The sequence below is a fragment of the Apteryx rowi genome, unplaced genomic scaffold (genome assembly GCF_003343035.1).
Source record: "Apteryx rowi isolate R43461 unplaced genomic scaffold, aptRow1 scaffold_311, whole genome shotgun sequence".
NCBI lineage: Eukaryota > Metazoa > Chordata > Aves > Apterygiformes > Apterygidae > Apteryx > Apteryx rowi.
The window spans coordinates 1-128,592 of NW_020449542.1; the positions used below are offsets into that span (position 1 = coordinate 1).

General features: G+C 41.5%; 2 protein-coding genes across 6 annotated transcripts; one reads left to right on the plus strand and one right to left on the minus strand.

Moving 5' to 3' along the window:
* Positions 1 to 2,028: 2,028 nt before the first annotated feature.
* Positions 2,029 to 20,214, minus strand: IFT88 (intraflagellar transport 88). Of its 3 annotated transcripts, XM_026070490.1 has the most exons (13): positions 20,154 to 20,214; positions 19,016 to 19,111; positions 15,767 to 15,829; positions 14,991 to 15,047; positions 12,741 to 12,794; positions 11,599 to 11,662; positions 11,453 to 11,522; positions 10,329 to 10,419; positions 4,683 to 4,787; positions 3,357 to 3,459; positions 2,571 to 2,685; positions 2,239 to 2,470; positions 2,029 to 2,117 (listed from the first exon to the last, which is right to left on the minus strand). In XM_026070490.1, the coding sequence occupies exons 2-13, from the start codon at positions 19,103 to 19,105 to the stop codon at positions 2,094 to 2,096; spliced, it is 1,068 nt and encodes a 355-aa protein (XP_025926275.1). In that variant the 5' UTR covers positions 19,106 to 19,111; positions 20,154 to 20,214; the 3' UTR covers positions 2,029 to 2,093. The 3 variants fall into 3 exon arrangements, with proteins under 3 accessions (XP_025926275.1, XP_025926273.1, XP_025926274.1); XM_026070488.1 differs by having other exon boundaries at positions 2,058 to 2,470; XM_026070489.1 differs by lacking the exon at positions 12,741 to 12,794 and having other exon boundaries at positions 2,058 to 2,470.
* Positions 20,215 to 28,049: 7,835 nt separating this feature from the next.
* On the plus strand, positions 28,050 to 93,449 carry CRYL1 (crystallin lambda 1). Of its 3 annotated transcripts, none has more exons than XM_026070497.1 (8): positions 28,051 to 28,157; positions 30,580 to 30,687; positions 44,620 to 44,746; positions 63,660 to 63,821; positions 68,082 to 68,276; positions 77,715 to 77,820; positions 89,676 to 89,782; positions 91,243 to 93,449. In XM_026070497.1, the coding sequence occupies exons 1-8, from the start codon at positions 28,126 to 28,128 to the stop codon at positions 91,354 to 91,356; spliced, it is 951 nt and encodes a 316-aa protein (XP_025926282.1). In that variant the 5' UTR covers positions 28,051 to 28,125; the 3' UTR covers positions 91,357 to 93,449. The 3 variants fall into 3 exon arrangements, with proteins under 3 accessions (XP_025926284.1, XP_025926282.1, XP_025926283.1); XM_026070498.1 differs by lacking the exon at positions 28,051 to 28,157 and adding an exon at positions 41,831 to 41,865 and having other exon boundaries at positions 30,643 to 30,687; XM_026070499.1 differs by lacking the exon at positions 63,660 to 63,821 and having other exon boundaries at positions 28,050 to 28,157.
* The last annotated feature ends 35,143 nt before the right edge of the window (positions 93,450 to 128,592 follow it).

A 128,592-nucleotide genomic window follows, 5' to 3' on the forward strand; every position in this document is an offset into this window, starting at 1 on the left:
GAGTCTGGTGGAGGGCTACAAAGATGATTAGGGGACTGGAGCATCTCTCTTATGAGGAAAGGCTGAGAGAGCTGGGCCTGTTTAGCCTGGAGAAGAGAAGGCTGAGAGGAGATCTTATCAATGTGTATAGGTATCTCAAGGGAGGGTGTCAAGAAGATGGGGCCAGACTCTTCTCAGTGGTGCCCAGCGAAAGGACAAGAGGCAACAGGCACAAACTGAAACACAGGCAGTTCCATCTGAACGYGAGGAAAAACTTCTTCACTGTGAGGGTGACAGAGCACTGGCACAGGTTGCCCAGGGAGGTTGTGGAGTCTCCTTCTCCGGAGATATTCAAAACCCGCCTGGACGTGATCCTGTGCAATGTGCTCTAGGTGACCCTGCTTGAGCAGGGGGGTTGGACTAGATGATCTCCAGAGGTCCCTTCCAACCTCAACCATTCTGTGATTCTGTGAAACTTAAAATATCAAAAGAGATAGGCCTAATAATATATTCATTACTTATTTGCACTACAACCTATCATTCAGTAATCTTCAAGTCAAATATTTTTGAAGAATACTTATCTTTTACCTGTCTGTTTTCAATAATCCTAATATTTTGGAATTGTGACTTTGGAATTGTGGCTTTGGGTGCTGTTTTTTATGGGGGTACGGGGTTGTTGGTTTTATTTCTTCTTCTTTTTTTTTCAGAATTTAGAAAATGATGCAGCTTTTCAACAGGCAGTGAGAACAAGTCATGGCAGAAGACCCCCTGTAAGTACATTTTAAAATAAATTCAAATAGTGTAGAAGTTCTCTGGAGCTCTAGCTCTATTTTTGGTTCTGATACAAACTTCCCTTGAGCATTGCTCATCATCTTTTTTTTTTTGTCTACTGCTAACATGAAGATGCAAGCTTTATTTGTATGAAAAATAAGTAAAGTATTAGCAGAGCATCACTTCCATTAAGCTCTGGAGTTAGACTAGCAAGGAATTTTGTTACGAAAGTTATATTCTTGTTTGAGGGAATGAGTTAAAGGACGATTAAAGAGCAAAACGAGGTTCTGGAAGGACTTTCTGTTTAGTATTCTTTTCATAGCGGTGCTAGTCTTGACAGATAATCTTAATGATAAGGAGCTAGAAAGTCTGATTTACAAAAACATTTGTTGTTGTTCTGATTGTTTTTCCTCCATTTTCACATAAATTAATTTGCTTACATTCATTTTGCTGCAACTTAAATCTTACATAATTTTTCATAAGAAATATAAAGTTGGCGTGTGCACTTTACTTTGAATATATATKTTGTGTCCAAAGAACAGATGAAACTGTTCTGGTTAACGTTACTTATTCACAGAACAATGTGGTTACTCAATGATATTCCTTTCTATAACAATTTTTAAGCACTATTATTTCTATGAATTCACTTTATAATTATTAGTCTCTCTATGTAGTTTAATAACACATGTGAGTGCTCATTGTTTTTTATTTCACCCAGATGACAGCCAAAATTCCTGGTACATCAGCTTCAAGACATGTAGCTACTGCATTTGGGGTAAGCTTTTGTTCACTGTTATATTCTTAATGACAGTGAGGTGTTTGCCTTAAAAATGAGAACCGTTAAGCCTTTGCACAAAATGATCTCCTTTTATCTTAGCATTTTCCTCCAATAAATTACATTTATTGTTCACTTTTGTAAGTGTGCGACTCTGCTCTTGGTCAAGGCATGGTTACTGATGCTTYTTCTCCCAAATCATACTGTGAATCAACTTCTGTACTGCATAAGGCAATAGATTTCAAAATATTAAAACCTGATTTTCTTGCATGGGGAATTGGATGGATTCTTCATTAGTTCTTGAGAAAGTCTTCCGAATGTTAAGGTGAAATTAAGTCTTAAAAAAAAACATGAGGAAATACTTTTTCACTGTGAAGGTGACAGAGCACTGGAACAGGTGGCCCAGAGAGGTTGTGGAGTCTCCTTCTCTAGAGATATTCAAAACGCGCCTGGATGCAATCCTGTGCAATGTGCTCTAGGTGACCCTGCTTGAGCAGGGGGGTTGGACTAGATGATCTCCAGAGGTCCCTTCCAACCTCAGTGATTCTGTGATTCTGTAATTCACTCCTCACTTTGTCACATTAAGTTTGTGCTGACAAAAAAATTATATTAGGTACATCGACTTACATATACTGTATAGTCCAGGCATTCAAAGTCTCTCTACCTTTCTCCCCATTTACCATATAAATACAATTTGTTTTGATCAAACTTACATTTGGTGAAATGTATTTGTCATCATAATCCACTTCCAAGGGAACTGCAATCAGTTTCTGGAAGGCTTTTTTCATTTGTTCACTGTCTCCAACAGCAAAACAACACAGGACCAAGTTGAAGCCTGCCTTCAGGTTTGGGGACATGCTCATTGTATGTTCAAATGAAGAAATGGCATCAATGTATTGACCAGTTTTAATAAATGCAACTCCAATATTTTGCATTATTTTAATCCTAAGTAAAGAAATCAGCATTAGGTTATATTTTTAACTATCAAAAACATACTGTATCCAAAACTTGTATTTCAGAACCACACCTACAAGTATAAGCTCACCTCATCTCTTTGTGGACACTAGGAATCTGGTCTAGAGCCATACGGTAGAATTTGATAGCTTTGGAATAGTTCCTTTGCTTTAAATATATATTTCCCATGTTCACCTTCAGTCTACCTATCACAAAAAGTCAATGAGTTATGGTCTTTCAAAGTATAGTTAGAGAATTTTTTTAAATTTTGTTTTGAAGTGACAGAGTAGAGCAACTTTTTAATATGCTTGTCTCTATTACAGGGTAATACTAGTCTTTTAAAGAAGTGCTGCACAGACCAGACTCTTGCCAACTTTCATCCAGAGGGAGAAAGCAGTAAAGAACCTTAGAAAAGAACTATCAATATAAGGCATATAATGGGTTTTGGTTAGGAATTTAGGGATGAGGTAGAGATTTTTTATGGTGCTCTGCAGGAAGGCAGCTGCAAAGAAGCAGCTGTGAGAAGAGGGCTCTGTATGAGTCTCAAAGATGTGGAAAATATTAAAAGAAACTTTCAGAAGGGGAAAGATGAGTCAGAAAAGAAAAATTAATATTAGAGCAGATAACATAGTGCAGGCTGCATGAGAAAATGATGTATTTGGCTTTATGCTTAGCTTAGGGAAAGAAAAGACTTCTTAAGTTACTTGGTGAGCCAAACCACGTTAAATCATACAAAGTCAGACATTGTAAGTATCTGCCACCCACTCTGACTAACAGACATGGAAGCCGAGATCTCTGTGAGTCAGTCCCACGCAGATGAAATCCTGATTATGAATGCCTGACTATCAATTTTAATCCATTTTGGAGTGTAACCTACCTCCATTGCTGAACATCTTATTTTTCACTATAACTTGATACGTATTCAGTGCTTCAGCATACATTTCATTAGCAGCATACTGACTGGCCAGATTGAAAAGAACCTGCAGAAAAAATAAGTTACAGGTACAAGAAAATAATGTTATCTTAAGAGCAATAAAACTGAATTTCTAGTTGATAATTTCAAATTAATTTTATTTAAAGATGGGAAGCTTAAAACTGATAAAAGCAATACTTTTAATGGTCCTTTGTTTTTGTATATTGAAAGAGAAAACAAGTTCCAAATCTACTTATTCTAGCTAATTCTTTTACTTTTGTACTTAAATAAATACCATTAAAAGTCAGGCTTAGTGAACCTAGAGATTGACAAAGAAAATTCAGGACGGTTATTGCATCTTAGACCTACATAAAGACAACGTTACAATGCAGAGTTATTAAAAGCATTCATATAGTACTCAGAAAACATGTGTAATTTATGATTCCTAACATGTGGAAGACAGTCCTATTATCTGTGGTTGATCAGTTTACAAAGAGAGAATTTTTCCAAACTGCTGTTTCAAAACAGAAGTTCTGTTGGGATCAGGTAAGGTATCTCTAAAGTTTTCCCCACCTTTACTCTGAACTTCACCTTCAAATAAGTTACTAGGTCAGCCTAACTTGATGTATTCATTGTTACATATTTTCTCTACAGCACTACCTGGAGTACAACTTTAAAATTTCCCTAAATATTTTGGTTTATGCTGCATCTTTTTTTCAGAGCCTAATATTAATTTGAAGACCAGAATGTAAATCTATATACATGCTTTAAAATTCAGGATTTAGGAATAGTAATATATCCCTTTTCCACATAATGTATTCTCTGTCACTTTATGGTTCAAGATAAAGGCAATGTCTGATCTTTCCTGTTTTCTTCTCTTGGCACATTCTATTTTCTAAACTCTTATCTTTGAAGTATGGGCTTTACATTTGTTATACTTGTTATATTTAGATACTCCCAGTAGTATATTTTGATACTACTTTGACATGACGAGGTAGCTGTACTGGATATTCATGGGCATCCTTCATCACTTATTGTTGACTAAGTGGTTCCTGTGATTGCAAAGGAAGAGACATGATATAAATGGATCTTTCCAATCCTAAATTTTTAACTTCAAGAAGTCATTCCCATTATTATTATTATTATTTTTTACTTTTTCTTTTTTTTAGTAGGGTATATGTGACTTGGAACACTTAAGAGTATTACATGCACACTCAGCAAACACGCTGAAATGTCTTTAGGAGGCTTGCTACCAGCACACTTCACTCACTGATATTTCTAAGCACTTACTGTGTAAGTGAGATCTAAGTTGATGCTTTCTGGAGTAGCAATTTGTTCACGTTGTCTCACCAGTACTCTTTCCTTTCTTCCAGCCTCTTTTGCTTTTTCCAGAGCCTTAAATAAAACACTATAATTTAGCAATGCCTTGGACCTCATTAACCCAAGACCAAAATAACACATTCAAAACAAGTATGAAAATAATATATTCATGTCCATTTTCTTTAGATGCACAGACTGTATACAAGGCTTAGAAAGTAGTACTATAACCCACAGAAAGATATTAATTAGCAATAAGCAGTCATACAGCTGTCTAGTGTACTTAGCTGTACAATGTTATTTGTACACTCACACTGTACAAATATATATAAATAAATATAATGTCATAATCAATTAAGACCCTAGGAGGATTATCCTATTAATCTTACAATGCACATAAGTTAAAAATAAATAAATAAATAAATAAGGGGAGGTGGCACGCACAGTATGAGCGACTCCAAGATTATGATTCACCATAATCTTCTGCTGGTTGGTATCAAGACCCTTCCTGCAAGTAATGCTACAGGTCTGTAAGTGCCACATCAGCCCTGGATGACCTGCAAGGGCAAAATAGTCGAAGAAGAAATGGCTAGCACTCAAGGTGGCCATTCAGAAGCTAACAGGAATGGAAGTATTTCTCAAGATAAGATAGTCCTTATGACAGAAGGCAACTCCAACCTGGCTTTTTTTTTTTTTTTTTTTTTTTTTTTTTTTTTTTAAAACCACAATGCGTTAACAACTTCAATATCCTCTGCAGGAAAACAGATATTCTCTTGGATTTGTCAGATTAACACCAACAGCCTAGAGAACACTCAGAAGGGTCTGGCCCAATCTACATTAAAAACAAACAAACAAACAAACAAACCTTTGACAGTGAGAAACAAAATATGTCCTCAGCTACGCATATATGAGGCTCAGAAAAATGAATAAAACAAGTTGGCTCATCAGTTGGTGAAGGTGAAACTCAGACATTACATGAGAAATAGGTTAGAACAGGTCAGTAGGGATACCTTATCCTAAAATAACATAATAAATGGCTAAAAATCTATCAGCACCAGAAAAAAAAAAAACACCCAACATTTTATTATAAAAAGTGCAACATGAGAGGATCATTAGGAGCTTGAAGGGTGGACCCATTCAATTTAAGCACCAGATGTAAAGTTCAACTTTGGGACTGAGATTTTCATTGCTAGGCACCTTCTCGTTAACTTCCCAAGAAGCAAACTCCCTATGCTGTGGACTGCTAGGCTAAGACATATCAAGTGAAATCCATCTCTCTAAAGGAGATATCCAGCTATTAGCTCAGCAGATAATCCAACAATCATTGGAATGGAGTATGATTGGGATAGACCAGAAGTCCAGATTGCTGTCCTAGTAGGCCCAAGAATAAAGATAGAGTCCACAGACAGGAGAAAATCATCCTGATTCCAGGACTGTCTGGGCTAGACTACTGAAATCAAGATGATCAATGTTCCATCGTGTCTTAACTTGCCCAAGATCACTGAGATTACACAAACTGAAGAAAGGCATATACCAGGCTTTTTGACCAGAGAAACGAGAATGCATACCAAAATCCGGGACACCTTCCATCTCAAAAGTAGTAGATACAGCAGTTCTTCTGGGGAGGACTATAGGAACATTGTCAGAGTATGTGGGGATGTGATGAGGAAGGCTAAGGCCCATTTRGAATTAAATCTGGCAAGGGATGTCAAGGACAACAAGAAGGGCTTCTGCAAATACAACAGTAGCAAAAGGAAGACTAGGGAAAATGTGGGGCCTTTGCTGAATGGGGTGGGTGCCCTGGTGAAGAAGGATGCAGAGAAGGCAGAGTTACTGAATGCCGCCTTTGCTTCAGTCTTTACTGCTCAGGCCAGCCCTCAGGAATCCCAGRCCCTGGAGACAAGAGAGAAAGTCTGGAGAAAGGGAGACTTTCCCTTGGTCAAGGAGGGTCAGGTTAGAGATCATTTAGGCAAACTTGACACCCACAAATCCATGGGCCCCCATGGGATGCACCCACGAGTGCCGAGCGAGCTGGCGGACGTTATTGCTAGGCCACTCTCCATCATCTTGGAAAGGTCATGGAGAACAGGAGAGGTGCCTGAGGACTGGAAGAAAACCAATGTCACCCCAGTCTTCAAAAAGGGCAAGAAGGAAGACCAAGGAAACTACAGGCCAGTCAGCCACACCTCCATCTCTGGAAAGGTGATGGAGCAGCTCATCCTGGAGGCCATCTCCAAGCATGTGGAGGACAAGAAAGTGATCAGGAGTAGTCAGCACAGCTTCACCAAGGGGAAATCATGCTTAACCAATCTGATAGCCTTCTCTGATGGAATGACTGGCTGGGTAGATGAGGGGAGAGCAGTGGATGTTGTCTACCTTGACTTCAGCAAGGCTTTCGACACTGTCTCCCATAACACCCTCATAGGCGAGCTCAGGAAGCGTGGGCTAGATGAGTGGACAGTGAGGCGGATTGAGAACTGCCTGAATGGCAGAGCTCCGAGGGTTGTGATCAGCAGTGCAGAGGCCTGTAGCTAGCGGTGTCCCCCAGAGGTCTGTACTGGCTCCAGCCCTGTTCAACTTCTTCATCAATGACCTGCATGAAGGGGCAGAGTGCACCCTCAGCAAGTTTGCTGACGATACCAAACTGGGAGGAGTGGCTGATACACGAGAGGGCTGTGCTGCCATTCAGAGAGACCTGGACAGGCTGGAGAGCTGGGTGGAGAGGAACCTCAAGAAGTTCAACAAAGACAAGTGCAGGGTCCTGCACCYRGGGAGGAATAACCCCAGGCACCAGTACAGGCTGGGGGCTGACCTGCTGGAAAGCAGCTCTGCAGAGAAGGACCTGGGAGTGCTGGTGGACACCAAGTTAAGCATGAGGCAGCAATGTGCCCTTGTGGCCAAGAAGGCCAATGGTATCCTGGGGTGCATCAGGAAGAGTGTTGCCAGCAGGTCGAGGGAGGTGATCCTCCCCCTCTACTCAGCCCTGGTGAGGCCACATCTGGAGTACTGTGTCCAGTGCTGGGCTCCCCAGTACAGGAGAGACATGGCACTACTGCAGAGAGTCTGGTGGAGGGCTACAAAGATGATTAGGGGACTGGAGCATCTCTCTTATGAGGAAAGGCTGAGAGAGCTGGGCCTGTTTAGCCTGGAGAAGAGAAGGCTGAGAGGAGATCTTATCAATGTGTATAGGTATCTCAAGGGAGGGTGTCAAGAAGATGGGGCCAGACTCTTCTCAGTGGTGCCCAGCGAAAGGACAAGAGGCAACAGGCACAAACTGAAACACAGGCAGTTCCATCTGAACGTGAGGAAAAACTTCTTCACTGTGAGGGTGACAGAGCACTGGCACAGGTTGCCCAGRGAGGTTGTGGAGTCTCCTTCTCCGGAGATATTCAAAACCCGCCTGGACGTGATCCTGTGCAATGTGCTCTAGGTGACCCTGCTTGAGCAGGGGGGTTGGACTAGATGATCTCCAGAGGTCCCTTCCAACCTCAACCATTCTGTGATTCTTTTAAGTAGTAAGCAAAAGGATACGGGATGTTACCAGTCCTGAAAGAGAGTCCCCTCAAGACATCCGGGATCGTTCAGGCATAGGCTAACAGGGTAAATGTCTTATTCCATATGTGAGAATGTTGACACTACCCAAGGGATTAATCATTGACATGAAAACTTGATTCTTGATGCACTAATTTCAAATCTTAGAGAGAGGAGAAAACTGCACCAGCATGTTTCTTAACAAAATTCTGGATATTTCCCTGCAAAGGAAGAATAGATCCTGCCACCATAACATAGAATATCTCACCTCCAGTAGGCCTCAAACATGTAAATAGAAGGTTACTTCTTAAGGAGTGCACCAAATATAGATAAGACTGTAAGCATTATACATGTAGTCTGATAAGAGACATCACATAGGTGCATGAAAACAGCTAGCATAAAAGAACTAAGTAGGCCTTCACTGTGTGTGGAGGGCACTAGCTAATTCCATGAAACCTGCCTCAAGGTAAGAGAGGCCAGAGAAACCTGCCTCACTGTCCCTGAGTGCAGGGCTGCTCCAATGAATTCAAAATTGAATGAGTTCTAAATCACCATGCTTGAACTCACTAATTATATCTATACTAGACATAAGCAAAACAGATTACAGCCTATTATTTAGCCACTACCCACCAGCACAACATGGCTCTCTCACCCTTCACAACAGGGCATCTACATCAAAACTGCCTACTGGGAATAGTTCCTTACCCATACCAACCCTCAACCATACCTAGGAACTACTTTGCAAAGTGCTACTTCACATGGGCCAGAACTGTGTCAGTAACCACGTTAACAATTTGCAAACCTGGGCTCAGGTTTGATTCACAAATATAGACACTATGTACAATGGACAAACATTTGCCTGATTTGTAGGAGGGCTCTTTCCAGACCATTTGCAATCCTTGTCATGAAATAGCTCTTGAAGTTTGGCCTCCTCAGATAACATGAGAACCTAATCAGACCAAAAGAACATCGCGCAGTGTCCTGACAGTAACAAGCAGCAGATGCTCAGGAGTGATGCTTTCCCCATTCTCGCACTGTAATGATACCTCCTCGGAATGCTCTCCTATCTCAAAAATTTTGCAGCTTAAGCATCTGAGCCAGAAATGACATCTCTAACAGCTTTAGTTTACTTTTTTTCCCCTCCCTATTGAATGAGATGGCACACCTTGAAAGGGCAAGAGATGGGCACAAAGGAAGTCTGCATTCCCAGGATCCCAATATATCTCATTAGTCCTAACAATTGCCCCTTCTCTGCTTCCAGCAGTTTAGGAGCTGAGGCTGGCCAGCCCAGAACACATGGAGTAAAACATAAGCCTGGTCCTAAGAAGGAGGAAGAATTAGAGGCTATTTTGATGCACAGCAATCCAAAGCTGATGTGCTTTATTGCCACTGTCCTATGAAGGATACCAGTGTTTCCCCTTTAACGCTTGCTTAGCTCAGAAGGTGCCCTTCTCTGAAGAACTAAAGGAAGATGAAATAGTCCATCTTGACGCCAAACCCTTATGGTGCATGAGAAACAATATAAGTGACTTCCACCTGCTACAACACCAAACAGCCCATGACAAGGAAGGCTACTGTGGAGGAGGCTTGAGGGAGATTGAATCTGGTGCCGAGTACCAGCGCTGGCTGAAAATGACATTATTGAAAAGCCATGAACAATACCAAGAGAAAAGGATGGAACTCAGGCAAGATCCTTACATGCTTGATGATCAAATGCAGCAAAGATGTGAGTTATAAGCCTGATATTGAAGAAGAGTACYCCACTCCATAGGTTAGACTAGCTTCATTTCAATCTGTGCCAGTACGACTAATGGATTAGACCCATCCGAAGAGACAAAGGGAAATAAGGGGGAGGATTCTTTATAACACTGAAATCCTGACAAATATATACACAAGAAATAACAATTCCTATCTTTTGTTGGCAATACAAGCCATGACTGGATTAGAAGATGAGTCATAACAAAGTTAAAATTAAGGTGACTTTAATCATTTGAAATATTTCAATGAAAAGTCAGTTTAAGTATCTATCTATGCAAATTGTACTTACCATAACAATACCAAAAGAAAAATGAAATCCAGAAAAATTACCAATTTCAAGTCTCCAGAGCTGTTGGCAATGCAGCTTTCTTCAACAAGTTCGTTCACTTTTTTTTCTAGCTGCCTAATCTTTTCTTCTGGACTAAAATAAAAGTAACAATAGAAAGATTGATTTACACTAGTAACTGCAAACAACACATTTTTATGCAGGCTGGTATTAATAAAATAACACAGTAGTGTAATATATCACAACATATGGCAACTAATCAGCTTTCCTGTCAAAGAAAATACAATGCAGAACTACACACAGAGAAGATCCTGCAAAGATATATTCACACTTTCAGTTTAAGCACAGAGACTTAAGAGAACATAAATCCTCTTATAAGAAAAAGACAGACATGCACATTTCACAGACTCAGTTTGCTGAAGAGAAGCAATGACAGAATGAATAGATGGGATGGTGAAACTTTCAAGTCAAGCACCCAGTGAAATGAAATATTTTTTTAAAAGTAATTAACAGAAACTTAACTTGCATGTATAGCTTCAAAATATAGCTTGCATATGTAGATTTTAATCAAAAGTTGTTATTCACCTAGGTTTTTTTCCTCAGTTAAATAACCATTCATTTCAGTAGTATTCCCTATTCCTCTTGAATTTGAGGAATATAACTTTTTTGAGAAGTCTGAGGATCTCTTCTCAGCCAACTCCCCAACGTTTATACCAGCCTGTAAAACTTTCACAATCTCAGTTCTACTTTTTATGAAGGTGTTAAGGTCAGACAGTGAACAAGGAGAAACAGCAGGCAAATTACCTAAAGTCCCTTCCATAGGACTGCATGAATCATGGTGTTTCTCGCCTGTCAAGCACTCTTCCATAATCCTGTTCTATAACACCACATTTGTGCGGCAACAACTGCATTCAGATTGCTGGGCTACAGTCAGAACTAGAAGTCAGGGAAATCAGATTCTCCTCAAAATCAATGCAACTACTCTGGGGAGTCAGCTAACTATGTGCATAAATATCTGTAGCCTTATCCCACAAAAATACAGTTTGGCCCCGCAAGGCTTCACAACTGCCTGTATGTTATTAAACTCTATTGTAAATTGCTTTTTCTTGCTGTTAAAACTTTAAAATCATGTAACACAACTGAACAAAACAAAAATATATCTATATACCTGTCTTGATTTTTCATTTCCAGAGGAGGAGCAGGACCCTTGGCTTGTCCAAGAGGATCAAATAAAGAACCTGCAAAATTAACAGAGTCCTGAAAATTGTAAAACAGCATCTTCCTGTGGCAGCTGGCGATTTCTACAAACCGTACCTCTCATAGATGCTTTAGTGTAACCTGCAGCATGAACTGCAGTCATTGGTCGCGCAACCCCATCCTTAAAGAAAAAAGAAAGAAATATTAAAAGAAAGTTCCTAAAAGGATGTATTGTGAACAGTAAGGGCATCAGTTGCATATTACAAAACCTTTAAATACAAAGAAAAGGTTGTTACCACCTCGATAAATTGACCAGTATATTTCTCAAATATTGTACATATCATAACTGTCTACAAAATAGCAGAGCTCACATTATACAGAAGCTATAACTGATATAAAGGAACAGTTATTATTTTGTGTAAATCTTATATACATTCAGAATACTTAATTCCAAACTTTTTTTTCCCCCACAGGCAAACGTAATTGTTACTGTGCTTTGTTTCTAATAATGGTAACATGTATTTTGTATTTCTCTCTCATTTTTACACATTCTTCTTAGGAATGGTTGGTCTTGAAATCTGCAGTGCGCTCCAGCTTACTGTCTGTCACATTGTTTCGGAAATCAGATTTTGTTGTTGTTTTTTTCTTTTTACTGACAGTAAAGTTTGAGAATCCCATGAAATTATGGATCAGAATGTTTTACCTGATCTAAGCCAAAAGTGGCACAAATAAGCTGGAAATTTGTTCTTATTACCAGATGATTCCTCCTAACACATGAGGATCTGACACCACAACATGACAACTTATTAAAAAATCCTGACTCCCATCTGGGCTGATACAGAGGAATAAATAGTGGGTATAGACATACTTGGCATTAAGCCAACATGTTTAAGAGGAAAAAAAAAAAAATCTTTGCTACATTGCTGCAGTTTCTTACTAAAGTATAAGTATATTAGAAAACCAGGGAAAACAGAATCAATCTCTCTTCCTAAAAGTTATTCATTGCATGTCAATAGATGTTAAGGAGCACTTCAGTGGTGCTACCTCCAATCATGTGCTCAAATAAAATATTCACAGAAAAAAACCCTCCCATTTTCTGACAGTAGTATTTTTGAAAAAAAAAGTACAAATTAAAATAGAGAAATCATTTGTATTTTCATTTCAATTATTTTTAAATATTTGTATTAAAAACCTCAATAAGTGTCAGAAAACTTCATCATTCTGAGTCCAGATAAAATGTAAATATTAAAAACCTTCACCTGTATAGCTCCTGTCATTGGTCTTCCCATAGATGAAGTTAATGTTGCCTTTGACTACCAAAACAAAAAGTAACTCAATTAAAACTAGCATTCACAAAGCATTAGAAGTTTATAAGCCTTTTCACCATTGAGTTTTAAGGCCCAATCTTATGATTGCAGAAGTTCATAGTAAAATTCCCATCATTATAGATGCTCAGTATAGGTGTTTTCTGTATTTTTTTTAGATTTCTCAGGCACTTCAGTTAACACAAATTCACAAATACTATTTTTATGCAGATATACTTATGCAATTTTTGTTTGCAAGCTTTTTATAACATCTGAGGCAGCAGTACTCTTCACTATTAAATTATAGAAAGTATTAAATTTTAATAGTTTAAATGATTGAATTATTATTTTAAAAAAATCCATAACAAGTAAATTACACACAAAAAATACTGCAGTAAGAGTCTGAGTACAGCTGACACAAGATTAAAAACTAAGATTCATCTATTTTTAATTAGACTTTGGATAGTCTCTATTATTCTCATTATAAATGAAATGAAGGAGTTTGCACCTAACTATGAATTACAGGGGCAGATTCAGTGCTGTAAGTCATGCCTTCCTGCAGATTTTATTTTACAATAAATAAGGAAATGCTCTGTAGCTGCCTACAGGTATCTCCTCCATGAGCAGACACACTAAACACACTGTTCTTCAATATCAGTGTTAAAAACACAAAGGAATAAATGTGCCAGATCTTCAGTTGTAAATGCTAATGGTTACTACAAACATGCAACGCAGACTGGCAAAGCACTTCTGGGCCATGAAAAATGTACCCTCTAATTCCCACCCCGAGGTCTATGTTTTATGTACTATCCACCACATATCATGAATGGTTTTAGCTTTATCCTGCTAAAGCTGTATCTACATTAGCAAGTATCATAGAGCAGAAGAAGCAAATCTGCAGAGCGAACAGGCACTGTTGAGGTCTGGACACACACATTACCGGTTAGTTAAATCAGGAGTGTGCTCTTCCAGCAAATCTGCCAATTGCCTATGTTGTGAACTGAAGTATATATCAAGTGGAGACAATTGGCAGATTGCCTTCCAGTGCACTGCTCCTTCAATAAATTTTCTTCTCCCCCAAAGGCTTGGTACTGCACTAAGTATCTGCAGATACAACTGCTAAGAAAAAAAACAGTCTCAGAAGGAATATATTCAGAGCAGGCAAGTGAAGGTTCAGGATAAAGGATGCACTTTAATGACTTATGACAGAATTTACCTCTTTTTGAAACTGTTACACAACTAACTTGCATAAGAGATACTTAAAGCAATAAATCCTGGAAAGAAGTAATACAACAAAACCAGCAACTAAATAGATTAGAAGTAACCAGTAGGAAAAAATTCCTTACAGAACATTTTATTGTACTGTGAAATAATTTCATACGGGTAATATCATTACTTGACTTATTTCAAAGGTGTGGGATGCAAGATTTAAGAATAAACTGCAGTGACACTAATATCATCTAGACAGAGTAAGAAGAATACATAAAGACGTGGTGCTGCAAGCAGTAGAACCAAGAAGTCCAGTGTGCCTTCTTGCATGTCTAAGATACGTTAAGCTCACACCATGTGAGCATCTAGCATGCCGATAAAAATCTCTCTCCTCTCTCTATCAAAATCTGTAGGAGATACACATCTTTGAGAGCACTGTCTTTCTATCAGATTTGATTGATGCAGGCTAACAGGTTCAAAAATTATTGGGATAAGGGATAACAAAGTGAATACAGCAGTAGTACATAACCTTTGTTATGTAACCAGGCCAAGATATTAGCTATTTAAGACTTACAGTATTGGCTAAGTATACCACAGAATATAACAAACTTTTTCTGATTAAATTAGAGGTGATTTGAAAACTCATATATTTTTTTAAGACTTAATTTCACCTTAACATTCGGAAGACTTTCTCAAGAACTAATGAAGAATCCATCCAATTCCCCATGCAAGAAAATCAGGTTTTAATATTTTGAAATCTATTGCCTTATGCAGTACAGAAGTTGATTCACAGTATGATTTGGGAGAAAAAGCATCAGTAACCATGCCTTGACCAAGAGCAGAGTCRCACACTTACAAAAGTGAACAATAAATGTAATTTATTGGAGGAAAATGCTAAGATAAAAGGAGATCATTTTGTGCAAAGGCTTAACGGTTCTCATTTTTAAGGCAAACACCTCACTGTCATTAAGAATATAACAGTGAACAAAAGCTTACCCCAAATGCAGTAGCTACATGTCTTGAAGCTGATGTACCAGGAATTTTGGCTGTCATCTGGGTGAAATAAAAAACAATGAGCACTCACATGTGTTATTAAACTACATAGAGAGACTAATAATTATAAAGTGAATTCATAGAAATAATAGTGCTTAAAAATTGTTATAGAAAGGAATATCATTGAGTAACCACATTGTTCTGTGAATAAGTAACGTTAACCAGAACAGTTTCATCTGTTCTTTGGACACAAMATATATATTCAAAGTAAAGTGCACACGCCAACTTTATATTTCTTATGAAAAATTATGTAAGATTTAAGTTGCAGCAAAATGAATGTAAGCAAATTAATTTATGTGAAAATGGAGGAAAAACAATCAGAACAACAACAAATGTTTTTGTAAATCAGACTTTCTAGCTCCTTATCATTAAGATTATCTGTCAAGACTAGCACCGCTATGAAAAGAATACTAAACAGAAAGTCCTTCCAGAACCTCGTTTTGCTCTTTAATCGTCCTTTAACTCATTCCCTCAAACAAGAATATAACTTTCGTAACAAAATTCCTTGCTAGTCTAACTCCAGAGCTTAATGGAAGTGATGCTCTGCTAATACTTTACTTATTTTTCATACAAATAAAGCTTGCATCTTCATGTTAGCAGTAGACAAAAAAAAAAAGATGATGAGCAATGCTCAAGGGAAGTTTGTATCAGAACCAAAAATAGAGCTAGAGCTCCAGAGAACTTCTACACTATTTGAATTTATTTTAAAATGTACTTACAGGGGGTCTTCTGCCATGACTTGTTCTCACTGCCTGTTGAAAAGCTGCATCATTTTCTAAATTCTGAAAAAAAAAGAAGAAGAAATAAAACCAACAACCCCGTACCCCCATAAAAAACAGCACCCAAAGCCACAATTCCAAAGTCACAATTCCAAAATATTAGGATTATTGAAAACAGACAGGTAAAAGATAAGTATTCTTCAAAAATATTTGACTTGAAGATTACTGAATGATAGGTTGTAGTGCAAATAAGTAATGAATATATTATTAGGCCTATCTCTTTTGATATTTTAAGTTTCACAGAATCACAGAATGGTTGAGGTTGGAAGGGACCTCTGGAGATCATCTAGTCCAACCCCCCTGCTCAAGCAGGGTCACCTAGAGCACATTGCACAGGATCACGTCCAGGCGGGTTTTGAATATCTCCGGAGAAGGAGACTCCACAACCTCCCTGGGCAACCTGTGCCAGTGCTCTGTCACCCTCACAGTGAAGAAGTTTTTCCTCACGTTCAGATGGAACTGCCTGTGTTTCAGTTTGTGCCTGTTGCCTCTTGTCCTTTCGCTGGGCACCACTGAGAAGAGTCTGGCCCCATCTTCTTGACACCCTCCCTTGAGATACCTATACACATTGATAAGATCTCCTCTCAGCCTTCTCTTCTCCAGGCTAAACAGGCCCAGCTCTCTCAGCCTTTCCTCATAAGAGAGATGCTCCAGTCCCCTAATCATCTTTGTAGCCCTCCACCAGACTCTCTGCAGTAGTGCCATGTCTCTCCTGTACTGGGGAGCCCAGCACTGGACACAGTACTCCAGATGTGGCCTCACCAGGGCTGAGTAGAGGGGGAGGATCACCTCCCTCGACCTGCTGGCAACACTCTTCCTCATGCACCCCAGCACACCATTGGCCTTCTTGGCCACAAGGGCACATTGCTGCCTCATGCTTAACTTGGTGTCCACCAGCACTCCCAGGTCCTTCTCTGCAGAGCTGCTTTCCAGCAGGTCAGCCCCCARCCTGTACTGGTGCMTGGGGTTATTCCTCCCTGGGTGCAGGACCCTGCACTTGTCTTTGTTGAACTTCTTGAGGTTCCTCTCCACCCAGCTCTCCAGCCTGTCCAGGTCTCTCTGAATGGCAGCACAGCCCTCTCGTGTATCAGCCACTCCTCCCAGTTTGGTATCGTCAGCAAACTTGCTGAGGGTGCACTCTGCCCCTTCATGCAGGTCATTGATGAAGAAGTTGAACAGGGCTGGAGCCAGTACAGACCTCTGGGGGACACCGCTAGCTACAGGCCTCTGCACTGCTGATCACAACCCTCGGAGCTCTGCCATTCAGGCAGTTCTCAATCCGCCTCACTGTCCACTCATCTAGCCCACGCTTCCTGAGCTCGCCTATGAGGGTGTTATGGGAGACAGTGTCGAAAGCCTTGCTGAAGTCAAGGTAGACAACATCCACTGCTCTCCCCTCATCTACCCAGCCAGTCATTCCATCAGAGAAGGCTATCAGATTGGTTAAGCATGATTTCCCCTTGGTGAAGCTGTGCTGACTACTCCTGATCACTTTCTTGTCCTCCACATGCTTGGAGATGGCCTCCAGGATGAGCTGCTCCATCACCTTTCCAGAGATGGAGGTGTGGCTGACTGGCCTGTAGTTTCCTTGGTCTTCCTTCTTGCCCTTTTTGAAGACTGGGGTGACATTGGTTTTCTTCCAGTCCTCAGGCACCTCTCCTGTTCTCCATGACCTTTCCAAGATGATGGAGAGTGGCCTAGCAATAACGTCCGCCAGCTCGCTCGGCACTCGTGGGTGCATCCCATGGGGGCCCATGGATTTGTGGGTGTCAAGTTTGCCTAAATGATCTCTAACCTGACCCTCCTTGACCAAGGGAAAGTCTCCCTTTCTCCAGACTTTCTCTCTTGTCTCCAGGGTCTGGGATTCCTGAGGGCTGGCCTGAGCAGTAAAGACTGAAGCAAAGAAGGCATTCAGTAACTCTGCCTTCTCTGCATCCTTCTTCACCAGGGCACCCACCCCATTCAGCAAAGGCCTCACGTTTTCCCTAGTCTTCCTCTTGCTACTGTTGTATTTGCAGAAGCCCTTCTTGTTGTCCTTGACATCCCTTGCCAGATTTAATTCCAAATGGGCCTTGGCCTTCCTCATTGCATCCCCACATACTCTGACAACGTTCCTATATTCCTCCCAAGTGGCCTGTCCCTTCTTCCACTTTCTGTAGACTTCCTTCTTCTGGTTGAGTTTTGCTAGGAGCTCCTTGCTCATCCATGAAGGTCTCCTGCCTATTTCTCATATGAATGCACCTATCTTGAGCTTGGAGGAAGTGATCCTTGAATATTAACCAGCTCTGCTGGACCCTCCTTCCTTCCAGGGCCCTAACCCATGGGATTCCTCCAAGTAGGAGGAAATGTAAAAACTTATTATCCCCTGAAAAATAATAAAATACTATGACGAAGAAGAGCTTAAGAGATAAAATTTAGCATGTGCAAAATTTTTATTTCTGTCCAAAAGCTTATTACTAGCACTACTTCTAAATTTTAACTGACATTAATATCTATGTCATGCCAATACAATACGATATTTTATGTTACTGAGGTCACACTGAAACTCCTATGGACTTTGCTGGCATTGGGATTTCACACAAGGTGCCAAGAAAAATAAAGTCTTGAAACACTGGCCTTGTGTATAGCAGAGTAAGGGGTTGTGGGTTTGGACCAAATGACCTCCGTCTTATTCTATAATTCTACAACGCCAGCAGTTAACAGAAAGTGGTCTGCTGCGCTACTGCAAGTCATCCTAGATGCTTTATTGATTGTACAGACACCTGAGGGGAAAGGGACTCCACTCTACTCTCTGGTCTCCTTCAGCTGCAGCACAATAAGAGGTAAATGTTCTATTGACCAATAAATAGGTTCTCGCACCAGAAGACTTGCACATGATCTGGGAAACACCATAGCAAACTTTTGCCTTCAAATACCTAGGATGTAATATTTCATAAATTCTAATCCTTACAGCATATCAGACCTGGCATGAGATGCACAAACATACTTTGTTGGGATAGAAAAGTATCAGAGAAGTAATAAATATTCAAAAAAATCCTTGTGAAACTTTATATATTTCTTGCTAAATGAAGAAAAACTGACTTCAAAGCAGCAGTATACTTGTATATAAGTGTACCTACATATTCTTATCTTGTACTTAAAAACTAATCCTATTCACAACGAAGGGGGGAAACAGCAAATATTTTTTACCTCTGTGTCAAAAGTGGGATTATAATCATTGTATCCAGAATAAAGATCATCCTCATCAGCCTCTGTAGCCAGATGTACATTCTGCATCATTTTTATCTGTGAAAACATTAAAACATCCCCAATATTATCTCAGTGTTATTATGTATGCCTTAAAAATGTAAAATATAGATAATAATAAGGTTTACAAATTCAAAAGAGCTCAAATTTAATTTTAGTTTATATCTGCTGTCCTTGATATTAAGAAAACATGAATACCCCAAAAAATTAGGGTTCTATTGAAAGCACAATGATATTAAATGGCACCATTCCATAGAACCAGGCTGTCCGGACTTACACCTTTGTCACGACAAAATTTTAACAGTAGTTTTAAACAGACATAGTCATCTTATCATTAAAACCAAATGATCATTACAAGTAATTATAGTATTCAGAATAGTACTTTTACATTCTCAGATAATTCAGATTTGGGAAAATTCTTGCATATTCTGAAGTTTGCTATTATTTTTTAATTAGACCAAACCATAGTAGTCTAATGAAAGATATCACTTCTAGCACCAAATCTTCCTTCACCTGTGTCCCTACACCAACAAGGATGCAAGTATTCTCTTTATGCAGAATTCTTCACATAATTCTGTCATTTCAGTTTAAGCAGTTAAAAAAAAAAAGGAATTAAAGAAGCCTGGGTTTCGACATCTTTCTTCAGAGGTACTTGGGGTGTCTAATAAGGGTTGCATTCACCTTGCGGCCTTTTCCTCACTGAAGACACTAGTAAGGTCTGTTTTCCTGGCTACCTACCTTCCTGAAAAATTAAGAACATAACAATCCGATTCCATCTACAGTACGAAATACGCACACTTTGGCGGTGATGCTGAGCTAGGCCACACACAGCCCGCTAAGGGCTARCCGCTCTCGAGCAGGAGGAGGCACCCCTCGGGCCTCCCTCCGGGCCATCCGCGGTGCCCCGCGGCGCAGGGCAGCCTCGCTCCTTTTTGCGGGTTTCCTTGGTCAGGGTCCGAGGCAGCGGACGGCGGAGCTGCCCCCAGGGCCGCCGCGCCGCGCCCCGGCAAGAGACTCCGGGGGCCGACACTAGGACCCGAGCCCTCCCCCCCGCGCCGCAGCCTGCCCGCCGGTCGCCCACCTCCTCTTCCGCGCCGCGGCCCCGGCCCCGGGCCCGGCCTGCGTTGCCAAGGGGGACACCAGACGACGCGATCCCCTAATGCACCGCGCCTGGTTGCTAAGATACGGGAGCTTGGCTTCTGCCGAGCATGCACGCCGCCCTGGCGCATGCGCAGAGCTTCCCCCGAAGCCTTTGCCCTCGCGTGGGCGTCGCCGCCGTCAGGGAGAGCTCGGCGGCAAATGGGGGGCGCGGGGGTTGCGTCCGCGCCGCAGGCTGGCTCAGCGCCCCATGCTGCGTGCCAGGCGCTCCTCGCGCCCGAGCCCCTCCGGCCGGGCGTGCTGCTCCTGGGGCCGAAAAAAGCCAGCCCTCACCCAGTTTCTAAAATTAAGCAGCCACAACATTCTGCCCTCCCAAAAGCCCGACGAAAGGGAGCAACTGGCACAAATCCAACAATCTCCACGACCCCTTGCAGACAGGAAACACTACTCTCAACTTTTTCGGACAGATTTTCGAATGAAGCAGTGCAGATCACTGAGTCAGAGCTGAACGTGAACTAAATTTGACTTCTTTTTGATCATTCTAGGACTTACTCTGACCTGATCCCACAAACATTTATGCATACACTTCATTTTGTGACTAGATCTATTTCCTGTGTTAGGTTACGCGTGTTCCCAAGGTGGGAGCCTGAGTGCTAAGCATTAAAACATATGTCATATGATGGAAGTATGACCAAAAGTTGCTTCTCCCTGTGCTTCCCTCATCTTTCAGAAGAGTAATGCAAAACTACTGCAAAAGATGGCAGTCTTGTCGGACTGCCTACCTTTAGTCCATGGGACAAAGAAAACATAAATGGAAACAAATTTACTTGTCTGCTAGACATTGCTATTCTGTGTCTGTAAAAAAATGTCTGTAAGATGTGGATAATACTTATCTACTTTAAAAGGAAGTTTATTAGGGTTAATGACAATGTTTTTGAAATATTAAGCAGAAAGCATTTGAAAATCAGCAGAACAGGCCAAGAAACTCAACAACCCTAGAGTCCTCCATAATTTAGGATTATAGGATCCTAGAATAATTCATGTTTCAATGGACCTCAGGAAGTCTCAGCAAGTGCTTCTCTCTAGCCCCAGACTACTGCTAGCACGTGTCCTTTGGAGTACAACGGGGCCCCAAGGGAACATATGTTTTTTTCAGGCAGCAGCCTACACCTGTGGCTGCAGACTTCCACCACAGTCACCATATGACTCACTGGGTGCTCAACAACATCATCTGGAATCTCAGAGACTAGTGTTCAGATAAACTGAGAAATCTGCTCTCAAAACTTAAAGTCCCAATAAAAAAGTGAATAAAGATTTCCATCTGCCATAATCTCTGAAACTGAATAAAAAAATTAAAGCTCCTAAAGTCTTCAAAGAAAAAAAGGTGATTCAGTCATTCTACCATTTTTACTGCTTTCTCTTGGCTGGGTGTTATGGAGAACCTGATAACTTCTCCAGCTGATTAGCAAACCATTACACTCTGGGGAAAGTAGTCATCCATAGCTAAATGGAAAACAGAGAGAACAGAGCAGAGATCTCTGAACTCTGTATTATTTTTGAGAGATAGAAAGCTTTCTGAGCCAAACTGCAACCTGCTCCCACTGCCTTATGCTAATGGCATAAGAAAGCTATAAAGCCACTACACAACATATAGTCAGTCAGAATACCCTTTGTATGATTGGGTTTTGTGAGCATTATGCAATGTCAGGGCTTTCTGCTGCTCACCTTCTTGCAGCTTCAAAGTCCTTTCATAAGAGATAAGGCACAGCGGATATGAGTGAAATGTCTTTCTACTCCRGCTCCCAACAAGAGAAACAAAGATAACAAAATTGTATTAACACATTATCACTTCTTGCATTAACTTGTTCAGGTTCAATGCATGAACCACTTTCACACTGAAACTTTAGACCTGACACTTTTGGACATAAAAATTTTATACCTGGAGTTTCTGGAATACAAATATTTTGCAGAGTAACAGACTCTAGCTGGGAAAATTTTCAAGGTGAATTATCTGTCATAAATGATGAATTTCAGCATAAAAAATATATATACATAGTCCTCCTTTTCTGCCTGTGACTCCTCGTATAAATTTCAGCCTATGGCTTTTAGATTATCTGGTTGTCCTCAGACACATTCAAACTGAGCAGCAGATGCATAATGGGGAAAAAGCCCTAGCTCTGGTACCCAGCTTGCCCTTACCAGGGACTTGGGTATACTGGTGCCCAGCACGCTGTGATGTTTCAGTCCATTTATTTGGGGCACTGGAGGGAAGGGGACCATGTTAAGGAGTCAGTGCATCTGTATCTATCCTTGTAAATGAAACAGTGGCAGGACACAAATGGAATCTGACCATGTTCATATTATCAAACTCTCTAACCCTCCAAAATAGGGTGAACACATTGAAAGCAACTATAGGGAATGGTCCCTAGCTGCTGTTAACTCCCAAACCATACTGGAAATTGTTTGGGAGAATGATAATTATTTAATGCTGTGATGGGATTTTTTTAATAGCATAGACGGTTGATTCCAGTGCCTGGGTCCAGGCCCTGGCACAGCCACATGTAGCCCACATTGCTCCAGTGTGCACCTGGGGCCAGGAGCTTGGAAACACTCCCTGGCCCACCTCGTTAGGCCCCTCAGTCCATGTACTGCTTCTGAGGTCCTCACAACAACTTAGAGTCTCAACAGGCCTTTTTGATGCTTCTAAAAGCTGTATCAATCTACAATGGTTTTATGTGCTATGAAGTATAGAATAAATAGACATTAATGCATAAAGATTTAACACAAAACCCAGAAATACTAGGATCTTCTGTGACAACACTGGACCTTTCTCACTAGACCTGATTTAAGAGATGCTCTAACCAGATCACGCTACAGGGAAAAACCCAAATGATGTAATTGTCTTTACTGGCTTTGGCTAAATCCTGAGTACAACCTGGAATGCAAAACTGCCACAAAGTAGTAAATAGCCTAAGCAAAGTTATATGCTGTAAATTCCTAATCACTTCAAGTTACAGTAAGTCAGCACTCACTAAATGAAGTTGTCCCATTCTTTTCTCACCTTTCTGATTTTCATTCCTGCCCTGGATCTGTCCTCTGCTTTGCATCAAGTTAGCTGTTTGTGCAACTGAAACAAACTGAAGATTTGATCAGACTTTTGTCCAGTTATCTTTCAAGCTGTCAAGTCCATGATCCAGTTTATATAGTGAAAACTTACGGCAGTTTAAGGAGACCCTGAAACTATACTCTTTAAACAGTAGAACTTTCCTTGCCTTCAAAGCATGGTGACTGGTATCTTTTTGTAGCAGTAACAATACAAGTAAGGACTCAAACTTTTCCAGCAGCTACTAATTTGGGTTCAGGGGTTACTGGCCACAGTCTGCTTGTCCTAATCACTGTTAGTGTGTACCTTACCCTTGCTCTTTCCATTTAACTGTTTGTTTTATCAGCCCCTAATATGTTTTTAGAAAATGGTCTGGATTAAAAAAGTAATGCTCCCATTGAAAACTTTAAAGAGTAAGTAATTTTCTAGTATTGAATTCTGGACTGATGAAACGTTCAGAAGTTTTGCAGTGTCATGCAAAGACACTTCAGCTAGCTTACCTACCAGGAGCAGTAAAGTTGCATTTACCAGTATTCCTCTTGAAATGAATAGATCATGTCAATATACCTTTAAAAGATTGCTCAAGGGAAGAAAAATAAAGAATATTATTAAAATTAAAGCCTTTCTAATACTTAGCCTTTCAAATAGTTTCTTTCTTTTTTAGCTGAAAATTTAAGAGAGTTTAATGGTAATTCAAGTTAATGCTAATTAAATTTATTTTGATGGCAATTAAATTAAAAAAAAGTTTCAAATTAAGCTCTTCCTATACTTGTAAATCCAGACTTCAACTGGTTAGTTTTTTGGTGACTGATTTATGTGACAGTCTTGATACTGTGGGCTCATTTATTTCATCAACACTAACAGGTAACTATTGCATGTTACTTTCCTCTGTTATCAAAAGTATGACCAGTATGGGTATTAGAATCTTAGAAGTTAGAAAATAAGGTTTATAGAGCTCCTCCTGATACAAAGGTAAGTACAAGGATCAGAATATTTTCAGGGTCAGGCTCTTAATGAGGAATTAAATTAGATAAAAGTATTTTACAGGGTTATATTGAAAGTTTTTAAAAACAGCTATTTCAAAACAACTCTAAAAGGGGAAAATACTCAGTATAATTCTGCTCTAAACATCAATTCACAATATAGTCTCTATTAAAGCAGATAAATAAATCAATTATGTATGATTTGTAAACAAACAAAATAAATGGAAGAACTGCATTATGAATGACACATATGTTGTAGTGTGGGTTTAAAAGGCATTTATAACAGGTATTTTAACTATTAAAATATATAATTCCATCTATTTTTGCTAAATCATATTTTTGCATAGTTCTTGTAATATCTATTTTATTAGCATGTACTTGTTAATTCCTGCAGAGAGCTTCTTTGAGAATCACCATTTTTAGCAATATTGGTAGTATTTTCATCAGATCATTTGCACTGTGAATGACTAGCTAAATAAACTGCACAAACTTCTAGTTATAATTAAAATTATAGTTGTAATTGCAGCATAATTGTAATATAATTGCTAGCTATAATTATAATATGCAAACCACTAGCTATAACTCTACAAAATAGAAACAAAAGTTATTAAACTAAATTAAATGCTAGCACATTTGAATCCACTGTGTTTTCTGAACCATTAATATAATAGCAGCAACATACCATAGTCTGTCACAACTGAAATGTACTTTTGGATTGCTCTGGTGAGCAAGTAATGTATTAAAACAATGTAATACTTAACAAAGATGAACTATGCCTCTGTTTTCATCCCATGCCAAAAGCTTGGGTAAGAACACTTTGTATTTTAGAAACATGCAATTCCTATATTTTCTGCAAGGGGCCTCACATTCGCAGCTCCTTCAAATTCCACCTTCCTGCTGCTCCCAGTAAATGCTGGCAATTTCCCTTTGTTTATTCCAAGACTCTTTTATACGGCTCTGCTCCACCCCTCCAGTAAACCCACCTCCTCTCCCCAGCCAGTAGCAGTTGTCACCTCCTCACGTGGTGTGGTAGTGGAGCATGCTCAATAGAAATTGAGACCAAAACCATGGAGGAGTCAACTTTGCAGCTCCCAACAAAACGAGTCAAGTCTACTCCGACTGCTGTTGGACTTAGAAGAAAGACTATATAGGCTGGTGAGTGCATATTTGCTTCACTTGGGCCTCTTCTGTTGACAATACAAACCCTACTTTTCTTTCCCTAATGAAGCCCAGAATCTTACAAAGTTTTTGAGTTCTCCTGACTTAAGGTTTCTGCCCTTCCCACAGGACTTGCACTAGAGGGAAGAGTGAGTCTCTGTCCCTCATTCTCCTTTTTTCAAGCATGTTTCCTTCCCTTGACCTACACTTTTGAGAAGTTAATTCTCTGTAATCCTTCTTCCTGCAAACCTCTCTTTTTTTCCACTTCTTTTGATCTATTCGTTCATTAGCAGTTTGGACTCTAGTGTGTCTGGTCATCTGAAACAGTAGGGAATATGTCTACCATCATACTCTTTAATAAAATAACTAATGCAGTTATGTAGCATTGTTACTACTGCTACATTGATGATAATAAAATAGTTCAAATTTCACTACCATAGACCCCTTGTTTTGTTCAGCAATAGAACTTAAAGGCCTTGTAATTGCTGTTATCACAACTGTGATTAGTTCTCAAACCCTTGTAGCAACGCCTCTTGAACTGCTTAGCTGAGTTCTTATTTCTGCTGAATCAATTTGTCTGGATAAAATTGGTTTTGTCTCTGAAAGTCTAGTAGTTCTTAAGACAACTTCAGTTATAAACAAACATCTCAGAAGGTCAGAGAATATTGAAATTACTGATAAGAACTTAAAAATGTCGGTGATGGTGACCTTGTTCTTAAAACCATGTTTCCCAAGCTCAGAAGACATTAGTTTTATATTCTGGAGACTTAATTTTTTTCTTTAAAGTAAAAATTTATACATAAAATAGGTATACATTGCTTCAGTTATGCTTTGGCTAAATTGTCTGTGTGTTCATAATACATGCCAAGTCATGCTGTTTTGAATTATTCTTTAGAGGAACAAAAATGGTATTTGATACATCATAAAACAATGCTTTCTATACTAGCCTAAGCAAGCTAGCAGCAGCAGAGCTAGCAAATCCTGGTTTCCTACACATTTCTGTCCCACTTTCTTGTATATTCTTGTGGCCCAGTTATCTCCACTCTGCTCCACCTACATTTCTTAATTGCTGGTAGGTTTCAGGTCACGTGTGTGGCAACTGTGTGGTGTTAAGGTTGTGAAGTTAAGGTGGTATCAGTTTGGTTTTCCATCTGCTATGCAATGACTGGTATTCATGAAACTATTAGGAATTCAGTATTTTTGAGATCTCTATCTCTTTGTTAAATGTTGTTGAAATTAGCAAAGTATTAGTGAGGGACTAGACACACAAAATGATTATGTAGGCCTTTTATTTTTTTCTCAGAAACCAGAAAAAAATAGCCAAACAAAGGTTCATTATACTTCTTCATCAGCCTCTATGAAACATTCATTCTGGGAATATATTAATTTTCAACTGATTTTTTTCTGAAAGCCAGAAACACAAGAAAACTTAGAATAAAAGTGTTTCTCAGCTATAGTAATAGTTCAGTAATAGAATCTTTGATAACAACTGTTCATTTTAAAATATTAACTTCTGTATCTTTTCAGGAGTATCCAGCATAAGATTACAGAACAACACATAGATGAGTAGGAACTACATAGAATTAGAAAAAATAAGTAATGCAGTACTCCAGGAGGAACAACAGATACTACAGAGCAGCTTAAAGAATTATGTTGACTTTATAATGTCGCATTTTTGCACGATTTCTTAAAAGCTTTGGACAAAAGGTCAGCAAAAAAAAATATTATTTATTCTTAATTCAAGAAGAAAGTATTTTTAAGAATAATAAGGCTTTCTCTAATGCAAAAAAACCCCCATGGACTGAGTTTTGAGTTGGAACTTTATTCTGGAATTTCTTTGTGTCCTCATTGAGAAATAGAGAGCAATGGGATTTGCCATATTCTGGTACTTTTCTGGCCAAAGCGTGACGGGATGGGATCTTTGCTTCTTCAAAGAGGGCTTTGCATGCCAAGTCCCATGCCCTCATAGGTGTCTTGGTTTCACTGGGATCTCACCTGAGGGCACCTCGACACCTTTGAGGACATGGCCCTAAGGGTCAGCCCTTCCCAAGGCCCTTCTTCGTGGCAGGGCAGAAGGGTGCAGGCCTGGCCGTGGCCTGCTCCCTTGGGGGTGCAGCAGGCCGGCCCAGGTGCCGGCCCTCGCCCTGGCGGCGTCCTCGTGGCGCAGCCTGGGGGCTCGCTTGTGTTGCCTGTCTTTCCAGGGGGGTCAAGCAGCGCGTGGCCTCCGAGGGGCCAAGAGGAGAAACCGCCAGCGGGGACCGTTGGGACCCCCTGAGGGAAGGAGGCGTCGTGGCTCTGCCCCCCCCCCGGCCCGCCGACGGCGGGGGCCGGGCCCAGGTGAGGGGCGGGTGTGTGAAGGGGGTTGCCGAGACCTCTCTCCGCACACACACGCGTGGGGGGTGGCAGGGAGCTTTCGGGAGAGGAGCGTCTCCGCCTCTGGGCGGGTCTGCGCCCGCCGGGGGCCCGAGGGCCGCCGCCTCGGCTCGGCTCGGCTCGGCTCGGCTCGGGGAGCGGCTGCTGAGGGGCGTGCCACGCAGCCAATGGGAGCGCTCGTCGCAGGAGCCAATGGGGGCGGCGGTGACATCGCGGGGGCCGCGGGCGGGCGGGCGCGGGAGCGCGCTTTAAGGAGGAGGTCGCCGCGGCGGCGAGGCGCGGTGTGGCGCCCGGTCCCGCATCCGTGCTGCTGCCGCTCCGGCCCGGCCCGCGCCGCCATGGAGCCCGCGCGCGTCGCGATCGTCGGCAGGTAAAAGGCTCCCGTCTCTCGCGCGGGGGTGCGGGGCCCGGCCGGCCCGCGGGGGCCCCGGGGGCGCCGTGCCCGGGAGCCCCGGCCTGCGGCGGCGTCGTTGCTCCCGCAGCCGCTCCTGGGCCGGAGCCGCTGGGGGCCGCGAGGCGTCGCGTTAGCTGCTGCCGCGGGCGGCAGGTGTCCCAGTGAGGTGTTACCTGGGGGCGCTCGGTGGCTCTCAAGTGCATGAACTCTTAGCTTCTGTGCTACGAAACGCCTGAAAGAGGGTTGAATCCGGGACAGGAGTGTCCTGTAAGGGAAATCTGGCTAGTTACAGTCGGTGCTACTGCTAAAATTCAGGATCCTCTGTGCGTGGGTGAAAATGTTCCTGTTACATTTGATTTGTTAGAAGGTGTTTCTTTACATAAGACCTTGAAAGCTCTGTGTTGTTGTGCAATAAAAGTGTTTCCTTTTACAGCAATTCCTGAAAGCCCTTCACTTTTTGCCTATATTCTTTATGTAAGTGAAAAACCAGTGGAGAAGTTGAAGTACAGCTCTGACATACTCTGATATCTGAGATGTTTTGACTTCTGTGTGAATGGATTGTGCTTCATCCTCTTGTTAAGCTAAAACTGAAGCTCTTCAACAATAATCTTGTTAAGGAGAAAAAAAACATCAGCCGATAACCAACCTGTGCTCACCGTTACTTAGTCTTAGAAGTGCAGGCAGCAACAAACTTTATCTGTGGGACTGCTTGAGGACTTGAGACACGTGTCTCAGTGCTGTCATGTGATAGTGACAAAACTTGCTGCTGTCTGTGGCACTCTGAATGCTTGTTTGCCGTAGATGCGTGAAGGGTTGGGAGGGAGAACTGGGCTCTGGTATCAGCAGCCTGCGCGAGAGTTGCACTGAACAAGGAAAAACTGGAAGCAGACATAGGAGCTCAGTGAGCAGGTCTGGAACCTTGGTGGTCAACATTTCACCACTGAATCCAAAATAATGGTGTTTAAAGTGTCAGAAAGACCCCTCTTGGGATCAAATGTACTAACATCATATTGTGATATTGCTATCATGCAAACTAGAATTATCTGTTATCTACCATTGACTTATTTTATACATTCTATACTTTTAAAGAAAATCCAACAACCTTAAAACCTATATCACAATAAAAGAAAAAAAATTTTTTTCATTTGTCAAACACTGTATTAAGGAAATTTGCTGTCTACTTAACAACGCTAAATGCAAAGGTTCGCTCAATTTTTTTTTTTTGTGTCTCATATTTCCACTGCTTCCTGCTGCTGCCTGTGCTTCCTGTTTCATTCTATTTTTGTTCTTTATTCATTTCTTATAAACTAAGAGCTGAACATGTTCCTGTTTTCATTTCTTCCTTTTCTGATCTGGCCTATTGCCTCTATCTTTTTTTTTTAACTCCCCATGTCATCCTTTACTAAGACCCTAGCGGCCTCACATTTTCCAGATGCCAGAGGCTGCCAAACCCAAGTTTAATGCTAACAGTAATCTCAGAAATGACAGGAAATGCATGTAATGATCAAAAACTCACTGTAACAATCATGGATGTGGAGCTGTGTTCTTGTCACTGTTAAAAATTTTTTGTGATCTCAGGTTTATTTAAGCTTACTTAGTGTGCCTCAGTACTTCCATTTGAAAAGGCTAATGCCTGCTATAAAGCCACTTAAGTAAAAATGTGCATTGTTTTGAGAGACATGATAAAATTATTAGCTCCTGTAAGTTTCTTCTTTATATTTCTCAATAATGCGCTATAGGTGGCATGACTTCACCAAAAGATGTTGACAGACTGCTCCTGCATGCCTCCAGCATGGTAGGCTGCTTCATCTAAAAATAAGGGTGATGCTAGAGTTGGGTGGGTGCAAAAGTAGCCTCAAAGCCATGTTTTTCCTTTTCACATGCTTAGAGTACTGCCAGAATTGTAGTGGACCTGTAACTTAATTAGCTGGGCCTTGGTTTCTCTGATCGTCTCTGAAGCAGGTTCCCAAACTCTTGGATCAGTGGACTGCTGTCAGTCTTCAGACCTTGAACTGGACAAATGAGTTTGCAAAAAATACTTGTTAATATGATTCCATAAACTGACTATGGGTCAGAATCACAGGTGGGGAAGCTGTTGATACTTGAGTCCAAGGTCCCAAAGTAGCAGTTCTTATTCTCTCAAATTCTGCTGTCCCTTTTTTCTTTTTTTCTCATTATCTTTCCCCCAATTCTGAGAAGCTGCTGCACAGCTAGCAAAGGATATATAACTATTAAAGAGAGAGATTTTTTTTTTCTTTTCCTCAATATGTAACTGATCTGTTCATCAGAATAGTGAACAGAGTCCAGACTCTATTTTGCTTCTTGCAACACTTGTCAGACCCCCCCCCCCCCTAAAATAAATGCTTCCTTATTAATTGGCTAATATTTTTTTTTTCAGTGGGCTGATTGGTCGCAGCTGGGCTATGGTGTTTGCTGCTGCAGGCTTCGAAGTGAAACTTTATGATATTGTGCAACAACAGATAACAGGCGCACTGGAAAGCATTCGGTAGGTCACCTGACTTGTGATGACTGGCATTGAAATAAATGTGGGATTTCTGTAATTATGAATGAATAGCCACACCTTGTTATTTGAAGGAAATTCTGTTAAGATCAGAAAAATTGTGTTCTCAGATCTCTGAATGTTTCAAGAACACTTTAATTCTTAGGTAATGATTTAAGAGCTTGGGTTCAAGTTCTTGAAATAATGTTTAGCATAATTAGATTATCTATAGCCTATGATTAAAATACATGAACATAAAGGCTTTTGTGTAGAAAGACAGCATAGTCCCATTCAAAATGGGAGGAGGCTAATATTGATTGCTAAGGAGCCCCACTACAATTATCAGTATTCTCTATAGCTTAAAAAGTAATGTTTTGGGAATTGTAGAAGAAGAGGTTATTAGTTCTACTAAAGATGTGACTACTGATCAGTTAAAGGAGATTCCAGGACACTACTCTATGAGGAGCAAATCTGAGGGCTTGAACATGTGAGCAATTACACTGGCTTGGACCAGTAATCCTCTAGTTCTTCGCCCTGTGAGCCTGTGGCTCTAGGGCTAAAGCCTCATGCTTTAGGTACGCGACAGAGCTCCAAGTTAAGTCCTGCCTGCCTGCTTCCCCTCCCCCAAGCTACAGTGCCCACAAGTGGCTTGTCTATTCAGTAACTCTGACTAGATCTCCCAGGTATTTCTCTAACCTTCCTTTGAACCCATGTAAACCCTTTTGCGTCTTCCTTGCCAAAGGACTTTGTGTTCTACAGGTTTACTACTCACTCCATGAAGAGCTATTTCCTTTTGCTTGTTTGAACCTGGCTCCTCACTTGCTTTGTTTGGCTCCTAGTCCTTATGTTAGCAGGGGCAGTGAATGGTGGGTCCTATTCACCCTGTTCTTACCAATCTAACCATGGGTATATGCCCCATGAGAGAGAGCATTGCTAGAATGGTTCTATACACAGGCCTATATTGCTAAATCAGCATTTAATGCTAAAGTTCACGCTGTTCTGTGATCAGCCCCAAGTCAAATGCATCGGCCTTCCCCTCTTGCTATCTTGAAGGGAAGAATGCCAGCTGCCTTGTGTCAGCCAGCACAGGGAGTAAAGTTGCACCTGAAAGAGGGCTGTGGCATGCTGCACCCTGACTGCTTTCTGCAACAAGTTTTACAACAAAGCCTTGGAGGAGTGACTTTGGAAGCCCCTTGTGGGACAGTTCAGTTGTTACTACTTCTAAGTCCTGCTCTAGGAGGACACTTTTTTTAAGTTTGATGGAGGGGAACATGTCTCCCACAAATTTTCCCTCTCCCCCTTGTCCTACCCCCAACTTCTGTTTCCAGGAAGGTGTTAGTCAAACTTAATATCTCTGTTGCTAAGCCTAAATAGCAGACACTTTTGGTTTTGCAGAATTGCTGTCATAGCTGGGAGGTGACTCTGGATTATTTGTAGGAAAATAAGAAAAAAAATAGGGCTGTATGCTGTATCTACTAATGTAGACTGCAAAACTTTTTTTTTTTAAGCAGAATTAGGACTTTAGCCTTCTAAGGCTTTTGGCTTGGAAAATAGAAGCATAAAATGACATGTGATGACATGCAGAGAAGTATGTGGGTGTGTCACTGAACTTTCCTGTGCCTGCATATGCTGTCCCATAGGAGTTCAAGGCAGGCTTTGCCTTTTGCATAAGCAGTTCTTAACTCAACTTATAATTAACCTATACATCTTGGCTGTTGTAGCATCTTGGTTAACAAGTCTAGTTTCAGAAGAACATAGTTTTTTGTGACAGGAACAAGCTGTGCAGTTTCTTTGAACAGTATTTTAATGATTATATCTGTCAAAATACCCTTGAACTTGAACTCTTTTTTTTTTCCTTTTTTTTCTTTTTTTCCTCTGACTTTGTAGTGCACAATCTGCAGTAAGTCCCTTTGATTTACGGATATGATAGCTGTATAAGAGCTGGAGCTTGAGTAAAAATGATCACTGTGCAAAGTTATTCTTTTGGTGTAGTAGAGGTAGGCACTCACAAAAGAGCAGCAGAGGAATGCCTGTTGAAGCTGTTGGACAAAGCCAGTCAATAGCTACTTCTCTTTGAACTTACTGGGATTTGTTTTCTTTTGTCTCTCCAAATCCCTAATACTTTTAGGGAAGTTCTTGAATTTAACATCTCAATAGTTTTCGTATTGAAAGGAGCTTTGTTTCACTCTCATTTGCAGTTCATGATCTTAGTGTATGGAGCTACTTTACATGTTAAAAAGTAAGTAGAGTGCACAGAGGATTGTTTTTAGTTTCCTTTTTTAAAAAAAGGAAAAATAGATTTGGGTAGTAAACAGCAGTCACTTCAAAAGGAACAGGAATGAAACATAAGCATTAAGTATTATGTGATTGACTTTTAGTATACTGACTCTTATAAATCCAGAACAATGAGTTACAAAACCATGTTTCAAAAGGGCATTTCAGGGTTCTTTAAGCTAATGAATTTAACTCTTGCAAAACAATGTGTTGGTAGCAGGCATGTGTAGTCCTGCTGGAAGACTGAGATAGAGACTAGGATGGAACTATGTTGATAATGACAGCTTGCATGAATCGGTGTGGAAAATCTAAAATGTACTAAAATGTACTCTGTCTGGTTGGGGTCAAAACTGAAACAAGTGAAAATACTTTTCAGGTTGCCACAATACCAGTAGACCAGATAAGGAAAGGAAATGAGTGGGTTTGCTAATGCTTGACTTGGTGTGATAGRTTTACTACCTACTTAATTGTTGATCAGCGCATGGCAATTAGTGCCCTGACACAACAAACAGCATATTAGATTGAACTGGGTGTACCAGCAGCATTATTAACCAGTGTCTGCTCTAATGGAACAAACAACTTCTTCCTCCCCAACCCCCTTCTGCTGAAGATGCAAATTAATGAACAGCTTTATGCCACACTTGGTCTCCTGAAAGCCTTACTAACCTGCCTTGGAAAATGTAACTTTTCATATCCATTATGCTTTGTTCTAAGTCAATGTCATTGATTGATTCTACTTTGAATATAAGATTGCTAAACTTTAAAATTATGAGAATTAGAAGAACAAGTAGTACTCTATTCCTGAAAGTAACCCTAACACATACTATATGTATTATATATGTGCATATGCTTTAGTGTATGCCCAGCCTACCAAAACCCCCCCCAAACATTTATGACTTAAACTTTTTGTAATATGTAAACTCTTTCAAATACTTCCTGTGCTACTGTTTGAGACATAATTATGCTGCTGGTAAAGGTTGATAAATACAGTGGAAACACTGCATTTTTCCTTTATGTAATTGGCTCATGTTCTATGTAGAACAGTTTTTGTTCCATATTCATGCTTATAATGAAAGACTACTGCAAGGAAAAAAGTTTATTTGACTTGGAAGAGAAGGACACTAAATCTTGGAAATGTGTGCTTGTATATTCTGTGGTTTCTTTCTAGAAGTGGATGCTGGCTAAGTATCATGGTATTTACTTAGACACAAAACTGTATCTCCTCTAGGACATAGGAACTGGTAACTGTTTTTAATTTAAAAAAAACCCCAAACAGTTGCCTGCCTAAAGGCTACAGGTTAAGTTTGGAAAAAAATCATAAACATAGTAGATCCCAGGGAGTAGCCTGTGCTAAAATATAAAGACAAGATTATTTTTTCAAACCAATTACATCATCATATTCCACTGTAATAAACAGTATATATGTCAATTAGAAGTTCTTTCTGTCTGCCAATCCTTCCCTTCTTCTCTAAGCTGACTACAAAAGTCTTCTAGGACAAGTTGAAGTTAACTTTGTGAAGTGGTGGTTGTATCTAGAGATATGAGCACGTGAAAACTGGTATTGCTACCTTTATTAAATATATTCTATTGAAGCAATACTAGTATCAAAACATGAAATACTTGGCTGGAGAAGTAACTTCAGCCATCTCTTCTGTGTGTATTGGCTGTTGGTGAGGGCGAACTTGTTTAAAAACCTATGTGAAAATATTCCATGCAATCTGGGTATCTAAAGTTAGGATTCTTGGGTCATAGATCTATATTTCACTCTGGATTCTTGTCTCTTCTACCCAGAAAAGTGTGCTAGACACTCTTAAATCACAGTGGAGTTGATGCAAGGAGTCAACACTGCTAAAAAGTGATGGACTTCTACTAAGGATCTAGACTTGTAAATCCTGTCTTTCTGAGAACATCTTATGAAACTCGAAAATGTCTGTGTACATGGTTGACTTGCATCATCTGCCTCTCCCTTAAGCCCTCTTGAAGGAAATTACCTATAATGTCTTGTCTCTAGAAGCTGTTGCTTTCTGAAGTAGGGTCAAAATATCCTGTATCAATCTTGCAGTCTCTGAGTGTTTTGCACACCTAGAGAGACAGGCTTGGCTTACATTCAGATTACAATCATGGATTACAATCAGAAGAAATACTGCAAAAACCATTTTTTATTAATGGGACTCGAACGGTCTTTGTAGGATACCCCCAAAATCTTATGTTACAACTTGTCCTTGGCAATGGTACCTGCTTTGTTGGAGTCCTAAGCCTTATGGACTTCTGCTGCTGGTTACTCTGCATGGGGGGCTGTGTAGTGGGATCATGGTAGAGGTGCATTGGTGAAGAAAATTTACCCATCTTTGGAACTGTGATGGAAGTAACTGCTTTAAGTGTCTCGCAGGATGTTTCAATGTTTGAAATCTATCAAGAATTATAAAATAATCCCCAGAAGTATACGGAAAAGGAAGCTTTGTAGCATCCGTTTCAAGAACTGTTTGAGGGTGCTTGGAGAGTACTTTCTGATTACTGTATCTCTTTGAACTCTTAAAATATCTGACAGGCTAGCTCAAAGTATGCATTTTGACTAAATGTGCATCATACATAATATGCTTTATCTATATCAGGATGGACTCTGTAAGACATCTTATAATGACTATCCGTATGAATTTCTGGTTTAGTAATAACTATCCTAAACATTCTTGCATTCTGTAAGATAGCTGAAAATATGAATGTTTGTAGGAAAGTGCTGAAAGCTCTATCAGATTTTTAGAACCCATTTTTAATAAATGTATTGTTTCAAATAGGAACCAGGTAGCTCATCTTTTTGAGAGATTTCTTAAATACCTCATACTTGTCCAACATTTAAGCTTGACCAAACTGAAAGAGTGGGATTATCCTTTTTTCCTTAGATTAACACATTGTACAAAGCACTCGCTTTCTTCAGTTTTACAGAAGATAGGGTATGAGAAATAAGAGGTGGATTGCTGATTGCTTTACTCCCCTGTTCTCTCCGGTCCTTGTAATGTGCCCCTTCACCCCCAGATACTGAGGCTGTAGAACAAAATATATATGAAAAAATAGATGGAGTGTTTGAGGCTCGCTCTGTGGAAGGATCTAAGACTAATCCTAGAATAGCAGTTTTCTCCAATCATCCTTCTCACTGGGGAAGAAATGAGTTCCCAAGCTCTTCCAAGAAAGTGAAGGACATGGGGCAGGGCCCCCACTGTGTTAGAGGTAATAACTCCAAGTTTGCATTTCAGAAGAGGCTAAATGCCTTTGCTGTCTCCTGAGATTTGAAGGAGTGTGTGCCTGTGTGTCAAGAGGTGCTTTGGGGCTTGTCTGCTCAAACAGTGGATGGTCATGTACTCATTCTGTCCATGCTCTGAGCTGTTGCTAGGTCTGGAAGCTGTACAGCCAAGTCCCTGCAGGCATGGTATGTACTCTCGTCTCTTTCAATCCTTTCTCCCTGCTATAATAATAATGGGATATTTGAAAGTCCTTTTTATCTCTTAACTTTTTTTAAAACTTTCTGTTCCAGATCTTTTGGGATAGGATGCCAAATAAAAAATTGGGAGACATAAATACTCTGTTCCGACATGCTCTGTGATTGCGAAGGGCTTCCATCTGTGACACTACCATCTTTCTTGATCTAGAGAGCCGATCTGGGATTCTGCCTTTGAGTGTTTGCAAATCAGTTAAGTCTTAGTATTTATGGAGTCCAGAAGACCTGTTGCTTCAACCATGGATCGCTTCAGATATTATACACTTTCTTCCTCTAGTTCTGCAGCTAATGATACTCTGACTGTAAACTTCCTTGTCCTCCTATGAAATGTGGTTTGGGGCAGTGACTTTTCAGCTTCCAAAAACCAAGAGTCACTTGGTCTCTGTATGAATCTTTCAAATAAGTCTCATCTGAACCTGGAAGATGTGGTTAGATTTATTAGTGTTTTAATTGAGAGATTAGCTTCAAAAGTGTGCTCCCAATCTTCCACAATTACTATGCTTTAACTTGCATCTTAGAGCAGTCTGTATGGGACTGGGTTCCTTTCAGATGAAATTATAAACCAAAAAATGTACTTCAGGAGCTCATCTGGTGTGCTCCAGACAGTAATGGTTGTTCTGTCCAATGGGACAGTCTAGAGCTGAGTGAAAGCCCCACTCAAAATAGGTATTTTGCAGACATCCAGTCCTTAATATGAACTGCTTGCGTCTAAAGGTCTATTTTTAATGCATTACATTGATTGCTAGAGTAGACATAGCCTTAATTTATTTAAGCTGATTTTGGGGGTGGAAGGGGATAATCCAAACCTTCCTCATGATGGCTTTGGTGCAAGTTAAACCATRAACAAAACTCTACCAGTTTATTAAACTGGAATACCGTAGTTAAAGTATTAACTTCTCTATACAATGTTTATCCTCTGTACTGTCAAATCTAAGACACGTTCTGGTATACAGAGAAGGGGACTCGAGCCATGGTAGACAGTGAACAGGAGCTAGTATAATGCTGTAACCTATAGCAGAAATGTCATTATTCCCCACCACCACTTAAAAAAAATATATCAGCGAGTTCTGTTCTTCCAGAATGGACTTATGCAGAACTTTGCCTTCTGAAAACTGATTGATTCTGATCAGATTGTGTGGGACTGAATCTAAACTCTCGGACATGGGACTTGGGTCTGTTCAGTGGGATTTGCTTGTATGTCAGCTTCATCTGACTACAGGTTGCTCTTCTGGATGTTTCAAAGACAGTAGATTGCCACTCAGTCAAGAGACATTTAAAACTAAACTATAAAGAATTACGGCCGAGCAGTCTTGAGATCAGAATATCATACTTTCTCTCTTCATTAAGTATTAATTTAACCATAAATTTTATTGGACTTGATTTATAGTAGGGTGCGGTATTGGAATAAGCAATTTTAACTTTGCCATGGTATAGGAGCACAATTGCTATGAAAAATAAGCAAGACTCATGGGCTAGAAAAAAGTAACATTTCTTCTTTCAATCCCTGGCCAGATAGAAGTACTTTAAGAATTTTGTGAACATTGTAGACTGTGTCTGGAACTTGTAATGAAGTGTCATATGTATGGCAGTTCATATGACCAAGGAAGTAAAATGTATCTGTGCCCATGACTTAGTTATATCCTAAGTTCTGAAATAATTTTCCCCCTGTAATTGAAGCTCATCTTTCTCATTCCAGTAAGAGACTGGTCTCTAGAATATACTTGAACATATGTTACTTCTTGCTGTCTGGTGCCCTCTTATGCTTTGTAGGTATAAAAATGGCAACAGCTTGCTAGATAGAAAGATTCTGTCTTTCCAAGGGTTGTGCCTGGCCATTCTGTAGCTGAAAATGCCTCCAAAGGTTTTGCAATTACAAAGGCCGTGTCTTGAGAGTCCTTGTGGTGTTCCCGTTGGCCTGGTATGCAGAAGTAACGGGTTATCCAAAGAGGTGACGAAATCTCCGTGCTTGAAGGGTTTCAAGGCTTGGCTAGACAAAGCCACAGCTGACTTGATCTGGTGTTGGCAATAGTTCTGCTTTAAGTGCAAGTTGGATTAGATTCTTCCAAAGGCCTATTTCAGCCAGTGTTTCTGTGAATATGTGGGAGACCCAGGTTCTAGGCTGCCCTGTGTGGTATGAAGCAGGGATGTGAATTGTGGTGCTCTATTTTCAATAGGTCTCCCTTGGTTTTGGTGAGAATTTCCATATTGGACATAAAACCCCAAATGAACAAAAAAAACCCCACAATGAAAAACTAAAGAAAATGCTTCTTTTTTCTTTTTAGAAAGATTTCCCGGTGTCAACTTGTCAGTTCTGGTGCTAAGACTCCAGAAGTATTCTGACAAAYTTAATGAATGAATTTATTTAGTTCACTGGATCTGGCAACAGCATTGGAATTGATCTACTAAGCTTAAGAAGTGACTTGTAATGAACTGCAGACCCAGCTCAGACTTAAATGCACAACTGCCAGCACTGTTACCATAAAAAGACATAATGGCTAGATCACATTTTCCTGTTACAAAATCTTTGCTCCCATTGCAGCATCTGGTTTGTGGAATGCCAGTGCTGACATCCTGAGTGTGCCATGGCTGGCATGTGTGCGTGCAACAACTTCAGGAGATTGCAGATCTTACATTGACTTGCCTGCGTTGCTGTGCTCTTTTGCTGTGCCCCAGCTCCTCTGAAGTCCTTTGCATTGTCCCTCTTCAAAATTGTGCCAAAGCAGATGGGCAGCCATCCCTCTTTAATACACTGCCGTTGCTATGGGCAAACTGCATTTGATAGCTCTAGATCTCACTGGTCAGAAACCCAGGTACTTTTCTCAGCTTATACTGCTGTTTTGAAAAGATACCTTGTAATGTATAACAAATTTTCCAGGTTGCTTGTTGTACATCTACCTTTTATCTGGGGGAAGAGGAAAGCTGGTTGCTAACACCTTTGAATGGCCACTTGCAACTTGATATATTAATTGGCCATTGTGTGTCTGGATGGTGAGCTGGTCCCAATGCCAGGGACTTACGGTTGCATACCATGACTGTTGTGCCTCAGGGTAGAAATTCGGGGCTGGTGATGTTTTTTCTGGCCCAGATACCCTCTCATTTGTCAGGGCTTAGTAGATAGCAAGCTGGTGCAATTACTGGTTTGTTATCCTAGCCTTTGAGCAATGGCAGTTGACTGAACTTGTGAAGAATGATGCTGGTGTTCTCTTGTCCTCTTCTCCTCCCTTCCCCCTGCCAGTTTGGACAGTGAGTTTGTGAGACTCTGGTCTTTAATCTCATAAGTGCTTGCTTGTTGCAACAGTATTGGTATGAATGCTCTATAGTAGCTATGAATAAAAGTGAAGTAAAAGGGTATGAACAAGATGAGTTAAGTGCTGCCATCACTTGCAAGACCCTTCTGTAAAGGCTTTTTGGAGTAGGAGTTGTAACTAAGAGATCCCAGCAGTTTGTGATCAGGAGTGTTAATATTCATTGGGTGCTTGAGGTACTTACTGGTTAAGTTCCCAGAGTAGCATTGACATGGGCAGTGAGGTATGACAGTAAAGTTTCAGAGCTAAACAAAGCATGAGCAGTAAAAGTGAGTAACGTTCTTATCGACATGAAGTGTTCATTTTCCAAAGACCTTAGGAGGCTACTGAGTCAAACCCTTCAAGTTGTGCGCATGACCAAATTTCAGACTGAAGCTGTGTGTGGTGTGTGTTTGGAGGTATCTGGGATGGCCTCAGGATCTGTGCTCATCCTCAGGGATGATCATCTTGAAGTCTGCATCTTTGAATAAAAAAGTCATCCAGCAGAGGTCAGTAGTGCACTGCTGTATATATTAGCCAGTATATTATGTGCTTTAATGTATGGTAAGTGTCAGGGGAAGCTCCCTTCCTTTGCCTACACTTTTGTGGTAATCCAGTGCTCTAAAGGGAATATAAAGAGGATTTAGTATTTGTAAGACTTGAAATTTGTTTGTGGAACAAAACAGCTAAAGAGACAATAAAACTGTTTTAGTGGAGAAGACCAAAAAGTTTTCCCTGGGAGGGAAGGCCAAAACTGAAGTAATGCACTAATCATGTTTCCTGTTGCATGGCTTTAAATAGCTATAGTAACTTAAATAAACGGTTAGCATGATGGTCAGTGATGTTAACTGGAGGATTTTTGTTTAGAAGAAAAAATTCAGTCCAACCTTAAATTTCAAAAGATGAAGACAGTGGCTTTGCAAGTTAACTGAAGATGGCTCATATATATGTATAATGGCTCATGAGAGAAGTAGAAATGTCAAGATAATCATCATTGGCAGAGAAAGAAGGGAATAGAACAGGAGACAGATGCTGAAAATTTCTAAAGGAGCTTGTGAAAGAAAAGTAAAAGTCACATCTTAGTCTGTCAAGATCCAGATGCTGGATTTAGGCAAGTGCATCTGGGAAATGGACTTCTGAGGAACTGATAGTCAAGACCTTTTGGATTCTTGGTTCCCTACCATCTCACCTCACAAGGTGTGAAGGAGCTGGAAGTTTGGATACTCTAGCTTCTGTTTCTTTTACAGATAAAGCGCTAGCAGACTTTAATAAGCTGGAAGCCTTAAGAAGTCTTAGATGGAGCTTCTGCCTAGCAAGTTGTAGTGTACCCTTGCAACTTGGAAAATGGACCTGAAGCTTCCTGTTTCTTATCACTTGCCATGCAGATTGCTCAAGAAGCAGAAATCTGGGCTTTTTAGCCATCCGTTGGTGTGTTGTCAAGGAACCAAATGAGGAACTCATCCAGAAATGTGATAGATTTCCAGCTGTGGTTTCTGTGACACTGCCTGGAGGGGGATGTGTTTGGACACACATTTTTCCCCGAAGTGTTCTTAAACAAAAAGTTACTAGAAAGCAATTTCTGACTAGTTTAGCTTTGGTTGGGAAAGGTCTAGTTTTTTAATCATAAATGCATAATCGGAAAACGGGCAGAAAGCTATTAACAGAAGTCTTTGCATGAGTTTTGGTGTGCATAGACTGGTAGATTTTTAGGCCGAAATTAGCATTTCTAAGGGGCTCCGGGGAAACAAGTGTGACAGAACTGAGCAGTGTCTGAAATGTGTGAGGCTTCTGGCCTCATTTTCCAGCTAAGAGTGACCTGAGCCTTTTCAAAGCTCTTGTCCAATGTGAACAGAATGCAATGTCTGGCTATTTACCCAGATGTGCTCTGCCCAAAACTGAGTAAAAAGTCATGGTCAATGATCAGCTGTGACTAACATAAAACAAAAGTGTTAGAACTTGCTGTATGGAAATGATTAGCTGGAGTTAATTACAAAAGCAGTACCTTGAAGAGGAAAAAGTTAATGCTTGTAGGAGTTAGCCCTTAAAAATAAGTGCATGTATGCTGGGTTGGAATACACAGTGTTGCCTTTTCTTCTTTCAGATAGAACCTCAGCTGACATCTTACCTACTCCCAAGGTATTGGAAGTATTTTGATTTAAGGTACAAAGTCCACTGTGATCTGAAGGTATTTCTCTCTTCTGGCTATTGTGCTAAACCAGGAGCAGCACTATTCTGTGCCTTTTTGGCTATTGCTAAGTAGCTACTGAGACCTCCTTACGTTGATGTTAGTGGGGTTGCTCTAGGATAAGATACTTTTGCTTCAGACTGGTGTCAGAAAAATATACTAGGAACCTGGCTTGTTTGCTGGGAAACAAATGTTCCCTTTCCACTACTTTGAGTGGAAAGGAGAACGTCAAAACAACTTGTAAACCAGCAGATGTCTATGACCTCTTAATAAAGCCTTGATAAAACTGGTAGAGCCTGTATCTGTATGTGCTTTCTTGGACACAACACAACTACACTGGATTTGGATGCTGAAATAAAATCTTAATTCTCTGGAAGTTAATGGTTGATTTAGTTGAGCCATGAGCTCTAGCTAAAGATCTGAGGGCCCAGTGTGTCTCTGCTGAGGTTTGACTTGCTTCTGTTTAATTCAGTAGGAACTGGATCGTCTAAATTCCATCCTTCTCTTCTGTAAACTTTATCTTTGGTAACTTCAGAAGACTGCAATCTAAATGTCTTGGACTGAGTTAATCACTCTATAGGGACTGGGGAGAAATAGGTACCTCTATTATAAGATGAGATGGATTGCATACTTGGATGCCTGAAAAAGATCAGACAAATGCATTTGAAGTGCATATACATGTTGACAGGCTAGGTCAAATGAATCCCATTCATTTTGTTCAGGAAATCTGGAGGAGAAAGCTTGATATTTTTATTGGACCTATGGATTCAATACTTCACAGAATCACAGAATGGTTGAAGTTGGAAAGGACCTTTAGAGATCATGTAGTCCAACCCCCCTGCTCAAGCAAGGTCACCTAGAGCAGGTTGCCCAGGACTGTGTCCAGATGACTTTTCTTCCTTGACAGAAAAGAGCTCTGAATAAGAGGATGGTTTGACAAAGTGCAAGTGCATTATCACACACTGCTCAGCAGGTAGCGTGAAAAGAGCAAAGAAAAAGTTAGAGGCAGAGTGATTTAAAGCAGTGTGTTTGTGTGTGTGTGTTTTTTAAGCACTCTGTACATCTCTCTCCCTTTCAATTAACTTAATGTTGCTTGAAAAGTATAGATGACTTTTTTTCTTTTTAAGAAAAGAGTTTTCATAAAGCAACTGAGAGCTGGGAGCCAGTCTAAGATACCTACTTGTTTAGGATTGCTGATGTAAAGGTGCCTGCAGCTGTCTCATTGGCAGGTGGCTGAGGGAAAGCTGCCCTAGAGTGCACATGCTGGAGTGGGACTGAAGAAGAGGTCTGGGGCTGATGTTATTGCAGTCCTGTGGCTGGCTGCCTGTCCTGCTTCATGAGGGTGAAGGACTGTGTGTATCTCTGGMAGCTGCAGAAGTCCATGACAAACACACAGGGACCCATCTCTTCAGAGGACTCTACATGCAAAAACAAATACTATTACTGTCTGGATACATGTGGGGGTCTGGGCAGGCATATTAAGGACTGACGTATGTCTGGGTGTGGAGTTTAGCTGGGCCTGTGTAAGTAAGTTCTGCCCATGTAACATGCACTGTCCCATAAAGTCCCTAATGAAGACAAACATGTCTGCCCAAGTACCACAATCACTTAGGAAAGACATGATGGATCACTGGTTGTTTCTATATTCAATTAATGTGTTACATTACACAAATCATATAACTTGGTCCACACTGCAGAGCTTCTCTGTTTGCTCCAGTTCTTCCACCCTCCAGGTTGGTGGCAAGTGCAGTTCCTTTACTATGTAAGAAAACATCCCAAAAGAAGCCAAAGTTTCAAAGCTAGGTTGGTAGGGAGAACAAAGGATCCCACCTGTCCCTGCTAATCATTAGCAGGGACTTTTCCCTTCAGAAAGAGAATTTTTTGCTGAATAATAAATGGAGGCTCAGAGGAGTTGTCTTGAGTTAACTGTGACAGATTTAACCATAATAATGGCTGTATCAAATAACTTCAGGCTGATCACAATCAGATAGTTTAATCCCACCTAACTTCTGTGGAATTGCACCTCCAAATTATTTGAACGGTTTTGAAAATGTCTTGCTTGCTCCTGTGTTGTGGTGTTTTGTTGGTTTTTTTTGGTGGGGGGGGGGGGCGCAATTTCAAGATATAGCGAATTCTTCCTTTGGGGGGTGGCATGTGCAGCCACAGCAGTGATGCATATTTGATTTGTTCAGTTTAAGCTGTGGGATGCTCAATTCAGTAACTACTCGGATTTTCTGACGTTTGCTCTGCAGTTATTACCTATATTAGGGGGATGTTTGTTTAGGAATGGCTCCTGGCTGTATTTTCTTTTTTTAATACAGTTAAATAGTGTTCTTACAGAAGGGCTTCACAACAAAAGACCTGTTTGTAAAACTAGAGGAACAATGTCAGTAAAGGCCTCTCTCTTCTCGTTAGATATGAGAAGAAAAACCTCTTACTGATCCTGCACCAGTGAAAACAGGCTTGTGGTGGTGACAAGCTTGGGACTAGGACTAGATTCTAGAGCTTGAAGACAAGAAAAATCTTGTAAGAGAGTGCTGGTGGTAGAGTGGGCAGAGAGAAATGACTGAAATTAACCTTTATATTTTTGAGTATAAATATAAGCAGTAGCATGACAAATAACATAGTACTACTGGGTTGTTAAGAAGCTTTTAAAAGTGACTTTAAAATGATAAATACTTAAACGTATGTGGTGTTTTTGTCAGCAAACAAATGAAGGAGCTGGAGGAGTCGGGATTCCTGAAAGGAGCCTTGAGTGCAGAGAAGCAGCTGGCTCTCATTAGTGGCTGTACAGACCTGAAGGCAGCAGTAGAGGGTGCTGCTTTCATTCAGGTAAGCAAAGATTTGGCAACTCCTAGCAAACCAGAAAAATTATTAAATTGTTCTGTGTAGTAGGTACATACTGGAGAGTTCAACCTCCTGACTCCTTGAGGATGATCGTACTGGCTACTGATGGCTGACACTGGCTAAGCCTGGAGTGACTTGCTGATTTCCATGTGTGACGCAGACTGTGCCTGTTAGAGGGAGGAATGTAGAGGGAAGGTGGGCAGGAAACTCTCAGAGAAGAGCTCCTCTGTTAGGCAGCATCACACACACTAGTGCTGGGACTAAAAAGTATTTCTTCTTCTCCAGGTATCTATGTAAGGCAGGGAAAATGGCTATGCCCAGGGGTGACTTCTGTTCTGACTGTGCTGGAACTCAAGCTCTTTCCTGCTTGGGCCTCAGACACAACCAAGTTTAGTACTGTGGAGTGTGCACCCTGTCTCTGCCAGAAGTGCTCGTCATGGGTGTTATAAAGGGTGCTTTGTGAAGGAGGGGAAAAACTGCAGCCCAAAGCAGCTGTCTGCATTAGAGTATTAAGAACAGGGTTAGTGTATAGGGCTGGGTCTGTGCTGCTAAGTAAGACTGGTTTGGGGAACAAGCTGAATTACTGGACCTGATAGTCTGTGCTGCTTAGCTGTTGGTATGCTCATTGACATGGGCAGTTCAGGGAATAGTGGCAGAAAGGACCATTTACAGTAGACAGTGTGAATGAGTTTGTATCAGACTTGGCACCTTATACACTAAATGGTCCCCCAGTACTATTCCAGCTTTGTATCATTAACTGTCTATACATGTATGTATGCTGCACTCCAAGACTTACAATTTGTCCTGTTTCAGGCTATAAATCTACCACTCTACTGAGCTGCAGCACATCCCTAATAATAATAATAGTAAGAGATAAAAGGGGACAAATTAAGGATACTGCATGCAGTCCAAAAGAGACTCAGTGTTAAGTATTATGTATTGTGGATGTCTCTTACTTGATTTCAGTACAACTGTCTGCATCTGTCTGCTCTTTGGTCTCAGAGCTAGAGATGGTTTGCAGCCCTATGCTGTTCAGCAGTATGGTACAGCCTGTGGTGCTTTCTCCTAGTACTCTCTCCCAGCCTTTCAGTCTCCAGCCATTGCAGCAGAAGGATTTCCCAAGACAGATATTGCTTTTGTCCATTCAGAAGAATGTCTGAACATGAAGAAAAGCTGCTTTACTGTGAAGATGACTGAGCACTGGAACAGGTTGCGCAGAGAGGTTGTGGAGTCTCCATCCTTGGAGATATTCAAAAGCCATCTGGACGCAATCCTGTGCAACGTTGTCTAGGTGACCCTGCTTGAGCAGGGGGGTTGGACTAGATGATCTCCAGAGGTCTCTTCCAACCTCAACCATTCTGTGATTCTGTGAACTTCTAGCATCCAAGCAGCCTATCAGCAGCAGGATTTTTTTTAAATCCTGTGTGCTGCTAGCTTGGCTTGATGTCCTCTAACTTTTCTGCTGGAAGACAGAATTCAGAGAGTAAACAGTTTTATTCTCAAGTCAGGATTTTTAGACCCCTATCATATCCACTCAGTCTCTTTTTGAATTTGAGGAGTTCTAGTTTTGCATAAAACAACTTCTCTGTCTTCAGAAAGCTTTGGAGAACTGCAGCAGGAATTGTTGCTTTCAGAGTTCCAGACCTTTCCCTTTTCCCAAGTTGGCTTGGTGCATGGGGGGAGAATGGGAGACAGCAGAGCCTCGCATGGTAGTCAAGATGTGAAGGCACTATAGATTTTTATAGTGGCAAACTATGAGAGCTGGCCATTTCATTTTACTGTTTTCACTTAAGTTTATCACTTACTTCTACTGAGTTTAATTTATTGCCTAGTCAGTCTTGTGAAGTCCTTCTGCAGATGTTTGAGGTAGTAATGACAAACACTAACTTAATATTATGAGCTAACTGTCTACTCACTGCCCACCTGTCTTTTAGTTCATTATGAATGAGTATAACAAAGAGCACTGATCTCTGAAACTGCACTGGTCATCATCTTCCACTGAGTAAGAACTGACCATTATTCTTACCTCTGTTTACTATCCCTTTACCAATTACTATCCATGAAAGGACCTCTTATCTCTCACACGGCCGGTTAACTTCCTTGAAAGCCTTTAGTGAAGGACTTTGTTGTAAGACTTCTGGAAATTCACATGGACTGCGTCAGCTAGATCACTCCTATTCCCATGCTTGTTGCCTCCTTTAAAGAATTCCACTATGTTTGTGAGTCAGAACTTCCCTTTGAAAAAGCTGTTTTGATTCTTCTCCATTTATTTAATACTCATTCAGTGCTACCCTTTTCTCCTGACTTGCTTGATAGAGACATCAGGCTTACAGGCTCATAGTCAAGATTTCCGTGAAGCTCCCCTTAAAGTTGCATCACGTTTGCCACTCATCACCTCTCTGGTAGCAATGTGTACATTTGGTTTGGTTTCAAGTGAGCAGCTGTATATCACTGTCAGTGTGTTGGGTATTTCAGCGTATTTAATTTAGAACCTTGACGTGAAAATGGGTCTCAGGGCCTTGTTATTGGTTCTTTCTGTCCCTGCACCCCTGCTCTGTTCTATGACTCCTTCAGCTTCTTCCAATTTGAGGCAGACCCTGGGAGCCTCAAAAGCAAGGGCTTCAATCAATACGTTTCTCCTTTCTAGTCCTTGCAGAAAACTCAACAGTCACAAAGAAATCACTATTTGTTTTGTGTGTTTTCCAGATATTCCTTGTGTACTTTAATCATTTCTTGGCCCAGTGCATACCCTGGGTTCCTCATCTCCATGCATTTTGAAAGAAGAAGGGGTTTTTTAAATTTATTTACTTATTGACTGTTCCTCCTGTAGGCAGTCATGGATGTTTTCTACCTTGTTTTATTGTATTCTGGCAAAATAACAATCTTTCACTGCCATCTTCATCTGGGTACCTCTTCAGCTTTGTGAAGGCTGCCCTCTTGGGTTTAGTAGCCACTTTGTTCTGCTTGGTTCCTTCTGCTCTTTCAAGCACTTCTTACTGCTTGGTAGGTGCTTGCTTTGTGTTGCTTTGTCCTTTACTACCACTTGTGTATCTCCTCATTAGTGTCCCCACTTTTATTTGACTACTTTTTTTTGAAACTTAGCATAGCTGTAATGAAGTTCTTGGCTCTTGTTGATCCTACAGAGATGCTAAGTCTTAATATTTTATGGTTGCTGTTAGTGTGGCTCTTCAACTATAAGATTTCTAAACCAGGTCCTGCATGCTACTTCAGACTAAATTGGGAGCTGCATTTCCCCCCCCCCCCCCCATGGTCTCTTTTAACTAGCTGATCTATGAAACAGGCATTGGGCAAATGTCACAATCAGTAATTAATGTTGGAAGGGGCCTCTGGATGTCATCTGTTTCAACCCACTGCTCAAAGTAGGACCAGCTTAGATCAGCTTACTTAGGACATGTCCAATTGAGTTTTAAATACCTGTAGGATAAAGACTTCTAGCCTCTTTGGTTAACTTGTTACAATGTTTGATTAACTTCATTGCAAAACTCTCCTAATATCGAATTGGAATTTCCCTTCCTGCAACTGGTGACTCTTGCTTCCCATCCTACCACTGTGAACCTCTGAGAAGAATCTGGTTTCTCTGTGAGCTCCCTTTAGATAGCTGAAGACAGCAGTGTTGCATTGATAGTGTCTGAAATACCCCAGTAGCAACAGTCTGCCTGGGGTAACTCAAGTTTCCCATTACTATTTTATGTTCCCGTAGCCCTTCTGATGTCTCTTAACGTGTTGTTGCTAATTGAATTATATATTTAAAAAAAAATAAGTTAAATGTAGTAGACACAGTGTACCAATGGGTAACAAGCCTTTAGCATGACACCTTCTCAGCAGTGCTCACTAGCTCATCAGTTTCAAAGCACAGTRTCAAATTTTGCCTCCAGACAAAGTGTTACCATATATACAATGTAAATGGACAAATTTGTTTGAGCTAGTCTTTACTATTTGTACTTAAGGAGAAAAAGTAGATATAAAAGACTATGAGCCTAGAATAAGGATTTTTATTTCAGCAATGAATTGGCTACCTTATGGCTGAATGAACAATATTAAATTTCGGTAAAGTGACCAAGTGTAGCTCTGAAACTAGAAGGACAAAATGGTCTAGTTGTAACTTATGAGTGCAAGTGTATTGGTTTGATTATTATTTTAAGTAAAACATAATTTGCATTAATGGTAGTTGAATATAGAAGACTCAATTTTCTTGCTTAATGATGTAACCTACTGATTAACTTGTCAGAGGACTTCCATGAGACCTGCATTTCTTTGCACTAGATTTCAGTTGGTTAAATCTTAACTTCTTTTCAAATTTGGCCTCGGTAGAGCAGGTCCAATTCAGGCTCTGAAAACTTCCTTCATATTTGCACTGCTTGAATCAAATCTCCAGACCCTTGTCTTCTATACTGTTTTCATGGGACATTACTACTTTGTCCATTTGTTTTAAGTTAAAATGTGTATCTTAAGTAGCATTAATGCGGATATCAAAGTGAAAAAGATACATGAAGTAATTGGAAAGACTGAGTAAGAAAAAAATTTAGAACGGTAATGTCATGAACCTTTAAAAACAAGGTATTGACATATTAGTTTGTATCTTCCATCACCTGAGCTTTCTTATGAAATAACTCATCTGGATGATTTGGTGTGCTTCGCACCAACTGCAGAAGGAAATCAATCTGTTTTTTGCTCTACAACTGAGTCTACACCCAGAAAACAAAATGACGAAAGTAGTGCTGTTTCACTTCTTGGGACTTTCCTACGCCACTTAAATCAGTGCATAACCTGTGGCATTTAGGTGAATGTGCACTGTAAGCTTTTTCCATCAGTAAAAGCTTTAATTTTAAAATATCTTTTTTTATTAGTGTAAAACTCCATGGAGACAAATGAATTGGGACTTCTGTACTATAATGTCCCTGTCATAGGATTATTAGAGCTGAGATAAATATTTCTTACTACTGTGCACCTAATTTTCCTATGTAAATATATGATTACTTTTGGTTTTGCCGTTGTCGTCATTTTGTTGTCTCAGATACTAAACTTACTGGTATTCCTTTTGCTATTAAAAACAGATTTGGGTGGAAGTGTCTCCAGTTACAAAATAATATAAGCTGAATAGAAATTAGAGCAGCATTTGCATGACCTCTTACCACATTGCTGTTAAAGTAGAAGCATCTCTTTTAAATGCTTTGTTTCATYATTCTGTCAGTAAATTGTTCCAAAGCTTGCTGGCCCTCAGAGGAGGATAATATGGCTAACTGTTGGTAAGATCTAACTTCTGACACTTGAGCTACTGTGTATTCTGGCAACAAGTGGGAGAGAGTGACCTGGCTTTACAGCGAGTGCTTACAGTGAGTTGTGAGGCTTAGCAGGGCTCGGTGAAGCCACATATCAGAGGTGCTCTCTGTGAACCCATCAGTCATGCTCTGGCACAGGGGAAAGCAGACTGGCAAGGAGCTAAAATTAAGCTTGTAATTTAGATTGCTCTAGTAGAGAGAACATATAATCCTCATCGTCTGAGGGTTTTCTTGTTTCTTTTTTTTTCTCTTTTTTTTTCCTTCACCTTTTAAAGGAACTCTGCCTAAAAGCCTCAGAACAATGTGGGGTGTGTATGTGGGGGAGTGTGTTTTTTTTTTTTTTTTTTTTTCTTTCCCCCTTTAGAAAGAGGTGGACATCCCCCCCACTTTCACCTGCAAACTCTTTTAAACTGGTAATAATGCTAATAGGTCTTCAGCCTGGTCTATTTTGGGTCTTGCTAGCCATTTAATCTCTGGTGGACATATTTAGAAAAACAATGTTACAGCTTAAAAAGAACTTTGAAAAAGATGGGAAGTGCCTCAAAATGGGATACAAGCATTGACTTGGGAGTCCTGACAGTATGTGTTTCATGGCTTCTGTCAGAGAAACTTATCTTTAAATCTGAGATTTTTCTGGTACCAGTTTCCAGACACTAGCTTTTGCTTTACTTTCCCTGATGGCTTTCAAGAACCATTTTTCTTCCACAGATGAGGGGGTGACTGTAGGTAGCTCCAGGCAAAGCTGAATTCAGCTGCCAAGAGCCAGTAAGATGGAAGATGATCTGGTCTGGGAAGCTGTGTGGCTGTGTCAGTGAAGCACCTCTGTAACTGAAAAGCTGCTGAAGGGCAGAGTATGTGAATATTGCAGTGACACAGCTACTTCTGGACTAGTATCTGGTCAGCTCTTAGTATTGGGCCAGTAAACATGGGTCTGTTTGCTTTCAGCTAGGTAAATATAACCTTAGGCCTGGTTTTATCCTATCTACCTTAAACACTTAATGGCACCACAAGTTGCATTTTAGCTTCTGAGACAGCTGATTCTAAATGGGTTAACTGCCTTGACCTCTTTGCAGAGGATTGGGGAAAATTTAAGGGTTGAAACAATCTAAGCTCAAAGACTCTTGCTGTAAAATATTTTAAAGTCATTTTAATAACTCTTGTGATCCCTTTGTACAGTGTAATGACCGTGTTTGAGTCGAACTGAGAGATGGTGTTCCAGGAAGCAGCTTGCCAGGGTCACCCCCGTGGTGTTGTGGTTGCTGTTGCCTCCTCCTGACAGGCGGAATTGCCTTTCTTCTTACTAACTCCTGTTCCAGCATCCAGCTGTGGCATAACTTCTTAGAGTGTCACCCACAAAACTTCCCGATCAGTTGTTTTTCCTGCATTGTCTAATTGTACCTTTTTTCCAGGTTCCAGTCTCTTGCTTTGCAGTTAGAGCTGGTTATATTCCTTTTTCCTAAATCTCATCTGACTGGCAGCTTAAAAAAAAAAAGACACATGGTGCTTTTGGGGCAACCAAGTTCCCAAAGACAACTCATTTTCTAAATAGTGAGAATGTATGATTGTAGACAGGCCCTTCCTTTAAGTCAGACAGACAGCCTGTGCCACCTGAACTGAGCCAGGTCTATTTAAAAGTGTAGTCAAGTGCTAGCATAGAATTTGGTAGGAGGGCTGAGTTGATCAGTAGTGTTCAAGAAAAAAAAAAAAATTGTGTACACCCCCATTTGACTTTTAGTATGAGTGGAGTTTTATCGTTCGCTCCTAACACTCTAAAATTCACTCCCATCTATCCTGGGTGTGTAACAACTGGTATCGTCTACCATTACAGACTTGCCTGTTCAACTTGTTTTTCTTCTGAAGGTTTTGTCAGACACATGAACCTCACGGAAAAAGACAAATCTCTTCGTATCATGATACTGACCCTAGATGAAGCTTCTTTTGTGTGTATTTAAAAAACAAAACAACAGCAACCCCCCCAGATCTGCAAGTTTTGACTCTGAATTGGGTAACATAGTTCTGAAAAGCAGTGCTTCTCCAGCTCCTGTTTTGTATTTCATACTAAGTAAAGGTTGAACAAACATTTGTAATGCAGTCATTTGTTCTGAACAGTGTACAGTGGCAGTAATTTGATATTTTATTGCTCCAGTTCCTTAACAGTGTATGTTTCTGAACTACAGGAAAGTACAAAATGCTTCCGTCTTAAATGCTGGATTTCCACTCACTGGAGTGGTATTTACTTGTACCATATCATGTGGGTAGAGACTCTTTGATTTCACTTAAGAGCTAGTGATTTAGCAAGCATCAGATTTCACACTGGTATGAACTAATACATTCAAGACACCTGAGTAGTTGTCAAATCTTTAGATTTGAAGGGAATTATAGCCCCCAGTTTTTAAGCAGATTAGCCTAAAAATACCGATGTTTTAACTGATGCTTTACAACTACTACCTAACAAATTAAAACCACAAACTAAGTGTAGCAGTAGATCGGTGAGATTAAGTTCTATTAAAGCTTTTCTGAATATGAATTTAAGACTATTTTAAAAGCCAGTCACTTGTAGATTTGCTAGAAGACACTTTTTGAATTCCAGTTCAAAATATAATTATAACAACTTCAAGCCCTATGAATCAGAATTAAATTTGTATAGGGGTTCCCCTCACTGTAGTCCTCTGCTCCTTGACAGAACAGCATATGAGAGGATCCTGCCTTTATTAGAAGATTCACCTTTAGCTTTGTTGGCCTACCAACTATAGAGTTGTCCAAAATCGGGCTGGAAGAGACTTCAGAGGTTACTTAACCCAACCCCAGCCCCAAGGCAGGATTGGTCATACCTAGACAATTGTCTGTCAAAATGATTTAACCTGTTCTTAAAAACCTCATGTGATAGGGGCAGAGAAGGAATCCCATGTAAGTATTTTATTTCAGAGCATAACTATCCTTACTCTGAGGGAGTCTAACTGAAGTCCCAGGTTGTGACCATACCTTTCTGTTTTATTTACTGTTTTATAGTTATGTCAACCAGCAATAATCTGGGCCCCCTCATTAAAGAATCACCAGTCTGCCTTTTAATTAAAGGAAGTGCTGTTCTAATCCTGTTCTCTAACACCTGATTTACAGGATACCATGTCTTGTTCAGGTTGGGAATAAACACTTGATTGCCCATGTCGTTTTGGGCTAACTAGAGTTGTTTTCCATCTAAAAAGTCTTTTGTCTACAAACATTTTGTTAATGATCTGGTGTTTGAACATGTGCTGGGAATCCCATTTTGGAGGAAGGTGTGTACTGAGGGCTGTGGGAATGAATAGCTGTGGGATGGGGTGGGGGGAAGGTAAGCAACCTATTGAGCTTTGGTCACGCTGCCTTGCTTTATCCCATCTTGTTTGGGTTCCTGCATTTCCCCCAGGTGTTTCAGGGTCCATCTCGCTTGATCTCACCTCCCTGCTCTGGTGCACAGCCAGGTACTTCCCTTCCTTCCCCCCTTCTCTGTGATCCTAGCTCCTGGAGGGGGGGCAGGGCTCAAGTTCAAATCATGTTCTAACATCAAAATAATGTCACTTTCTAGAGTCTGTACTCTTTTATTTTTAAATCCTCATTTTAACTGATCAAAATGCTGGCACCACATTGCAAGATGTGTGGCCTGGGGACTCCTTTGGTAATAGCTGTATGCACATCTGATGTTTCTGCCTTGTGTCCCAAACCCGTGGTTTTGGTTTTCCTTGATGCTTGCAGTAATCCTTCTGCTCCATACTATCCCTGGCTTTTCTTATTATTCCCGATTTACCATTCTTAATATCTCAGACTGTTGTAGACACTCCTGGTACTTTCTTTCAACCACAGTTTTAAGGGCAAATGTTTTGGAAAGTCACTGTCAAAACTCTGATAGGGATGGAAAGAGCTGTTGGGAGGTAAATTTCAAAAATACAAGGACAGGGGGAGGAAACTTTTCTTTAAAGACTCCATGACCTTCTTTCCTTCTGCCCCCCCCCCCTTCCTGCTCCATGCCAGGGAAAGGATTTGACTCTTGGCAGTGATTTAGTTCAACATATAATGGAGTGTGCCCTGTATCATGGGGTTTTATTTCATCTGTTGTGTTTCCTTAGACAAGTATACCTTTAAATGCTGGCTTTTACAGGTTGCTGCTGGGACTAGTTTCAGACAGTATTTTCATGGGTGATCTGGAAAAAGTGATAGCATGCTCCGTACTCAAGGTTGCAGGTGACACTAAGTTCTTTAAGGTGGCCAAATGCAATGGTAATCTGAGGAAATCCTGAAAAACCTTATGAAACTGAGCAGAGAAAAGGTAGTAGAAGAGTAGTAACACAGATAGATGTTTTTCCCTAGCTATGTTTCTTCACAATCTGAATTATGCCTACATGATTCTGAAGTCTCAATAGGGAGTTACAACTTAGGAAGAAAATCATGGAGTTGTCCTTAACAGTTCTCTGAAATCACTGATGCAATGTACATTTGCAGCCAAAAAAAAGGCCAGCGAAATGTTGGTCATCTTTGGGAAAGGTGTGAGAAACAAACAGGAAGGTATTATCCTGCTGTGTAAAGCCTTGGTGTGCCCACATCTTGCGGAGGCTCGAACTGCAGGCAGCACTCATCTCAACAGGGAAGTAGTGGGACCAGAGATGGGGACCAGAGAGGGTGACTAAAATAATCAAGGGATGAAGCGATGGCCTGAGAAGGAGAGACTGTAAAGGCTGGGGCTTTTTGGTTTGTAGAGGAGAAAGATCAGGGGAGATATGACAGGTTATAAAATCAGGAAGATGGTAGATAACTGAGTATGAGGCTTGTTTTCTGCATCCTGCAATACAGGAAGCAGGAAGCTCAGTAAATCTAGTAGATCACTTTAAAGCAAATAAAAGAAAGTACTACATTACCTTGTGGGCAGTGAACTTCTGGCATTGCCTGCCACAGGAAGTTGTGTTGGCAGGAAGTATCAGCAGGTTCATACAGGAATTTGTCAAATTGGGGGACAACATATTGCCAGAGGACATTTCTTATGTTCTTAGGGAAAACCTGAATAACTTTTGTCTCTGAGCCATTGCATTCATTTTACTTGGTTTGGGGAGAAGCCGTGTGTGTGTTAGAACAGGTGTGCCTTAGGTAAATGCAGAAAGAAGCTGTAACCTCTAAATTTAGAGTTTGTGTGGAAATTGTTGATAAAGAAGTAGGTCTTTAAAATTTTACATCTGCTTACATCACAGTTTACCGGTATATCCACATACTATTTATCTTTAACATATCTCAAAATAGGCATCTACAGCCACTTTGTCATCCTCCCCCCGCCCCAGAAGGGGGGGAGATGAGCACAATGGAAAAGTCTAGAATACTTGTAGGCAAGTATTTGCATTTGAAATGTGTAATTATTTCAAATTTTATGAAATTACCAAGCCTATTGAACACATGCAAAATGCACGTAGTTGAGAAAGTTATGATGGTAACAGTAAAGTTGGAAACAAAATTAGTACTCTGATGTAATAGTTTGTTCTGATATTACAAATATCATTTTTCTCTGCTTTTTCTACTAGCTGAACACCAAACTTTGCAGGCAAAATGTCACATTTTTAATTGCAGGTGGTATAACTCACTAGGTTCATGCATGTAACCCTTGTCTGCTGAATATATCACACACTGATGTGCAGTCTAGAATGCACAAGAGATGAACTCCTGTTTCCCTAATAGAACATGCAACTTTAGTCTTCCAGAACAGAAATAGAGACTTAAACCCAGCAGGAAAAGCCCAAGCTAGCATGTCAATACAAAAGCCTAAGTAGAAATAATAATAATAATTAGCATTGAAATTCTAATTATTGTTGCGACCCTCTTATACACTATTTTACTTAAAATGTAACTTGATCTTGTTTAATATGAATTCTATAAAATGGTGATAAAGACAGAAACACAGCAGGTCATGCGTTCACGAATGGAATGAGCAGATACAATTTTGCTTTGATAACTTTATTAACCTCAACTTTGTGTGTTATTTTRGGGGGGGGGAACAGAATCTGCTGTTAAATTGCAGAGTTTAATTTGCATATAGATTATTTTTCATATTTCCTTTTTAAAGTCAACTGCTTTTTACAAGAATCTTTTAATTACTRTTATTTAGATGTGGTAAAACTGTATGGAATAATCACATTAGACTTCACAGTTGCTAGCTATTGTAATAGTCCTTTGAAATGTTTCATGTAACTGAATTTCCAAATCTTTTTTAGATATTTTTAATGTCTTATACAGCTAAACTGAATGCTGTTTAAAATCCACAGGTCCCTGCTTTATGTAGATTTATACTAATCAGGCTTTGTTTTAAAATTATGGCTTTCTAAAGTGATTTGATAGACTGAAAATAAAGCAGTTATGCCTGAAGTCTCTTCTGTGTTCTTTTTTTAGTAGATTATAGTTATAGAAGGTCATAGAAGTATTTATATAAATTGATTAGAAATCATGCTCCTCAGAAGAGAAGCTTTCTGGGATGCAGAAATCTTTCTGTTTTTTAATCCTTTGTGAAGATCTTCATATTCTTGTGACAAGCCAGACCTAATGTGGTTCCTGTCCCAGGAGTGGTGACAGTCTAGATCCAGCTTGTGGGATAGGTCTGTGCTCTGAAAGTTGCTGCTGCATTTGCATGTATGAGAGGTTTGCTGTCACTTGACTCTGGAAAGTGTTCTATAGAAGTGCCTCAAAATTGACAGCTAAACCACAGCACTGAAAAACCACTTAATATACTGTAAAGTATTTGTGTATAAATTCAAGAGTGCCAGGGTTTGTGGCATGTTTGGAGATCCTCACTTGACTGCGTGAGATGAAGAGCATACTTGTAGAAATTAAAGCAGTTATGATTTCTGAACAGTGTACCTGCTACTTGAAGTTCTATTGAATTTAGTGGGAACAGGGAATGCACAGAACTGTTAAAATTAATTTTCTACATCAGTGATATGGTTACAGCAAGGCTACAGGGCACTCTTGCTGTAACAGCTACAGTATGGCAGTGAAGTATACCTTGTGGGGGTTAAATGGTAAGCTCTGGGTGCAAGATAAATGCAGGAGGGGAGTACCTGCTGAAGATGTTCATTGCATGCTGTGAGCTAGAATGCATGGAGCTCTGCCAGGTATTAATGATGAGCCAGTTGAGAGCTTATGGATCAGGATTGGTGGGTGGACCAACATGGGTCGTAATGTCGGTATCTGCTACAGACTGCCTCATCAAGAATTTGTCCAGACAACTGGAAGACACCTCACATACACAGGCCCCTGGTGCTCTTGGGGTACTTTAAGCACCCTAATATTTGCTGGAGAGGCACCAAAGCAGCAGAGCATAAGCAAATTGGGAGGTTTTTGGAGTGTATTGATGATAACTTCCCGATGTAAGTGATAAGGAACCAATGAGGGGAGATGCTTTGCTGGACATGATGCTTGCAAACAAGGAAGAACTGGTTGGGGCTGTGAAAGTTACGGGGAGCCTTGACTGCAGCAACTGTGAGATGGTGGAGTTCAGGATCCTGTAATTTGGGAGCGAGACATTAAGCTGAATCACAAACCTAGACTTCAGGAGAGCAGACTTTTGCTGGTTCGGGGATCTGCTTAGAAGAATCCTATGGGCTATGGCCCTGGAGAGGAGGGTCCAGGAGAGCTGGTCAGTTTTCCCCCCTCCCTGATCACCCCCAAAGCTCCAGATTAGTCTGTCCTAAGGGCAGGAGGTCAAGCAAAGGTGGTAGGAGGCCTGCATGAATGAACAAGGAGCTTCTGACAAAAATCAAACATAACAAGCAAATGGACAAGAGGTGGAAGCAGGGACAGGTGACCTGGAATACAGAGACACTGTCCAAGTACACAGGGATGGGGTTAGGAAAGCGAAAGCCCATCTGGAATTGAGTATGGTGAGAGATATATGAAAGGCAACAGGAAAGACTTCTGCAAGTAGAAGAGCAGCAAAAGGAAGACCTGGGATAATGTGGGCCTGATTCTGTATGGGTCAGGGGATCTGGTGATGAAGGACACAGAAGAAGCTAAGGCTACTTGATGCTTTCTTCATCTTGGTCCTTGCTGGGAAGACCAGCGTTCAGGAATCTCCAAACTATGTAATCAGGAGATAAGGCTGGAGCAAGGAGGACTCGCTCTTGGTAGAGGAAGATCAGGTTAGGGAACACATAAACAGACTAGACATGCACAGGTCTATGGGACCTGAACAGGATGCACCCACAAGGCAGCTGGCTGATGTCTTTGCAGAATCACTCTCAATTATCTTTGAAAGGTCATGGCAATCAGGAGAGGTTTCTGATAACTGGAAGAAAACAAATGTCACTTTTATCTTGAAGGAGGATCCAGGGAACTGCAGGCCGATCAGCCTCACCTTGATCCCTGGGGAGATGATGGAGCAAATAATCCCGGAAATCATTTCAAAACATGTAAGGGACAAGAAGGTATTTGGGAGTAGTCAGTATGAATTTAAGAAGGGGAAATCATGACTGACCAACCACATAGCCTTCTGTGATAAGGTGACTGGGTCAGTGGATGCTGTTTACCTTGATTCTAGTAAGGCTTTTGATACTGTCTCCTAGAGCACCCAGTAGACAAAGCAATGAAGTACAGGCTAGATTAGTGGACAGTGAGGTGATGAGATAGAGTGCACCCTCAGCAAGTTTGCAGACAGTACAAAACTGGGAGGAGTGGTTGATACACCAGAGGGTTGTGCTGCTATTCAGAGGGACCTTGACAGGCTGGAGAAATGGGCAAACAGGAACCTCATGAAGTTCAACAAAGGGAAATGCCAAGTCCTGCACTTGGGGAAGAATAACTCCATGTAACAGTATGTGCTGGGGGCTGGCAAGCTGGAAAGCAGCTTTGCAGAAAAGAACCTGGAGGTTCTGGTGGGCAACAAGTTGAACCAACCGTGTCCCCTTGTGTCAAAGAAAGCTGACAGCATTCTGGGCTGCATTAGGAGGGGTGTCACCAACAAGTCAAGAAAGGTGATTATTCACCTCTATTCTGCACTGGTGAGACCACATCTGTGGTCCAGTTCTGGGCTCCCGAGTGCAAGAGAGACGTGGATGTACTGGAGCGAATCCAGCTGAGGGCCACAAAGATGATTAAGGGATTGGGGCATCTGACATACAAGGAGAGGCTGAGAGTGCTTGTTTAGCCTAGAGAAGAGAAGGTTATGGGGGAGATCTTACCAGTGTGTATAGATACCTGATGGGGGGAGAGGGGAGGAAAGAAGACAGAGTCAGACTCTTCTCAGTGGTGCCAAGTGACAGGACAAGAGGAAATGGGCACAAATTGAAACACAGGAAATTCCATCTGAGCATAAGAAAAGAAATACTCACTGTGAGAGTGGACAAACACTGAAATAGGTTGCCCAGAGAGATTGTGGAGTCTCCTTCCTGGAGATATTCAAAACCCAACTGGATGAGGTCCTGAGTTACCTGCTCTAGCTGACCCTGCTTTGAGGTTGGACTAGATGGTTTCCAGAAGTCCCTTGCAACCTCGGAGATTCTGTGATCTGCATCACATCTGTAGGAGCAAGGCTGAGTGTTCCTCTACCTACTAGACTTCTTGTGATTTGACTGCATCACTGTCTTCTCTTTACTGTCCTTTCGGTTGACCTTCCAGCCCATCAGTACCTGTTACCAGTGCTGCGGCCCCACAAGTGTTGAGTTTGCCTGCACTCACAGCTATTCCGTACTCTTCCTCTTTTCCTTCCCCCTGTTTTTGAGGTGCTGTCTGTACACCTCTTAGCCTTGAGAAACCAAGTTCTTTCTTGGATTTTCATCCTTTCCATCTTGCTGTCTAGGGGTGCTAACCCTCAGGCAGCCTACGCTTAGAGTTGATTGTTGCTCTCTTGCATGTTCCGCACAGTGGGCATTAGGTCCCTAGATTAGTGTTCCCAAGGTGTGATGCATATTATGTTTGCTCCTCTGGGTCTGTTTATCAAAAGTACAAATCAGATCCTGGGTACAAGGAGGTCGAGCTACCTGCTTATACTTGTGCTTCAGCAAGTGGTACTTCAACCTTGAAGATGACTTTCCTAGCATATGTGATTAAACAGCAGAGAGACTACTGTCTGTGTAAAGGAGTCTTTACAGCTGTGTGTTGTTGCTGATGATCTAGAATGAGGATTTTAGAGGCATTTCACAGATGGAAGAGCATAGACTGTGAACTATGCGAAAGTTGAGGGTTGGTCCTGCTTTGTTACAGCATTCTGTAGCAGAGCTTTATCTGAAATTTCACTTCCTCTGCAGACATACTCAAATTTTGCCGTGTTATAAGGCACCTGCCCTTCAAGGATTGCTGGTGTGTCAGTTCATGGAGCAGGACCGTGGACATTAGCACTTGTGGCTTCTAAATCTGAATTTTTAAATGACTGAACTGCTATCAAGTCTTCTTGAGGGTTGTGCTGCTTCAGGGGACTGTGAATGTAAAAGCATTCAAAATGCAAAAAAGACACTGCTGAATGCTTTCCTGGGCTGCCTTCCTTTTTCATTCAATAAAAAAAAATTGTTGTAAAGGTTCATAACTCAATGAACAGTCCCAGGGAAGAAATATTTTCTTGGTTACTTTTTGAATACACAGCAGCCAGAACCTAGTCAGAAGGTGGGAAGTCACCACTGAACAGCTATGGCTTTCAAACTTTGTTGTTCAGTGATTCTTCATGCTTGGTGACCACTGGAAGGCTCCATACTCACTACTGAGGTGGCTTAATGCCGGTCTCCTTGATGCTGTTATAGAAAGATGGCTTGCTTGTTGCTGAATGGTTAATATCTTTCATCTTCTCTATGTCCAGTTTAAATCTTTGGCTTTCACCTCATGCTGTCGTGCTTGTGCTGCCATGTTAGGACTGTACCACTGTGTGCGTAGTGGTTGCAGTGCTTTGCTTAAGGTGTTGACCTGGTTGTTTCAACTCACGATGCTAATAAATCCATGGCCTTGGCAGCAGTTCTAATTGCCAGTGTAAAGAGAAGGTATTTTGCAAAACAGTGTTTTGGAGAGTGTTTCCTAGAAGGTGATACAGGTGAGTTGCTACCTTGGCATACCCAAGAGTGGATAGGAAGAATCTGTGTACATGCCAGCATTTAAATATAGGTAAATGAAGTTTTGCACTTAGATTAAAATGAGTATGAGTGGGAGCACAGATGGCAGGCACGACACTGTGGAAAAGCATGTACAAAAACATTGAACCACTGGATTTAAACAGATAAAACTTCCTGGCTTGCTGTGTACTGGCACTCAAGGGGTTGCATCATATGAGTGCAACTTTTTAACCAGGAGCTACTAGACCTTGATCAATTTGTTTGAGTGTCAGTGTTGTCTGTTGGGGAGATAGTCTAGTGTGTGCTTATCTTTGTAGGGTTCCTTAAGACTTCATAGGCTGGTCAAGTGGTTACTATATGTTGCCTGAACATATGTTTAGATTTTTTAATGCCTATTGCTTGTCAGTCTTTAATACAATGCAATCTTTCTAGGACAGGAATTAACAAACTGTCATGTTCTGATCAGGCTGTTACAAAAGATGTCTAATAAAGTTCAATTAAGTTGAAAATCAGATTAGTAGCAACCTTGTTCAGGTGCTCAAGCCTTTGAATAAGGGTGTTCTGTTTGCTGCAAATGAGAAGTGTGATCTTCTCTACAAAAAGGGCACAGGAATATACAGTATCACTTAAAATGCATTGAAGTATACTCTAACCTTGTTACACTGATTCTTTGAGAGACTGTGTGATAGCTTTAAAACCGTATTTTACCTGCTTACTGTTTGATCTTTTTTTTTTTTCCTCATAGTAAATAGAATAGCTTCAGACCTCTCCAGGCTTCATAATTGACAGCAAATGAAGTTCCTGTTTAATAGATTGTTTAGAGCTTAATTTCTCCTCTGTTCTTAGGGGAATTGGTGTCTCTGAGAAAATAATTGTATGCTTGATGAGGACAGAAACTTTATTGCAGTGGTCCAACAACCTGAATACAATTGTGACACTATACAAGTAACTGCAAGCAAATGGCCCTTTCAGAAACCTTACGTAACCATGACAGGTTTGAATTTCCAGCAGATTTGAGTTTGCCTTTTTGATTATCATCTGATGTGAGAGGAGGCTTAGAATTTCAGGTTCACAATCAACCTATTCAGTGCAACTCTTTTATTAGTTTGAAAAGTATCTGCAAAGTTCTCTTCATCTTTGGCTTTACTAAAAGAAACTATTTAAAGTTAACCAAAAGCAGGGATCCAGGAATTATGAGCAGAGTATCAATTTGTTTTGATAAGGAGCTCTGTTACTTTGGGCTCTATCTGGAGCTCTTAAATGACCCTGTTTATCACTTCTACATCATGGAACTTTTAGTACAGTTCCATGCAACCTGTTTATGTTTTAAGAAGACTTCAGATTACTTTTAACTCATTTATATCCAGTCTGATGGAAATTCTAGCCTTGGGCATTCCTGCTACAGTCTGTCTGAAGTTACATGTATTAAATGGATAACTTTATATTATATAAAATGTATAACCTTTTTCCCCACCTTCATTCACAGAATAGGAAGGACAAAATAAAATGCTGATAGGTGGGAGAAGATTAGGACTGGAAAAGCATGGAGAGGTATTTTCTGTGTGTTTTAAGGGGAAAGCTGAGGTTTTGCAAGTGTGGGGTCCTGTTTGAATTGTGCCTGCTTCAAGAATAAGAACACAGATAACAACTAATTGTTATAAAAAAACAAATGGGGGAATGAAGGTAGGTTGTTTTTTGAAGTGAAAAACCCTGTTTTTTCCTCTGTTTTCTCTTGGTGAGACTGAAGACTATCCTGTTGATTGTGGGATCTGCTGTACTTATTCTCCCATGTTCTTGTTGCTCCCAGACTGGGGGACTTCTGTGTGCTCTCTTTCAGGCGGCTCTTGGGGATAATTCTAAAATTCTAGTGACTGCAGGTTGTGGCTGTCTGCTCATACTTGTTAAACTTCACACCATGCTTCAGCACTGAACGTGCTCGTGAGCTTTGGGGAAAGTTTTGATAGCGTGCTTTCTGGCTCAGAGATCTTTCTCAAAGTTGAAATCAGTGAAGATACTTAACCTTTTTAAGTCTGCGGGTCCCCAACAGATATTTCAGAGCAGGTTCCAGAGCTGTAAGTTGGTATTCGCTGCCTTAGTTCTGGAGATGGTAAGCTTGTCTTTTGAGGTATGATGTAATACCTTCCTGTTCGTTTCCATTCTGTCTGAAAAAAACCCACAGACCATTCTAATTTGAGGTTCTCTGTAAAATAGAGAACAAGTCTTATTCCTCCATACTATGTTATCTTTCTATTCATGAATAAAATAAAAGTCTATACTTCATACAAAGCAGAATCATCTGTTGTGTGTTAAAGCTCCTGTAGTGTGTGCTGGTCCATCTCCTGCTACAGAGGAACCCTTGTGCTTTCCTTTTCTTTATACGTGGGAAGGTATTTTTGTGTATTATGGCTCACTGGTATATCTAGACTGATTTATGGAGGTATTTAAAATAGATGGTTCCTGTGATTTCCAAGGTATTGAAGTAGGATCAGTGAAGTCTGAAATGTATGGATAAATACTATTAAACTAGAAGACTTCTAATACTGTTTTTTGTTTTTATTCCAGGAATGCACTCCAGAGAACCTAGAACTGAAAAAGAAGATTTTTGGTCAGTTAGATCTTATTGTTGATGACAATGTTATCCTGAGCAGCTCAACCTCTTGTCTCTTACCTACCAGGTTGTTCACTGGCCTTAAACATGTTAAGCAATGTGTTGTGTCACATCCTGTGAGTACAATGGCATGTTTTGCTTTTATATTAATAGTACAGCCATTTAATTAATCTGCAATCCAAGCTCTTTCCTGCAGACTGAAAGATACTGAAGGATATTTGAAGTGCTTGTATGCCATCGTGTAGTGTGTGAGGCCTAACTTTTCAGAAATGCTTTAGTTTGGTTGTTCTATGTGCAGCAGCATAAACTAAATTGAGAGGATGTGTGCACCTTTTGTACTACTGGCTCAAGATACTTTCCATGTAAGTTATTGTGCTTATATAGCTGTGTGTTACTCAAACTAATGTCTCTCAAAATACAGGAATTCTGTATTTTGGAGTCAGACCTATAAAATTCCCTACATTCCCTTATGACATCCATTGTTTTTTTCTGGTGTCCTTTTCCATCTGCTGTTGGGTATCAGTGAGGACCCAAACAGCAAGTTGCTCGTGCATTTCAGCACATGCAATAGATAGATAGTTGATGTAGATAAAAGATGGAAGGTTTTGGCTCTGGTTTCATCAGACTTTGAATGCAGAAGCTATATACCTGAAGAGGAAAAGCAGGTGGATGAAACAGAATAAATTGTACTTGAAGCTAAATTTTCATGCTCTGTGATGGGCTGGGACAGGCCAGTGATGCATAAATGGCAAGACTAGACGTGGCAGCAGAACCCTCAAAATGCTGACAGGCACTTGTCTGTGAGTTTCTGTAGAGGTCTATGTGGAGCTGCCAGGAAGCTTTATCACATCTCTGTTCAGCCTCGAAGAGCATTTTGTCTTCATCACTGGGATTCTTACTGCTTCTGATTTCCACTACTCAATAGCTAATGAATTTGCTAACCTAATGTCAGTCTAGTATTTGACAGATCAGTTAGGAGGGCTGTTGTCATGAAAGTCTGCAGTACCTGGAGGCAGGTGCTGCTCTGCTGTCTGCAACTTGGTATATGAATTTCATCTCTCCAGGGCATCCTTTAGAGGTCATGACTTGGAGGTAATTTCCCAGGCAACACAGAAGGACCTTCTTAAGAAAGACAGTATGCAGTCTAGAAAGGTAAACAGCAGTGGTGGGGTGACTTGCCCCCAACTGATCTAGGAGTGTAAAGTAAATGCCAGTTCCCTGGGCGTTCTCAAGAGTGGCAGTGTGAATATCAAAATACAGCATTACTTTACTGTTATGTCTCTCCAGCTACCTGTAGCCTAATGCCACAGTATCAAAGGGTTTGGTCAGTCCCTTTCTGACCCCTCTCCTTGTGCTTTGAAGTGATTGAGGAGCAAAAGGATTGTTTTCTTGCCATATAATTTAGTTTTCTTCCCCTTTTAATTCAAAAAAAGAAGTCAAGTTAGGCATCAAAGTACGTATCTGTGCCTAGGCTTAGCCTTTCTCCCATCTAAAATTTGGTAGTCCCTTATCACTTATTTCCAGGGCCATTGCTTTCTGCAGTGCAAGAAGAGATGATGTCCCCTCTTCTGTGTTTCTGTGTCAAGTAGCTATGACCATAACTAAAATTTCATACCAGATCGTGGACTTCATATTCTTGCTGGTTTATCAGTCTTTCATTTTACATTACTCATTCTTACTGTTTTCTCAAGTTGGTCGTACTGGTTGACCTGTTGACCTGTTTGGTTTGAGCTGCAGTCATTATAGGAGCCACTTCTGAAAGCATTTTTAATCAGATCTGGGAAGGTAGCTAGTCCCTCCATAAACTTTCTGTGTTGCTGTTGTGAGGGTATATGTATTCCATGAGATGAAGTGATTTTTTTTTCCTTAAAATATCTAATTACTCTGAAATGGCTTTGCAGTCTGATTGACACCATTTTCTTAGAAGTCTCAGCTTCACTCAGAGGTGAGTGTAGTGGTGAACCTGTGAGCCAGTGTACTGTTCCAGAGGCCCTTCTGTATCTGCTGTGTCAGGAAACATGCTTGCTTTGCAATAGCTATTGCTTTTTGGGGTGTGGGTGTGTGGGGTTTTTTGTTTTTTTTTTAACTGCGACCTTACTAACATTTTGAACAAGACGGGTAGGATGTGGGGAGGGATGGCTGAAAGAAGTAAGCAGCTCAGGAAGAAGATATGAAAACAAGTGTGAAATTTGATATGTCAGAAAAACTAAGTTTTAAAGCCTCTAGCACAGGTGAGTCTGCTGAAGAGAAATGGAATCAAATGCCCAATGGGCAGAAGGAGCTCATCACTTTGCCTAACATAGCAATAGGCTCAGTAATTGGAAAAAGTGAATGAAATCCAGTAGTGCAGCTGTATGATAGAAATGCAGTGTACTTACAGGCATAGCTGTTTTCTGCAAGCAGTTTCAGGCAGTGTATTGGTAGAGCTCTTCTGCATAGCAGCTTGTTTCTCATGTACTGTATAAACCTGCTAGGTCAGACAGCTAGAAAATGGAATTAGAGGAGACTGTGTGCCAGTGAGTAAAGTCCCTTGCTGTGGAGGAAACCACATAAAAAAATCACCGTAAAAATATATTAGGCTCTATCTGTTAGATTTTTTTTTAACTTCACTACTCCTATTGGAAATTGTTTCTCTCTTCTAATTTCTATTTCAATCATATTAATGGTCCATTAAAATTAATTTGATATTTGCTGATAGTTTGTTGTTTGTATTTACTTTGTCATATCCTTCCTTAGCTATCATTTTGTTAGGCTGAGTAAGGTGAGCTCTTCTACTCCCTTAAGAAAGGCTTTGCATTTCCCTTCTCATTTTTAGAAACCCTTCTCCCCCAACCTGTTCCATCTGCATTTTTACCACTTTTAATTTTTACCAACATCCATTATCTCACTCCTAAAAAATTGTCTTCCTAAGTCTCCTCAGTTTGCTCATTAGCACACCCATGTACTCTTTGTGCCAAGTTCATGAAATAAAATATTTCAGTAAGATCACTGTCAAGAGCAATCTTGGAGGAAATTCATAATAGCCTCGTCTCTCTCAACAGTTTGCTTGTTCTCTTCCTGATGAGAACCTGTGATATCCTGACAGGTTAGAAAAACCTTCAGAGAACTCTTTGGTGCTTGCAGTGTTTGGGGTCTCACTGAATCGCCTGGCATAGTTTTGCGACTAACTGTCCCTCACACCATTCTCAGCTTTGGTGGTGGCGCTGCCAGAGTCTGGTGTGAGAAAGGTTGTGCTGGAACACAAGGCACTTTAAAGGCAATGAAGTAAACGTGTTACATGAGTAGTTCCAGCAGACATAACCTGACAGCAGGCTTGCATCTGTCAGTTCCTATAGTAAAGGGTACCATTCAAATACTGAAAAGAAAGAGCAGACAGAGAGGAAAGACTGCTTGCACGTTGCTGTGACTAAGTCCTGTATTTGCATTTACATGAGCACGGTTAAAGAAAAGCGGTCCACTCTTAATTGAGCATGGTGAAAGAATCAGTGCGTAATTGCCATACTTGGAACATCGATGTTATTTCTGATAGTCAGTTATGACATGTTAGGTCTGTCTGCTGCCTGGCAATGAGTGCGAGAGCTGCATTTAAGACATTAAGAATATGGCATAAGGACTATTACTTTTGGAAAGAGCGTGCATTATGTACTGTCCATAACTCTTAAGACCTAAAGAACTTTTGGCTGTTTCTGGGACGCTCTTTAGAGTTCAAAAAGTTTAGTTGGCTGTTTATTACTTCAAAAATACGTCACACAAAGGTCTTGGCTTGATGAGAAATTACATTTGGGGGAAGAGTCAGGAGAGGTAATTTTTTTTTTTTTCAGTGGGTACAGTGTTTGAAGGTAGCCTGTTCTGTAACTTTTTTTGGAAGTATGTTTTATGTGATATCTGTTAATGGGATTAGCATATATTAGACTTGGGCTAGTAGCARCTTATCTCTGAAGTGTTGCATCTTGCAGGCAGTGTATAGCAATAATTTTGTTATAAATTTCCTGAATGTCTAAAAGAAAATACTTTGGAAAGAGATGTGATGGCCATATGTTTTACAAAAACAAACAGCTTGAATATTGGGAAAACATCAGATATTCAGTAAAAAGTCTTCTAGTACTGTTGGACTGCACTGATCGTTAGAGTAGCTTGATGAATTTTGCTAGAGTTAAACAGAAATAGATTTAATCATCCAAGACTAACTATTTTTTTATTTGAATTAATTCTCCAGCTCTTACTGGTTTGGTGAATGCTTTCTGGGCCTAGAGATCAGGCTCACTGTGTTCCCTAGAAAACACCCACACTAATAAAAAATTGCAAAGATGCTTTATACTAAGTGGATCTGTTTATCTGTTGATAATTAACATTCTTCTTTTGTGTTTCCTCTTGAGGTAAATCCACCTTATTTTGTGCCGTTGGTTGAAATTGTTCCACATCCAGAAACAGATCCTTCAACTATAGAGAAAACATACGCTCTGATGAAGAAGGCTGGTCAATCTCCTGTCAAATTAAACAAAGAGATTGAGGGGTTTGTTCTGAATCGGCTCCAGTATGCAGTGATAAGTGAAGCCTGGAGACTTGTGGGTGTATGTATAATTTTTTTCCGTTTCTATGCGCACGTTGCCAGTTTTATAAATGTGAGAAACAAGATTGTATATTTAAATTTCCTATAAAATTGTGTCTTCTTTGTTAAACAGTCGCTTATGTACATGAAAATAAAATAAGTAAATTTAAAACAGTAACAAGTTTGGACAGTAATAAATAGCAAAGCTTATGAAAAGGAAAGTGATATGATGATAACACTGTCCTTTATCCTACTTTCTTTTCAGAATACTGTAATTTTCAGGACAACCAAAATTAAAATGTTAATAGCACAGAAATCAAAATACTGATTTTTTTTCAGGTTGTCTCTTCATTTCCTGTTATTTTCTGAATGTTGCTGGCCTGCTTTACAGGGCTTATGAAAATAATATTTTAAATGCATTTCTCTTTTGCCTTGTAGAAGTTCTTATGTTCAAAAGTTATTTGATACTTGTAGGTAAAGACAGATTTCTCCTCCTCCTGCCCATTCAGACTTCTAGCTCAGAATCATCTGTTTGTGCCACTTCAGCTTTTCCCACAGCTCTGTGTTCTGTGCTACAAAGTCTGATCTTTCATCAAGAAGAGCTGAATTATGAGTCTACTGCTATTCTGTTGAGATTAACTAGAGTTTGAGGAGAACTTTTTTTTTGCCACGGAGAATGTTTTGATTTTTCAAGCTGTTTAAAACAAACATTTGCACACAAAAATAGGTAAAGACTTTAAAACTAAAGTAATATTAACATATCATAAACAAAGGAGCTCTTATTCCAAAGCAATACCTAAACATAGTTGCTGAACTCATTTTGCTTACCTCCAGTTAACTGCCATTAGCAACACTGTGCAACAATATAAAGTAGGTGGTGAATAAGAATACATAAAGCCATGTTGTTAGGAAGGAACTGATCTTCTACTGGAGACCTTTAAATTAAAAAGGGTTCTGTTATTAAAAAAAAATAAAATTAATAAGTATACTGTAAAAAGAATCCCTTCAGAAAGCTGTGGTCATGTTGAAATACACAGGATAGAAAGGACAGTAAACTCTAAGTTGTTTTTGAAACCATAATAAGACTGGCCAAAAAAGATTTTGCGAATAACTTCCTAAAAACATAAAAACTACTACTACAGAATGTGAAAAGAAAGGTAAGTCCATAGGAAAAAAAGCTAACTGAACTGTGATGTTCACTACAGATGATTTTAAGGAGGTTCCTACACTGTAACCTTTTCTTAAAAGGGAGGGATTGATCTGAGGAACTGTCTTAAGCTGAACTAGAACAAGTCATGTTAAGAACAAAGATTTTTAGAAACAGATAAAATGAATAATAGCAAAATAAGAAGGTGAGATGAAATTTATTCAGGAATCCCAAAACTCAAATATGAAGTTGATGAAATAAAGATGTAAGCATGTTTTTACGCATCAATTAGCAAAATACTGCAGGAGTAGAAGCCAGCACTTACAGCTGAGTTCTTTTAAAAGAGTTCAAATGGTAGCTGAGAAACTGTGGACCAGTAAGTCTGATAATACATAGGTATATTGATATGATATCCTGGGTCAGTGTGAGTATCGGGGGAAGTAATGCCTCAAACATCTAGTAGGATTCTTTTATGTCTCTGAGAGGCATAAACTAAATTGTGGAACTCACAGCCATAGAAACCTTGGATGTTAAAAATGTGAATGGGTTCAGAGGATAATTAGACAAATACACGGAAATGAATTCCATCAAGGTATGGATGCAGAAGCAACCTCCATCTCTCAAAGTCTCTGACTACAGACTGCTGGGAGCTGAGAGGGTATATATCATTGAAAGTATCATTCTGTATTTGCTGTTCGCTTATGGAAAGATTATAAGAATCCTTTATGGACTACTGTCAGAAAGAAGGTGTTGACTTTTGTGGGAGGCTGTGCCATTAATATGACCCTTGATGTACACTTTTTGGGTGGGGGAGGGCCTGTTCTTATGTGAATAGTAACAAAATAGTGCTTGAAGCACTGACAGACATGAAAGTTGCTTTCTCTGTGCTTCATCTAAATTTCCAAACTGTTTCTTCTTCATGTTCTGTTCTTGTATAATTTTACTGCATTTCAAGCAAATACACATTTAAACTCTAACAACTTTGATGGCCTTATTTCTGTTCCAAAAGTCTAGATAAATACCAGCATATCAAAGGTATAGTTTCGGCTGTGCTACTTTGAGCTAAATGCTGCCTTTGATAGCAGGAGAATCATTGTAGATAGGAGAGAGGTGCAAGCCTGAGGCAGTTTCTATCTTTCCACTATGCTGCTGCCAACTTATTTTAATGCAAGTCTTGTTCTTTTGGTGTTTTGCACTTTCAAAGTAGGGAAAAATGTTTCTTGGTTCTGATTTTTAAGTCGCTTTTCAATCCTTATGGTTGAAGGGTAAAGTTTTGAAAATATCAGCCTCACCAACTCACAGTCTTTGAAAAGCTCCTAAAATTGAAAGTTTACTCAATCTAAGCATGTTTTTCTTCCCTTGCTACAGTAAGCTGCATGATTCTTTCTGGTAATGGAGCTTTCGTTATCCTAAGAAGCTCTGGAGTGGAAGCTAAACAAAGAATGTTTGCAGTAGAGACATAGCAATACAACATCCTTGTCCAAAATGACCAAATTACTAATCCTTCTGTGGTCAGATATGTAAATTGCTTGTATTAGATTTGGCAAGCTAAGTCGTCTTGGATGCAGAACACAGCATTCTTACAAAATTACTTATGAATGCTTTAGTACTTTAATGCTAATGATTGTACATTACGTTTAACTATTGTAAAGGAACAATGAAACAGAACCATAAGACATAATTTCAAGTTCACTTATATTATTACTAGTTGTAAAGGTCTGAACAAGTATCTTTATATGTGTACAATTATTTGTTATAAATTGATCAGTGCTCCTATTTCAGTTCTAGGTTTTCTTTGATTTTTTTTAATATGGTGAGTGCTTGGAAAAATCTACATTGTTGATAGAGGACTGCTGTATCTGCATTGCACTGTATGAGTTCTTTGGCATGTAACAAAGATATTTTGAATATGAGGGCCATATGTGAACCAAGAGAGAAAAATAGTGGCAGTCTTGATAAGTGTTGTGAAGTCACTTGAAATAATCTTAAATCAGCCCCTTTATGCAAACAACTGTCTGTTTGTGAGGACCTTGAGAAATGAACTTGAACGTTCTCATCAGGGTCCTTACCTCGAAAATATTTATAGTAATAGCAAGGGAGTGATTTTACACATGCACATACATGCAGGTACAGCTGTGTTAATAATGTTTGTCTGGAAAGCTTTATCAAGAATAGACTGAACAGCTTGCAGACTGTGTTTTAGTTCCCAAATGTAGCTTGCCAGCTGATGACTTCCAGCCCCTCTGTTTTCTTTAGCAGTGCTCTATTGGGATGTATGATGGGTGAGACATGGGACGTGGATCTTATGATGGGAGAAGACCATGCAAAACTGTGATTATGTCTTTTGGTGGGCACCATTTGAACATGGGGCTCTACAGAAGGCAAGCAGTGCAGTCCCCAAACCTCTATCTCTTGCTGGGAATTCACGTGCTTAAGTATAGCTGGTTGGTGGATCGTTCATTGGGGTCACCAGCTTCTGCCCTGTGGGTCCAGGAGTAGGAGAGGCTGCAACACAGCCAGAAGTCTGAGGTGAGGCCCTGCCAGCAGGTCTGGTTCAGGATCAGGCTCTAAATGCCTGTGAGCATGGATGCTGGAGCAGAGAGAGCAATGTTATTCAGGGCAGGGTGATGAGAGGTAGTGATGAAAATCAGGGTGCTGAGGTCTCCAGGAGCATACACAAGGAGGTTGGGATTTTGAAGCTGGGTGCTAATTGAATGCTGTGAATGCAGGACTGGGTCAGGCTTGGGAATAGGAGCTATAGAGGTAAGGTGGTGGAAAAATTAGAAGTCATGGGGGTTGTAGGAAATTAGGAGAATGAAGAATGGTTTGGAAACATATAGTGAATACAAGTGGGAGCTGAGAATTTTGGCCATGCAGATATTTTGGAATGTGATTTTAAGGATGCACAAGTTTGACTTTACAAGTATTTAGAAGCAAAAGCCGTAGATTCATTTATGGGTCTAAAAGAAGGAATTCAAGATAGTGCTCTCCTTTGAGGCAAGAGTGCTTAGATGAGACATTTTATGTTGGATCCAAATTAGTCTTTCATGTGACAAAATGTCTTTTTGAGCATTATTTTGACTTAAAAGTCACAATAGCACTCTGGCAGTGCCGGTGTTTATAGCAGGAAATTTTTGCATCACTGATCTCTGTTTCCCCATGCTCCATATTTGTTCCATGAAAATGTAGATACTGGGAACACTCCAGTTGTTTCTTCATCTGTGTATCTCTTTAAGGTCATGTGTCTGAGAACTTTCTGTAAGAAATTAACACAGGAGCATCTAGCTCGTATGAAGCTGAAGTTCCTGTAGGTTTTTTAATTTGTGTTTTTAATTCTTCCATTTCTGTTAAAGTGTTGTAAAGCTGATTATGATGAGAGTAAGAGACATATTGTGAGATATTGAGGCTGAAGATCCTTATTCCTCTGATCTTCCTAGTCTTTACAACCCTAAATTTTGGTATTACAAGTCTGGAACTATTAGAATAATCTGTAGCCAGTAGTAGGAAAAATCTCTCTGCTTTCTCTGTTATTCCCTGTTATCATTTATTCACTTTTTCATGCTTCCATTGACAGTTGTCACTGGTATATCTGATTTAGTTCATAGCTCCTTGGAGCAGACACTTGTCACCTTTATTTGCCTGGAAAGCACCCCGTGCACTGCTTATATGATTACTTTTGCAGTAAATCTCATTTGCAGATTTTTCTAAGCATCATCTGGAATTTGCAAGGGGGTCATGAAATACAGCAGCAGAAATAGTGAGGAGGATACGGCAGTTCTTCAGCCCTGGTCTCATTTAGGAGATTCACTGCTTTTGTGAACCTGCTAAAATTATTTTGTGTATTCAATCTTCAATATGTGTCTTAAGATTCTGTATTTTCTTCTATGTAAGCTTTTGATACCATTTTGAATATATCTTTTTCTTTAAAACTAGGTTTTCTTGTAGATTGTAGACACTGTAAAAGATCAGAGGAACTAGCAGCTCTGCCATTAAGGATTTGGGTTTTTTGGTTAAGCTTTTGGAAAATAAACAGTCATGGTTTGGCTATGTGTCCTTTTTAGTTCATTTTCACAGCAATCAGGTATGAATTGGTGAAGCAATTGGCTTCAGTCCCTAGCTTATGTATCTCTCCCTTTTCAGGTGACTAGCTTGGCAGTCCTTAAATATTGGCAAGACTTTTTACTTCCAAAATCATTATTGTTATTATTATTATGAATAATGATAATAATTGTATTATAGTGTTACCCAGGGGACCTGTACAAAAGATGAAAGATAAGGTAGGGGCTTAACCATCTAGTTAGGAAAGGTGTTCCATAAAAAAGGAATATCATTAAAGCAAGTTCAAAGAGCCAGGGAGAAAAATTGTGTTGATACCAAGTGTTTGTTAGAGGGTGAGGTGAGTGAGGATGTCATGGAGGAGGATAGTACAGGCCAGGAAAGTAAGGAGGTGTGAAGTGTGTGGGACAAGTTTCTTGAACATGATGAAATGGAAAGAAATGGGGTTGGTTGAGGGATCTAGGAGAAAAGTCATTTGCTCAAAATGACAGGACTGGGAAGAGATCTCATCAGGGTGTGTGTTGAAGGGACTTGATCAAAATGATAGTGAAGGGAAGGATGTAACAAATGCTGCTAAGAGAGAGTGAGTAGTAGTGATCAGAGAAAAAAGACTGGATATTGGAGATATTATAGAGGATAAAGTGACAAATTTGGAGACAGGAATTGTGTGGTCTGGGAGGGAAGTAGAGTCCAAAGTAACTCTATACACAGGCTGAAGTGAGTATGAGAATGTGATGAGTTGACAGCATCAGAAAGAGATTGGTTTTTGGCCATGTCACGTTTAACATGATTACAAGCCACTGTCAGCAACAGAAGTTGAGATGTAGGTGTGACTCACAGATGTACAGATTGTTCGTTAAAACCAAGCAAGTTGGTCAGGTCTTAAAGGTGGAGACTGCAGAACCTCCACAGGTGTTGTAAAGGGGAAGAGGGCCCCTGCCTAGTGAGAATCACTAACAAAATACCAAAGGAGACTGCAGGTGAGCTGGGGTAGAGTAATACTGTGGCATCCCAGGAGATTAAAATCTCTAAGAAGATGTCATAAGCAGTCTGGAGGATACTGATCTAGCCTAGATTTTGAACTTTGACTGGCCACTGGGGTCACTGGGGATTTTGGTGGAATTTGTTTTAAATTAAGACCTTGTCCCTGTAGCTGTAAAAGTCTGCTTCCAGTGAACAAGGTTTTAACTCTGACCACTTCCTCTTCCCTGTGAAAAGTGCTCAAGGGGAAGGCTTACAAGAATGGCTACTCAGGATGAAGAGGTTGAAAAATCCCTTTGGGGAGGTTATGTTTCAGGCTAGACTTAATGAAACGGTTGGAAGTCTTTCTTGTTTACTTCTTAGCATAAACAACAATCCTTATTGAAGACGCCTTGCTAACCTCACACCCACCCTGCTGAATCATTCCACCACCTTATGATCTCCTTAACAGAAGTGGGAGTAAAGTTGTTCCCTAAGGGAAGACAGTCGTCGTTGTTCCTCATTTATGTGTTTTTCAATTCTGAAGAGATAAAGTAAAAGGCTTCTGTTTAAGAGAGTCTGTGTGACGAAGAGAAACTGGGCCCACATTTACAGAATAATATGAGACCTCGACTGGAGAGGTCTGTCATGATCTTTCTTTCTGTTAGTACCAATTTTTATCTTTTAGAAGCTGTAGCCATAAAATTACAGCTATAGCCAAAAGGCCAAGAGCAAAGCACTCAGCCTATGCTACTGAGGGCACCTGATCGTCAAATGCCGGCATTGAAACTGAGGACTACAGTATCAGAAGAAATAAATCAGTTTTTCATTTGAAAATTAATTTGCAATGTTTCTGAAGTGTTCCTAGAGCTTTATCTGAGCCTATTAACTCTTTACTGTTATGCTTACAGTTTTTAACTACTGCTGTGGTTCAGATTCTTTTCTGGAACTTGGTTCTTGTGGTTGTTTTGCCCACAAATCCATGTCAGCCAGAAAAAAAAAATCACTCATTGAGCATAGCTTTACCAGCATAACCCACTGTTCAGATGAAGCTATTCCCACAGAAGAGTGCTTTTGTTGACTTTGCTTATGTCATTCAGATAAGTTGCATTGCCGTGTCCAGGGAAAAAACTCTTTAACAGAACATATGGTGCCTGTATTAGTCCTCCTGGCACTGGTTCTGTAATCTGAACACAGTCTGAGGCTTGCTTTTTAGTTCCTGCCTTTTTACACAGACCTCCTGGTCTGCCTTTACACAAGTCACTTTACCATGCCTGTGCCTTACTTTTAAGTTACAGAAGATAATACTTCCTTATCCCTGCCACTTTATGTCTAATTGAATTGTTACTAGAGCTTTGTGCTCCAAATATGTTGGCTAGATCTTAATAATAATATTATCGTTTCCTTTTCAAGATAGAGTTCAAAACCCACCTGCAACAGTGATTCAGCCAGGCTTATTTTTGATCAACGCCTACCAGCAGATTGAGACTTGAGGCTGAGTCTTTTAAAAGGCTCTATTTAAGTCTGTGATGATGAAACTTGATTTCTGTGGCCAGCTGTAGAGGTTATGTTGGTCCTTGGCTTATGATTTGCTTTTAAAGTAACAGCATTTTGGAGGTTTTGTGGTTGATAAACACAAGGAGACACCGTGGGTGGGATTCAGCTCACTTAAATTGAGATTTTTACAGAGCAGACATAGATGTCCAAGCTCCTCACTCTAATCTTTCAGCTGGTGAGGAGAATTAGGTCCTTTTAGGACAAAACTCATCTGACCTATTCTAGATGTCTACTTTAGGATGCCAGTTGCCTTTTTCTCTGTAGTGATTATAAAGAGAGACTAGATATCTAGGTTCAGATGTCAATGTCTACAATTGGTAAGGAAAGTTCTGTCCTGTGTTTGCATAACTCTGGCTGATCACTGTGTGTTATGAAGGGAGCAAGTCAAACTGGATCCTATGAGAGAGAAAGTTAACAGAAAAAATCCTCTCTTTGGCCAAGCAGATGAATATACCTGCCTGTATTCTGCAGCTCAGAAGGGACTTGTGGAGAAAGAGACACTGAGAAGGGAGGAAGGGAAGATTTTTTGTCTCAATGTAGGGTAAGAAGACAAAGTAGAAGCAGTTCAGCATCTCTCCAACCATCGTAAGAACCAGAAGGAAATGTTGTTATGTCCCCTGGGATAAATAGGACAACTTCTTGAAACCAAATTTTATCTGATGGAAGTGGTTAGAACAGGTATTAGTTCGTATCTTTCAAATAAGTGGAAAAACAACCTCATATAATAAATATTATTATTCTCAAGTGAAGCTGTAAGGTAATGAATGGTATCTCTTTTTTATAAGCCTTCACATGCTTGCCCTAACCTGATGGAGGTGTTGGCCTTCCCGTCAGTGATACCATGTGGGTGTAACAGCAGTGCTCAGCTTTTAACAGGAAAAATTCTTCATTTTGCATACTCCGTATCCTGCCAACTCTGAGATTTGAGGCTAGCAATGAACTCAAGAACCTGGGCAGGTTGAGACTGGGTAGGTTGAATGTTTAATGAGTTATTTGGTAGAGAGTGGCAGCTGTATTACTTGTGTGTTTGATCAGCCTTTTTTGGTCAATTTCTGCAGGCGGTAGGTGCTTCAGGGGTAGTACAGACCTCTGCACTGCCATTCTGTCAGAATAATGATTCTGCGCTAAAATCCAGAACTAGGACAAGATAAAGGGAGCCAAAACTTCTATATTTAAAAGTGCTGGTACAGTACTTGGATTTTCCTCAAACTATTTTTTTCATGTGTTATTAAAGACTGTCACGTTAACTCTGTCTTCTTGATTCTCAGTTTCTAAGAAAAAGAAATATATTGGTTAACATAAACAGCTCAATTTAATTGTAGTACATGAATTATTGTAAGTAATGAGTATCAGGCAAACTAGTATGTACAGACAGTACATATTACATGCAAACTAATGTGTGATCTACCCTAAAATTTAAATATGAAATATTGTCAAAGTTTAATTTGATTCTAAAGCACAGCATTCCTACCAATGTATTAAAAAAGATATGCAAATTTGTTTACACTAATGGTGGTGGTTTGGGTTTTTTTGGTGGTTTATGCACTAAACCATAGGAAGGCTTGTATAATAGGTGCACATTTCTGGCAAACAGTTCTGTTTCTGTTTGCAAACTAACTACTATTTCTAGCCTTAGTTTTGATTAATTCTTAAACTTTACTAAAATTATACAAAAAGTCAAGCAATCTTGCATTAAAACTTAGCATTGACAAGTTTTCCTATTCTACTTTTACTACTTAGGAAGGAGTAGTATCTTCTACTGATCTAGACCTTGTGATGTCTGATGGATTGGGAATGAGATATGCATTTATTGGACCTCTGGAAACCATGCATCTTAATGCAGAAGGTAGGTAGTTAAAAATGAGTTAAATACGAAGGGAAGGCTTATTTTGCATAAAACTTTGGAAATGTATAACAAAACCTGTTAGGATTGCTGTAACTATGACATTTTTCTCCTTTTATTGTAAAGAGAAGAAAAGGAAAATATATCTAAAACTTAAATGATGGAAGGATCATCAGATGGAAGGAAATGGATATTGAGTATCCTGTTATAAGTGATAAGATTAAAGTTGAGATCTTAAATACTAGCCATGTACTCCAGACTTCCAAGATTTGTCCCAGTGCATTGCAAACATTACTGCACACATAGTTCAGGACTATCTGAGAGTCAGGAAAAGAAAGTGTTGAAAAAATTAATGTGATAATCCAGTGTGAACAGAAAATCATTTTCTCTAGGCGAAGTGCCTTTTTGCAGAATTTGTAGCAAAGGCTCAGTGTAGATATGCCTGGAGATTTCTTGCATGAAGCTGGCTTAGATCCTGGGTAAAGTGAGATTGCTTCTGTCTGCCTCTTTGCCTACAAAGTTAAATTAATGCAAGTACACAAATAACAGTTCAACATCTGTCTTGTTGCATAATCAAGACATATTTTAGATGTTTTGGGGAATTGTATATATTAAACCCAGCCAAATAAAAAGTAAATTGCATAAAAGCAAATCAAAATTACAGGTGAGAGTTACAAAGGTTTAAGCAGTGAGTTTAACAAAACTTGAAAACTTCTCAAGAAGTGAAGATCAACTAAGTGCATTTTTAGCTCTTTTTATTATGGGCTGTCTCTTTATTCTTTTCATTTGTATGGTTCCTGACATAATGAACCCTTGGTCTTTTAGGCACTGCAGCAATACGTAATAATAGAGTAATAAAATAACAATAAGAAACCAAGATCATAAAACATCAATGCACAGTTAGAAGTATTATCTATGTCTACTTTTTGGTTAGTCACCTGGCAGAAGCTTATCTTATGTCTCTTAAGGCTGACTGGACAATTTTGACATGAATGTGGAATTATGTATCCTCTACCTGGATCTTTTAGCTTGTCAGTTTAATTGCATGCCAGTAAATTAAAAGTCAAAAAGTGTTTGCCTTTGTGCATTGCTAGGGAAACAACATCCATCCTCTAAGTAGAGGCATCTTCCCAAGTTTCCCTCTTCTGATCTATTGATGTGTTACAGTTTTCTGATCTTCTCTAGTGATTTTAGACTTATTCAATATAAAGCATATACATTCTTTAGATAAAATAAAACAGATGAATGAAGCACAAGCCTTCAGCACAGCAATCCACCTGGAGTCTTGCAAGCCTGGGTTTTCCAGTTCTGCTCCCATTACTCCACTAACCTGCTATTCTCTGCAGTAACTGTCCAGGCACAGATTCTTCCCATGTGGTACATGTGAGGTTAGGTAGCTATGCCTTCTTTCATAGTGTCCAAGTGACATTTGTATGTGTTATGTGTAGCTCTGAAGTAACTTTTTCCTGTAAGAGGTAGTGGCTAATTGTGCTTTTATGTCTCTGAGCACTCCAAGGATGTGCTGGGACCTGAACTTCTAGATAAGGATATAGAGTGGAGACAGAGCTTGGAAGAAGGGATGCCAGTTTGAAGAGGTGGTGTGGAATGGTAAAGTGGTGTTGAAGGTTGGTTGGGTTCCTAGTTTGGGTAGTTGGGAATGTGAGGAGAACTGGGAGAATGTTTAGCTTGGTATTCATAATCCCATAAAATTTGTTTCTTAAAGATGTCACCCCGACATATTTCTAAAGGTTTTTTGAAATCCTAAGGCCCACGCATCTTCATCTATTTCATCTAATCTGACTTTCCCATTTAGTTAAAATAACTTGGGTGTCTGGGTTTCTAAATTGATTTGTGTTTTGTAATTAACAGCTGTTTGAATCTCTGTCTGGTTAGCAACCCTGCGGTCAAACACTTGGTTCCAGGGAAACTGTTTGACTGTTCAATGAAAAGATAATCCCTCCAATCTGAATTGAAAATAAGAAAGGGGGAAAAATGGTTCCTTTGCCCTGACCATTATGTCATGGTGAGTTTGCTATTTCTGTTCAGAGCAATGTGTTGAACTGCCTCTGCTGTAGCATAACAACAGAACAAAATGCTTGTTAATACCAAAAGGTTGTAAATCAGTTTCAGAGAACAAATCATGCTTAGGAATTTTTTTTTCTTTTGAATTAAAAAAAAAAACAAGTTTCAGGCTTATTTTTTTAACAATGTTCATTTGAGATGTATGAAATCATATAAATAATCTGGGTTGGTTTTGATGTTTTTTCCTGCAGTGCCCTTCTTTGGCATTTGATGTTCCATCATGATCCAGTTTAGTTTYCTTCCTCCCATCAGGAAATAGTCATTGTTACAAAAACATTTTCAAAATAAATGTCTCATCTCAAAATAGTTTTAGGTAATGTATGTGACTGGCAGGTTATTTATTCATGACAGAGTTTATCCAGCTTCTTCTTCAACTTTTGTTAGGAATGTTAGTATTCCAGATCAGAGGAGGAAGAATCATGAACAATAATCCAAGAAATGGATAAACCAAAAGAGTAGTCTGGGGTAGCTCTGGGGTAGGCTTGCAGTACCATTTAATCAGATAATACTTTGCAGTTGGGAACAATACAAAACATTAGAAGTCTGTTGAGCTGTATAGATATTTTAACATTTTATCATACTCTCAGTTAAAAATAACCCTAAAATGGCATAATTAGTACACTTACAGACTGGGCCTCTTGCTGACAGGGTGCTTTTGTGATTGTTCAGGAACTTTCATCATGAAAAGTATTGCTTCACTCCCAATCTTACTGATGTGTTGTCTTTGTGTCTAGAGCTACTCCTGTTTATGTGCTGGCAAGCTGACTCAGGCTGTTGTTCTCATCAGAGACAGTTTAACATCAAAATTGCTGATGTCAGGACACACGATGGCTTATGGTCATAGTTCCATACCATGGCCAGCTTCTCTTTGTTTCCCCAGTACTGCTTCCAATAATATGGAATAGTATGGACCCTCTCTGATGCACTGTGCTCTTCTTGTCTATTTTCCCTCAGTAGAGAGACGTGGAGATGGAGATACGCCACCCCTTCTCTCCTGCTGGTCAGCCTGTCCAGCAGCTTCACCAGTTTCACAGCAGCTGCCTTTCTTTTCAGCAGATCTTTTAAGATCTTAATTCCCCTAACTCTTAACCTCACTGCCAATCAGTAAATAGAAGGAAGGGTGGTAGGGATGCAGGAAGCATGTGAGAGAAAAAGGCATTTATCTGTGGGAGATCTGGGAAGGTGAAGTCTTTTTTTGCGAGAGGGGGTGTTTGGTTTGAAGAGAGAACATTATTTCAAAGTTTTTTTGGAGATTGGTGTTATTTTTTTGTGTGAGGGATGTGTACATCAAGATCCTCCCATGAACTTCTTATGCGCTAAAGCCAAGTTTCTTATTTCTTTCCTCCATATTGATAAATGATCTTATGAAAAGATATTATCCAAGCCACTTTAAATTACCTGTCAATCTGTGCATGGATAGTAGGAATTGTGAATATACAGCAGTGTGCAGCAGCCTTGAACACAGAATAAAATGCCAATGTCAAGTTAGTAAAAGGAACACAGGCAGCAAGAGCAACTTGAGAACTGAATGGCAATAGAGAGGAAGGAAAACTCTTAAAAAAAAAAAAAGCACATCCAAATTACATAATATGATAATTGTGAGTGTTGATTTTAGTTTCAATAACCTTATCTTTGAGTTTTTCATCTTATGATTTGACCTGGCACCATCACAACAAAGCTGTTAAGTCTTTTACAAGGAACACCAATAGACTTCATTAGAGTCATTTTACCCACTTATTTGTAATGGGACTATCTTAGCAGTCACAGTGTCCCTCCTGTATGTGTACCTAGCTATCTGTGAATCTACTGATGTTGCTCCAGCCTGAGGAAGATCATACGTTCTGTTTCTTGGATTTCCAGTTACTTTTAAGCCCTTGAAAAAAATCATCTGTAAAACCAAAGGCTGGTCTGTTATATACAGAGTTTTATATGCTTGCAGCAAAAGTTCTTCATGTGTTTCACAATGGGCTGTCTTAGATCAGTTATTTCAGTGGGTTATGAAGTGAGCTATAATTGTAATTTAATCTGGATCTAAACTTGCTAATGCTAGCACAAGGACTAGATATTGGGAGCTTGAAAGATTTTCATTGCTATTTTTCTCTTGAGTTTATAAAAAGACTATGCCAGGATCATAGTCTGCCTATTGTTCACTGTGGTGTTTGTATAGATATCCACAGGAACTGCATGGAGACTGGGGCTGATAGATAGTCCTTAATATAACCCCAAATATCCAGTAAACTAGGTATGACTCTTCATAGTCAAACTTGTAATTCTCTTACTGCAAGTGGGAAAGCTTGCTGATCTTAGAAGCACCTGTCAGATGAATAGATTTTGGATGACAGGAGGAGAATGACTGTGCTGTATGAAAAGCACATTTCCAAAACATCAAAGTGAAAGAGGGAAAATCATAAGCCATAATTCAGAGCAAGGAGAGTTTTCTTCTCTGGCTAGGCAAAACATAGCCAAACATGTTTTTTAACACTCAGTTACTGTGGAAATATGTAGCTATTAATACATTCTGGTTCAAAAGCAGAGATCATTTTCATTGTTATGTCCACTGGTTTAATGCTGCCATGTAGGGAGCAAACCAAGCTTTAGCCCATTTCAAGAGCTTTTGTACCACAGGCAAGCAAGCCAAAGGTGTGAGATTCTTTAAGTTAAGTGATCAAATCTAAAAAAGGAAGATTGCCTCTCTTTCTGTCCAAACCATGTGTTATGCTTTATGATAATCAAATATCTCCATTTAATTTAGGAGTACTTGTAAAGGGCAGTACTGAGATGAAGTATCACAATGCTGCATAATCACATTCAATTCACTTCCCAGTGGGCTGAAGAAACCTACTCATAGTACTTCTAGAACTACTGTTTGCCTCTATGCAGCCTGAGAGCTTGTCTATATGGGAAACTTAGTGCAGTAATTTAAGGCATGAATTTTTGAGCACATTAACTGCTCTGCACCACTTTCTCTCTATAGACTCTTAGGTGTGAAGTGATTCTCTCCACCTGCTGAAGGGAGCATGTGATTTTGCACAGGCATTCTTAATGCTTTCTTGCTCAGGTCAGTATAATAGAGTTTTGTCTTCTAAAGAAGTCATCTTGGCACATCTTTCTCCCTTGTGCTAGCAAAAGAACTTGTATGGTCACTAAGTGACTCAGACTGTGGAACTGTTCCTAGATACGAAAATAATCTAGCAAAAAAAGTGGTTCATGTTAACTTAGTTTAATTCCTTGATCCAGTTCGTAGCAGTCCTGCATAAGTTTTTGTGCATCAGTTTTGAGATAATAGCACAGAGCCAGTGAGAATAACTTTTTTTTTTGGTGCTGCCACTGGCTTAGAGTATAGTTACATGAATACTTTCGAATACCCTAAGTGAATTTATATGGGAATTAATGTAGAATAGCAGGTGTCCTGTGAATTCTCACCCTAAGTGCATGCATCTGTGTTTAGACACACCCTTGGTAAAGACAAGATTACATTTAGAAAGTTTTCCTCATAGCTGTAATGTCTAGAAATATAATTCCCCTATCAGCAAACCAAAAAGGCTGGGATTTTTTCCTCTGAACATATCCTGAGTATGACAAATTCTTCCATGATGTTCCTGAAATATGCCCCTTCTTTTCTGTTCTAGTCCATACTCATCTTCAGTCTTATTGAGTGCAATATCTTCTTAGATTTTACCTGCTAAAATCAATCCCACCCCAGTCTTTTCAAATTGTTGATGCTATTACATCAGTGGCTTGACCATTTCATCTATTCTTTCGAGTCATTACAGTGTCTTATCATTATGCTGCTCATCAGGTTCAAAGTCATCAAGTTAATACTCCGTATTATGAGGCACCCTCTGTCTTCGATGTGTTCCCCATCCTTGCCAGTAACACTTGCCTCTCTGTCTCTTTTTTCTCTCACAAATAGCTTAGTGCCTTCCTTGTTTTGCCCCATGCATGCAATGCCGTTGTCATACTGGTTTGCCAAGTTCCCTTGCTCGCATCCTTCAGCCCTTTTGCTTGCTGTCTCTTATGAAGAGGAAGGAAGGAGACATAGCGTACAAGAAGCTAACATATTTGAAGATGTTTATGTATTGTAATACGTGACCATAACACCATTTATCTTGTCATGTTTTCCCTCCTTTTACCTCACTCCTCCCTTCACATTTCTGTTTATGATCCTCACTTGTAAGGAGGTCTTCTCAAGACAGTAAAGCATTTTATGCATGCTCCAAAGCTAAATGTCTGTCACAATCACAGAATGGTTGATGTTGGAAGGGACCTCTGGAGATCATCTAGTCGAACCCCCCTGCTCAAGCAGGGTCACCTAGAGCACATTGCACAGGATCGCATCCAGGCGGGTTTTGAATATCTCCGGAGAAGGAGACTCCACAACCTCCCTGGGCAACCTGTTCCAGTGCTCTGTCACCCTCACAGTGAAGAAGTTTTTCCTCACGTTCAGATGGAACTGCCTGTGTTTCAGTTTGTGCCTGTTGCCTCTTGTCCTTTCGCTGGGCACCACTGAGAAGAGTCTGGCCCCATCTTCTTGACACCCTCCCTTGAGATACCTATACACATTGATAAGATCTCCTCTCAGCCTTCTCTTCTCCAGGCTAAACAGGCCCAGCTCTCTCAGCCTTTCCTCATAAGAGAGATGCTCCAGTCCCCTAATCATCTTTGTAGCCCTCCACCAGACTCCCTGCAGTAGTGCCATGTCTCTCCTGTACTGGGGAGCCCAGCACTGGACACAGTACTCCAGATGTGGCCTCACCAGGGCTGAGTAGAGGGGGAGGATCACCTCCCTCTACCTGCTGGCAACACTCTTCCTGATGCACCCCAGGATACCATTGGCCTTCTTGGCCACAAGGGCACATTGTTGCCTCATGCTTAACTTGGTGTCCACCAGCACTCCCAGGTCCTTCTCTGCAGAGCTGCTTTCCAGCAGGTCAGCCCCCAACCTGTACTGGTGCATGGGGTTATTCCTCCCTRGGTGCAGGACCCTGCACTTGTCTTTGTTGAACTTCATGAGGTTCCTCTCCACCCAGCTCTCCAGCCTGTCCAGGTCTCTCTGAATGGCAGCACAGCCCTCTCGTGTATCAGCCACTCCTCCCAGTTTGGTATCGTCAGCAAACTTGCTGAGGGTGCACTCTGCCCCTTCATGCAGGTCATTGATGAAGAAGTTGAACAGGGCTGGAGCCAGTACAGACCTCTGGGGGACACCGCTAGCTACAGGCCTCTGCACTGCTGATCACAACCCTCGGAGCTCTGCCATTCAGGCAGTTCTCAATCCGCCTCACTGTCCACTCATCTAGCCCACGCTTCCTGAGCTCGCCTATGAGGGTGTTATGGGAGACAGTGTCGAAAGCCTTGCTGAAGTCAAGGTAGACAACATCCACTGCTCTCCCCTCATCTACCCAGCCAGTCATTCCATCAGAGAAGGCTATCAGATTGGTTAAGCATGATTTCCCCTTGGTGAAGCTGTGCTGACTACTCCTGATCACTTTCTTGTCCTCCACATGCTTGGAGATGGCCTCCAGGATGAGCTGCTCCATCACCTTTCCAGAGATGGAGGTGTGGCTGACTGGCCTGTAGTTTCCTTGGTCTTCCTTCTTGCCCTTTTTGAAGACTGGGGTGACATTGGTTTTCTTCCAGTCCTCAGGCACCTCTCCTGTTCTCCATGACCTTTCCAAGATGATGGAGAGTGGCCTAGCAATAACGTCCGCCAGCTCGCTCGGCACTCGTGGGTGCATCCCATSRGGGCCCATGGATTTGTGGGTGTCAAGTTTGCCTAAATGATCTCTAACCYRACCCTCCTTGACCAAGGGAAAGTCTCCCTTTCTCCAGACTTTCTCTCTTGTCTCCAGGGYCTGGGATTCCTGAGGGCTGGCCTGAGCAGTAAAGACTGAAGCAAAGGCGGCATTCAGTAACTCTGCCTTCTCTGCATCCTTCTTCACCAGGGCACCCACCCCATTCAGCAAAGGCCYCACRTTTTCCCTAGTCTTCCTYTTGCTACTGTTGTATTTGCAGAAGCCCTTCTTGTTGTCCTTGACATCCCTTGCCAGATTTAATTCCAAATGGGCCTTGGCCTTCCTCATTGCATCCCCACATACTCTGACAACGTTCCTATATTCCTCCCAAGTGGCCTGTCCCTTCTTCCACTTTCTGTAGACTTCCTTCTTCTGGTTGAGTTTTGCTAGGAGCTCCTTGCTCATCCATGAAGGTCTCCTGCCTATTTCTCATATGAATGCACCTATCTTGAGCTTGGAGGAAGTGATCCTTGAATATTAACCAGCTCTGCTGGACCCTCCTTCCTTCCAGGGCCCTAACCCATGGGATTCCTCCAAGTATGTCCCTGAAGAGGCCAAAGTTTGCTCTCCTGAAGTCCAGGGTTGCGATTCTACTTAGTGCCCTGCTTCCTCCTCACAGAATCCTGAACTCCACCATCTCATGGTCACTGCAGCTAAGGCTGCCCCCGACCTTCACATCTTCCACCAGTCCTTCTTTGTTTGTTAGTATGAGGTCCAGCAGCACACCTCTCCTTGTTGGCTTCTCCACCACCTGTGTCAAGAAGTTATCATCAGTGCTCTGCAGGAACCTCCTGGACTGTGCCTAGCTGTGTTGTCTTTCCAGCAGATATCGGGGTGGTTGAAGTCCCCCATGAGAACCAGAAGTTAATACAGCCCAGGATGCTGTTGGCCCTATTTGCTGCCAGGGCAAACTTCTGGCTCAGATTCAGCTTGCTGTCCACTGAGACCCTGAGTTTCTGGGTGCTCAGCCTATATCACTGCAAGTTCTGCCTTTCCAGGTGCAGGACTTTGCATTTGTCCTTGTTAAATTTCATAAGGTTCCTATTAGCCCATTCCTCCAGCCTGTCTAAGTCCTTCTGGATGGCAGTCCTGCCCTCCAGTGTACCACCTGGTTCTCTACCCTAATTTGGTATCTCGCAAACTTTTTGAGCAAGTCATGTTGAACAGATCTCAGGATAAATTCCTGCAGTATTCCATTTTTATTGGCTGGCAGGTAAAGGATGTTCCATTAACCACTACCCTCTGAGACTGATTGTCCAATCAGCTTTTAATTCATCTAGTTGTCCAAGCATCTGGACCTTAATGTTCTAACTTTGATACAAGAATGTTGTGGGAGATAAGTGTCAAATGCCTTACTAATGTCAAGATAAATGATATCCATTGGTTTCTCCTTGTTCACAAATCCAGTGATTTTTATCATAAATGGCAATCACGTTGGTCAGACATAATTTACCCTTGGTAAGTACATGATGACTGTTCCCAATCACTTTCTTCTTCTTCCTGTGCCCAGAAACATGTTTCAAGAGGACTTACTCCATGATTTTCCCAGGAACTGAAGAGAGGTTGATCGGCCTGTAGTTTCTTGAGCTGTTCTTTTGACCTTTTTTGAAGATGGGTGCAGCATTTGCCTTCCTCCAGTCACTTGGGAGTTTCCCCAATCTGCATGACTTCTTAAATATAAGAAGGTTCCATGGAGTTGTAGAGATCAAGTTCTTGCAAGTAATCCCTGACTGAGTCTTCATGTACTGTTGTTCATTCTTCTCCTCCTTGAACTCTGCCTCTAAGCACAGAGGCCTGGGAGATCTTGTTGGTGAAGACTGAGGCAAAGAAAGCAATGAGTAACTCCTCTTTCTCTGGGTCTGCTGTCACTAAATCAGCCACCCATTTCAGTAATGGGCCAACATTTTCTTTGTTCAGCCTTTTATTACTAACGAAGCAGTAGCAATTCTTCTTGTTGCTCTTGAAGTCCCTTGCAAGTCTCAACTGGAGTTGAGCTTTGGCTTTCCTGACACCATCCCTACATGCCCAGGCAGTGATTTTAAATTTCTCTGTTGTAGCCTATCCCTGCTTCCACCTCCTGTATTCTGTCTTTTTGCATTGGAGCTTAGCCAAGCCAATCTCCTGATATGCCTACTTGTCTTTCTGAGTATAAGGATGGACTGTTCTTGCCCATGGAGGATACTGTCCTTAAAGACCTGTCAGGTCCCTGGTCTCCTTTACCCCTCAGAGCTGCCTCTCCTAGGATTCCACCTACCAGTTCCCTGAATCAACTGAAGCTGAATCAGCTGAAGTCTGCTCACCTGTTCTCCTTCCTCACTCACTTCAGGATCTTCCAATCCACTGTTTCATGGCTGCTACATCCAAGGTTGTCATTAGTTATCCCTTCAACTAACAGGGAAGAACTGGTTAAGGATTAGCAGAGCCAGCTTGTACCTTTGTCAAGAAGTTATCCCCCACACTCTCCAGAAACCTGCTTAACTGCTTTCAGTCTCGCCATGTTGCCCTTCCAAGCAGATGTTAAAAATCCCCTACAAGAACAAGCATCTATGATTCAGACTCTTCCTCCAGTTGTTTAAAGAAGTCTTTGTCCACTTCCTTACCCTGATCAGGTCCGTAACACACTACCAATATAAGGTTACCCTTACTGGCCACTCCTCTGATCCTGAGAGCTCTCAACCAGCCTGTCTCCCCTCCCATAGAAGTGCTCCATACATCTGAGCTGCTCCTTCACATAGTGGGCCACCCCTGCTCCTCATCTTCCCTGTCTCTCTTTCCTGAAGACCTTGTATCTGTCCATTGCAGCACTCCAGTTGTGCAAGCCCTCCCACCACATCTTAGTTTTTCCAACAATATCTGTAGTTGTTTGACCACAAATGGAGCTCTAGTTACTCCTGCTTGTTTCCCAGGTGGCATGCATTTGTGTAATACGCTTGAGGTGGGCCTATTCTGCTCTGTTTTGTTTCTCTTGAGGTCTCTTTTGTACCCATTACCCCGCACTCTTTGCTTTCCACCCCAGTCCACCACTTCCTCACTTGACTGTAGATTGTAATCTTCTATTCCAAATGTTCCTGGTTTAAAGCTTTCCTCACCAGGTTGTCTAGCCTTTTAGCAGAGATGCTTTTATCCCACTTTGTCCTGTGGTGATAAAAAGCCAAATCCCTGTCTTTGACATCAGTTGTACAACCAGGTATTGACCTGCAGGATTCATCTGTTCCTCCCCAAGCCTTTCCCCTTCACTGGCAAGATTGAGGAGTCATCACCTTGGCCTCCATGCCCTTGGACCTTACCTCCAAAGCCATATCACTCTTGATGTACTGAAGGTCGGTAAATAAATAATAACAGAAATGCTCCAACTTAATATGACACATACCAAACAGGTGGATAGGAGAGGTGAGAGCACTCTTTCTGTGGACATTGCAAAGGGAAGCTCTCTGGTCTCAAGTAGCAAATCACGAATATACCCATGATTAGAATATAAGTATGTACTACACCCCTTACATAGCATTTCTTGCTGGTATGTTGCATTTATGGGTTTTGCAATGAAGACATGTCCTAAATGATTTTTCCATGAACCTTAATGGAAATGCTGTGGAGAAAATCCACTTTTTCTTGGTGGCATTTAGTTGTCTTAAGAGCACACTTTCTGCCCCTACAATCATGTGTCTTTCAGCATCCCTGCAGAAGGCAGGGATCCTATCAGAAAAATGGCAGATGTATGGTTATGTATTTAAAGGCTGTTAACATATGTACAGGGGAAGGTAAACTTGTGGTTGCAAAGGAATTTCCTACTTTTTGAGTCTTTGATTTCACAACTTAGTAGTGTTCTTTAGCATCAGTTTGTATGCAAACGAGTGCATGTGAACTATTAATACTGAAAGCATTTTTTTTGGTCTCTGTTTTAAGACAATACTTAAGCCCAGACAGTATTATTGAACTTGAAGTAGGAATTTCTGTTCATATGCAATTTTTCACTTTCATTTTTAGGTATTTCAAATTACTGTGAAAGATACCATGAAGGTATGAGACTTGTTCTGAACACTTTTGGACCAGTACCAGAATTTTCAGGTGAAATTGAGCAGAAAATCAATCAGGTAAATATACAGTGGATAAATGCAATGACATCCAGAACAAAGATTGTTAGCTTTTATTTTAACATATGTGCCATTTTGATTTAGTGTTAGAGGCATCTGTAATCTGTATTTCCTGTGTGAATGTGTACTTTGAGTGAAAAGATAAGTATAGAATGTATATACTAATATAAATCCCTTTTTAAAGCTCTTTGAAATACATTGAGGGAATGTGATCTAGGAGCCGAGTAGCATTATTATCAGCCAGAGGAGTGGACTGCTAACAGCTGCAGGGTATTGACATTAACCCCCCAACCTCRACTGTTTCTTATCACTTTCATCCTATATCCTTATCCTCTGCCACAATATGCACAGCTCCAAGTTTTCTTTCCTACACCAAGACTTTTCCCCCCATGTTCTCTTCCTCCATCTTATTGCATAAGCCTCATAACTTTTTTCTTCTGGGTGGGCTAGCAGACCAAGTAAATTTATTTGTGGATGATGTGATGGGCTATCTTTAAACAATCTATATTTTGTGCTGTTTATGAACTGTGGTAGCTAATATAGTTGCATCTTTCTGTTTTCAAGGTCAGTTAGAAGTTTTAACCCAATGATATGTTTATTTCCTGTAATTTTTTTTCCTCCAGTGCTGCTTCCGAATAGGGCCTAGAGCTCTAACTGTTGGGATATTTATATGACATGCATAATATTTTCTTTAAGTATCTTGTTCTTATTCTTGTTTTTCTATCCTTTACAAACTAAAGTCCTAGTCTGTAAAGCATGCCATGACATGCTTAACATTTATCAGGCAAGCAGTCCAGTAAGATTACTTGCATGCTTAAAAGTAAGATGTGTTTTAAATGCTATACTGGATTGGGACCCAGTTTGCTAATCTTGTTTCTAAGCCCACAGTTTCTTTATAGTCATGGTATAGGTTCTTTTGTGTATCTATAGGAATTAGCTAAAGTATTGCCATTTCCTAACTCTGCCATTTCATAGTTGTCTTTTTTTAATGCTTCTCTAAGGAACATGTGCATGTGTCAAATTGTTCCTGATTAGCTGTTACAGATTAATTCTTTGTATGGATGCACTCACACATGAATTTAGTTTAGAGCACATGTTTAGCCACATAAAAGGCCAGGTTGCCTCCTTCCCACTTAATAAAAGGTTATTGTCAAAAAGGCTAGACAGTGGCTGTGTGGGGCAAACCGAGAAGAGGCTGATGCTTTGATGTTTCTGTAAGCGCTTTTATTGCCACATTCAGCTCAACCTTTTCCAAGTGGGAGCACTTTTCTTCTCATACAGGTAACTAATTTCCAGTCAGCCATGTAAAGAACTAGTGGCATATTGCTTGTGATAGACTAAATTATGATTTTTGTAGACAGTTACTTGATCTGAAGCAGGGAAGGCAGGAAAACAATCTTGATAAGAAACTTCTTACTCAGAACAGGAGATTTAATCATCTTTAAAATTTTCTGTTTCAGGCAATGTCAGAAAAAATTCCAGTGGTTCCACAACAGCTGGATGCCAGGAGAGAATGGAGAGATGAATGTCTCGCTCATCTTGCCAAATTGAAAAAACAAATGAAATCTGACTGAGGTGCACCATGTCTAACAGGAAAAGACCAAATGAAGAACAGGTCTTCATAAAAAGCAGAGATTTTTGGTGAGACAGAAGAGGTGACTGAATGTGCAGGCAATGATATGCACAAATGTAGAGACCAATGAAGCATTTGGTCCAAATTTGTTATGATGTAATTCATGAATAACTGGAAAAATTATAAAAAAGTTCAGTTAAAACTTTATCAAATTATTATATGTATGCATTAGATATGTAAGCATTTATTAGCTTTAACTATATTAGTAATGTGCAATACTGGAACACAATCAGGTTTTAAATAATGCATTTTTAAACTTGCTTAGAAATTCGGAGCTTGAACAATATTTGCTTATTCAGGGATCTGAAATAGGCAAGCATCAGTTGTCTGTCACTGGAGAAAAAAAGCCCTCACCAGCCAATCAATATGGCAGTGAGGTTAATTTGTAAAACATTGGCTGTAGATAAGAGGAGGTTACACTGAACAAAGAGTAGATTCACTGGCCATTCTGCCAGTGAAGTGAGAGCTCCACAGCAGTAAGGGTCACTTCAACTTAGCTCTGTAACTGTTCCACAATGTAGAGGAAAGAATTACTTTTTCTTTCCCTCCCTATGGCACTTATGTACCTATGTGATGAGTTAAATGTGAGTGAATAGAACAGAGCAGAATTCCTCCCTTATCCCCTACCCCTGATTCTGTAAGATTCATCAGAGACCTACTCAGTTTTTCAGACCATGCACTTGATACGCCATGACTTCACCCCAACTTACGTCAGATGTTTGATGCCATCGATAGGCATAGCTGCATAAATGTGTGTCCCATTCTAAGACTTTTCTATGATAAATAAGATGTTTTGATTTAACAGCTTGGGAGACACCTTCCAAGCTACATAACAACCTTCTGAGTGATCTTGGGAAGCCAGTTCACCTCTCTGTTGCCTTGTCTATTTTGTACATTATCTGAAACAAGGATTGTCTCTGTAGGACTCAACTGTAGTGAATTTAACAACTGTGGCTGAAGGAATCCCTCCAGATATCTGCTGCTTTGCTTCCCTGCACAGAGAATTGTGTAGTTGCTTGGGTGCAGCATTTATGTTTTACTGCTGCCCCTTTTTACATGGGTCACAACATCTGTAGAAGGACGGAGTATATACATGGTAATAGTAATGTGTTTGGTTGCTGCAGTGGCATGCTTCAGTCCACAGCAGACAAAGTTTTACTATGAATGTATGTACCATATAATACGGTTGGACCTTGATCTTAGCTAGAACCTTTGGGCATTGTTGTAATACAAATAATAAGAATAACTTGCAACACAGCATTGCATCCATATCACTTGAGTTAAACATATTTGAATTTGTACTAGCTGGTCATGTAACTTCAGTCACAGCACAGATTCAGAAGTGTTAAACTGATTTTTTAATGTTTGGCTCAGGAGCATTTTAACTCTTGTTCTTAATGGAGAGTGGAGGCACACAAGTTACTGCAAATTAATTAGTTACCATGTTGTGAGCTGAGCAGCAGATAATTTGTATCACCTGATGTAGGTGTTAGGGCAAGAACATGTCTCTGTATGAGAAGCGTGGGATAGGATGCATAGCATAGAGGTCTACATCTGAACAGGTTGTCATGTGCTCCTTTTATAATCAGTGGAGAGAAAGAAAAATGTGTGAGCTCAATTTATTTTATCCCAATATAGACCTAAAATGGTCAGGTGAATCACACCCTGAAAGCACCAGTATCTTCTATTGCCTGGAATGGGAACAACAGTGACTGGCTCAACCTGCATTTATAGATATCTGAAGTTGGGGAGGTCAGTCCCCACTCTTGGTGACTTATTAAGCAATAGTAAATTAATCATGAGGCTGATTTCTTCATTTTATGTATGTCTTTGTATTTTAGACGAGGCCATAGAAGGTTCTGATTACTTTTAAGATTAGAACTGTTTTGCTGTGGGCATATGACATTGTCATAGCTAATTATCTTGCATTGCTTCTGTTTATTTTGAGGTATTTTATAACTTAATCATGTCATCAAATATTTGTCTCCATTTTTATTATTTGGTTATGAATAAAAAAATGTAATGGGAATGGTATTAACTTCTCCTGTGGTCCTGTGTGATACTGTGGTGGCAGCACTACGTATACATCTTTAGAAACAAGTGCCCTGGTAAAATAAGTTGTAGAAATCTGTGAGAGTAAATAGACAAGAAATAATGTGCATTCTGGTACAGGTCATACGTTGGTGACCACTTGCTGTGTGAGGGAATAGTTTCCTGTCTTGTGAAAAGCCTAAGAAAGGCAATGGAGACTGCCAGTACACTTCTGTGCAGAATGACACCAGCACCTTTGCATGGTCAGGCGTATAGCAAAACTCACCTTAGAGCACCAATTCACACGGGTTCCCAGTTACAAGTGGGATGAAAAGCTTGACAGAAAATGTATTTTAACTGACATTTGCTTAGTATTTGAAACATACAAAATTACTACTGGATAAATTCAACTAGAAAACTGGTCACAAATACAGTTAGAAAATACTACGAAGTGTTAGCTGAAAGAATGAGATGGGCTCAGCATTGTTCTGCTCCTCTTCTGAAAGACCTGTATTCTGCTCACAATTAACAGTTTTCTCAGCAGCTGTTAGACTGCATCTAGATATTGCATCCATTTTGGGGCTTCCAGTACAAGGAAAACATTGGCAAACTGGAGCGAGTTCAGCGGAGACCACGGAGATGGTCAGAGCTGGAGCATTTGCCCTGTGGGGAGAGGCTGGGGGAGCTGGGTTTGTTCAGCCTGGAGCAGAGATGGCTTTGGGGGCACCTGACAGCAGCCCCCAGCACCTACAGGGAGGTCACTGAGGAACTGTAGCTGGGCTCTTCATGGTGGCACTTGGTGGGAGGATGACAGACAATAGGCACAAGTCAAACAGAGCTGTTTGGAGATTGGACTGGAGACCTCCTGAGGTCCCTTCCAACCTGAACTATCCTGCAATTCCAAGTTTCATTTGATTTTGGCCTACTTTGTGGAAAAAATCCTCTCCTTTGTAGAAAAATTCCTCCCTTCACTGGAGTTAATTTACTTAAATAAATTAACTCCAATGAATTTATATAGATTAGTTCAAATCATCACATACGTTGAAGGTGTTCTAATAAATCTAAATTTGTAAATAAATTTAGGATTATTTGAATAGATGTAAATATATCTGCAGTCAGGGTTTTTTCATGCATTTTCCTAGGATGATTAAATTAATATCATTAGATTGATATAACTTTTCACATATAAAGAAAGTCTTACAGAAAAGGTTGATCCAGTAAAAAGCCCACTTTGTTGATCCCCCCAGGTCACCACTCCTGGTGAGCGATGAATGCCGTATCACATTGTTTAGCATCTCCACTTCGTGGGGCTGCTGCAAAGAGCAGAGGGAAGACGTGGAATTCCATGGCTTTCTGGAGGCAGGAAATAAGGAAAGTGGCTTGCACCACAGAACACGGCCGCTTCCTTTTGGAGATTTTTCACAGGATTCGCTCTCACTGCTTGTCAGTTCTCAGTCTGAATTGGCTTTTCAGGACTCAGATTCAAGAGCTTCTATTCCTGCTAGAAAGCTTGTTTTTTTTTTTCTCTCTCTCTGATCTTCCCTCCCCATTCTTGTCTTTTCTCTCTCCCCTGTCTTCTCACCCTTTTCACTTTTTCCACTGCATCTCTTTCTGTGGTCTCAGCTTCTCATAATAGTCTAACTACTTCCAGGGCATTTAGCAGATTAATTTGCACATGGTTCTGCTAACTGAACACTGAAAAATCCCTTCCGGGGAGCAGCTTGTAAGAGCTGAACTGCTTGTAAGATACAGATCCTGCTTCTGTTAAATTAATTGGTTTAGTTACTTTCTTCAAATTCACGTTACTCCTTTTAACCCTTTTTTTTTTCACTCAGATGTAGTAGACTTTGTGTGATAGATTGCACCTGATATGTTATGGGGACTCTTTTCCAATTAACAGCAGCAGTCCTGTAAAATTGCAGAATTATCTCAGCTGTGGTCAAACATTTATTTGTTTGATTATTAGTAGAAAAAGCAAGGTGAATGTTCAAGCTACTATCCTGTGATAAGCTGTGAGATTTTTTTGAAGAATTTRTCTTGTGCTGTTTTTTTTTTAATTGAATATTTTTAGATTCTGTATTATTTTTAATCAAGTTGTATCTATAGAACTTTGTTGCAGTGTGTTTTTCTGTTTTACTGATTTGATATATTTTTTTCCTTATTAAGTGTATTTTGCTATTAGTTATTGCTTCTTAACAAAAGCAAAGTACTATGTGTTCATACCAAAGCCTTTGATTTAATGCTGTTAGGAAACTAAAACGCTTATTTTGTGTAATATAAGGAAGAAAGGAAAGATATAGGGAAATACTTAGGTGTTTCTTGAAGAAAGTCCAATATCTGTTTCCTAGGTCTTAGAATATAGTGGAAGTAGTTGAAGCATCTTGCAAAGCAGGAGTGTGAGCTTACTTTCTGAGTTTTGTACTTATTTTTCTGTTGAGTCATGATAATAGTTTGAAAGTTAAAATGTGAGTATTTTGTGATTGCCACGTTATCTAATTGGAGTGTTATTAAGAAATGGTGTTACCCTATCTGCGCTGTCTTTTAGATAAAAATCTACTGTGCTTCATTTAGGAAGCACGGTAGTGCTTGTGGTGCTTGTTATAAAACAAAACACAGGAAGAAATCATTTTTGGTTCAAATGATGTGAATGTAAGTCTCAGCTTTCAAAAGGAAGTTGTGATCTGCCACAAATGCATAGATGGCTACACGTCAGAATTGCATTGCCATAGCTCGGGGTTATGAAAAAGTCTTTGAGAACATGTAACTGTGGTAGCCTCACTCAGATGGAGACACAGAGGACAGGAGTCCTCTACAAGGACAGGAACCAGGCAGATTTGAACCTAGGAATTGTCTTAAGCAACAGTAGGAAAAACAAACGATCTTTTGCTTTCAACAGTGTAGCAGGTTCTAAGAGAGTATTTAACAAGTTAGTTTGGATTTAGGTAGACTAACCAAATGTAAACACCTATGTTTGTTCTAGCTGCCTGCTCATCTGCTCATGTTTCCCCAAGATCCAGTTCACAGACAGGGTCGCCCTCCGCTTGCTGTGTGCGTTGGATTTTTGAAGTAAGTGTGTGTGTGTATACACATGTGTGCTATTACAAATTGGTCAAAGTGAATGGAAAGACCTTGGGGGAGTAGAAAATTGACCTCAGGGGAGGTGCATGTTTGGTTTGATAAGGCTTCGTATCAAGCTAATGGCCAAAGATCTCTTTCAGTTTTCTTCAATGATTTCAAAAACAGAAGGGAATTCTTCCCTTCAGTGTGTTACTTAGATTTAAGTAGAGATATAACTTGATAGTATGCCACTTAAAGAGAGTTACCAGTTGACTGATGTTTCTTACAACTCATTTTTCTAGTAGAACTTTCTTTTGCCCTCTGTTTTTCCTGTTATTGTACAGCTTTAATTTGGAAAAGTCATCTGACAGTCTAATACAATCTAATATTAATAGCCAGGGCTATTCAGACCTCTCCTATCTTTTATAAACTGGAGGCCAAAAAAGAACTAGCATTTAAATAGCAAATACTGTCGTACCAACAGTTTCGTAAGACTTGGAAAATAGGTGCTAGTGTCTTGACTTGGAGCTTCTTTGAGACAAAACAGAGCAACCTTGCCTGTTTGACCCCCAGAGTTTGCTCTGAAGCTCTGGTTTGCACATGCTCGTATGTTATGGTGAAATGCTCTCAGGGTGGTTTTGGCTGGCTCCGACTGGAAGCCAGCTGCAAGTGAAGCCATGGACAAATGCAGCTGCATTGGCAGGGTTTTGTGTACAGCTCATGGAGAACTGGTTCAGTGTCCTCCTGCCTGTGAGGAAAACCATGTGCTGTTCCTGCTGGAGTGGAGCATTTTTAAAGGATGGCTGTTAGTAACAGCACTGCTTCCACAAAATTCAGTGGACTATCTTGAAATACGTAAAACTGGTTAGTTTTCTAGTTTGTTGGAAAACTGCATGGCTTATTTTCTTAACATATATTCAAAGAAAGGCTCCCTAGGGCTGCACATCCCTCAGGATAGCCCCTTCTCAAATTAATATGGGCACATATGAAAAAACATTTGGATGACAAAAGTCCCAGAAAGACTCTGTTCTGCAGTGATGATTGACAGATCCCACTCTGGGTCTGTGCTATGTAGTTTAAAGAAGTGGGATTTAATGGCAGGCTTATTGGCAGGACTTCACTACAAGAAGTAAACCCCAGCTGCTCCTTCAGAGCAGCCCTGCATCAAGCCCAAGCTGTGGGGCCTGGGAGGCTGGCAGGCTCCCTGGCTTCCCCTTACCTTGCGGCAGGAGCCAGCACTGGGGACAAAAATGGCTATTTTAAGCTCAGTGTCTCTGTTTCTGAGCATCCATCTTTTAGTTCCTGGACTTGACTTTCAGAAGTCTGATGCACCTTTTGCTCCTTCAGTGGGAATTGTCTTTAAACAAGCACTGAAATGAAGAAACGCCTGGAAAAAATAGCACTTAATGTACATGAGATTGCTTGTGACTTCTTGAACCTGAGTGTAAAATGGAGATATTAATACCTGTCTCTGTAGAGTTCTTTCAGATATCTAGATGTCAGACCTGTATTTAGGAGCAGTGGAGATGTGCAAGATGCAGACTCCTCTAGAAACTTGCCTTCTGTTATCTGTTGATACAGCATAATCTAACATGGAAAGATCAAGAACCCATGCTTAAATGCGGATATAGGAAATCTTTGTGCGGAAGTTAAACTTAATTTTTTTAACTATTCTAGAAAATGAGCTGTAAATTTACCCCGAATAAAGATAGTTGGTTCTTTTTCACTTAAGTCTATATGTTTACTATTACAGTATTAATGCACTGCCTGAGGCCTCTGTAAGGATCCAACACCTCTGTGTTGGCACAGCCAGGGAAGACGCTTTCAAATAGAAAACATTAATAAGCCTCTGTAATTTAAAATCGTGTGAAAACCTTCCTTTGTATTTTTGATGTGTTTAAACTTCAGGTCTGGCACCAATTTTTCCAATAATGTAACAGTACATGCTTTCCATATGAGGCCATTGTTGCTTGTTCATGATCTGCTTTAAACAGATATTACATTTAAGTAATACAATGGTAATATTTCATGCCGCCCAGGGAGACAGTGATGAGGCTGGGAAATCCTTGCTGTCAATCTGATATTACTCAACAAATGAGGTTGTCATTTAACTTGGGGTTCCTGGGAACTGCCTTGATATAACTGGTTCTTCTGAAAAAGATTTTATTTTCTTAGCTTGCCTAATAGTTGCTTATATATGAACGAAAACTGTTGCTCCCAGTAGAAATGATTTACTGTTCCATTGTGCTTTGCGAAGGCAACTACCTCAGTGAAAACCTTGGGAATTTTCATGTAGCACGGATTAGTTCATAGTGTGCGAGTCGCTCACTACATGCGGCAGCAGACTGTTGTATAGCAAAGTTACTGTTCAGTTTTACTCCCAACCATGTTGTTGTGGGTCTTTAATTTTCTCTTTAAGTTCTACTTAAAAACCTCGTGTGGTTCGGTCTGTCTGTTGAGTAGTTAGTGGTAGTATAGAGTATTTATGTGCAGTTAAAAACAAATTACTGGAATTACAGAGGATAATACAAAGAAGGCAGGCAAGAAGTGCAGAGCCTCTCGCATACCAAAGCACCTTAAGACCACAAAAAAAGATTTTCCTACATTTGCTCAGCAATGCCATTTCAAACCCATGGGGTAATGGAAACATGTAATTGTGCCATTTCAAACATATGGAGTAGTGGAAATAGAGAGTTGTGTAATCATGCAGTTTAACTGAATGGGCAGTGCCTGTGCATAATCCAGATCATACAGAAGTTTATGGAGTAGCATAGAGCAGCGTTGTGTAATTCTGTAAACCAGAAACGTCTTGCATTTGCTTTTGTTTTTCTTTTCTTTAGGAAGAAAAGTTTATTACAAACATTATGTCCCTTCCCCCCCCCCATCAAAGTCCATACTAGTGCATTGTAAAGGGTGATTATATACATTTAATCAATTTTTAAAGTCTGAATATAGCTACAGTTGCTAACAGTGGCAGCATCATACTTCTCTAGCCCATCATTTATAAAACAGAAGCTATCAATAATAAGCATGTGACAGCTAGAGGAAAAAGGTATAAATATAAAATTGCTAGCAAATTGCAGATATTACTTATATCACTAAAAATGAAAATGTTTCATTATGTAAAAACCTGAGTTTTAACTTATTGTTATTTTAATCTGATCTTAGCATTTGAATACTGTATTCTAAAGAAAACTATCATATGGAGATTAATGCAACTATATTTAATCAAGAATAAAAGTGAGGTACTTGTTACTGTTTGTCTTAGTATTGCCTCGCTGCATTGTATGAACAGTGTGTTTGCATACAGCTTCTGTTTTCAAGTCTCTTCTTACAGAAATTATAGTTGAGACTCCTCTCTGCGGTACTAGCTTGGGATAGTACTACCCTGAAAACTCATCACATTTACCATAATAAAACTTGCTGTGGCAAACTATTCAGACAGTGGTTGCTGAGTGTATATTGAGATAATTATTGTTATGTCGTGTCCAGTCTGCCTATGCAGAGTAAAAGAAAGTGTAATTTCCAACTACCATCTCTCCTGTAACCTGCTGATTCCTGAATGCCAATACAAGGATCTTCTGCTGATGCCCAGCTTTGGTCTGTGCTGGTGCAGGTTCTTCTATAGGCAATATGGTTGAATACTGCATGTTGCACCATGCATCCTTGTCCACAATCCTGAATTTTTCAATTTCTTTGGCCTGATGGGTCTGTGTCAGGATCCTGCCTGACCTGCTGCAGTGTTTCTGTAGCAGAAGAGTTTTGTTTGTAATATCTTAACAGGCTGATCTACTTAGCCAGCTCATGGGAATCCTTGTCACAGCTTGTTGCATAGCTAGAAACAGGCACTAATAGCTCATCTTCACCATCTTGTCTTCCAGCCTAACAAGCTTGGACTCTTCAGCTGTAAAATCAAAACTTTCCTTTCAAGATACATTTACCCGCAAAAGCTAAGTGAGGTCAGTCTGCCCTACCTCCATTTTTTCCTTCTCATGGGCAGATATGGGACAGACTCTCTATTTCATGATCTCTGCTGTAACTTTTCTCATTTCCCCCAATGCAAGTTACCACCAGTACCACCGATCAGTGTGAGGAAAGGTTAAGAACTTTCTGTAAGATGAATATTCGTCTTATCAGCAGCACGTGGCTCTTTCCCCAAGACAGGTGTAGCTGCAGGATATTCTTCAGGTGGTCATATCAAAGCCCCAAAACCTCATAATCAAAAGGCAGAAATGATAACCACTGGATGTTAGAGTCTACAAGATGGGCTGAATATGATCATGATTTATGGGTAATGTGGCATAAACAATACCGAAAACTTGCAAGATCTCTTAGTTGAAGCAGTGTCATTTGAGAAACTTGCATAACAATACGTGATCACCTTGTTTATAAACTTACAATAGGAAAGCACAAAGACCAAAACTGAATTAAGCTCAGTTACCAGGTGAGGGGACCATGGGTAGACCGTTTTGTTTTTCATCAAGTCCATAGTTGTGGACCTGTCATAGCTCAGTGAACTTATTCTCAATTGCAGGAACTGGAATTGAATTGCTCTGGTTGTTTCTCACAAATCGTCCTACTTGGGTACGTCTCTTCAAGAAGCTTCTTTGAGGGAAGCAGGACCTTGTATTTTCCAATCCTTTTTTGATACATGAGCCTTCTTTTTGTGTTTTCCAGACTCATGTAGCCATATGGTTACATATTCCACTTCCTTATATTTCTTCTTTTTCCTTTTTTAAACCTTCCTTTGAATTGTCCATTTATCCTACACCATTACTCTCTTCTGGCTCTTTATTATTAATCTGTTTCTCAGCTTCTCTCTACTGTGTAAGTGGGGACAGAGGATGATCTTTAATTTCAAAGTCATACATATGGATTAACTGCTACCTAGGTTTATCTCAACCTCCTACTTCAACCTCTACAAGCGAACATCCTCACTATCAAAATGGAGAGAAACTTGCCATTTTATTTTCAAGGTTTGTTGTCCTCCATTGTAACCTGTGGAGTGTGGGTTAATGCCTACAGCTCCTCTTTTCTGTGATCTTTCCCATTACTTTTACATTCTCTATCACTTTATGCTCTTCTACTTCTTCCCATATCTCTTCTTTCTTGCGCTGCATCRTCACTGTCCTTCTATTCTTCATGTGATCTGACATATTAGCTATAAAAGTCCTTTTTTTCAAGTGCACCTTTCTCATCCTGCAGATGAGAAAGATTGGTGGCAATTTACTGTTTTGGGGGTTTTCTTGTTTTATTTTTTTACACTGTGCAGATGGGATTCAACTGCAGACTTCAGGCCATCTGGACACTGCTTAATCTTGGTTGATGTCTCAAAGGCCTTTTTTTGATCTTTCCCCAGCAGCACTTATTACAGAATCACAGAATCACTGAGGTTGGAAGGGACCTCTGGAGATCATCTAGTCCAAACACCCTGCTCAAGCAGGGTCACCTAGAGCACATTGCACAGGATTGCATCCAGGCGGCTTTTGAATATCTCCAGCGAAGGAGACTCCACCACCTCTCGGGGCAACCTGTTCCAGTGCTCTGTCACCCTCACAGTGAAAAAGTTTTTCCTCATGTTAAGATGGAAGTGTCTGTGTTTCAGTTTGTGCCCATTGCCTCGTGTCCTGTCGCTCGGCACCACTGAAAAGAGTCTGGCCCCATCCTCTCGACACCCTCCCTTCAGATACTTGTACACATTGATAAGATCTCCTCTCAGCCTTCTCTTCTCCAGGCTAAACAGGCCCAGCTCTCTCAGCCTTTCCTCATAAGAGAGATGCTCCAGTCCCCTAATCATCTTTGTGGCCCTTCGCTGGACTTGCTCCAGTAGTGCCACATCCCTCTTGTACTGGGGAGCCCAGAACTGGACGCAGTACTCCAGATGTGGCCTCACCAGGGCTGAGTAGAGGGGGAGAATCACTTCCCTCCACCTGCTGGCAACACTCTTCCTGATGCACCCCAGCACACCATTGGCCTTCTTGGCCACAAGGGCACATTGCTGCCTCATACTTAACTTGGTGTCCACCAGCACTCCCAGGTCCTTCTCCGCAGAGCTGCTTTCCAGCAGGTCAACCCCCAACCTGTACTGGTGCATGGGGTTATTCCTCCCCAGGTGCAGGACCCTGCACTTCCCTTTGTTGAATTTCATGAGGTTCCTCTCTGCCCACCTCTCCAGCCTGTCCARGTCTCTYTGAATGGCAGCACAGCCCTCTCGCGTATCGGCCACTCCTCCCAGTTTTGTATCATCAGCAAACTTGCTGAGTGTGCACTCTGTGCCTTCATCCAGGTCATTGATGAAGAAGTTGAACARGRCTGGASCCAGTACTGACCCCTGGGGGACACCGCTAGCTACAGGCCTCCAACTAGACTGTGCCACTGATCACAACTCTCTGAGCTCTGCCATTCAGCCAGGTCTCAATCCACCTCACTGTCCACTCATCTAACCCACACTTCCTGAGCTTRYCTATGAGGATGYTMTGGGAGACAGTGTCAAAAGCCTTGCTGAAGTCTAGGTAGACAACATCCACTGCTCTCCCCTCATCTACCCAGCCAGTCATTCCATCAGAGAAGGCTATCAGATTGGTTAGGCATGATTTCCCCTTGGTGAAGCCATGCTGACTACTCCTGATCACCTTCTTTTCCTCCACATGCGTGGAGATGGCTTCCAGGATGATCTGCTCCATCACCTTTCCAGGGATGGAGGTGAGGCTGACTGGCCTGTAGTTCCCTGGGTCCTCCTTCTTGCCCTTTTTGAAGACTGGGGTGACATTGGCTTTCTTCCAGTCCTCGGGCACCTCTCCTGTTCTCCATGACCTTTCAAAGATGATGGAGAGTGGCTTAGCAATAATGTCCGCCAGCTCCCTCAGCACTCGTGGGTGCATCCCATGGGGGCCCATGGATTTGTGGGTGTCAGGTTTGCTTAAATGATCTCTAACCCACTCCTCCTCCACCAAGGGAAAGTCTTCCTCTCTCCAGACTTTCTCTCTTGCCTCCAGGGTCTGGGGTTCCTGAGGGCTGGCCTGACCAGTAAAGACTGAAGCAAAGAAGGCATTCAGTAACTCTGCCTTCTCTGCATCCTTCGTCACCAGGGCACCCACCCCATTCAGCAAAGGCCCCACATTTTCCCTAGTCTTCCTCTTGCTGCTGATGTATTTGAAGAAGCCCTTCTTGTTGTCCTTGACATCTCTAGCCAGATTTAATTCCAAACGGGCCTTAGCCTTCCTCGTCGCATCCCTGCATACTCTGACAACATTCCTATATTCCTCCCAAGTGGCCTGTCTCCCTTTCCACTTTCTGTATACTTCCTTCTTCTGGTTGAGTTTTGCCAGGAGCTCCTTGCTCATCCATGCAGGTCTCCTACCTCCTTTGTTTGACTTCCTACTCATAGGGATGCACCGCTCTTGAGCCTGGAGGAAGTGATGTTTGAATATTAACCAACTCTCTTGAACACTCCTTCCTTCCAGGGCCCTCACCCATGGGATTACAGTTCACTGCGAGCTAGTTGCCCATTGGCAGCAACTTTTCTGACTCGGGTTCCTCCTGCAACGGCTCCATGTGTGTTGCTGGTGGTAAAGAGACAAAGAGTCTTTTCCTAGTCCTCTCTGTTGATGAGGATGTTTGGCTTCTCTGATTTAATCTCATGATACGTTCCAAGGTTAAGCTGCTCCCTGGTTTATGGCTGACTCCATATTCATCTGTCGACTAGATGGCTGCTGAGATCATTGGTGAATGTCTTCTCTGTGAGCCTTAAATCAAAGTTATTGGCAGAGGACCTTTGTATGCCACAGGTATTTTTGTATTTGGAGTCACAATGCACAGGGCTGTAGCAGGACCCTGGTAGAGTGGGTGGCTCCGGCAATGGTAAACGTTATTCCAGTTCCTCATTGCTTAGCTCATACTCTTCTCTTGCTCCTTTAACTCTGGTAAAAACACTTGTAAGCACTTTTGGGCTTTATTTTATTCTACCATATATTTGATTACATTTTTATGACCACACTCTGCCTCATGATGCTACCTTAGCTGTTGCATAATCACCATATTTTGTGTTGGTGCTGCTCTCATTTTCTTGTTCTCCTTTTGGACTTCTGACAGCTCAACATCCAGAAGGCCTTCTTTCTTTTTCTTGAATCATACAGTCTGCACTTTAGAATATGAGAAATGCCCTGTCAGATCAGACCAGTGGTTTGTTTCTCCCAGGAGTCCACCTCAGACAATGGCAGGAGAAGATGCCATTTAAGGAGAGCACATGAGCCCTGTCACTTTTTTGTGGTTCAACCCCATCATACTCCCTGCAGTTGCTGGATGAGGGAAGTCAGTAGTACATCCCTGTTTATACCCTTTAGTATCTGGTTCTGAATTTGTTGTCCCTGAATTTGACTCAGCCCTGTTTGAACCTGCTGATGCTCCACATACCTCCTCGATTTCCCATGGCAACAAATTTCTGGAAGTTCATGGCCCTCTGTGTGAAGATGAGCTTTCCTCTGTTTTAAATTGACCTCCTGCTACTTGCAGTAAGTGACCCCTATTCTCCAAATCCCACAATATTAGAACTAGCAGTTCTGCATTCACATTTTCTTTCCACCATCTTCATCCTTTTGCTAAACTTAATCATATCCCTCTTCAGTCTTCTCCTCTCCAAACCGAAGTCCTGGCCTTTCTAGCCTTGTAGGGCAGCTCTTCCCTCCCACAGATGATGTTAGTTGCTTTTTCCTAACTTCACTGTATCCTCCATGAGATGCAGAAACCAGCACTGGAGATGGTGTGTATGGTGGGGGTGCAATCAGGTTTTATACAGCGGCTGCCCTCCTTTTGTCACACTTGCACTTACTGTCGCACTTATTGCTACCGCTGCAACTTGTGTCTGAGCCCTAGTTCCTTCCAATTCTTACCTTATACTCTTTCCCTTCCAGCCATGAGATATATTTTTTCCTGATTTCCAGGCCTGTTTTGCAAATATAGTCCTTTCAAACATGAACTTTTCTCAGAGAGTCTTTATTCTTTTTATTACTTGAAGTATTATTTTCAAATGTTTTTGGTATATCCTATAGTTTCCCCCAGTGAAAATCACTTTAGCAAGCCCACAACATCTGTTCCTCTTCTTTATTCCTTTTGTGAGAAATTAGGAAGTGCTTAATAAATACTTACCCTCTTTTTGAGTATATTTCTCTGGATATGGGACCAACTGCAGTCGCACAAACTTAGGAGTATCCTCCATCCTTGATCAAAATTCCCAGATTGCCTTACCCAGGAAAACCACAACAGTTGGCTGGAGAAAGTATAGTCCCCACAACTAAACTGCAAGCTGACTTAATGAAGGCRGATTTATTAGAGGGAATTTTATGTCATAAAATTCCCTCTAATAAATAGTTTATTGCCACCTTTGACAATAAACTATTAGTAATATAGCAGATAGAGCAGGGCTGAATAACATGCTGGAACTCAGCCTGGGACAGAGGTAGGTTATTGCCTCAGCCCATGCCAGCATCTCCCTTCACTGCCCAGGAAGAAGGACAACAGCCCTGTGTCACTTGCTGTGTTTCTCTCTGCCATTTATACATATACAGAGTGCTTTTCCTAGCAGTCCAATTTATATGCAGCTGTTGCCTTATAGAGTTCCTGCCTTACTACTCAATCTTTTTCTTTCCCTCTCTCTCTCTCTCTCTCTCTTTTTTTTTTTTTTAATCCAGGCCTGTTTGGAGCTCACTAACAATTTTCCTGTTCTTTCGGCTGCCTGCTCACTGCTCAGCTGCACCTTTTGCATTTTCATTTTTTTCCCTCTGGTGCAGCCCTTGGCAGAGGCAGGTGCACATCTGTGACAGCTGCTCTTCCAAGGAGAACTGGGGCTGGAGACAGCACAAGGAGCTGCTGCMAGGAGCTATACAGGCGGCTGAGCTGAGTGTGACACATCCGTGGAAGTTGTTTACCTGAGCTACAGTCTTAGCCCTCAGCATGGCAGGTTGGAAAAGCCGGACTGGGGACAGAATCGGGGCCCTGTAACCCTAAGACAAACATAATCCAAGCAGCTTTATCACCTGCTGCTCATACTTCTGTATCTCCTTATAATGTCCATAATCTTGGCTGATTATATATTTCCCACTATTTTATAAATATCTACTTGAGCTTTGTTTCCTTATGTGGGCATGGAGACCATCTTCAGATACTTATCTATACTGTTGGGTTCACTGCTTATGAAACAGGTTTAAAAATATTTTTTCAAGTTTTTACAAGATTGTACAAAGTTCATCTTAGGTGAAATCACAGGCCTTAAAGAGAGTTTCGTTCATGGCTTAGATTATTAAAAAAAAAAAAAAAAAAAAAAGTCTTCCTAAATGTAAGTTAAGCAACAGAACAAGCTATTTAGAGCAGCTGCAGAAGGTCTTTGAGGTCTTTTAGGGAAGGTTAGATACATATCTCCTGGAGATGAGGCAGATATAGTTAGCACAAATCAGGAACCCTTCATCCCTATAAAGATGCAAATTAAAAACAATTAAATAAACAGAATTGCCTAATGCTTACTATAAGCATACACCCAATGATGATGCAGCCAACAATTAGTTTATCGAACAAAGAGACCATGTGGAAGACCAAGAAAAAGGTGGGGTGACAGTTAATCACAGTAAGCCAAAGGCTGACTCTGTGAAGGAGATTTCCAAAGAGATATTTTGAGAATGTTTCAGATGGTTGCAAGCAAAAAACCCCCCCCAAAACACTATAAACCAGAGGAGAAATATTCAAGGAAGTGATCCAAAATACACTGGTGGTGGAAGTTGAAGAAAGGCGTAAGCAAACATGGTAAAGCCACACAAGCAACAAAACAAAATTGTTATGGAAAGGTATGAATAAGCCTAGGCCACTGAGACATCGTCATTGCACAAAGTAATGAAGAAATCACCAAGACTGGAAGCACGTACTTTTTGGAGAAGGGAAGGCATGAAGGAAGTGGGAAATAGAGTTGACATACAAAAATGTAACTTGTTACAGAAATACTATCAGGCTAACAACACTAGCCATAAGGGAACAAATGCTGCAGGGGTGCAGGGAGCGTGGAAGGAGCTCTGTGATAGAGGCCCAGACCCTGTGGTCCCTCCAGACGTGGGCACTGGCTTGCTGAATTAATCAGGAAGCTTGTCAGGAAAAGTCAGTGTCAACACAGAGGCTGTGGCAGAAGAGGGAGCAGAACAGGGAAATGGCTCTAGAGCAGGGAATAGCTGTAAAACTAGTGGGAAAAGGCCACTGAAAAGCTCTACATGGCTGGCTGCAGAGACTTCTCCCGATGCCATGGAGGGTGAACTCAGCATCTCCTCAGAGGTACATTGGGATCTGTATTGGAAAAACCTCAGTTAAAGGAGCTGCCGGTGGCCTCCCATGAGGTTGAAGGCAGCAGCGGGCAAGGAGCAGTGCGTGGCTGCCGCCGGCTGGAGAGGAGCYGGGAGGCCACAGGGCAGGCACGTTCCTTCCTCGCAGGAGGGCACGTGCTGCAGCATGCAGCGTGCCACAGGGACAGCGGCAAAATCACACAGACGCTCAAATGATGCTGCTGCTGTCATGAAAACAAAAAAGCACAGAGAGAATCGCAGTTCTCCAAGAGCTGCAAAGCGTCGGGCCCCCAGTGGAGGTCAAGCACTAAGGATGGACGGGAGGGGTGGAGGGCCTGTGCTTGGCACCATCTTCTCGAGCAGAGACCTGGCATGGCAGAGGCTGTGGCAGAGGTGAACACAGGTCCCTGACCACTCCAGGTGTCCCAGCAGAAATAGCAGCCGTATTTGAATTAGTGACAACGCTCTCCATTGCCCTGCAAACATTGCTTTTGCCAGCTTGGATTTGCAGCAGCTCATTGTCAAGGTCTTCACCTAAGGAAAAGGACAAAATGTTGACATGTAGCAGCAATGTTGATAAATGACAGGTAAATGCTGTGTACGCAAGGGCTGGCTCAGCACCAGGAGCTGCTTCGTGGATGAGGGCAAACGGCAATGTGGCTGAGCCTCAGCTTTTGAACTGGGCACTAGTTACATGAAGCTGTTCTTTGAAACCTTTTTTTTGTATCAAAATGCTAATGTGTCCAATCCTGTGTATAATACATCCATGGATATTATCCTATGGACTGAAGCAAGCAGAAGGCCGAGTAAATTAGAGATTTACATTTGAAAAGACTTCAGAATTAAAAGATTTGGTTGCAAGACAAATAAAGAGAAGGCTGTGAAATAAAGGTACATAATGGGCTACAGCTGAAAAGAGAGGTGATATGTAAAGAATGTCCTGAATTAATCACTTCCTTCTGTAAGTACTTGGGTTTGGCGAGAGGCTATCGTCTAGCAACCTAAGCTGTTCTTTTTAAAATTTTTTTACAAACTGTTTCCTGGGGGTATTATCTCTATCTGGCTCAGCAAAACAGATTAAAACAGTATCTCATTTAACATTGTCTATAAGTATATGGAAATATTGGCTCCAGACGCGTTATGAATTACACTTACAGAATTGACATGATTTAGATCATAGAAAGTGGGGCATACTTGGTGTTCAACACTTTCTTATAGAGCAATAATCCTTGTTTAACTTTATGGATCTTATCAAATGCTTGTTCGAGCCAAGTTATGACTCTTGCCAAGAATATTTAATGCCGTGTTTCAGACGATGAAATGTAGAACAGGAAGTGAACTCAAGGGATCGTTCAGTTCCACCCTCTGCGCTGAGGCATCCTGCCTCTTCGCCCGTGAGCTGTGCCAGGACCTGCCCTTCCCCAGCCCCACAGCCAGAGGCACCCTGGTCCGGGGAACCATCCTGGGGGTTTCTGTGAGGACTCCTGAACGATCTCTGGGGAAAGGGATTCTCCAGCCTCTCCCCATGCTCCGCTCCTTGTACATTTTGGAAATGTTTCCTAACAGCCAGTCCAAACGTTCTTCGTTACAAAAGGAAAACCGATTTCTTCACAGCTTTATCTCAACAGATGATGTAAAATGATCATCATCTTAAGACACTTTTATGCATTAGAGATTGTTTCCATCTTGTTCCTAATGTTCTTTCCTTGGACTAAACAAACCAAGTCCTTTCAGTTTTCCCTTGTGAGTCCTTTGGCCTACTTTTCTCCTGATTTTCGTGCTCTCTGAATGCTCCTCAGCCTGCCTGGCTCTGCAAGTACCATGTCCAGACCGGGGCCCAGTCTTCCAGTTTACTCATTCAAAGATCTTGGCATATATTAAATTACACCAAAACAATGCTCATTTCTGTATTAAGGGCATGAAGATGACACTTGTCTTCTCCCAGTCCTTCTCAGACGTATTTCCTTACATTTCAGAGTGATCAGTGGTGATCCCAGCCAACCTCCAGGGCCTGCTGACCTCCCGCTCAGTTTGCCTGCACCCATTGCCCCTGCTCTTGCGTGCTGTTATTCTCAGCGCTGTCTGGATGAGCAGAGAGTGAATGGGTGGAGGGTAGGGAGTGGATGATAAGTGTCTTTATCCTCCTCCTCCCTGAAATGTGCTGCCTGGCACTTCTGGCTAGCACGGGAGGGAAGCCTGGGCTGGGCTGGGCTGACTGCGGGTCACCCTCCGCTCCCGCTGCCTCCCTGGGCTCAGGGTGGACTGCAAGGCCACATTCACCAGTTYTGTGGAAAAATAAGTCTTTCTCTCTCTGTGCATATCCACCACCGTTGTGCAAACATGGTCCAGTCTGGAGTAACAATCTCTTCCCAGTTTTGCTGGCAGACAAGTTGCGTCCTTGCTCATGTTAGCAGAGGCCTGCTGCAGCCACCGGCCCCACTGCACAGCCCAGGCAAGAGCTTGACAGCTTTGGAGCAATGCTGTGAGCCACAACCTCATTGCAAAGAACGGGATGAGTCATTGCAATGTTAAAAATGGGTCAAAAAGTCTGGAGAGAATTATTTTAATGACACTGCAAACCCCAGTGGAGAGCTGAGATAGTAAGGTCTTACCGTGCGGGCAAACCCCCAGAAAGCCACTGTTCCTGTCCTGATTAATAACAAGCAAAGCTTGAACATACTACGTCATCTTACTGACGGCTGCATTAATGTCAGAAGGACAGAGCAGAAGGTGGAGGTGAAAAGAGGAATTAGGCCTAAGATAATCACTAGGTGTTAAAAATAATATATATCTAAGGCTATAGCAGTCAACCAGGAGTTCCCTTCAAAACCTAAACCCTCTTAAGGCACAACCATAACCCACAACCTAGGCATTGAACTATGTGCTATGCTTTGGTCTCTTCCTTCTGCCTCTGTGTGTCGGGCAAGACGGACCCTGCCTGGGCTGCCACTGGGAGGAGCTGGGTAGTCTGAAAGCAGGTCACACATGCCCCTGTACCATGCCAGTGGTCCCTATGCAGAACTTTTAGAAATCAAAAGAGTCTGCCTTAGACATCATGAAATTTTTCATTATAAAGAACACTCTAGCTCTTTTTAGTGGAGCATTTGGGTATTTTAAGTGGAATTTTTTTGTTTCTTTAATCCACAATTTGTAGGATTATAAATGTACTGTGGGAAGTTGCTTTTGATTTAGCATCTTTTGTTGGTCTGTGTTTTTAGCAGAGACTTTCATATACACCAGGTGACCCAAGAAGACATGACCTTTTAAAAAATGTACTCTATCATCAGACAGCATTTGTAAAACCCAGGAAACTCATAAACTACTTTGCACAGTCAAGGCGTGGGCTTTGGTTGGTATTTTTAAATTATTTTGAAAATTGTTCTGTAGAAGGTGCTATGCCAGAAGTGCCAGTTCTCCTGCTGCAGCAGTGTTTTCTAGTTATTTCTTTCTTAGACAAAACCTAAGTCCTCCCAATGTGTGAAATTAGACCTTTTGACTATGGAGGGTGAGACTGATGGGGAACACAAGAAATGCAATGTTATCCCCCTTCCTCGGGTTCTGATTATGAGCATGGTTGCGATTTGCCATCAGTCCCGGTGCTGTGCTTGGCTTGCTCTTGCTGTACACCCATATTTTGCAGTCGAGGCTGCAGTGGTTTGTGGCATGTCTTCACAAGCTCAGTGGTGAAGCTGAGCTCACACTGTGGTGGGACAACTGGTCTTGCCCTATCCTGCCCCACTGTGCAGCATAAACCTGGCAGGAAGGGCTTCCTTGTGCGGTTCCCAAGTGCTGGCGCATCCCCGGATGCAGCACGGCCGGGGGCAGCCCCTCCACTCGGCTTCCTTGAGGAAGGCAAGGTTTTATCATGCCACTCTTAGCCCTGGGAAGGAAAAGGCGCCTTTCTCCTCGGTTTGCTTCAGCAATGAGCACCCGTGCACTGTTCACCTGCCCAGACTGCTTCATCCGGTGCAATGGCCTCTCAGTGAGCCTTCACCTCCTGTCACTGCTCCTTGTGGCAGGAGGTAAATCAGCATCTCTCACCCTGTTCCTGAAAGAAACTCACAGTCTCCTTGGCCACACTTGGCCTCATGAAAATGCTGTCTGCCCAGCACCACCAGTGCTTCAGGGTGTCACTGGGCTCCTTTCGTGGCCGGGGCAGGTGGAGCAGCTGGCAGCGAGAGACCTCTCTCCCAAAAAGGCCTGTGCTGGAGAGTGTCAGAGACATAGCTGACACTCGGCCAGGCCTCCTGGGTGCCACCTTGCCTCCCCAAAAGGAATCACTTCCTCAGCAGGCAGCAGGCAGCCCCGGCGGGACCTAGCGGCCCACCCCAATGTGGGCGCTTGCTTTCCCACCCCACTGCCTGCTGCTGCCTCCCCACGACCAGTCGCGCCAGGACATCATGAAGTTCAACAAAGACAAGTGCAGGGTCCTGCACCTGGGGAGGAATAACCCCATGCACCAGGACAGGTTGGGGGTTGACCTGCTGGAAAGCAGCTCTGCAGAGAAGGACCTGGGAGTGCTGGTGGACACCAAGTTAAGCATGAGGCAGCAATGTGCCCTTGTGGCCAAGAAGGCCAATGGTATCCTGGGGTGCATCAGGAAGAGTGTTGCCAGCAGGTCGAGGGAGGTGATCCTCCCCCTCTACTTAGCCCTGGTGAGGCCACATCTGGAGTAMTGTGTCCAGTGCTGGGCTCCCCAGTACAGGAGAGACATGGCACTACTGCAGGGAGTCTGGTGGAGGGCTACAAAGATGATTAGGGRACTGGAGCATCTCTCTTATGAGGAAAGACTGAGAGAGCTGGGCCTGTTCAGCCTGGAGAAGAGAAGACTGAGAGGGATCTTATCAATGTGTACAAGTATCTCAAGGGAGGGTGTCAAGAAGATGGGGCCAGACTCTTTTCAGTGGTGCCGAGTGACAGGGTGAGAAGCAACAGGCACAAACTGAAACACAGGAAGTTCCATCTGAACATAAGGAAAAACATTTTTCCTGTGAAGGTGGTCAAATACTGGAACAGGCTGCCCAGAGAGGTTGTGGAATCTCCTTCCTTGGAGTTATTCAAAACCTGCCTGGATGTGGTCCTGGGCAACCTGCTCTAGGTGACCCTGCTGGAGCAGGGTGTTTGGACTAGATGATCTCCAGAGGTCCCTTCCAACCTCAACCATTCTATGACACTGTGGGACAGGGGGACAGACCGCCTGRGGCACCGTGAGGGGGGGGGCCAGTTGCGGGGTGGCCATGGCACCACTGTCCCAGTGGCAGTGGGGAGGAGATCTCCTGCAGAGAGACACCGGCCAGGCAGCGGCTGCCTCCTGCCAGCCAGCACAGGGGGTGTTGCGCCGACCCACAGGGACTGCATCTCCCGAAGCCGCCGCGGCGCTAACTGGCTTGAATGCAGCCCTCGTGGCCTTCAAGGACCACGAGGCGTTTTGGTTTGGCCTTATCTCCTGGGCCAGTTCTTACCTCGACTCACCCTACAGGTCGGACGGCTCTGGTGGCAGAGCTGGCACGTTTCCGGGGCTCACGCCCACACCCCTGCAGCGCGCACGCATGCCAGCAGCCCTGCCACAGGCTTTCATCATCCCTTAGGCTTCCAGCCTGTTTAATCACGCACAGTTAGCAAGAGTGGGAAATATTTACCAAAATGAAATTTGGGGGGGGGGGGGGAGGAGAAGAAGGATAGAAGGAAAGAGAAAAGAACTAAAAAGGGAAACTCAACTTTATGTGAAATATGCACCGAAGTTCATTAGAAAAAGAATTATTTTTCCTTATATACATTGGCAGCATGAAGATATATCTCATGCAGGGTATTCTTTGGCTTCTGGTTTGCATGGTAATTTGACTGTTAAGTTATTTGTTCCTTTCTTCTGTCACATATTTAGCTCCTGCTCATGTTGAGAGAGGTTGTTAGCGAAGACTCTGGGATGTTAGAAGTTAAGCTCTGGATAGTGTTTCTGCTTTTTATTGCATTTCAGTAAACATCCACTAATTCTTTCCCAAAGTTTCCTCCCGTGGGATAACATTTTGGCTACGAATCCACATGAAAGAGAGGGCTGAGATTTGGATACGGATTGCTGCGGTCAGGTGTTATCACACATTGGGATGCCCCTATGCACTACTGACCAATCCCAAACACCCTTCAGCAGCAAAAACCAGCCCGGTAGACCAAAGAATACCCCTTCCTCAGGACCCTTTGGTCCTTATAAAAGCAAGCAAGACATCCTCCTGGGCTTGGCAGGTGCCATGAGCTGGCCCCTCCACCAGTCTGCTCCCCCTGGCCACCGGCCCCATCGCTTCTCCTGGCTCCCACAGGTGGGCTAAAGCCCACTACGGGCTCCTGCACCTCCACACCTCAGAGCAGGACAGAAAACTGCAGAATTTATCATCACATTTTTCTCATATTTGGGGAATAAGGAAAAAAAAAAAAGAGTGATAAAACCTGAACAGTCTTGTGTAGAAAAAAGATGACCTTAAGACACAGATTCACAGGTCACAGGCCCCTCCCCCAACCCTGTGCTGTCTTACTGCCTGGTGGTAGGTCACGCTGATTATTTTCTCTCTGCTCTGGTGTTCCTCTTCTCTAAAATGGAAATTTCTGCTTTCCCGCTGGGGAATTTGGTTGGTTAATCATTGCTGTGGGTTTCTCTGAGCTCTGGAAATGGAAAGCTGTACCGAAACTCTGTGTTGTAACTAATAGCGCTGTCCACAGCTCTGTGGGATTCAAATGAGATTTCTGGTTTCACTCTCTCTGCAAAAGCTGCTCATCTGGCTTCTCTGGACACAGACTGACTTGTGACTGTCATCTCAGTACTTAATGAAGGGGTTAATGGACATTGCCTCCTCCTCCCTGCCCAGTGTGTTTGTAAAGGCAGCCTGGACCCTTCAGGGAGGGAGGGCAGGTGTGGATCTCGTCAGAGATCTCCTTTAAAACACTAAAATGGATGCCTGAAATCATGCTATTGCCTTGTGAATATCTGATTTGGCATGGGATATGCAGACAGCTTTGTGGACATGGAGAGTGTTAAAACCTATCTACTTATTGTATTGCAAAGGCAATGCACTGCAAACTTGGGAAAATATTACCAGTGTGGCAAGCTGCATGAATTTTGCCCTTACGCAATAAGTAATATGTGAATTATTTTTTAAAATTAGTATTCCATGCTTGTTAGGATTTGTTTTCTCATTAAGTTCCTTTGCTCCTTTCTCAGGACCGGCCTGTGTGCTGCTGACATGCATTACTGTTCTTACACACTTTCCATTAGACCTGTAGGGATCAGGGTCCTCTGTACTAGGTTTCACCCTGAGAGACTGCAATCTGCAGGACAAGAGCTGCGGATGAGAATTAAGAGCAGGCTGAAGCATTTTGGAAGCATGTAAATACATGCTCAGCTACACCAGCAGCCCCCAGTTAGCAAATGTCAAGATGAAAGCATTACCCGGGCTTTGAAAAGGACAAAAATGGTGAGGCGTAAGTAGCTCACATCAAGTTTTCTTCTTAAGACTCATGCCTCACGCCAGAGGGTTCCCCCAAACAAAAAGCCCCCAGGAACATTTGTTCTCTGAGGTTATGCCAAGAAGCTGAGTGGGGAAACCAAGCAGTTGTGTGATATTCTGAAAGGGTTTGGAAGATCTTTTACACATTCTTTACTGGCGATGGGTGGGAGGCAACGTGTCGCGACAAAGCTGTGGAAGCGCACAGGGCACAAGCCCGTCTCATTCCCTCTGCCCCATGAGCATGGCTGTAGGTTGATGAGATGGACTCGGAGGCACAGAAAGGGGCTGAGAGCCTGCAGGAATCTTCTCAGTGATAGGGAAAATTCTGAAGATTTAGAGATTGGGCCTCATTTGGATTGGATCCATTTCAGACGGGCTGTTTGCAGGGCTAATATTTATAGAAATCAGAAGAAAAGGGAAATAGAAGAGACTCCCTGAGAGAATAGCAGAAGTGGGAATGAAGGGTTCAGACACAGCTTGACAGAGGGAGATTACAGGTAGCAAAATGGCAAGACGAGAAAATATTTTCTACCTCTGCTCAGCTTGTGGCATTGTCCAGAGACAGCACAGGCTTTGGAGACCTGAATTTCGGGCCTGTCTTTGACCTGGTCAATGCCCATGTGTAAGCCATGGCTCTGTGTCCTACTCGGGATAGAGGAGGAGAATTTAGTCCCTCTCTTAGGCATCTCAGTAGGCATGCGGCCAGCTGGCCCCCTCGAAGTCACCGAAGGCAGCTGGGTAAGGCTGGTCCTGGGAGGAGGATAAAGACAACGCTGGGAAAATCACAGAAGTACCCAAACAGACCAAAACTTTCTGGATATCTCGTGTCTCRCTGTTCTCCTTTGTGCTTGCATTTGGGATGGAGATTTCATGCAGAGGACTCATCTTTCCTAAAGGCGGGGAAAAAAGAGTAATGATTTATCTCTACCTTATTCTCTCCTTTTGCTCCTTACCTATACAATTTTCTTTTACAAGTAGGCAGTGACCTGTATTTTCTTACAGGTGCAGTTATTTTATGGTTGAAGAAAGGGCAGAGTTTTATATGAAATACAAGTTAAAGAAGGAATCACTGATGCTTAGGGCCCATGGTGATGGAAAACGTACTGGAGCAGAGTGAACTCCTCTGTTCACTTAAAATAGAGGAGGATTTAACAAAGAAGACCAACAAGTTTCCCCTTTAAAAATTCAGAAATTACTAGAGTCTTTTGAACAAAGAAAAAAACGCGTCCGTGGGAAGGGAGTGCCAGTAATAACAGGCCTGCACTCACATCGAGTGGTAAGAGAGAAAGAAGCAGCAGTTTCCCCTGAGGGAAGTGGGATTCTGGAAGTTAAACAGCAATATTTGTAATTGTGAAGAGTTAAAAGGCTTCCTAGGCACCATGGCTTCCCTTTCATATCCTGAACGTGTTGGGGTAATGTATTAGCCCTGTGGCACAGCGGAAACAGCCCATCAAAGAGCTTTCTTTCCAAGGCTCCATCTTCCGCAGGGAGACTGAACGTGAGAACGGGGAGGTGGGTAAGCGTGGTAAGCGCTCTAAGAAATTCCTGGTGGGGATTATTTACATTTTCTTTCTACGCAGGAGATTGCTGGTTTCTCAAGAGCTGAATCCTTCACCTGCCCTCTTGAAAACAACTATTGTTCCTGGATTTGCTTTGTTAAATTTAGTCAATTCAGACAAAAATGAAGATGTCTCAGTTAGGTGTGGGTTACCCTTTACATATCGATCAAGTTTCACATTTTCTTTTCTGCATTTGGATTATTCTGTTAAACTTGCATTTAAGGCTTTTCTGTAATGTGACTTTTGGCTTGACACAAAATACAAATAATTATCCTGCTCTAATATCATCTATATTCTATGTGCACTTCTCCTACAAATGTGGTGCCATGTAATCTACACAAGCATCGATCCTAAATTAAAAGATGACATCAAAATCTGAGTCACTTCTGCTACACATTATTAAGCATCCATTTTGATTAAGCAGGTGACGCTTGCCAGTTCCATTTCATATCCACCATTCCCCTTTTTCTAGTTTCTCTCCTCCGGGCAGAGGACCGCATACATGGCCAAAACACAGGCTGCTATGTCTTCGCATCTGCCTTTCACTTGGCTTTAATACGGATTTTGCCTCATGTTTTATGTCAGAGACACTCCTGTGGCCCCATTCAGTGAATGATCTCCCCTCTCACCCATCTCTCCAGCCCCAGCTAGGATTGGTGGCAGAAAACCTCGGGAGGCTGGACTCAATAGCCCAAAACAAGTGTCAGCTCCTGGCTTTGTTTTCACTGGGTGGAGAAAAATCTACAAGCAAAGCAAACCTGGTTTCATGGCTAAGAGGCAAATCTTTCCTCCTCTGCAGCCACAGGAGATCCTGAACATGGTGAAAACAAGCAGTTTTGCTACTTGGTGGTGAGAGAAGGGGAACGAGGAGGCAGTCATCCAAGGGGCACCTCACTTTGCTTTGCCCAACAAGGCAGGTAGACTTCACAGCGAGAGGACACCCAGGAGGCAAGAGGTTTGCAGCCACAGGAATTCATGGACAGGCCTTGTTATCCCCAACCATGTGAAGTGCTGAGAGCCAGCGAGTTGCACAGATAATAGCCAGTGCGTAATATGAAGGGGTGAGGTCTCACAGGCATGATTGGGAGACAAATGCAACTGGGAGCCCATCCATCACTGGACTGAAGGATGATGGAGTAAGTGGGAGGAATCCTTCCTTGGGGTCAAAACAGTTTGACAGATTGGCCACAAGGAAAGATGTCCTCTTGTAATGCAAGCATGTCTAGCATTGATTCAATGGGGACCTGTAAGTGTCATGAGACATCAAGTCTTCCCATAACCTGAGTCATGTTGGTAATCCCCACATTGAGGATTACCACACAGAGATGCACCCAAAGTAGCACAAGMAATCGGAAATTGCATCCCTCGTGAGCCACAGGTGCTCCACCGTCCTTCTTGCTGTTTTAGAAAATAACATCATCATGCCAAACCAGGAAAATCAGAGGGTGTGACTGTCCTGCATTGCCCAACCTCTGCCCACTCAGCCTGCTTTTGCTTGGTGGTGGTTGTGAAGAGGAGAGGGCTAGCTGGGAGCTGGGGCAGGGAGGAACAGCGAGTGGCTTGTGAGCAGTGGTGTACCTGATGGGAGGCACTGGCTAAACAGAGACCACCCCTTTCTACTGAGGATGCATTAGATGAGAGGTGCTCACTGGCCACTGAAAATCAGTAGTGTTGGCTGAATTAAAACTCTTAGATAACACTAACAGGCTCAGAGGAAATGCCAGAAATATCCTAATAGTTGCTGGCTGATCGCAGTACTTGTATCTGCCAGTGGCCCACGTGTGCAGGGGATGGAGGACACCCAATGGTTACATTATTGGCCTTTCTGTAATGACCTCCTGCGAGCTGGGGAGGGGGCTATGTTTCCTACTTCTTCAGGTACGATCTTGTCTAGACCATGAAGCATGAGTTTTTCCTGACCAAGTTAAAGAGAGGCTATGATTTTTACCAGGACTATTCTGAAGAGACTGGCCAGCCTACTCTGAACCGTCCCAGGTCAGGATCCTGGCACTGAGAAGAGAAATTAAACTCTGCAGCTTTGATTCATGTGACAGAGGATCATTGCAGAGAAGGATGAGAGCCCAGAAAAGATCCCTTCTCCTTTCTCTTCCTCTAGGGCCTGACAGGCCATTCCAGTCATTCTCACCTGAGAGGAACAGGGAGGGCTGTTAACACCTTAATTAGTCATTTCATTTGCATACCTTAGGTCTGTTTAAAGTTAGGCCAGTGTGTGGGCTGCAGACAATAGTCCTTGAGCTGGAAAATGCTGCTAGCTTTTTGCTCAGCCCCTACCGTTGCTGCAGTTTGTTCTGCTCAGTTTGCATGAGAGCTGTTTTCTTATATGCTTCACTTTCAAGATGCTTTTGTGAGCATATGCGGGAGATGGCTCCTGTTCAAATCCAGCAGCTGGCCTAGCAAAATCTTGCACTTGATCTAAAATTGTGGCAAATCATTAATTCAAAGCCACAGTCCATTTGAAGTATCTCACAGAAATCCATTATTATTTTTGTCACTGCTTGTTGATATGTTCAGTCACAATGCTTGTGAGAACAGACAAAAACTCTTGGTTTTGGCCTGAAAGGTGCAAGGTGCAATGGCAAGTCCCAAGCAAGAGGCAGGAAGAGGTGTGGGAGGAAGGAAAGAGGATGTGGGAGGGTAACTACCAGGAGACCCGCAGGGACCTTAGTCACATGGACCTTGTCACAGTTCAACCTGACATTTTCTTGAAGGGCTCTTAGCTGCCCTCTCATCTCAATGGTAAGGTGTGAGGGAGGAACTTAATGTTTAAACTTTTTCTTTTTAAGTGGATAGTTAAGTAGATAGTGAGGAGAAAACTCTTGTCATGTCTTGGAAGCCTAGCACTCCCTAAGAGAAAAAAACACGTGAAAGCTGGCCAGCTGTCCCAGGAGAGATGAGACAGGCCAGGAGAGCCTGTTTCCTTTTTATCTTGGAAGTCAGGCAATAGGCAATAAATTAATGGGGAATTTGCATTATTGGGGATTTACATCAGTTGTTACTCTTATTATGACATTTTTTCTTCTGTGTCTGCCCTTCTGCTAGAGAAGTTAGATATCATCATTTACAAAGTGAAAATACTGTCAATGTAGTAGATGATATTTGAGGTTATTTTCTTACAACTTATTATACATTTGGAAGTGAATATCAGCTATAGTTATCAACTGGTGGGTCAAAGTTAAAGGCCCATAAATTTACTCTAACCACAATCAACCTTTCTTCCAAAAGAAAGCATGATTTTTTATGACTGAAAGATAAGTATAAAACATATATGAAAGCATGAGAGCTAAATAAAGAACAATGAGACTGTGTATTATGCAGTTTCTATAAATAGCCATGGAAGAAGAGAGCAAAGTGTTTAAAGGAGCTAATTCGATCAGGAACATTTATGGCTAATTCACTGTGGCTCTTTCTTGGATTTCATAAGCACATTGTGTCTCTAGGACTAAATTCTGCAGACCTTTTCAGTTCACAATTATTATGTAGAACCTCTGTCCTGCAGACTACAGTTCATAGTTCTTTGCATAAAACACTTGTAAACATTCAGTAATGGTGGAGCGGAAAAAAAATGCAAATCTTGAAAGGAAGATCAGGTTTTTGAGGTATGCTTCGGATGCTATGAAACTGAAGTAGCTGAATTAGAGGGGTATATGTATTTACTCTGCCTGACTGAGCCGGTGAGGAAAATGAGCAGTTTGTGCATTTATATAACTCTGTATTCTTGCCCAAATTCTTCTGTCTCCCTCACAGGCTGTCAAATAGGAGCAGATGCAAATGATTAAACTCCTTTGGCCAAATTCTGCTGTTATTTAGATCCAGTAGCATGTGTTCAGCTGCTCCAGATGCAGACTTCTATTTGGCCTCTTAGCTTTTGCTGTCGGAAGTGCGTGTGTGTTTGTGCGTGTAAGAAATGTGAGATGAAGCTAATTTAATTTTCTGTGACCTATATAGAGCCGCCTGATGCAGCCCCTGCGATGTTGCGTCTAGGAGACATCCCCAGCGAGGCTCCTGCTGTTCTTTGGGAACTTTTCTTGGAAGTCGGCTCTATTTCCGTAGAGTCTAGCCGTGCTTTCCAGATTAGGGGTATTCAACCACCCCTCCTCAGAGTCAAAGAAGATAATTACCAGCATGATTTAACTGGAAAATGTTCAACTCCTGAATATACTGTGGTGACATTTATAGGTGGTATAGTTAGTGCATGCACATGGGAGGAACAGGACTTTTTGTTAAGATGTATATCTAGGATTTGACCCTTTCAAATCGCTGTACTAATGTTAAATAAGGGTTGGCATGTTAGTAGGTGTCCTATATTTACAAAAATCATCTGACATAGACATTACTAAGGCAAGACAAGAGGATGCTGAGGTGGAAAGGGAAGCTGTAGCAGAAGCCGTTGTTGCCCCCGGTGTGGAGCAGCGGGAGCTCCCCCCGCCCCGGGGATGCAGGCTGGGGTCATGCGCCCCGGCCAGGCAGCGGTCCTGGCTCCCATCCGGGCAACCCGGAGAAGCATCTTGCCCTTAACCACTGCACTGTAAACTGAACCAGAGAGGAGGGAAAACTATGGGGTGAAGAGAGAGGAAGAGAGAAAAGTCTTCAGATTTCTGGATATGGGGGAAGAAAAGGTCCCAGCTATCTCCCAGTGTATTTCCACAACTGCCTTTCACCATGGCAAATATCTCACAGGCACAGTGCAGGGAAGCAGTGCCCATGCCCCCACCGTGCTGCAGGTACAGAGCCTCCACCCTGCAGAGGGTGGCAAAACTGTTCAGGCAGACATCTCCGAGCTAGACGCATGCAAAAGGGGAGAATCACGTCACCGTGCAGTGGCAACTGCTCCTCCTTGGGCGCAAGCTCATTGGAACGGTTACATCTGAACTTTTTCTTTTCAGGTTGAGATAAATCCATTTGCATAAATAATCTTGTAGAAGGTTTTTTTTTTTTAATTACTGTCCTTCTCTTTATTAAAGCATATTCACACCAGAATGATTACATCACCGTAATGATACCAGTGAAAACTTCTGATAACACTGTAGTGAAGTAATTTGCACAGAAAAAGCTCCATTTATAATTTCTGAAGGAAGTGTATAGTGCTTTATATCAGTTTTTTCCCAAACTGCAGAAGTCTCTGAAGTGCAGGGTGGGGCTGAAAAAGAGAACAACTTTAGGATGTCATTAACATTTTAGAAAAGGTCAAAGTATCTCACACCGAATAAAGGTAAAAGGCCATAAATACTTTCTTTATGTTACTATCTATGCAGCTGTTGTTCTTGCCACAGGGGTGTTTTGCAACTACAAATGGAAAGGCTGGTTATACACTGAAGAACAGTTGTCCCTATTTCTGTCTTTCTTAACATGTGTTCCACACTAAGAAAAGCCTTCAGCATCCATATTTTACATATATCAGCTCAGTGATGTGATGACTTTTTAATGGCACTACTATCAGAAAGATGCCTTATCAGTTTGGAAGATGTCAAGAGCCTGACACCCGCTAACTCTAGAGCTAATTTTAATGTTATTTTAATTAGCATCATGGAGAATGGAATGGAGAGTCTGCGGCCCAGTCCTGTTCTCCTAACATTTTGTGAGAGGTTTGGCACCAGGTTTTATGAGAACAGGGCTGGATGTCATATCTATGTGCACTAGTAAAGCAGCAGGAATTGCCAGTATCTGCATCACCTGTAAAGTCAGATGACCTTCATAAATCAAAGAAATGATTTGAAGCCAATAATAGGAGGACTTCTAAAGATAAATTCAAAGGGGGTCACTTGCAGAGGGAGAGAAGGGATGTTGGGTGGGTGATATGGCCACAGTATGCTCTCAGCTGTTGCAGAGCATGGGGGTATTGCTGTTTGGCATTGACTGTGGTATGCAGGAGCTGCGTGTTGTGCCCTGCCTGCTGCTCAGTGGTCTCCCTGAGAGAACCATGCTCGGTGTAGGAGCCTCTAAGAAAAAGGGAGACAAACTGAAGTGAATTTGTAGCTGATGAAAACCAACACTCAAAAGTCTTTGATGAAAAGAAAACTAAAAAAACTTGTGCAGCTGATTCTCAAAAGGCCGAAGACCCAGATCTCCCAAAGGTGTCTTCCTAAGTACTTTTGAAAATCAATGGAGTCTGGCATCTAAAAATCATAGGAGTCTGAGCAAAAATGCCCTAGGAATACAAGTCCTATTGGCTTTTACATGTGTGCAAAGAAATGCAGAGACAAGTTAATTCACTGCAAGTGAAATTGTAGGAAAGAGTGGTAGTTGTCTATAACTAGATGAATGAGAGACATCACAAAAAGCAAGGGGAGTGTTTACTTCTAGTGCCTGGTGAGGGTAGGAGAGACAGTAATACGCTTGAAACCAGTCTTCATCTGAAAAATGATCAACGAAAGATAATAGACAAAGAGGTGATGCAAGAGTGGAGAAGTGTGAAGGTGTGTTCATGCACAGTCAGGGTGCGGTGCTCTCCCATAAAGAAGCACATCCAGACCGTCAGCTGCACAGTGTTGGGCCCTGAACCATCATCTGAAGATCACTTTAGGTGAAAGCTAAAGACTGGAGTACCAGAACAGATAAGTGGGATAAGGAGAAACCAGAGAAGATATCCTTACAAGGGACATAGAAACCTCAAAGGAAGTGAATGGATGCCGGGCARGGAAGGAAGGAAGAAGAACAAAGAGCTGAAGAACAAAGAACCTGGATGATGCTAGGCAATGGGCAACAAGGGCAGAGGCTTCTGGACAACACCCTAATGAAAGAGAAATTTGGCTACAGGGAAGTAGTGGAAATGAAGGAAAGAGGAGAGCATCAGACAAGTGCTGATGCCTACGTAGGCTTGCTAGGCAGAGTAGGATTGAAAAAAAAACCACTCTAAGAAGGGCAATCTGAGATCCAGGAAGCAAGAGAAATCCAAGCCTTTGGGGGAGCTCAGGAGGCATTTTAGAGGAAGTGCAGCGGGAAGGGTTGCTGTGGGACACAGTGGTGAGAGTTCTGGGAGGAAGGCTGGAGGCAGGCCCGAGGCTAAAGCCAGGTAAGAGCGGAGGAGGAGGAGGCCTGGGGAGAGGAGTTCCTTAGGATGAGGAAGAGCTACAGGAGCAAAGTGGAGAAGAAGGAAGGGAACAGAGGATGTGGGCAGTGGATGTCGGAGGGCAGGTGCCAGGAGAATAGTGGGGATGGCACAGCAGAAGGGGTAGTGGTGAGCAGCACAGGTTAGGAGCCATGAGCCCTACTGGCAGTCGGCAGCAGGAGCTTGCTTATTCAGCAAGTCAGGCAGCAATTAATTAAATCAAGTCAGGCAGCAGTCAGTCAGTTAAATCGGGTAACAATRACTCAATTAAGATGAACTGGGGAACAATGAACTTATTACATCAAACCAGAGAACAATGAACCAACGAAATCAGCAGGAAGCCTCCACGGGTACATCCGGAGCCCGAGCTAGCTGCCACAGGGGTGGAGGGACCCTTGGTGCAGCGGGCTGCTCCAGGAGGACATCACAACGATGACCGTGCATCACTGCTGACAGCCCGCCTCGTCCCCCTTCGCCCAGAGCGAAGGAGAAGGACACGGCAGACTAGCAACTGGTCTGATGAAATATTCGTAATAAACCAAAGGGGTGGGGAGATGGAAACTGCCAGCTTTCAAATTAGCAATAGCGTTGCAGAAATCACTGGGCCGCCTACAGAGGGAGGAAGCCCTGCCTTTCAAACCAGGCTGATGCTGGATATCTGGAGCTGTCAGCTTAAGAGACAAGCTGAGAGGCTTCGATGGGAGCCTGGTGATGATTTAGTCCACCCTACCTAGCACGTACAAGAGATGTGCTTTCCAATGGAGTCCTGGAACAGCTTGACTATTAGACCATTTCTAGTAAACAGCTGCATGTTTCCATTTTGAGGTAAACAGTGCAAATGATACTGAATGGCATGAGTCAGGCTGGCTGTGTAGTGGCAGTGCAAGGTGTTGTTTTCATCACCTTTTCGTGGTCCCCCTTATCGTTTGGATTTGGGGACTTTTGGAAGTGGGGTTTGGGGGGGGGGGGTTGGTGCTCTTCTGTTCCCTCTTCTGTCTGCACAAGCAAGGTACATCACTGACCTTGTTGAGTCACCTTACAGGAAAGGATCAAGTTCAAGATGTGTTTATTCTGGGATATTTCATGAATATCAGTTAACTGAAAATAAAGAAGGCAAGATCTCACTGATGAGGACAACCCCAGGTCAAAAAGATAAGGGCAACGGCCATCTGTCCCATTATTCAAAGAAAGTGCAGTCCTAATTGTTCTGCAATACTTGTGAGGCCCTTTCAGGTGGGGAAAAAAAAGGCACCCATCATAGCAGTGCAAAGCGCTTGAGGAGCTGTAATGGTTAATAAACAACTATATTATACAGCTACGCTCAGTGATACTACATGTTGTCATTAAAGTAATTATATTGGAAAGGAAGTGACTCTTTGGGTGTCCTTTCTGGGTAGGTGAGGTCCTGGGATTTGCCGAGAATGTGTAAGTCCAGGCCAGTACAACCCTATGGAAATGTCTGTCAGTAAATTAAAGTGAAAAGAAATGATAAGGAACAACTCCCTGAGCAGCATACAGCAAGGACGGTGTTTGACTCAAGAGTCAGTAGAGTATCAATGCCAATATGAACGCCTGTTGCCTCCTAATGAAATGTACCCTGGGAGAGCAAGCACTGTGAGACATACCTGCACAACAGTCCCACAGCAAGGCACTGGAGTCAATTTTCTTTTTCCTCCTCTGGACTGCAAAAATAGTCAGAAGGTTACAAGAGTCTAATTAAAAATGTGAAGGTTTGGAAAGAAACCAGAAATGTTCAGGAGGAAAAAACTCCCACTCCCTGTTTTCACCCCAATTTTTAAAAAGCAGTGTGCCATGGAAAAATTGAAAAGAAACTTTTTCGTGATTTTTTTTTCTTTTTTCATTCCTTCTGAATAATAGGAAAACTGAGAAGTTGGATTTCTTTTGTGGAAATCTTCAGTCTAATGAAGTACCTGAAAATGAAGTAGATTTTCAGTCAAAAGTTCTAGCCCTCTCAAGCTCTGCTTTAATTAGTGTGTTCACAAGGAAACATGAACTACATTAGCATTTTTAAAAGAGTTCTAGTGATTCAAATGTTTTTTGTGAGATAGCCAGCTTTGCTTGTGATTATGACCTTGAAGTTGATGGTAATGCACTATCAAAGAGACTAGCCTTTACCCTAAAGTTAGGCTTTATACTCAAAGTTACTCTTGGTCCTCAATATTCAGTCATCTACATATATTTTTCCAAGAAATATATTTACAAAGATGTTTCCTGTGATTATTATATCTCACATTATAATGTGAGATAGCTATTGACACAGAATTTCTGAATCCTAGAATTTTAATCTTCCTCTGTTTATATGTGAAAAATAGTTTCTATCTTCAACCTTCCCCCTTTTCCCCTTTTTATTTTAAAATTATGTTGACAAACAAAATATACACATGCACATTATAGTATACAGCTGCAGCTCTAATAGGAGGATGCATTGTCATAATTCAAAAGTAATGAATTTACATGTATTTATTCCACAGGTTTATCAAGCAGTGCTTCTTATATGCTGACTAAATTATACATAAAACATTCCTCATCTGTAAAGAAATAAGTACAGTTTAGCTCTGATAAGTAGGTAATTACTAAATATATTTCAAATTTTCCCATAATTAAAGAAAAAAATCCTGGGACCAAACCCAAGAAAACCTTTTTCCTTAAATTTCCAGCACTTATATATCTCTAAATCTTTCTATCTAGTGTCCCTTGCACCATTACTTATAATCAGAGTAAAACAGCAGGCAGACATTACCAGGCCGAAGTAGCAGCATTTGACACTACTTGCAAGTGTGTGAAGCGATGTAAAAAAGTTTCCAGGCAGAGGAGACCGTGGCCCTTGTTCCCCACGCACCCACTCATGGGGCACTACCCAGCCACGGTTCCCGCTAAAGAGCTGCTAGTTTGACATCTGCTCGTTTTGGAAACACAAAACTTCACTAAAGGCTTTTTCTTTGCTGCCAAAACTGTGTTTTGACTGTGGGATAAATGCGAGGTGTTAGCTTCCTACTGTACTACCCTCCTGGACACAGTGGTGAAGATTTTACTGCAAGGCCCCTAGGAGAAGTCCATGCTATACCCCTGTCCATGGACGATCTCCTTGAGCTAATTTCACAGTGAAACCTCCAGCATCTTGTCTCTACCAGTTTTTTGTAATAGTTTTCTTACCGTAAAAAAATTTTTCTGGCAGCAAATGCAGCCTTGAAAAACAGTGCAAAACTCAAGCTCCTCCACTGCAACTAAATATATCTGTTGTTTAGAGCATTTTTGACCTTAAAATGACAGAGGGGAGACACATCTTACTTCTTCAAGGTCACTGAATCAAGTCGGAACGTGACGGTGACGGGAGAGGGAACAATGCATGACTTCCAGATGTCTCTTTTAAAATTTTTTTTTTTTCTTTTTTTAACATTAGGAAACAGGCTTCCTCTCTTGCAAAGAAGTGGCTAGGTCCTAAACCACCTCCCTTCCTCGTATACGCTGTACATCTGAACCTTGAACATCATCTGCAGGCACAACTCCTACTGAGGACGGTGAACACCGCACACTCAGACCTCAGGTATTTATTGCTCGTCTTGCTCAGTGCAGCATCATATACCCCGGGCCCAGTCCTGCAGTTGCTGAAGTGAACTGACTTCAGCAGAAGCAAATCCTGGGCCCCTGAAGATGGGATGTAACTCCTGAATGGTCGGACCTCAGGGCTGACCCTGCTTTGGTTGGACAAGAGACCCCCTGAGATCCCTGCGACCCTAACGTGCAGGGTGCATGGGTCTAGATGCCAGGGGAAGGGGCAGTGAGGGAAGGATGGGTGCCACAGAGACAAAAGCTAATGTTTCAGCCATAGTGGATGGCAATTTAATATATTTCAAGTATGAGACTGAGTTGCTTGTGCTAGACATTTCCACCTCTCAGAACTTGAGCATGAGATCAGATGAGCCATTGACTTTTACAAAAGATTTTCTCTGGGACTATTTTTTATTCCAGTAAGTGGAGATAATGGGTGGAAGAATTTTGCCAGAAATTGTTTATCATTTGAGCCCTTATGCGGGTGTACTTAACAAGTGCAAACGTGTGCATTTTTCACCCAAAGCCTGAGAAAGTCTACAACTGTTGTTAGTTGCAGTTGTGCTGCACATTTGCTCTAGAAACTTAGTTAAGGGAATAAAAAACATTTATTTAATGTGACGTACGTGTGCAAGATGGAGAACTCAGAGTTACAGGCAGGGATTTTTGACCCCAAAGGTTATGAAAGTAAAGCGTTTCCTCAGCAACCGTGCTCCTTGGAAACAGAAAACTTTGCAAAAACAGGTCTTGCACCGACATAAATCTGCAACAGGATGAAAGCCTGCGAGTTTCCAGGGTACTGCTGCAGCATTTCAATCACCTTTTTAAATAAACCTCAAAAAAGCCAGAAACGACTGTTTTTTTCCTCCCGCAAGCGGCCAGTAACTCCCTATTGATTTCCACGAGAGAAGCCTTSGTTCTCCTGCCCCACGGAAAAGGCCATTTGCAATGTCCCGGCCCCGGTCCCGCCCCGGGCGCCCGCGGGCGGGCGGGGGGCGGGCTAAAAGCGGCGGCAGGTGAGCGGGGAGGCACCGCAGAGCTCCGCGGCGGCGGCCAGGCTGGGACCGGCCGCTCCGCAGCACCGCG

Coding starts and splice junctions, on each gene's coding strand:
- IFT88 (XM_026070488.1), bottom strand. CDS start 19,105: ATGATGCAGAATGTACATCTGGCTACAGAGGCTGATGAGGATGATCTT. Junction 4,788..10,328: donor GCTCTGGAGACTTGAAATTG/GTAATTTTTCTG, acceptor GTTTTATTTAAG/GCTCTGGAAAAAGCAAAAGA. Junction 3,460..4,682: donor ACTTAGATCTCACTTACACA/GTAAGTGCTTAG, acceptor TTTTTTCTGCAG/GTTCTTTTCAATCTGGCCAG.
- CRYL1 (XM_026070497.1), top strand. CDS start 28,126: ATGGAGCCCGCGCGCGTCGCGATCGTCGGCAG. Junction 28,158..30,579: donor CGCGTCGCGATCGTCGGCAG/GTAAAAGGCTCC, acceptor TTTTTTTTTCAG/TGGGCTGATTGGTCGCAGCT. Junction 63,822..68,081: donor AATGTGTTGTGTCACATCCT/GTGAGTACAATG, acceptor TTTCCTCTTGAG/GTAAATCCACCTTATTTTGT.